Below are 144,179 nucleotides of genomic sequence, written 5' to 3'. Positions count from 1 at the left end.
CATCATACTTTGCTATTTATAAAAACCAGATTTTGGTACACTAATTATTTACTATATTAACATCGAATATTATGAATGTAGAATGAAATATGACGACAGTATGATTGGTTTTAATCATTTAGTAATTATTTATAAGAATGAGGAAACAAAATTTGTAATTATTTAAAAACCCACATTTAAATTGTTTTATATCAACATACCCACATTTGTACTGTTAATACTATAGATTTCATAGCCATATTTGTATTTGTAAAAATATTTATATTCCCAAATATTCAATTATTTTACTTGTCCAATTTTTATTTGTGTTGTAAGAAGTGTAACTTGAAACAACAGTATATTATATAAAGAGAAATAGAGATTACAGTTTAATCCCGAATATTGGTCATAATTTGTAAAACTCTGAATTGTCAAGTAAATTTAAGATGTTCAGAAAATGTTAAGCCATTACTGAGAAAAAATAAGAATGTGGAGAAATTTCAAGACAGTATTCAGTTGTCAAGAATTTGTCAAGAAATTTCAAGACCATATTCTTAATATCGAGAAAAGGTCGAGTAAATTTCAAAACACATTTGATATAAATGAGGTTTGTCAAGAAAAATGAAGACAAAAATCATACCTTTGGGGAATGTCGAGTAAAAGTTCATGCAAATTAAGACAAAAAATGGTCTTTTCAGACTTTTAGACTTTTGTTTTATAGAAGCCCAATAAGGGAAAAAACAGGGTCAATACAGAACAATGCGGGGAAAACCCCATCTTGGCTCATGTGCTAATTCAGGACGTTCACTTCAAGTTTTCAATTGTCTTACGTCATTACTCAACTTTGGAAGTATCGTTTACATAAAAACATTTGTATTAATTTTTTTAATTAAAATCATAAAAAATAGGTTAAGTGATGTGCAATGTTTTGTAAGGTCTTAAAGTTTTGAAACGAAAAAAAAAAAAAAACAGAGCCAATACGGAAAAAGCTGTATTGGCACATGGGCTTATACGGGACGTTCACTTCCGCTTTTTAATTTTTCTTATAATCAACACGATAAAAAGATGGTTGAGCGTCCTAGTCTTAATATGCTGGTCTTCGGGTGCGGGATTATCTCGCTGCGTTGAAGACCCATTGGTGGCCTTCGGCTGTTATCTGTTATTTGGTTAGGTTGGTGTCTCTTTGACATATTCCTTTATTCCATTCTCAATTTCTTTCAGTCAGGAACTCAGTGCTTGTTGCTGGTTGCTGTGGGCTTTGTTTGTATTTCCAATTAAAAAACAAAGCAAAAAGACTAGTAGTGCAATAAGTCCACTTAATAATTGACGATACCATTGAACTCAGGTGCTCCGGAAAGATATTGCATGTGAAAGGGAATACTTTCCCCCCTAATACTGTCAATATATGCATATGTTTAATTCTGTCACTTGAATTGATGCACGTTGTCACTGCGGAAAAAATATGAGTTATAAAGTAACTTTGCTTGTTACGTAAAAACCTAAGTCTGTTACATTACTCCTTTGTCTGTTTCAAAGAATATATCTATTTGACGAAAAATATATTCAAATCTCAAACAATGATAATCAATTCTGTACCAACTTTGGAATATTTAATGTCTAAACCAATTCTGTCATCTGATTAAGCAAATTTGTTTCATTTCATTAGATAGATTTATTACAGAATGTTGAATATTTAATGTCGACAAACTTCCTCGTTTTTAGAAAAGAAATGTCCTTGTTTATTGTTGGAAAAGTAAAATCAATCTTATTAATAATGGTACCGAAAAAGTGCACACTGTCGGGTACTTTTGGTATAAGGTAATTCTGGTAAGTTTTGTTCAATTCTTACGTATACAGTTTAATAGTTTGTATTACCAGTACAAAAACTTTGAAATACGTGTTGTGTTGATTTAATGTTGTGAAATAAACATTGATTTAAAATCAAATATAAGTGCGAAACTCAGTAAGACCCCATTAAATAAAATAGGCCGTTGGAATTTTCGTTTGAAAATTAATTCATGTCCGATTCAAAATTATTTCAGGCCCGGTTATTTAACGTCAGAGAACAATGATATGAATATTCATATACAATTATGCAAAGTTAAACTTTTATAATCGTTTTAGTTTTAAATATATTTCTTTTAAGTATTGCAATATTAATTAATTGCGATTCTCTTTATATATGTTTTGCAGATTAAGAGATAATTTCAAATCAAAATCATTCTTTAGACAGATTTAATTTTCTGCATGTCAATAACGAAAAGATATAAATTCATAATAATTCTTACACCTCAATGGGGTTTATTTGAGGAAACTTGAAAGTGAGATTGAATAAATAGCGACTTATTTAAAAATACAAGGATACTAGAGATGTTCTTTTAATATGTTTTTTTTTGTTGTTTAATTTCAAACATAACTGTAATTTGTTTTGTTTGTTTTTCTTTGACATAAATGATTCATATGGAATGAATTATATTCAATTTGGTTGGTTTAATTTAAGAATCATCCGGTTGTCTATGTTGGTTTTACGATGGGTGTGTCGTTCAGTATACAAACATGTTCATTATATGGAAGCTGCAATCCATTAATCATATTAGGTCTAAATCGGGTTTACAGAACAAAGAATAGACAAAAAGTTAATATGTTCCAATCTTGAATAGGAATGAAATATTTGCCACTGGACGATTAGTTAAACTTTTAAGAGACAATGTATTTGTATGCGTAAATGATTATGGAAATTCTTCCATTTTGAAGTTAATTAATTCTGTTATAAATTCTCCTTTTCATATTTCAAAAAGTGCAAGCCTGCTTATGATGTTTCATAACAAATTTTCAAGTTGTTTTTTTTTTTTTTTTTTTTTTTTTTTAAAATCAAACTTTTGTTTTTAGGATGTAGTTAGGTGAGGTTTTGGAATAAGTGTGGCTTGCTCGAACTCCTTGGTGTTTTTCCATACGAAAAGGGGACACTAGTTTGCCCCATAACGATTTATTATCTTTTATCATAGGACTTAATAGCTCAGATAAGGTCATTTGACAAAATTTCATCAGATTTTTTATTTTCTTTCTTTGGTTTTGAGACCCAAACAATACGCATGCAAATATAAGGTGAATGTCAGAGTCAGCCTTTTCCAGCCATATTCTATAAATCAAATATATCGAAAAGGAGCTCCATGACCTATCAATATTTGCAGCTTACGTTGATCCTTAACTATTACTCTTCCAGTTTAAAATGCAACTTTGAATTCTTGATTTATCTAATTTTACCTTAGATCATCCTTAATTACAAACGTAACTACATTTTTATCATTTCAGTTGCTAATGTGATTCAAAGCACATGATTGTTTTTTTTTTAAGTTTTTTTTTATGACAACAATCTCTTTCCGAAGCTATCTGATAAATCACCCTTTAAAAGTTTTACTACAATCAAATCAACTACAAAACATTTAGTAAATGACTGTAATCTTATTTTACAGTCAATGGAAGTTAAAGAAATTAATGTTTATTGGTGCAATCTAAGACGACAATACACTGTCAAAGAACGTCCTTAACAAGATTACGGGACGATCTTTTAATTTTCTTAATAAAAGCAGTTTTTGAATACTCTCAAATGCTTTGAAGTTACAATGTACATTATTAGACTTCCGGAACGTTGCTAAATGATAATGCTTTGAAGTTACAATGTACATTACAGGCGCTTGCATAATTTTGCTACACAATAATGGATAGAACGAGTCTTAATTAGATAAAACGTGCGTCTGGTGTTTTAAATCACAAGCCTGGAACCTTTGATTACTATTAGCATATCGAAATGTATTATTATGTTGTTCATTTTAGCATTTCTCTGTCCTAAATGCTCTTGCATTGACATGTAAATGTTGTCCCATTAGTGCTTTATTTAACATTACCATCAAAGCGCGAGGTTTTGCTAGCCACAACCAGATTCAATCCACAATTTTCTTAAATGTCCTGTACCAAGATAGGAAAGTGGTAGTTGTTTTTTTATAGTTCGTTTCTGTGTATGTTACATTGTCGTTTAGTGTTTCTGTTGATTCATTGTTTTCCTCTTATATATATAGTTGATGTGTTACTCTTGGTTTACTTTAAGTTTGTAACCCGGATTTGTTTTCTCTAAATCGATTTGTGAATTTCGGGAAGTGGTTAACTACGGTAGCCTTTATACAATGAGAAAAACGGTCTTTTACGGTAAACAGTAGTTTACATTCGCTGTCCATTTCATGTTTTGAGTCACTACAAAGCAGACTCTCAATAAAATGTTTCTTTTTTGTCTGTTTTATTTTCTTTTCTTACATCTACTGATATCAGACTCGGACTTCTCTTGAACTGTATTTTAATGTGCGTATTGTTATGCGTTTACCTTTCTACATTGGCTTAAGTTATAGGGGGAGGGTTGAGATCTCATAAACATATTTAACCCTGTCGCATTTTTGCGCCTGTCCCAAGTCAGGAGCCTCTGGCCTTTGTTAGTCTAGTATTATTTTTAATTTTAATTTCTTGTGTATAATTTGGAGTTAAGTATGACGTCCATTATCACAGAACTAGTATATATATTTGTAATGGGGCCAGCTGAAAGACGCCTCAGGTTGCTGAAATTTCTCACTGCATTGCACATCTATTGGTGACCTTCTGCTGTTTTCTGTTCTATGGTCTGGTTGTTGTCTCATTGACACATTCTCCATTCCCATTCTCAATTTTATTCTAACGTATTTATTAAAAATAAAGATATGATTATTCGAAATAATTTTTTTTAAAGTAGTAAATCATGAAAAAAGTGTTGATTACGTCACATTCGCATGACGACTTTGTGTCTATGAGCTGATAGACCAATTCTATTTCAGTCAATCAGAGGACGAATGAGATCAAAAATCAGATAACAGAAACTAAAAAAAAAAAGTACGTATTTTATTTCTGAAAGCAGTACTTTCAATTAAATAGTTTTAACTAAAATTCAGTTAAGCTGATAATGACAACTGTTCATCCCGACATTCTTTAAATGAATTTTCATTGATTTATTTTTAGTTTTTGAATTTAAATGGTTTAAAATTTATTTATTTTTTTCAAATAGGGAAACATACTCAATGAAAGTACTTACAATTCCGACCCATCTTGTGGTGTATCATTTGACGTTGGATAGACACCACACGAATATATCAATCAGGCTCCTACGTATATACATTATATGTGAGTCATCGAGCGTTCATGAGTAATTGAATTAGAAAACACTCTGTTTTGATTGGACGGTAATGATGAAATTCTGTTCCCAGTGAATACCTAAAACGGTAAAGGGTGCGGGGTCTGCCCAACAAAATGGATCGGCCACAACGCCACGTGTATTTGAAGGGATATCAGTGATCAATCTATACTGCTAATAATTGCTATAATAATTAAAGTGATGACAAAAGTTGACAAAAAATGTAGGTTGTTGCTCGATAACATTTCTGCCGTTATATAATTTACCGAAGGTTGTCAAAATTCAAACCCCTTATCCAAATTGCGCATTTTGCAAATTCTACCTAAATTAATGGTATATGTGTTATTATGTTCATATCTTGGACGATTAGGTTGATAGACAATGTATGTGTATGCGAAAACGATTATGGAAATTCTTTCATGTTTAAATTTATTCATTTTGTCATTTTCCATGAAGTGTGCAAACCTGCTTCTGATGATTGCTGATAATTAATTTTCAAATCTATTCCGTTTGTTTTATTTTTAAAATATTAATAATTCTAAACTGTAAGAAGTCCTTTTATCTTAATTACGTGTGTATAACGAAGCACTCGTTTGTTTGTTTGTATTTTTAAATGATGTATTTCCAAAATTATATAATGGACCCTTAGAATATAATCCGATTAACTGCATAACATTTAGTTAATGACTTAAATCGAGTAAACCTCAGGTACTTGAGTGTAATCCTATTTGACAGTCAATGAAAACTCAACAAAGTAGACTTTCTATAGCTAGTGTTTAAATTTTGAGAAAAATCAATGTGTCGTTTGATCGATCAAAGACTTCAATACACTGTCAATGAGCGTCCTTAACAAGATTACGGGGCAATCTTTCGATTATTTAATAAAAGCTGGTTTTGAATATTCTCAAAAGCTTTGAAGTTACAATGTACAGTTTGGAATCAAACTACTTATCATACTTAATTTCTTTTAAGGAAAGTCACCATTGTCATTCGTTGAACTTATACTGTGCTTGAGTGAACAAGAGTACGACCTAGTTGTGTTGTTTTTAATACTACCTGTTATAGATTTCAATAGTATTTTAAAACGCGGTTTACGCACAGTTTAAACCCCCATATAATATTACAAAATATTAGATACAGTAAAATTTAAGTCAAGTTATGATAACCTTTTCAACATACTTCTGGGTGCAAAATCCTAGATTAATTTCTGTCGTATTTTGTCAACAAGTATTTCAATATAACATTTAGAAGGAAGAGAATTATCGCACTTTAACTACGTTCTAGTGGTTAATATCTCTGACGACAAAATCATAAAAAGTGTATAGTTATAGAAGAGTATTCATTAAAACAATGTCTAACAACCAAAACATGATACCAGAACAGCAAAAAGAAAGTAAAAAGCAAGATTCAGATTTATAACAACCAGAAATTGACAAACTCCGTCCGGTGATAGTGACAATATTTCGGCGCCTTTTTCTCAAATGTTGTCAAACATCATAGTGTAAATTATCAGACCTACAGTGGTTTTGAACCTAAGCTTAAAGGAGTCAAACCTATCTTTATTAAAGAATTAGACTTCTCTGGCAACAAAACTCCACCAAAAGAACTTTGGATAACATACGTAGAAATATACAAATCACTTGAACAGAAGATCAAACCCCAGTTTGTAAGAGGCATACAAAGAATAAAACAAATATGAAGAATATACATAGACAATATGGTAGACAGAATACTTTACTAACAGAAGGTATCACATTAAGAATCTTGTGCAACAAATGCCAATTGAAAGGACATAATATAAATAAATGTCCAAATGAATGTAAATGCAGACTATTCAATGGATATGGAGATACGATGCTTGAATGCCATACCTAAGTCACAGCACAGGGCCAAAATGCATTAAGCTAATTAAGTTACCATTTGTTCCGAATGGACGGATTTTTCAACATGCCCTACGATAAAATAGGGATGATAAATACCAGAGGGACAGTCAACCTCATAAATCGAAAATAAACTGACAACGCCATGGCTAAAAATGAAAAAGACAAACAAACAAACAATAGTACACACTCCACAACATAGAAAGGTAAAGAATAAGCAACACGAACCCCACGTAAACTAGGGGTGATAGCATGTGCTCCGCTGGGTAAGCAGATCCGGCTCCGCATGTTGCACCCGTGGTGTTGCTCATGTTAAACCAAATCAGGTAAATAGTCTAATTCGGAAGGTCACATTCATGAAAGGGAAGGGGATTGTAGTTACGACGTAAGGAACATATCCGAGATCATTTGTGAAACGGTTATTCCATTCCGTGTGTTTCTTTGTCAATTGTGTTCTCCAATTTATTTATTTTGTAGTCCTGTAATATTGTTTTGTCATTTTAATGTTATATTTCACATGGCCATGAAAGGGGGTGGTTTGGCATGCCACAAAACCAGGTTCAACCCACCATGTTTTCCTTTAAAAATGTCCTGTACCAAGTCAGGAACTGTCCAGTGTTATATTATAGTTCGTTTCGGTGTGTGTTACATGTTAACGTGTTTCCGTTGTGTCTTTTGTTTTCTTTTATTTTTGAGTGTAAGTTCACATTACTATAAAACGTGTCACGGTACTTTTCTTTCCCAAATTCATGTATTTGGTTTTGATGTTATGTTTGTTATTTTCATAGGGTTTCGTCTAATGCTTAGTCCGTTTCTGTGTGTGTTACATTTTAATGTTGTGTCGTTGTTCTCCTCTTATATTTAATGCGTTTCCCTCAGTTTTAGTTTGTTACCCCGATTTTGTTTTTTGTCCATGGATTTATGAGTTTTGAACAGCGGTATACTACTGTTGCCTTGATTCCATAACGGTCAACAAATTCGTGATGGAGTCCATAAAATTTACGAAGGGATGATTTCAACTTAACCATTTGGAACTCTTTGTTTAATAGCTTCCTTGTGAGCAGCAATCCTCTATCATGAAAATTATGATAGGAAATGCAAGCACGGGAATATTGTAACAATTGGGAGATATATACCCCGTATGCAGGTGCTGCTGGAATGTTGCTTCTAAAAAATGCAAAGTTTACAATTAAAAATCTGAAATTATCTCTTTTGTCGTAAAGTTTGTTTTCCCCTGACCCTCATTGTCAATTTCTAGATGTGTGTCAAGATATAAGGCCGACTTAACTGTATCTGTTGTATCCCTTATCTTTAGTTCGATGGGACAGATGCGTTCAACATAGTCACACAATTTTGAAGAACATCATCTTGATAGCGAAAGTAGAGTTAAGCAGATTGCTAACTTCTTCTCTTTCTTTCTTAGAAGGTTCCTGTATGAATTAGCTTCATAAGTATAAAGAAACAAGTCGACAAGAAGAGGGATACAATTGGTTCCATTTGTTGAAAAACCAATTATGTTGTCAATCAAGAAATCAAGCATCTTAAAAATGTCAGTTTCAGAGAATTTTTTGTTTGAATCAGAGTGATACTTTACAAAGTAGGATCCATCCCTCCCTAACACAAGATACTGGTTTCTACGTTGTTCATTCTTTTTTGATGAAACAAAGCAATACCAAATCTTTTAATTTGTCTTTTAGTTTGAAATGTGGAATACTTGTGTAAAGTGTAGAAAAGTCAAATGTTTAAATCCTATTGCAAGATGAAAGAGAGTTAGATTTTATTTGCTCTAAAAGATCTTTGGAATTTTTAAGTATCCACATCTGGTTCACGCCACCTCTAGAATAGACAGTTTCACAATAACTTTGTCGCCCGTCTTTGATTGCTGATAGAATAGATGTTTTTAATTTAGTAAGATGTTTCGTGGAGCACGTGGAAGACCCAGTAATATACCGTTGTTTGTAAGGACACTTATGTAGTTTAGGTATCTAATACAGTGATGGAAGATCGAGTTCTTCATCTTAGGTTGAAATTTCAAAGAAACATAGAACTGACTTTCTGTTACGGCCAGAAATCACCTTTAAATTGTAGACAACAAAAGACACAAATCGATAATAAAATGTAACAAGATTTATTATATAATAGTTTACAAAAAGTATTACACAAATATTACTGTCAACTTAACTGTCAAATATGAGTCCAATCTTTCATTTTGATCTGTATCCGGAAATCTTTCGGAATCAAATCTGAATATTACGTTCACTACTAACATGACTAAGGGCACAATCCAGTATGATGTTATTTGTAGAATAAAAGTGTCAATTCAAATGCCGTGAATACTAATGTATATCGATGTCTAAGTCTAAGTATTTAACTTTAGTGTCTGTATATATATAGTTGTCACGGAAAATTCTAGAACACTCTAGAATGGAACGTCCTAGAAAGTTACAACGAAAGTTTCTAGTAGAATGTAGAAGTTTATATAACGCATCATTTATTAGGATCATTCTGGGATCATTATGTAAGTCAAATGGAAAGTTCCAATTATTCTGTGATTGTTCCAGTGATTTCTAAACTGCACAGTAATAAGATTATTTTGTAAACAACTATCAGGCCATACAACACAAATTATGCCAACATAAATAAATATAATAATTACAATATCATAACACTATGATTATCCAGGAATTCATCTTTAGTTAGTGTCGTGAGGTTATATGTTGAGTTTCCAAGTGAATTGTCAATACCTATTTCGTTTATCAAGCACTTAGTGTAATGAGTTTTACACACTAAAACGGTGTTGTGTGGGGCTATTTCTGCGGAGACAACAACATATTTGTTATGGAGGTAGGACAAGGTTTATTGCAACATTTAGGTCTTTAACGAGTTCTGTACCACAGGGCCGATTATCGGCCCAAAGTCATACTCTTTTCAGTGCCAAAGGGCCGATTCATCGGCCGATTGAAATGATGTTATGAACTACGTTATGTACTATGACGTTGCCATTTTTGTGATAAATTTAATTCCTCCACCTTGAAACATTCGCGCGTTTTTTACCAAGATTAAAAGATATGAAAGGGGACATTTTTTTATGAAAATTATGAAAATAAAATTACGTAATAAAATAGAGAATGGAAATGGGGAATGTGTCAAAGAGACAACAACCCGACCATAAGAATACATTTATAAATATGTACATAATATTTAGAACTATAGAGTCTCAAATCCACTCTTTTTTCCCGACAGTATTGCAGTAGGCCATTTAGTATATTTATGTATTCTAGGCTTACTTTCCTAAAATAGCTAAAGTTTTTAAGCGTTTACTTTGCATAAATTGTAAGAATATAATACAAATAAAGTATACATACATAAAATATAGAAGATAGAAGTTATTCAAATACCTTTACAAAGAACGGATTAGAAAAAGCACAAAAAAAAACCTCCAAAACTTAAAAAGATGAAAAAGTACGCAAAAAGTGCACTACACATTAATGACGTAATTAATCTAATGACGTGATTTGTTAACGCATCCATGGGATTATGGCTAATCCTTATCCATGGTTAATCCTCCAGTTTATTCTCCTGAGTGAGGGATCACAAATAATTTAACCAGAATGTAGGACATATAAAAGAATACTGCAAAGAAATTTCAAAACCATTGCCTTTTTCATGCAGATTTTTCACAATTCATTCGACGAAAAAGTTTGTCTTGATTACATACAGTTATGCCCATGTTCCATTAAAACGACATTAGAGAATTTTAATGCATGGAATAAATTTCGATATTTTTTTATTTATTTTTTTTGTTGCGTTTTAATTTCTAGGCTTTATACGGCATACTTTTATAGAAATTTCAAAGGCAGAACAGTTAAACATGAATGACAAATCAATCATTATGGGTTGTATACAAGAGATACAAGGAATAATATTTAATACTGTATTTATCATGTGAAAATGCAATGTCCTGTGTAGCATCGTAAAAAATATTCTTGCCGGATTGTGCCGGCCATATTAACATTCCAGGTCAACATGACACTTTTAATTGATACATCTAACTTGTTTCCTAGTAAAATATGTTATGTTCTTTGATCGGTGCATGTCTGTGCTCATTTATTATTTGTCCTTTCTTCCAGAATTAAATAATACAAAATAGCAAACAACCTGAAAACTTTGTGAACAATTATAAATTCTAAATTACAATCACAGTGACTTATAATTGTACAGTTGTCAAGAATTAATGAACACATTATTTTTCATATTAAGATACGACAGAAATTTCCTATTAAAAGAACTCTGACAATGTTAGATCAGGTCTTCATTTAATACAATTAATTAATTGGTGACTTTTCCGAAGATCATATAATAAGAACAAAACAACATTTGAAAAAATTGCCGTTGTCGAAAAGAAGAGATTGTTCTGTATGTTCTGTACGACATGTTCCTGGTGGCATGAAAAGACCAAACAAATGTATATGCATGTGTGCTCTCTTTCGTAAAGTTGATCATATAGATCATGTAATAAATATAAGAAACATGGCAGACGATGTAACACTGACGAATAAAATATCTTTCTTGAGAAATGTTTATATGAATCAAGCTCATATAATGAAGTTGTTCGCAAAGAATAATCACAAACTTTCTTTAATGTATAAGTAGTGACAAAATAATTTGCATTATCTCTTTTCGTATAACCGAATTTTGACCCGGGATAATATGATTTAATGACAGGTTTGCCTTCTCCGAGTAGGGCATTTCTCGTATCAGTTAAAGAGGGAGCAACTAAAAGAAGTAAAGTCAAACTTACAATTGGTGCAATTATTCCGATACCCCTATGGTCTGATGCCCCAATAGTCCAACGCTCCATTAGTCCGACAACCCAATAGTCCGACACGAAATAATTGTACAATATTTTAAATAAATAGTCTGTATTTCAAGAGCTTAATCAAATTATTTTTAACTGATCTTCATGAGAGTCTCAAAATAACATTCATTAATTACTTACAATATTATAATTTTGCTCATTGTCTAGTAGACAATATTACATGCATGTTCAGGACAAGAACAATTTAACAATAAATACACTTGGTAGATTCTTTAAAAGTTGCCATCCGGGATGAAAAGAGTCACTGAATCTTTGACTGAGACTGGACAATGAAAGTAACTACTATATTGAATGCCATTTAGCAGGCTCAGACAAGAGGCTGCCAACGGCCCCTCAAAGAGAAGTTTCAATGGTTCTTAACCTGAAGAGAAGTCGGATATAATGTCACCACTTTGATATTTGTGAACAATTATACATCCCGCACAACCGAACGTACGTCCAACTTTAGCAAGGGTTTACTGGCAGTCGGAAGAAGACCAAAATGACCACATTTCTATTCCCACTTGCATTTTATATTAAAAACCAAAATATACTGCACCTTGTCCATCAAATGACTAAAGAATAGGTCATGCAATAGATCAAGGTTGGTTTTCAGTCCATCATTCTTTTAAAGTGAGTCCAACAATTTTTTTATGATTTAATTTTTTTTCTAAGGTGAATACAATCAATAATGGACCCATTTGCCTAATCTATAAGTGTGATCATTTAAAAATTTTTATTACAATACTTTCATAGATATAGGAAGATGTGGTGTGAGTGCCAATGAAACAGCTCTCCATCAAAATAACAATTTAAAGTAAACCATTATAGGTCAATGTACGACCTTCAACACGGAGCATTGGCTCACACCGAACAAAAAGCTATAAAAGGGACCCAAAATATTGTCTGTATATTTAGTAAAATTGTTAGTTTTCTTTACTGATTGAATAATCTATCATTATTGGACAAGCATTTATATGATTAAATAATTTGAATTTGAAAAATTGAAATGGGAAAAATATTTTGGATAAACGTTAGTACAACATCTGATCCACTGAACCCACATAAGAGAATCCGATGTCAGTCTATAGTATTTAATAAGACCGGAGTCTAAAGAATACAACAAGTTCTAAACCGTGATGTGAATATTAAAATAAAAGAAGATTTGATTTCCCTGTCTGAAACAATGCGAGTTTTCTTGTTTTGAACATTTGAACTTTCACTGGCGCTTGTTATTTTGTCGGCCTTGTACAGTACGTTCATCTACTATTTATTTTACAAAATATGTATGGTAGATTGGTCAAATGTTGGTTGAGAAAAATCAAGTGAAAATATGAATTTTTCTCGCGAGTGATAATACTTTTTACCTCAATCATGAATGTTGAAGTGCTATTTATGAATGTTGAAGTGCTATTTACATGTATCAAGTACATTTGAACTTCAAATAGACAATTCGGTACAAGATACATTACAAAGTCGAGTTAGTATTAAACTATTCAAAAATAAAATACGGTAAAATAAAATAAATTAAATTGAGATAGATTTAAGATTTTTTTTTCTATAGCTGCAAAATATGTGTTGAGTGTTCATCATAGCTTTGATTTTTTTGTATGTATAGAAATCAAAATAGTTAATACGGCAATATTGATAATTTTACAAGAAAAAAAATTGTAGCCCCAAATATAATCTCAGAATAAATGTGTGAAATAAGCCCTCAAGAAAATATTAAGCAGTTTAATATGGGGATAAGTTTGACAAGTGTGTATAACCCCGCTAGGTTTAGAGTATATCGTGTATATTGACCGTTACTATAAATAGTACTGCAACTGACATCGAAAAAGACGCTTAGTTAACGAGTTTAATGGTCCGGAATAACACACGGCTGCAAGTTGTTTTAAATGATAGAATAATATCTATATTTTAATTTCCGTCGGGTCGTAAAAAGTTTCTATGGTCACATTTTTGTATTTTATACCTTTAATGGGGGTTCCCCTCAATTTACGGTTTTGGGTAGTTACCTTAAAATCCAAAAATATATTTTTTGGTTAAATTTCCCTCTATTTTCGTAAATATTTTCTATGCACATATCATCAAGGATCATCGGAATGATGAAGACATAAATATTATACCATCTCCAAGTAAAACTTTCAAACTTAAAGTTGGCTGTTTTTTAGATAAAAATTTAACGCGTTTTTCTTTGAAAACGAGAAAACATATGATTCAAAAACAGTATTTGACATTTGAAAGGACACAACATATTATTGCGATACTGCATGCAAATTTTGTTGGGAAAATTCCAAATAATTTTGTCAAAAACTCAAAAATAAAAACATCATTTGTACCTTTTTTAATTACGGAAATTTACTATCCGTCAATCAGCTCCACCATTTATTTTTTCATTCACAATCAATTTGATAGTTTCGATGTGATTATGTAGGAGAAATTAATTTATTTTTGAGTGATTTGAATATATATAGTAGTTCTTTCGTGTATTTTCTGTAAATAAGTTATATTTTTGTTAATAAAATTTTGACTTTATATAAAAGTTAACCAATTAAATCCTTCGGATAAGAGGTTTTTCCGGATAATGACTATAGTTGACATTGTGTGAAAATACATTGTATGTCAATGGTTAACCTCAGGGCAATTAATATGCATGCAAGTGGTCGGGGGAAAAGTACTATTGAAGTTTCGCAGAGATTTGGTGTGTGACAAGGTAATGCTAAAACCAACTTCTCTTGATATTCTGCTTTCCGTGGGCGAATCATCAGTGATGTTATGAGACTTGCACCAGAAGGCAAAATTGGTGGGTCTTTAAATTAAATTTATTGATTGATTGTTGGTTGCTTAAAGTCCAGTGGCAAATATTTCATGCATGTTCAGGACGAGAAAAAGCTAACGGCAATAAAAACAATAAGTAGGTTTTGTCATAATAGAGGCCATTCGGGATGATGATCGGGAAAATTTAGACTGCCACTTGAAAATGATGGGATATTGGATTGGAACAGAAATTTTCCATTGCAACATGCCACCTACGGACCCCTTAAAGAGTTGATGCACAAATAGTTCTGACCGGACGTGACTGCGAACTTGATACATCCCGCACAGCCAAATGGACGCCCAACTTCGTTTTACTGCCGGTTGGGGGAAGACCAAGTGACCATATTTCGTTTCCACAGTCACCCTTGGGGAACTTTAAATTAGAAACAACAGAAATCCATATATGTGATCAAACTGATCGACATATAACCTCACAACCTGACACTTTTATACGATCTCGCGCTCAGTTTCTTCCTTGTAGTTTGGATATGAAAACAGGGTTTTTGTGTAAAAGAAAAACTTTAAAAAAAAAACAGAAAACTACGCAAAACTGAGTCCTCTAAACGTGTTAACAGTCTTTTAAGTTGTGCTTATTAATGTGAGTAAATATTTATTCATGCATAACCAAGTACTTATTGAAGTCAACACCTGTGCAATTAAGTAAAACAGTCCCTGAAAAAATAGAATTTGAACTTGCTGTCAGTTCATTAATAACGATTGTTAGTGATGTGATTTGTTTTTCCATAAGAAAAAGCCTTTCTCATGTAGCACATCCTCTATGTATACCGATCAATTTTACCCAAGATTGTCTCTGATGCTTACCAAACTGCCAAACTCCAGAACTAACTAGATATTGTGACACCTTACAATTCAGACACAGTAGGGCCAAGGGATATGAGTTATAACATTTAGCTCTGAACTCAATTTAGGGGATGCCATATCTGCTGCAGGAAAATTGAAGTATATATCAAGATTTTCAGAATTACACCAAGATGTGTCTGAAAATATCAAGGATACATTAAAAGAAGAACATCCTGCCACCAGTGGTCTTATGAGCTATGTCCTCAATTTGGTATTTCTATGGAAATGATGCCCGCAGAGCTTGTTAATAGATATAGGAAGATGTGGTATGAGTGCCAATGATACAACACACCATCCAAGTCACAATTTGTAAAAGTAAACCATTATAGGTCACGGTCCGGTCTTCAACACAGAGCCTAGGCTCAAAAGTTCATTTAATAGTTAATCGATGAAAAATAACATAAAAGGCGCTTCTGAACCGTATATTGTCCCTAAAGATAAAAAAAAATCGTAAATGTATGGCTATTACAAAATCAATCGTTTCTGTAGCAATATTCGCCCCTTTACATTAGGGACTGGCAGTGCAGATACATCATGCATATGCATATGGGAATATGGGTCACGAACATTGATCGAAACTTTGTACTCACATTTCTTTTGTGTTTCCTATGCAAAGGGAAGACTATATCTGACGAGTTTGACCAAATCATGACGGTATTTACGCTCCAGATAGCATTTGTACTAAAAAACTGTGTTTGTTTTGAACAAACTCTGTCCTGCGCCGAACTTGTTCTTATAAAAAAGGGAAGTGTCTTGTAATGCTAATACGCGTACTGAATCCGCATATGATGACTAAGAGATTGATTCATGTCCGTATTTTATGAATACTTGAGCTATTGTGTGTCGCTTTTAAAAGTTATATAAGGATCATGACTGAATTTGAATTACAACATTAGAAAATTGGCATTGCATTGTATACTAAAAAAATGTTCATGCACAAAAATGACTTTGTTTTACACTCAAATTTTTTTAACCTCGCATTCGCCTCGGGTGACTATAGTATATTTTGTGTTATTACTGCTCTGTCCAGACTTTGCAAATACACAATATGTATTTATCTATAACTAGATACTAATTTTCACAAAATACACAACCTTTAAGATGCAAAGATAGAAAAAATATTGAAATAAGTTGATAAACTGGTGTTTTATACTTTAGAAAATAATTCTGCAATATACTATAGTGAAATACTATACACAATATGAAAGTTTATGGATGTGAAAAGGTCAAGGCCACTTCTTCTTTTGCTATGTCTTAAATGGAAAAAATCAGAAGGTTCCAAATCAACGCCATTTTTTAATGGCAGCTCTTCATATAAGTGGTCAAATTTGTCGTTTTAACATCGTTTATAGCATATGCTTATGATTGAATCGTTTTTGTAGCATTCTCTTGAATAAATATCAGAATATTTCTCCTTTTTGTCCTTGTGGTTTAAATATTGATATTTTTAGGTCTGACCTTTGACCTCCATTTCACAAAATTGTGACCACTCTGGATTTTTACGACCCAACCTTTCTTATTGTACACGTTGTTCTCTTTCCATCGATATATAATTTAGGTGTGTGTTCTTCCGGACCATTAAAGTTTTAAAAAATGAACTCTGGTTGCAGTACTAAAAGTAAAGTGATTCGTAAAACTACGGGTATTGAAAACAACCTAGCATGCATGAATGATTTCACACCTAACTTATTTAAAAAAAAAAATTAAATTTGTTATTTAGATAATATTGAAAAATTGTCAACTGTTAATACATGTACATTTGGTTACAAATATATTGGGTAACCTTTTTCGATTTATCTGTTAGTAGTTATCTATTATCTAGCAAAATCACAGGTGTCTAGTGCTGGTTCCGATTTTATTTGTTCGAAGAGATAAGGGGCGAGGGAGTGTTAAAAAATTCTATAAATTCAGCACATTTACTAAATAACCGAGGAATACAAAAATGTGTTCAGCGGCACATATATCAAAATACTATTATTTTTTTTTAAACAATAATTATCTAAAATTAATGTATTAAATGGGAGTGATAGTTGTTTCTCTTTGTCACAACCTTATATTTCACACGGTAAAATTGATTTACAAATAATTTAACCTATACATCGTTGACTATCAGACATTTTGTATCCGTGACTTTTAAGTCGACATGACGATCAATGTTTGGAAGTTGCTACGCTTATAAATTAGCTATGACTATACAATGGTTGTGACTATCATATTTTTACTGTTACAACCTTTTCAGCGTTTAAACAGTTTATTAAAACTGTTTCAACGTTTCTCGTGGTGGGACAGTTATTACATAACTGTTACAACTTTCAAAGGGTTGCATCTGTTTTATTACGACTGTGACAACCTTTTAGGCGTTTAATCAGTATTTATGACGGTTGCAACGTTTTTCGAGTTGGGACAGTTGTACATTTTGTAAATCAACTGTTACAACTTTGAAATAGTTGTATCAGTCCTTTATTGACTGTGACAGTTATTTCTTGCGTTGGACAGTCGATTTATGTTATAGACAAACACTTTTAAAGTTGGGACAGTTACAAAATAACTGCAGCAGTGAAATTTAACAACTGTTACAACTTTAACAAACATTATCAGTCTTAGAACGACTGTTACTGATATGGACAGTTGGTTTTTCGTCCAGTTGTGCTAGCTAGCGTAGTGAGATCGCGGTATGAACGTAGTATAATCGTGCTATAATCGCAGGAGAAACATAGAAAGATCGTGTTGCAATCGGATAACTCATGGTATGGTCGTAGTAATACCGCAGTCCCACTAGGCCACGATCGCACTACGATCTGTGAAAAAATTAGAATTTTGACGATCGTAGTGCAATTGTGCAGATCGCAGTAAGGTCGTAGTACGGTCGTGGTGAGGTCTTGATGATCGTGATGAGCTTGGCCAACTTTGAACATGTTCAAAACAATCGTGATGCGGTCGTTTCGAAATCAGGTCGTAGTAGAAGCGTAGTGAGAGCGCAGTAAGATCGTAGTAAGATCGCAAAGGTCGCTGTACCATCGTAGCGAGAGCGTAGCGAAAGCGTGATTCTTTTCGGAGAGACTGCGCTACGATCTCACAGCGACGTTATTACGACCTCACTACGACCATCACGTTCTCATCGCGACCAAACTAAGCTTCCACTACGCCACGCTGTTCAGACCAAAGTACGATTCTAACACGACCTTGCCGCCCTCATCACGCTCTTCCTACGACCTGACTACGTTCATACAACGACTTTCATTCTTATTGTCATTTTCACATAAAATATATTAAATCATATCTCCAGGTTTTGTTTGTTTGTATGTAATAAAGACTTCTTGTCCATTTCTCTAACTGCTCAACCATGCCACATTATGTATGTATGTGCCTATCCCAAGTCAGGAGCCTGTAAATCAGTGATTGTCGTTTGTTTAATGTGTTATATATAATGTTTTTCATTCATATTTTGAACATAAATAGAGCCGTTAGTTTTCTCGTTTGAATTGTTTTACATTGTCATTTCGAGGCCTATGCAGAATGGGCTTTGCTCATTGTTGAAGACCGTACGATGACCTAATGTTGTTAATTTCTGTGTCATTCTGGTCTTTTGTGGAGAGTTGTCTCATTGGCAATCATACCACATCTTCTATTTTTGTATATTCACACATCTGTGTCATCTCTACTAACGTTCACTAAAATATCGTCATTTGAGGTAGATGGACCAGAAATAGGTTGTAATTAAGGTTGTATCGGTCGTTCCGACATCTCTGCTGGATCAGTGTTCGTAACTATCAGAGTTCTTCCTGCCTCTGAATCACCCCCTACCACGACGCCCGCGTGTTCTAGTAGATTTTGGTTCCATGACTATATTTTTTCCGAGAAAGCTACGTATTAATCAGAAATAGAAGGAATTGAGCAGTATTGATATGGAACACGATTTTGATATTATTGCTGAGAACGTGGTAAGATCGGTATCACGTAGTATAATCGTGGAAAGAACGTGATATAATCGCAGTAGAAGCGTGGTACGATCGTGTTGCAATCGGAGAACGTGATGAGCGTAGAAAGATCTTGATAAGCGTAGTGAGGTCGCATAATAAGTGCGGTGAGAACGTGGTATAATCGTAGCGGGATCGTTGTAGGAGCATAAAGAGGACGTAGTATCATCGTGAAATCAACGAAAATTCACATTGTCATGCCGCTCATACCGCGACCTCACCACGATCTGAATTTCTCGGTGAGCGTGGTGCGATCGTGGTCTAGTGGGACTGGGGCTTTAGGACGTGATGAACATTGTAGGATCATAATAATCGTAGAAAGAGAGCAGTGAGAACGTGGTTTAATCGTAGGGGATCGTTGTAGAACCGTAATAAGGACGTAGTATCATCGTGAAAACAACGAAAATTAACATGTTCATGCCGATCATACTGCGACAACAACCTCGATCTGAATATATTTCAGAACATGGTGAGCGTGGTGCGATCGTGGTCTAGTGGGACTGGAGCTTTTGATTGTAATGTGGAAGTATTGACATAGAAATCACAACGCTCAAAGAGTAATTAGGTTCACAGGAACTCTGTAGTCCGACTGACCTTACTGAATTACTGATCAAATGAGAACTTATGCAAATAGTTTAGAAAGAGATTTCACGGGACACTTGGACGATCCAACAATACAATTTGTGTGTAAGGACACTCATGTTAATTACATATCAAACACAATGGGGAAAAATCCAATTCTTCGTTTTTGATTGTTATTCCAATAAATCATAGAACAGACCTATGATTGCCCAGTATCTCCATCTGGTGAGGGTCTGAACATGCTTAGGAGTAATAGAGACACTAGAATATGTTCTAAATGCAAAATGTGCATTCCCAACCTTAAGCATCAACCTTTCATGGAACAACATTATAAGGACCACAATCTTCACTTCTTCTTTTCTTGTCAATATCACAAGGACCACAATCTTTACAATATCACAAGGATCGCAATCTTCACTTTCTTTCTTCTGTAGCAAGGATAACACACACTGTTAATTGTTAATTTTTTTCTTAGCGAAGGCTCGTAAATTTTACGGACACCATCACAAGTTCCACAGATGATATCGGATATGTTTCTTATATATACAATATATCCTTCCCTTTTCACGAATTTTGACCTACCGAATTAGACTTTTTACCGGATTTGTAATTACATAAGCAACATGACGGGTGCCACATGTGGAGCAGAATCTGCTTACCCTTTCAGAGCACCTGAGATCACCCCCAGTTTTTGGTGGGGTTCATGTTGCTAAGTCTTTAGTTTTCTATGTTGTGTCTTCTGTGCTATTATTTGTCTGTTTGTCTTTTTATTTTTAGCCATGGCGTTGTCAGTTTATTTTCTATCTATGAGTTTGACTCTGCCTCTGGTATCTTTCATCCCTCTCATGCATACATGTATATGCCTTGGTTTTGTGTTTTTACGACTCGCGCTCTTTATATTCAAAAGAGCTATAAAATTGAGAATGGAAATGGGGTATGTGTCAAAGAGACAACAACCCGACCATATAAGAGACAACAGCAGAGGGTCACCAACAGGTCTTCAAAGCATCGAAAAATTCCCGCACCCGGAGGCGTCCTTCAGCTGGCCCCTAAACAAATATATATACTAGTTCAGTGATAATGAACGCCATACTAAACTCCAAATTGTACACAAGAAACTAAAATAAAAAATAATTAACAAGACTAACAAAGGCCAGAGGCTCCTGACTTGGGACAGGCGCAAAAATGAGGTGGGGTTAAACATGTTTATGAGATATACATGGTTTAAGTAAGTTCACACAGTTGTATTTAAAAATTACGACCAGATGATTGTGTCGTTACAAAATGCTTCTGTTATAATGTCCTGTAATGTGTTATATAACTGCAATACTGTCCTGTTATGTGTTATATTACTGCAATAATGTCCTGTAATGTGTTATATAACTGCAATAATGTCCTGTAATGTGTTATATAACTATAATAATGTCCTGTAATGTGTTATATAACTGTAATAGTGTCCTGTAATGTGTTATATAACTGTAATAGTGTCCTGTAAGGTGTCATATAAATGTAATAATGTCCTGCAAGGTGTTATACAACAACAACTAATAATTTATTACACTTAACATTAGATATAAATGTTATAGAATATCAACAGATCAATTTATATAAGAACCACTCTAAAAAGAGACTGCGAAACACACATTAAAAATACACAATTATATTAAAACAAAACGAGATCAGAACTTGTCATTTACTATTTTTGTTACTGGTTATTGCCAACGCTTTATAAATTTCTTGAGATGTACATAAAACAAAGACCTAAAGTTAATATGGTCCAAAACGTTTATGAATGATTTGTAAGTTCGAAATCAAGATAAATATATTAAGTTGTGTTAATCAGACTTATTTTTTATTTTTATTTTAATTTAAATAGTATCGTTTTCATTTAACAAAAAATAAAAGAGCACATGTACAACAAGTAAGCGATATCCATTTGTTGGAGAAAAAATAACAATAATTACTTCAATCAAACTAAATAAGTTACTTGTTATTTTTATGCTTATCCAAATGCAATCTTTTCACTCTACAAGTAAAACCGTACATGTGCAACTAGTTACAAAAAATACAAACAAATAAATAATCTTTGTTCTTCCAGACTCGAATACAGACAAATAACCTTTCCATTCATAATAGGATTTCACATACAAACATTATTTCAATATAATCATGCGTATCATGCCATAGACTCCCCCATACCTTTTGCATAGCTAATACATTTTCGCCAGATCTATGATCTGGCTGAGCTTTTGCTTCATTCCATTGAAAATATGTCATGTCTTGTCCATTGTCAAATCGCCATTTTGATGTGTTTCCAACACGTGTTCCTTGAATGTGAATGTCACCATTTGGTTGTTCAGGGTCTGGTACAGTCGCTACAAACCAAAATGACAAAAATAACAAAACGTATAGATCAATGTCAGAGTACAAGATAAAATAAATATTCATTTGATGTGGCAAAGACTTCCGGTTACTAATACGTTTTACTTTTTTTTGTTATTGAATTTTTATACAATAAGGACATTTTTTTTATTTGAATACCGCACTCGCACTATCTCTTTATGAAGTACAGTGAAATGCTCAATCTGGCTAAAAAGACTTCTTTTAAATTTTGAATCTATCTGAAATAAAAAAAAAAATCAAAATGGGTGATTAATTGATTGTGTTTAACGCCATCTTTTGGTACTTTTGGTTATATCGCTTTGTATCGGTTTTTATGAATGAAAGCCAGAGTTTCCGCAATCTAAGTATAAACAGACTAGTGATATTTTATAGTGTGTCTGTCTCTGTTGTGATGTTACACTATTGTTTAAGATAAGGTTATAAGTGTTGTTACCTTTTAAAACGTTTAAACCTCCTGGATTTGTTTGCAACTGTCCTAAGTCAGGAACCTAATGTATAGTGGTTGTCGTTATTTGTTGTGGTTCCTATGTGTTTCTCGTTTCTCGTTATTCTTAAGATACATTAGACCGTTAGTTTCCCTGTTTAAATGATTTTACATATTCATGTTCGTGAATTACACTTATTCTCTATAGTAGTTGATTTGTTTAGATATCCAATACTAGTTTATGAAATGTCAAAAGGCGGACACAATTATCAAACAATGCACCTTATGAAGAACATTGCTGACGTTATTTCATAATTAAAACTGCGATGGAAGTAAGCGTATAACTGACTGTATAATAAACAAACAACAGAGCTGCATGAAGCAAATGTGACACTTTTAAATGTCATTGGCTTCATGATAAAAAAAGTACACACAATAAAATCTCTCAACTGGTCTGGGTTTTTTTCTGATCTTGATTTAATGTATGTTTAGGATGAGTATCACACGACTGAGGCTATTACAGATCAGAGAATCCTTGGCAAATATTACAAAACAATTGGCCAATATTACAGAACAATTGGCTCATATTACAGAACAATTGGCCAATATTACAGAACAATTGGCTCTTATTACAGAACAATTGGCTCTTATTACATAATGAATGGCCAATATTACTGAATGCATGCTCAATATTACAGAACAATTGGCCAACATTACAGAACAATTGGCTCTTATTACATAATGAATGGCCAATATTACTGAATGCATGCTCAATATTACAGAATAATTGGTCAATAGTACAGAGTAATTGGCAAATATTGCAGAATGATTGGCCAATAGTTTACAGAATAGTTGGCCAATATTACAGAACAATTGGTAAACAGTACAGAATAATTTGTCAATAGTACAAAATAATTGGTCAACATTACAGAATAATTGTTCAATTGTACAGAATAATTGGCCAATACTACAGAATAATTGGCTGATATAACAGAATGTTTGGCCAAAAAAATAAAAATAGAGAAAAATGGTGCGCTAAAATATAAATAATAATGAACTACGGGTAAAATGTAAAGAGAATAGAGGAGTGTTTTTAAAAAAGACACACAATTACAGGCCCTTATATCTTATCATTATTCATGAAAATGAAGTTGAAAGTCAGATGAACAATACAAGACAGACAAGCGCATCTTACATTCATAATATACACATGTTATAGTAAATTTTTGGATCTATTTCCTATGCGTATGTGTACAAAATGACAATTTGATTTGTCAAGCATTTTAAAACTGACTTTTAAATAAAAAAAAATTCGTTTGTTAATGTTCATGATAAAAATATAGTTGAGCGTCCTCTTCTTGATATGCTGGTTTTCGGGTGAGGAATTTTCTCGCTGCTTTGATGACCCATTGGTGGCCTTCGGCTGTTATCTGTTCTTTGGTCGGGTTGTTGTCTCTTTGACGTTATTCCCTATTTCCATTCTCAATTGCATACAGGAACTCAGTGCTTGTTGCTGGTTGCTGTTAGCTTTGTTTGTATTTCCATTAAAAAAAAGAGAGCGAAAAGACCAGTTATAAGCAATACGTCCACTAAATAATTGACGATACCATTGAACTCAGGTTATCCGGAAATATATTGCGATGAAAGGGAATACATTCCCCACTAATTCTGTCAATATATGCATATGTTTATTCTGTCACTTGAATTGATGCACGTTGTCACTCCGGAAAAAATATAATTTATAAAGTAACTTTGTTTGTTACGTAAAAAAAACCTAAGTCTGTTACATTACTCCTTGGTCTGTTCCAAAGACTATAGCTACTTGACGAAAACTAAATCAATCTAGCTGCAAAGATTCTCTGTGAAGTTTAATCTCACACAATGATAATCAATTCTATACCAACTTTGGAATATTCAATGTCTTAACAAATTCTGTCATCTGATAAACCAAATGTGTTTCATTTCATTAGATTTATTACAGTATGTAGAATATTTAATGTCGACAAACTTCCTCGTTTTTAGAAAAGTAATGTCCTTGTGTATTGTTGGACAAGTAAAATCAATCTTATTAATAATGGTACCGAATAAGTGCACACTGTCGGGTACTTTTGGAATAAGGTCATTCTGGTTTTGTTCCATTCTTGCGTATACAGTTTAATAGTTTGTGTTAACAGTACAGAACTGTGAAATCCGTGTTTGTTGTCATAAATTAAATATCAATCTTATTAATAATGGTAAAGAAAAAGTGTATTGGCGCTTTTGATATCAAGCAATTCTGTCAGGTTTGCACAATGATACTGTGTACGATAAGTACAGAACTGTGAATACGTGTTGTGTTGATTTTATGTTTTGAAATACACATTGATTTAATATCAAATATAAGGTCGAAACTCAGTAAGACATAATTAAATAAAATAGGCCGTTGAATTTTCGTTTGAAAATTAATTCATGTCCGATTCAAGATTTATTCAGGCCCGGTTATTTAACGTCAGAGAGCAATGATATGAATATTTATATACAATTGTGCAAATTTAAACTTGCACTTTTATAATCGTTTGAGTTTTCAATAAAAAAAAAATTAAGTATTGCAATATCAATTAATTGCCATTCTCTTTATATATTTTGCAGATTAACAGATAATTTCAATTCAAATCATTCAATAGTCAGACTTAATTTTCTGCATGTCAATAACGAAAAAATATAAATTCATAATAATTCTTACACCTCAATGGGGTTTATTTGTGGAATTTGAACCCGACAAGTGAGATTGAATAAATAGCAACTTATTAAACAATACAAAGATGCAAGAGTTATTCTCTTTATATGTGTTTTTTTTTTTATTTCAATCATAACTGTAATTTAATTTGATTGTTTTCCTTTGACATAAATGATTTATGTGGAATGCATTATATTCAGTTTGGTATGTTTAATTTTAGAATCATCTGGCTGTCTCTGACGGTGTTACGATGGGTGTGTCGTTTAGTAGTTAAAAATGTTCTTTATATGGAAACTGCAATGCATTAATCATATGTAAAGGTCTAGATTGGGTTTACAAAAAACAAAGAATGGACAAAAATGTTAATATGCTCCAATATGAATGAAATATTTGCCACTTGACGATTAGTTTAACTTTTAAGAAACAATGTATTTGTATGCGTAAGTTATTATGGAAATTCTTCCATTTTGAAGTTAATTTATTCTGTCGTAAATTCTCCTTTCATATTTCAAAAAGTGCAAGCCTGCTTATGATGTTTGATAACAAATTTTAAAGTTTTTTTTTTTGTTTTTTTTTTTTTGAAAAATCAAACTTTTGTTTTTAGAATGTGTTAGGTAAGGTTTTGGAATAAGTGTCGATTGTGTTGAACTTCTTGGTGTTTTCCATACGAAAAGGGGACAATAGTTTGCCCCATAGCACCTTTTTATCTTTCACATAGGACTTAATAGCTCAGATAAGGTCATTTGACAAAATTTCTTCAGATTTTTTATTTTCTTTCTTTTGTTTTGAGACCCAAACAATACGAATGCAAATATAAGGTAACAGTCTGAGTCGGCCTTTTCAAGCCATATTTTATAAACCAAATATCCCGAAAAGGAGCTCCATGACCTATCAATATTTTCAGATTATTTTGATCCTTAACTTTTCCAGTTTAAAAAGCAATTTTGAATTATTGATTTATCTAATTTTACCTCAGATCAGCCTTAACTTCAAATGTAACTACATTTTTATCATTTCAGTTGCTTATGTGATTCAAAACACAGGGTTGTTTATTATTTTTTTGATGAAAACAATCTCTTTCCGAAACTATCTGATAAATCACCCTTTAAAAGTTTTACTACAATCAAATCAACTACAAAACATTTAGTAAATGACTGTAATCAATTTTACAGTCAATGGAAGTTAAAGAATATAAGTTTAACATTTGAGAAACTCAATGTGTCATTGGTGCGATCTAAGATGACAATACAATGTAAAAGAACGTCCTTAACAAGATTACTGGACGATCTTTTAATTTTCTTAATAAAAGCACTTTTTGAATACTATCAAATGCTTTGAAGTAACAATGTACATAACATGTGGAATTTTGCTACATAATAATTGATAGAACGAGTCTTAAGTAGATAAAACATGCGTCTGGTGTATTAAATCAAAAGCCTGGAACCTTTGATTACTATAAGCATATCGAAATGTATTGTTATGTTGTTTATTTGCGTATTTCTCTGTCCTGAATGCTCTTTCATTTATTTGTACTGTAGTCCGATCATGTAAATGTTGTCCCATTAGTGCTTTATTTAACATTACCATAAAAGCGCGAGGTTTTGCTAGCCACAAACCAGATTCAATCCACATTTTTTCTTAAATGTCCTGTGCCAAGATAGGAAAGTGGTAGTTGTATTTTATAGTTCGTTTCTGTGTATGTTACATTGTCGTTTAGTGTTTCTGGTGATTCGTTGTTTTCCTCTTACATATATAGTTGATGTGTTACTCTTGATTTTAATTTGTAACCCGGATTTGTTTTCTCTAAATCGATTTATGAATTTCGAGCAGTGGTCAACTACGGTCGCCTTTATTTTACAATGAGAAAAACTGTCTTTGACGGTAAACAGTAGTTTATTTCCTGTTTTGAGTTATTACAAATGTTATTATCTCAATGAAATGTTTCTTTTTTGTCTGTTTTATGTTCTTTTGTTACATCTTCTGACGACTCAGATTTCTCTTGAACTGAATTTTAATTTGCGTATTATTATGCGTTTACTTTTCTACATTCGCTACAGGTATAGGGGAGGGTTGAGATCTCATAAACATATTTAACCCTGTCGCATTTTTGCGCCTGTTCCAAGTCAGAAGCCTCTGGCCTTTGTTAGTCTTGTATAATTTTTAATTTTAGTTTCTTATGTATAATTTGGAGTTAAGAATGACGTCCATTATTACAGAACTAGTATATATATTTGTAATGGGGTCAGCTGGTGGACGCCTCAGTGGGCGGGAATTTCTCGCTGCATTGCAGACCTATTGGTGACCTTCTGCTGTTGTCTGTTCTATGGTCGGGTTGTTGTCTCTTTGACACATTCCCCATTTCCATTCTCTATTTTATTCTAACGTATTTATTAAAAATAAAGATATGATTATTCTAAATCTTATTTTTTAAAGAAGTAAATCATGAAAAAAGGGTTGATGACGTCACATTTGCATGACGGAGTTGTGTCTATGAGCTGATAGACAAATCACTATCAGGAAATCAGAGGACGAGTTACATCCAATATCAGATAACATGAAAAAAAAATAAGTACGTATTCTTGTTACACTCAATCAATTCCTGAAGGAGTTCCTTTGGTATTGTGCAGTACTTTCATTCCAATTAAATATTTTAAACAAAAATTCAATTAAGCTGATATTGACAACTGTTCATCCCGACATTCTTTAAATTAATTTACTTTCATTTTTTGAATTTAAATGGTTTGAAATTGTTTTTTTTTTTATCAAATAGGGAAACATACTCTGTGCAATGAAAGTACTTACAATTCCGACACGTCTTGCAGTGTATCATATGACGTCAGATAGACACCACACGAACGAATATAGCAATCAGGCTCCTACGTATATACATTATATGTGAGTCCTCGAGCGTTCATGAGTGATTGCATTAGAAAACACACTGTTCTGATTGTACGGTAGTGATGACTTTCTGCGCACAGTGAATACCTTAAACTGTAAAGGGTGCGAGGTCTGCCCAAAAAAATGGTTCAGCCACAACGCCACGTTTATTTGCAGGGATATTAGTGATCATTCTATACTGCTAAAAATTGCTGTAAATAAAAGGTTGACAAAAATTGACAAAAATTGTAGGATGTTGCCCGATAAACATGATAAAATTTCTGCCCTTATACAATTTACCGAAGGTTGTCAAAATTCAAAGCCCTTATTCCAATTGCGCATTTTGCAAAATCTACATATTTATTGGTATATTTGTTATTATGTTCATATCTTGGACGATTAGGTATGTGTATATTATGCAAAAAACCATTATGGAAATTCTTTCATCTGTAAATGTATTCATTGTTTAATTTTTTCATGAAGTGTGCAAAACTGCTTCTGATGTTTGCTGATACTGAATTTTCAAATCTATTCCTTTTGTTTTATTTTTTAAAATATCAATAATTCTAAACTGTAAGAACTTTTTATCTTAATTACGTGTGAATAACGAAGCACTCGTTTGTTTGTTTGTCTTTTTTTAAACGATGTATTTCCAAAATTATATAATGTAGCCTACCCTTAGAATATAATCCGATCAACTGCAAAACATTTAGTTAATGACTTTTATCGAGTAATCCGCAGGTACTTGAGTGTAATCCTTTTTGACAGTCAATGAAAACTAAACAAAGTAGACAAGTGTTTAACATTTGAGAAAAATCAATGTGTCGTTTGATCGATCCAAGACTACAATACACTGTCAATGCGTTCTTAACAAGATTACGGGGCGATCTTTCGATTATTTAATAAAAGCTGGTTTTGAATATTCTCAAAAGCTTTGAAGTTACAATGTACAGTTTCGAATGAAACTACTTATCATACTTAACTTATTTAAGGAAAGTCACCATTGTCATTCGTTGAACTTATACTGTGCTTGAGTGAACAAGAGTACGACCTAGTCGTGTTGTTTTAATACGATCTGTTATAGATTTCATTAGTATTTTGTATGCGGTTTACGCACAGTTTAAACCCCCATGTAATATTACAAAATATTAGATACATTGAAATTTAAGTCAAGTTATGATAGCTATTTCAACATACTTCTGGGCGCAAAATTCTAGATCAATTTCTGTCGTATTTTGTACCACAAGTATTTCAAGATAACATTTAGAAGGAAGAGAATTATCGCACTTTAACTACGTTCTAGTGGTTAATATTTCTGACGACAAAATCATAAAAAGTGTATAGTTATAGAAGAGTGTGTCATTAAAACAATGTCTAACAACCAAAACATGATATCAGAACGGCAAAAGGAAAGTATAAAGCAAGATTCAGATTTATAACAACCAGAAATTGACAAATCTCCGCCCGGTGATAGTGACAATATTTCGGCGCTTTTTTCTCAAATGTTGTCAAACATCATAGTGTAAATCAATAGACCTACAGTGATTTTGAACCTAAGCTTAAAGGAGTCAACCCTATCTTCATTAAAGAATCAGACTTCTCTGGCAACAAAACTCCACCAAAAGAACTTTGGATAACATACGTAGAAATATACAAATCACTTGAACAGAAGATCAAACCACAGTTTGTAAGAGGCATACAAAGAATAAAACAAATATGAAGAATATACATAGACAATATGGTAAACAGAATACTTTACTAACATAAGGTATCACATTAAGACACTCTGCATTCCCAGAACTTCATGCTACCAAGAAGATGAGTGGTTAACTACAACAAGTAGAGTTAAAAACATCCCATTATCAGCAGATGATGGTCAAATTGACAGAGAATTAAGACAAAAAACATAGATGTAATCACTATAAACAGAGAAAGACTCAGGGTTGACAATTTGGTTGCCCACTACTGCTGAACAGAATAGTCTCATGCAAAAAGTTTGACAAACTACTCCCAAAGTTTCTTTCAATCGGTAGATACACAGCAACACTATATCACTTTGGTCAATTGAAAGATACAGACATGTTCTTGTGCAACAAATGCCAACTGAAAGGACATAATATAAATAAATGTCCAAATGAATGTAAATGCAGACTATTCAATGGATATGGACATACGATGCTTGAATGCCATACCTTTGTAAAAAGGAACTCGGAAAACATTCTGAAAAGGAAGAAGAAGAGCAACAAGAAACAACAACACCTATTATTATACCTTACATATATTTTAAACAATTCTATTGGGTGAAACGTTATCACGTGACATGGAATAATTCAGTTGTTTTTCGTTCAAGGCAGGACGAATAACCCTAAACATTTACACCAGCGGTGAATAACCCTATTATTCACCGGTGAATAACCTTTTGAGTTTGTTTATTTGTACTTGAGTTACCTCCCGTGAAAATGACGTCACAGACGTAAATAAACAAAATGGTAGCGTTCACGTTACACTAGAAACCCGTCGAGAGACGAGGGAATAAGGCATTGGACATCAATAGAGCTGAGAGTGCCAGCAGCCGATGATATCTCTTATAAACGGTCCTTTTCAGGGCCATCAATATTTTACAAAAAGATTCTACTTTTGTTGTAAATTTGAGAAATTCGAACACAAATATATTTTTAATTATCAGTGACTGTCTGTGTGTTATGTTAAAAATATAGACTATAGTAAGTGTTCGAAATGCCCTTCCACTGTTAGTTCGGTATAATAAAACAATTGTGGCCCGTTGAAAAGGTGAATATCCAAAATTGTCAACCATTAAAAGTTATTTTACTTCGGGCTGCGCCCTCATTGAAATAACCTTCTCGTGTTGACAATTTTGGATATTCACCTGTTCAACGGGCCATAATTGTATAATAATGACGAACATACAAAATATAAAGAAAGTCAACAAACTGGAACTCTTACAGAAGATGACATAATAGAGTATACTGATGAACAATCTGATTTAACAGATGGAGATAATGAAGACCATCTGTCACACTCTTTGTCATTGAACAAAAAAATAACACAAGGAAATACCAAAACAGATATGAAGAAGGCAAGAAAATCTGTTAAAAGTAATAGAACTAATGATTGAAGAAAATAGATATCTGGTAGCTAGTGCCCTTTTATTTAAAGCTCCATGTGGCAGCATGTGCCTAATTTGAGGTTCTTACATTATATGGTGATTATAGGGATCCTTCATTTATCATTCCTAAATGTTTTACCATTTTTCTCTATTCTATACTTGCTTTACCCTAATTCTTTATTCTTTAGATTTCAGCATCCCATAATCCAATACACTTTACCTCATGACTATTTTGTTTAACCTGTGATTTCGGAAAGGTTTGCACTATAACGCTTAAGGTTTGTAAAACGCAAATATAAGAAGAAATATAAAACATATTTTGTGGCGCAAATACCGTAAATACGCTTCCGTTTATTCGTGTAACCACTCAATCCATTTGTGATAGAGTTCAGTTGATGATTTGATGTCCTTTCAATCAAACAATTACACAAATGTAATTTAAATTCAATTAAGCTGATATCGCTAACCCCGACTGTCAGAGTTTTGATAAAGCCATTTATTGTGATAGAGAATCGATTTAAAGGTAAAGAGAGAAGATGGCTTTCATTTACTTTTTTTCTTAATTTTGATGATATTTAATTAACACAGAGTGATAATCTTTTACAGAAATATATATTTCCTGAAACATGGCGCTCGGTTTTGATATGCATAATACTATTTGTCATCGAGTTCACTTAAAGTTGATGATCCATGTATTAAGTAAACGAGAACTGGAATTAAGGCACTTCTATTTCAACTTTTTAAGTAAGAATATATCAATTGAAAAACAACATAAGGTATGAAAATGATCAAAAAGCCAAATAAATGACGTAGTGATGACCCCGATTTTGTTGTTGTGGCCCATACAAAAGTGAACAATTTCACAATTCTTTTTGCCGGTCCAAATCCAGGATAATGAATTGTTGTGGTTAGACTCTTAGCCATATTAAGTTTATTAATTGGACTAGCTTCAAATCTTTGCTGAATAAATGACGACGTAACGATTTCCTAGATGTTGTAGTTTTCATGTTTACATTTGGCCTTTGATCATGCAAATGAATACTTTTCTATACAATCACACCTCACCTCTGATATTCATTACTGTAAATGGTTTTAATCAATTTAATTTAACATTGTAATTTTGTTGTAACTTTTCTAAATTTTACTATATACATTGTACACAATCCAAATTAATAATTTATGCCAGGTATCATTTGAACGTTTAGATGTATTGCATGCGGCACGTAAATTAAACCACAGCCCTGTTTGCAATTATCAAATTACAGATTACTTAAAAAAACACACATTTGAAGGCGATATCATCTTATCGGAATATGGCAGTAAATTTGTTAGATTAATAATACTGTATTTGAAAATAACATTTTATATCATGCTGAAATACAAAATAGTTTGAATTTGTTTCGTCAACATTCTATTTAAGATTGAATGTTTCTTTGAGATTTTGATTATAATCGAGAAATGTTTCAACCCTATACAACTGAAAGTAAAAGCTGTTAATTAACAGAACTAAATGTATGCAGAATGATTTAAATTATTCCGTTTTAATCATTGTCCTTTGCATTTTGTAACGTTGCCATGGAGAGAATATATGTGTTATCCTGTGATATTCATGTCACATTAAAGAGAAACACCAATTGTATTTTATTGGGAGGAGAAGACGCTAGAAAGAGAAATGTTGTCTTGTTTTTTTCTTTTATGTATAATCTCTGTCCTGTCATATTATTTTTCTAACTATATTAGGTCCATCCATTTTCTTTTTTTTATTCTTTTCTCATGACTTTTTTTTACATTAATTGCAATTGTCATCCTGCATATTTTTACCAAGTTACTCGTCCCGCCTTATTTTACCCAAAACTTCTGTCCTGCATTTTTACAAAGGTTATTCTATGCCCTTCCCATAAGATTTTAATAGTAGATCTCTAAGACGATTGCGTCAATATATATCTCTACCTGTAATCTTTGTCAATTCAGCTGCTTTTTTCGATGTTTTGAAATTTAATTCATCTATTCTTTCAAATTACTAGGAATTGATATTGATGAAAAATTAAGCTGGGAAGATCATATCGATTGCATATGTAAGATTATAAAATTGTAAATGACGTAACACCTGATTATTAGTAATAAGCCTTAAAGTACTTTTTTGTATACTTTAGATTCTCAGAAATTCCGTCTACAGAATTTGATTTTGAATGGAATGTTATTGGTGTGATAACATTTCTGTTTCCATATATAAATGTAAGCGGTCTATATAATTTTTTCAGTTAAAATGCATTAAATTTCATGGTCGATTGAAAAAAAGCATTAAATTACACTAAAGTCTAACGTCCTAACGTCACATAGCGTGACGCAATTAAATCGCAAGATTTGTTTTGACTTATAAAACGTCATTTTTATAAGAAGCGATAGTCATCACCTTTTATACTGAAAACCTGTAAGTTTTAGATTTCTGTGTGTATAAACGCTAAAAACTATTTATTTAAAGATTCTTATGATTTCTGATTTCTGATTTTTTTTTTTATGTTTTAATGCCACTTTTAAACACCATTTTTGGTCTGTTTCGTGGTGGTCAGTTTTTTTTTATTGGTGGAAGAAGCCGCACTGCCCGAAAAAAAACCGACGTACAATAGGAAAACTGACAATTCCAGTCAATTAAGATAGGAGTCGAGTGCATCGGCACGAGCAGGGTCTGAACTCACAACATCAGTGTTGACTGGCTATTGATATTAACCATATGGCAAAATCCTAAGTATTTTATTCATATGATTTCTATTAAATTACTTCCCTTAGTTGTAGATTGAAAATATAAATTGTCACATTTGAGAATAATTCAATCCTTTTCTGTTTTGGATCTAAATGTGTCTTTGAAAACTTTCTTTGACGGATATTAACAAAACAGATTATCAGGCGGAAAATGCTTAAAATTGAAATGGGGAGGACAAAAGCGTCATGTTTCGAAAAGAATCTGGCCGAAAACTTGCGAAAGAATGTTACATAAAAGTTCAAAGTCGAAAATTCATCATACAAGGTGTTTTCATATATACAGATAAATAATAAAAACTATCTTCCTGTATGTTTATTTCTATTTTCATATTATTTCATTTTGTTATTTTATTATTATATAGCAATCATTCTACGGATGCACTTCCGAATTTCGAACTAAAAAGGCGGAACATTTTCAGAGTAGACAAAGTTCATTTATACACAAACAATAGCCCCAAAACATGTATAATTTACCTATATGCGGTCAAATTGTTGATTCGACACAGGAATTGGCATACATGTATTATTATTTAAGGGGCATGTATAATTCTATTGTAATAGCTGTCGACATGAAATGCAAAATGACCGATATGTAAACTAGCAAAGAAACCCGAATTTTGCCATATGCTCCTTAGAAATTTCAGGTTCCTCTGTTGAAAGATGTTGGACACTTTTTTAACACTTATATGTCTGTTTCGGTCGATTCAAGTAGTTTCTGGCAAAGATTTGAACTGATTCAGTCATATAAGACGCTCAAATCCAAGCTTAAATATGAAAAATCTATCCAATATACCATCATATGTGACTTTTCTGATGATTTTTGTCAAAATGAAAGTGGCCGCATCCTTGTACAACCTTGCACTTACCGAACCTGAGTTCCTATCCCACCTCAAAAGCACTTTTCTTGACTTTTCACTATCAGCAACTCTTAACCAAACAAAAAATAAAATCCATCGCGTATAAATACCTGATTGAGTAAGGAGTTAATGACAAAACGGGACATTCATAAAATACCTGGTCAACATTGCAAAAGAGTGTTTGAACCTTAATTTCCTATATATTTCTATCAAAGGAGAATTTAAGAAAACATTGGTATATACATTATGTTAGTTTCGAAAAACTGACTGATGATATTCTCATATAATTTTACATATATATCCTATTATAAAATTATGAGTGTAATTTGTATTTAAAGCAATTAACACACGACAACTTACATATTTAATATTACACAGCTCGGTGTGTTTGTATTTACTATTTCTTGATTTAGACGTATTCGAAGCATTATATTTACAGAAATCAATTCTACAAATACATTTTTACAATGTGATTTATATCATATTTTCATGCTAAAAATGTTTAAGTCAAATATATGTAATGTTCATTTATATGTATTTATGTATTGGGGAAGACGTAAATAAGTTCATAACTATGAAAAACTTGTATCTACACCGTTTAAACTAAATTAACTTACTTAGTAGACGTTCAATCTCTAATTGCTTCAGCCGCCGATCAATCTTGATAAGGTATCCCTTTATGTTAGCACAATACTGTTTAGCTTCAGGATTGGTGAATTGTATTCCGACGTATTTATAACACAAACATATATCTGCAAAAAACGTATAACCAAAACTAGTCGGACAGTCTAAACCGTTTATTTTGCAATCTGAAAATAAAAGAATCATTTTTAAGTTACAAAGTATACACATATCTTTTCGGGTGCGGACATATTTTTCAATACAAAGAAAGGTAATGACATAGCCTTGTTTTAGCATTACGCCATGGTAATTGACGACACTAAATAAGAATAATCATAAATTTGTACTTGCATAAGTAACACGACAGTTTCTACATTTTTAACAAGATCTCCTAACCCTTTTAAAACACATCAGATAACCCCTTTGTTTTCGTGAGATTCGTATTTCACAGTTTATTTTTCTATTTTCAGTTTTTGTCAACTATGTCTTTTAATTTAATTACTTGTTTTGTCATAGCGTTGTCTTCAAAACTCTCTGCCTCTCTTTCATATCTGATTAGTATGTGTTTGATCAAATATAAAAGCCTACACTATAGCAATGTATGAATTTGATTTTTTAAACGCCTGTAACCTGTTTGTCTATTTTTGTTTTGTTTTGGGGAAAGACATAAATTTATTATTTGTTTAATTTCTACTTTTATTGTGTTTAACTTAAGTTTGCATGGGATTTCGTCCGCTTCTTTATTATGGGATTTTAGTTGTTTAATAATATATTTTTGTGGACTTTTCCTTGTCGTTTTGCCTTATTTTTCGTTTGACAATATCTGTTTTTACTTTACTTTTAATCTCTTTTACTATAGTTTGATTGATATGTCATCAAGGGCCTTTTTATGGGATTTTAGTCATTTGATTATATGATTTAAAAAAATATTTTTCCTAGTCTTTTTGCTTTGATTTTATTTTGATGATTTCTATAACGTTGGTTTTCTCGTTTGAATAATTGTTTTACATGAGATCATCTGAGGAATTTTTGATTAAACTCCTACTCACAATATGTGTACTGTTATCTAGATACACCCATACTCAATCGACTCCTTAATCCCAGATACTCAGTGGAGAATCGACAAATGCTAAGTTACAGCACAAGGCCAATATGCATTAAGCTAATTAATATAACTTAACATTTGTTACGAATTGACGGATTTTTCATGCCCTACGATAAAATAGGGACGATAAATACCAGAGGGACAGTCAACCTCATAAATCGAAATTAAACTGACAACGTCATAGCTAAAAATGAAAAAGACAAATAAACAAACAATAGTGCCCACGCCAAAACATAGAAAGGTAAAGAATAAGCAACACGAAACCCACCAAAAACTAGGGGTGATATCATGTGATTCGGTAGGGTAAGCAGATCCGGCTCCGCATGTTGCACCCGTCGTGTTGCTCATGTTATAACAAATCCGGTAAATAGTCCAATTCGGAAGGTCACATTCATGAAAGGGAAGGGGATTGTAATTACGACGTAAGGAATATATCCGATATCATTTGTGAAACGGCTATTCCATTCCGTGTGTTTCTTTGTCAATTGTGTTCTCCAATTTATTTATATTGTAGTCCTGTAATGTTGTGTTGTCATTTTAATGTTATATTTCACAGGGCCATAAAAGAGGGAGGTTTGGCATGCCACAAAACCAGGTTCAACCCACCATTTTTTCCTTTAAAAATGTCATGTACCAAGTCAGGTATATGGCCATTGTTATATTATAGTTCGTTTCTGTGTGTGTTACATCTTAACGTTGTGTTTCCATTGTGTCGGGGTTTTTTTCTTTTATTTTTGAGTGTCAATTCACATTCCTATAAAACCTGTCACGGTACTTATCTATCCCAAATTCATGTATTTGGTTTTGATGTTATATTTGTTATTCTCATGGGATTTTGTCTAATGCTTAGTCCGTTTCTGTGTGTGTTATAGCTCTACATCTTTTATATAAGCTTTGGATTTCAAATATTTTGGCCACGAGCATCACTGAAGAGACATGTATTGTCGAAATGCGCATCTGGTGCAAGAAAATTGGTACCGTTAATTTTATTACTACAACTGGGTCGATGCCTCTGCTGGTGGACTATTAGTCCCCGAGGGTATCACCACCCCAGTAGCCAGTACTTCGGTACTGGCATGAAAATACGGATTTTTTTGTGTTATTAAAATTTACTGTTACAAAATGATAGAAATTATTATAAACTAAGGAATGTATCTCCCTCATGCAAAGCTCTGATTCCTTTCACGGATTTGGCTATACTTTTTGGACCTTTTGGATTATAGCTCTACATCTTTTATATAAGCTTTGGATTTCAAATATTTTGGCCACGAGCATCACTGAAGAGACATGTATTGTCGAAATGCGCATCTGGTGCAAGAAAATTGGTACCGTTAATTTTATTACATTTTAATGTTGTGTCGTTGTTCAGGCCAACTTAACTGTATCTGTTGTATCCCTTATTTCTAGTTCGATGTGACAGATGCGTTCAACATAGTCACCAAATTTTGAAGAACATCATCTGTATAGCGAAAGTAGAGTTAAAACAAACTGCTAACTTCTTCTCTTTCTTTCTTAGAAGGTTCCTGTATGAATTAGCTTCATAATAATAAAGAAACAAGTCGACAAGAAGAGGGACACAATTGGTTTCATTTGAAAAACCAATTATGTTGTCAATCAAGAAATCAAGCATCTTGAAAATGTCAGTTTCAGAGAATTGTTTTGTTTGAATCAGAGTGATACTTTACAAAGTAGGATTCATCCCTCCCTAAGACAAGATACTGGTTTCTACGTTGTTAATTCTTTTTTTTTATGAAACAAAGCAATACCAAATCTTTTACTTTGTCTTTTAGTTTGGAATGTGGAATATTTGTGTAAGGTGTAGAAAAGTCAAATGTTTTAATCCTATTGCAAGATTAAAGAGAGTTAGATTGTATGTACTCTAAAAGATCTTTGGAATTTTTAAGTATCCACATCTGGTTCACGCCACCTCTAGAATAGACAGTTTCACTATAACTTTGATGCCCGTCTTTGATTGCTGATAAAATAGATGTTTTTAATTCAGAAAGATGTTTCGTGGAGCACTTGGAAGACACAGTAATATACCGTTGTTTGTAAGGACACTTATGTAGTTTAGGTATCTAATACATTGATGGAAGATCTAGCTCTTCATCTTGAGTTGAAATTTCAAAGGAACATAGAACTGACTTTCTGTTACGGCCAGAAATCACCTTTAAATTATAGCCAACAAAAGACACAAATCGATAATAAAATGTAACAAGATTTATTATACAATAGTTTACAAAAAGTATTACCCAAATATTACTGTCAACTTAACTGTCAAAATATGAGTCCAATCTTTTATCTTTATCTGTATCCGGAAATCTTTCGGAAACCAATCTGAATATTACGTTCACTACTAAGGTCACAATCCAGTATGATGTTGTTTGTAGAATAAAAGTGTCAATCCAAATGCTATGAATACTAATGTCTATCGATGTCTAAGTCTAAGTCTTTAACTTTAGTGTCTGTATAGATATAGTTGTCACCGAAAATTCTAGAACACTCTAGAATGGAACGTCTTAGAAATTTACAACGGAAGTTTCTGGTAAAATGTAGAAGTTGATATAACGCATCTTTTATTAGGATCATTCTGTAATCATTATGTAAGTCAAATGGAAAGTTCCAATTATTCTGTGATTGTTCCAGTGATTTCTAAACTGCACAGTTATAAGATTATTTTGTTAACTATCAGACCATACAACACAAATTAGGCCAACATTAATAAATATAATAATTACAATATCATAACACTATGATTATCCAGGAATTCATCTTTAGTTAGTGTCTTGAGGTTATATGTTGAGTTTCCAAGTGAATTGTCAATACCTAATTCGTTTATCAAGCACTTAGTTTAATGAGTTTTACACACTAAAACGCTGTTGTGTGGTGCTATTTCTGCGGAGACAACAACATATGTGTCATGAAGGTAGAATAAGGTTTATTGCAACATTTGGGTCTTTAAAGATTGACGTAGCATGGGCATTGATAGACCCATTGAATTTCTTAATTCTGATTTGTATCAACGACCTCACCACCTTAGTCCATTCGGAAAGAGTGTCTGTCAACGTCTTCCTTCTTGCATTTAGCCCTTTGCCTGGCATAATCCTCTACTGAATCCAGTAACATTTTGAAGTTGTATTTCCAATTGATGGATTTAGGCTCACGATATTTCGGACCTTTCAATAACACATTACGCAGGAAAGTGTTATTGACACTTTTGAGGTCACCTTTAATAACGTGACCAGCCGGATGATATGTGAATTGGGAACCAGCACAAGTGCAATCAGGAGGTTTAGACTTGAAGTCGTCAATATTGAGATCCTGCAAAACGTGTTTGTCATTGAAACATTTAGTTGCAATAGGTTTGGTATAGGTAAAAGAAATTATTGGTATAGACTGATCTTTAAAATAAAGAGGTATTTTCGATTGAAGTCTTCCGTCTGATCGGAAGTTGTCCCTTTTGAAATACTGCTCACAACAAAAATTATCTTACTTCCCTATTGTTCGTTTTTCATCGTGTCTTTACGTGACATTTCAACAAAGCTTTCCGACTCAATATGGTAATTTCCAGACAAACAATCGCTTGATATCACATTCTGCGATTGATTTTAGAATAAACAGATGGCTGCAAAGTTGAAATTAGTATTACGATTGAATATCTTAGCTTAAGATGTTTCATGCATACGGGCCCTGAACCGCAGAAAACTCGAGTCCAACAATTTATAAGATGCTTTGCAATGATAAAAGATATCTATGCATTTGTTATATTAAAATAATCATAGATAGTTGCTTAAATGCTGTAAATAAAATTGTTCTCAACATATTTTTTTTCTTCTCTTGAATAAGCAAAAACATTTCAATAGTCTTTTTCTCAGGCGTGAAATTTACACTACAAACAAGTAAAAGTCTGAATCGGCTATATCTGTACTCGACTGTACTGATTTTTACTCGACCAGTCTGAATTGGACTGACTTTTACTTTACATTTCTCGACCCCAGTCTGAACCATACTCGACTGTACTGAATCGTATTTGACCCTTATCTCTGCCGTTGAAAATAGTCTGAACTATTACTCGACCAGTCTTAACCCATTCTCGACCTATACTTTATCTTTTTTCCAGTCTTAATTATACTTAACCAAAGGTCTGAACAATACTCAACCAGTCTGAACCATACTGGACCAAATGACCGCTACTTTTTTATAACTGTTTTTAAAAATAAATTTCCTTTTTACTGACATATATAACAACAGCCAACAAAAACAAGAATTGTTTGACCTTACATTAGAAATATATCTTTTATTATAATTAAGGATTATTTTTTTTATATTATACATAATTTTTATCAAAAAGGGATAAAATTCAAGAAATTGATAAAGTTGTTCTTCTGATTAGTGGTGAAGTATTATTAGTTACATAGTGTGCTAGTGATCTAATACGGTATATATGGGGTCAGTAAATTCCATATTGGGTGGGAGCGAAGCTCGAATCCCCATATGGAATTAACTTACCCCCATATATACTGTATAAGGTCACTATCACACTATGTAACGAATTTATCTTACCGACTATCTTAACGTATGAAATTTAGACCAGTGAATTATCAAAATGAGCAAGTCGTCAATACTGATAGCATTAAGAAACTACTTCCATTGATCCTACAAAAACTGATACAAACAATAACAACTTGTTAGGTTTAATTGTGTTTTGTGAATTTATTTCAATCTTAATCATCAATTTCTTCGTCTGTTGAAACCTTTACTATTTTTTACCAGTTCTGTTTTGTTTTTATAAAGGTACGTAACACCACTACTAACCGTGTATGAAATAAGCCCCGCCTCCCTACTACCTTATATGCAATATAAAGAGATGTTACACCACTACTAGCCGTTTATGAGATAAGCCCCGCCTCCCTACAAACCTAATATCAAATATACATGGTAGCCACGATGGTGCTTTTAACCAATCACATTCCTAGCAATGTATAGGAGGTAAGATAAAGGGTATTATCTCTGCTAGGGACAAACGCATTAATAAGATCACACCTGGTCAGAGGTAATAAATTCTAAATAGCATTTATTCTAAAATCTAATTGAAATAATATCTTTTTTTAAAAAGGTTATCAAGGAATGCTATGGAAATTCTATTAACATGATTATATAACATTTTTGGTTTAACAAAACAAAACAAAGGTCTCATTTTTTTTAAAATTTATTAAGTTGTTTTATATACTATTTTATATATATATATGAATAAAAAAATATTCATTGCAGTATTTACTAAACGCAACTGACACCTTAATCTATACTAGGCATAAGTAAATGGTGAAAATATGCCAGTTACCATAAGATACTTCGACTACAAACTACTGAGAGTCTAAATTGACCAGTTTTTGTGCTCGACCAGTAAAGTCAATCACATATTTTACTCGACTAGTCTCGACATTGTCTCGACAGTACTTAACTGTACTTAACTGTACTCGACTAGGTCTCGACCTAACTTAGTTAGACAGTATGATTCAGTACTTGATGATCTTGGTGAAGTCTGAAATGGTCTCGATTAGTCTGGACCTTCAAATTTTGTCTTGACTGGTGAAATTTAAGAATTAAATTGATCAAGGTAAAACAAAATCTAGGATTTTCAGTTTGGACAAAATTCAAATAGTACACTTTAGTTTTTTAGATAACTTTTTCAAATCAACTTGGATTTTCATCAAACTATACAGCTATCTTGGTAATATCTTGAACTTTCTGAATCACAGGTCCTTGTGAAGTTTGGTGTATTGCTGTCAAATTTTAGAATTAAATATATCTTGGTCAAAAATACTAGAACTTGCAGTTCTGACAAAATTCAGATAGTACACTTTAGATTTTTTTAAACTTTTTCAAATCAACTTGGATTTTCATCAAACTATACAGTTACCTTCGTAATATATTGATCTTACTGAATCACAGGTCGTTATGTAGTATGGTGTATTGCTGTCAAATTAAAGAATTAAATTGATCAAGGTAAAACAAGCTAGAATTTGCAGTTCGGACAAAGTTCACATTAAAGTACACTTTAGTTTTATAAATTACTTTTTCAAATTAACTGGATTTTCATAAAACTGTACAGTAACCTTGGTAATATATTGATCTTACTGAGTCACAGGTCATTATGCAGTTTTGTGGATTGCTGTCAAATTTAAGAATTAAATTGATCAAGGTAAAAAAAATCTAGGATTTGCAGTTCGGACAAAATTCAGATAGTACACTTTAGTTTTTTAAATTACTTTTTCAAATCAACTTGGATTTTTATCAAACTATACAGCTATCTTAGTAATATATTAAACTTACTAAATCACAGGTCCTTATGAAGTTTTGTGTATTGATGTCAAATTTAGGAATTAAATTAATCTAGGTAAAAAAGCTAGAATTTGCAGTTTGGACAAAATTCAGATAGTACACTTTAGATTTTTTAATAACTTTTTCAAATCAACTTGGATTTTAATCAAACTAAACAGTAACCATGGTAATATATTGATTTTACTGAATCGCAGGTCTATATGTAGTTTGGTGTATTGCTGTCAAATTTAAGGATTAAATTAATCTAGGTAAAAAAAGCTAGAATTAGGAGTTTGGACAAAATTCAGATAGAACTATCTGAATTTAATTTTTTTTTAAATTCACCTATTAATTAAATTCTTTAATTTCACAGCAATGAACCAAACTACCAAATAAACTGGAATCTGTAAGATCTTTATTCAATTAAGTTAGATGGGCTGATTTACAACAGTCACGACTAAATTTGAAGGTCTAGACTAATCGAGACAGGTCGAGACTAGTTGAGACTGAGTCGAGACTAGTTGAGACTGAGTCGAGACTGGTCGATACAGGTCGAGACTAGTCGAGGCAGTTCGAGACTGGTCGCGCCTTGGTCGAGACCATTTCGGACTACACCAAGAATCAGTACTGAATCAGACTAATTAAGTAAAGTCGAGACCTAGTCGAGTACATTTAAGTACAGTTAAGTACTGTCGAGACAATGTCGAGACTAGTCGAGTAAAATGTGTGCTCGACTTTACTGGTCGAGCACAAAACCTAGTCAATTCAGACTCTCAGCAGTTTGTAGTGTTCTGAAACATTCAAAAAAATTTGAATAACATTGAAAATATTAGTCACAATTAATTTGTGATATTATTTGATCAGTTTGTTTGATTGATATTTTAAAGTTGATATATACAATTATGTGAGTGTTGATGAATATTGTGTTGAAGTTATATTATGATTGATTATTGTGAGATTCTAATTTCAATACTATATTGAATACATTTTGAACTTCAAGTTAACATAGAAACACAACATAGAAAACTAAAGATTAAACAACACGAACCCCACCAAAAAACTAGGGGTGATCTCAGGTGCTCCGGAAGGGTAAGCAGATCCTGCTCCACATGTGGCACCTGTCTTGTTGCTTATGTGATAACAAATCCGGTAAATAGTCTAATTCGGTAGGTCACATTCATGAAAGGGAAGGGGATTATAGTTACGACGTAAGGAACATATCCGATATCATTTGTGAAGCGGTTATTCCATAACGGTCAACCAACTCGTGATGGCGTCCGTAAAATTTACGAAGGGATGATTTCAACTTCACATTGGAACTCTTGGTTTAATAGCTTCCTTGTAAGCAGCAACCCTCTATCAAGGAAATTATGATAGGTAATGCATGCACGGTAATATCGTATCAGTTGGGAGATATATACCCGGTATGCAGGTGCTGCTGGAATGTTGCTACTTAGAAATGGAAAGTTCACAATTGGAAAGCTGAAATAATCTCTTTTGTCGTTAAGTTTTGTTTTCAACCGACCCTCATTGTCAATTTATAGATGTAAGTCAAGATATGAGGCCGACTTAACTGTATCTGTAGTATCCTTTATCTTTAGCTCGATTGGATAGATACGTTCCACATAGTCACCAAATGTTGAACTATTTAGTTAAAGAACATCATCTATGTAGCGAAAAGTACAGTTAAAGGATATTGCTAACTTCTTATCTTTCCTTCTAAGAAGTTCCTGCATGAAGTCAGCCTCATAATAATAAAGAAACAACTCGGTAAGTAGAGGGGCACAGTTTGTTAAACTGATCGAGTACAAACCAGTTCAGTCGAGTACAGATATATGTAGAGGCCAATTCAGACTGATCGAGTACAAACCAGTTCAGTGGACTTTTACTGGTTAGTGTTAACAAAAGTAAGATACTGTTTTTCTTCTCGAATAAGTAAAAACCATTATGCGTCTTTTCTCAAGCGGAAAAACTATTACAAATAAGACACTATTTGATTTATTCAAGTTGTAACTTACCTCTTACAACAGTGTAATATTTCCAACCATTTTCCAGAACTCCATCTCCGGGATCAGTAAAATCCACTTCAAAATGTCTACATTCACGTTCTAAGAAATTGTAGAAAAAAGACATACAGTAGACATTATCCAGGCACGTTTTTAAACATTGTATTTGTCCCTGTCCAAGCTGAACATGTATTGGCGCCTCTGTCTTAACGATAATGTTACCAAAATTTACATTTGCCTTGGCGCTGGCGTATGTCAGTCGTTTTCCATTGCTTGTAACAATAAAGGTAACATTGAAGAATAAAACATGACCGAACAATAAGAAAAAACTGATCATTTCCATTTATATTTTTAGCTCTCAAATTTTATTTAATTCCAAAACTGAAAACGGAAGAAAATATCACGATTCCTTTTCCTCGTCAACATACGAATTTTACGTCTTCTGTCTGAACGGACTTGGTTGACAATTGTTTTTAATTGATACTTCTTCCAAAAAGTCATTTACTATGCTTTGTAGTTTATTTTACTTTACTTGTAATTTTTTATAGAGCTAATGCATATCAAAATCCATTTATCATGTATATACGAATTTAAATTCTCCCATCTGATCGGAAGTTGCTCCCTATTGGAATACCGCGTACAACAAAAATAATCTTACTTCCGTATAATTCGTTTTTCTTCGTGTATTTACGTGACATTTCAACAAAGCTCTCCGACTCAATATGGTAATTTACAGACATTACAACAAATCTCTCCGACTAAATATGGTAATATCCAGAAAACAATCGCTTGATATCAAATTTTGCAATTGATATTGAAATAAACAAATGGATGCAAAGTTGAAAGTTATTTTTTTTCAATTGAGGTATTGATTCATATATTTTAATTAACTGTTCAAATTATGATTGGTTGCATTTTAACAATTGATGAAACATTAATGGTTTGCTATGTTACAACATTTACCATAGATTATTAATGAAAGACAGTAGGTGTCTCAAGTAACTATTGTTTGTAAGGTGTTGTGATGCAAGTTTATGCTAAATTCTTTAAAATGTATATGACGTAGTGGGGTCGAATTACCACACAGACAGGCGGTTTGCAAATAACGAAGGCTCTTATAAAAGATCTGTAAGAGTGTTCGCATGATTAAAATCAATCAAAGCAACATTTGTAACTTTGATAAAGCGGATTTGACGGTTAATGTATGCCCCTACCCTATATTTAATTAACATTTTATATTTTTAAGGGAACATATATTCATTCTAACGAGCTTCCCCAGGCATGCTTCGAGGAAACTTGGAGCCTTTTAGAAAAGATTAATTCATTAATATACAATTAAGATCAATCAGATAGAGACTGAGTTCAGCTTGAAACAGCTCATATGAGCTTGTGAAAGATGCTTGATTATAAATAAGATAGAAGCAGCTTCTGATTAAAAATACACCTTTTTTCTGGTAAGTTATTTTAAATATCTTACAGAGATTGCAATGTCTAAGTAAAGTGTTTTTTTAACTTTATTTTTAGTCCATCTGATGAGTTAAGCCTTTTTCAACTGATTTTTATAGTTAGTTCTTAGGTTGTACTGTTATACAACTGTCCCAGGTTAGGGGAGGGTTGGGATCCCGCTAACATGTTTAACCCCGCCAAATTATGGAAGTATGTGCCTGTACCACGTCAGGAGCCTGTAATTCGGTGGTTGTCGTTTGTTTATGTGTTACATATTTGTTTTTTGTTTATATTTTATATAAATAAGGCCTTTAGTTTTCTCGTTTGAATTGTTTTACATTGTCATTTCGGGGCGTTTTTTAGCTGACTATGCTGGATGGGCTTTTCTCATTGTTGAAGTCAGTACGGTTACCTATAGTTGTTAATTTCTGTGTCATTTTGGTCTCTTACGGAGAGTTGTCTCATTGGCAATCATACCACATCTTTTTTTTTTAATTTCCCGAATAATTGACATTGCATGCTATCAAACTGTGCATTCCTTTTTGGTTTTTTTTTTCATACAAGACATTTTTCAATATGTGCATGAAAGTAGGAAAAGTTTCTAAATTATACAACTTTATTCAAACCAAATAACGGTTTACATAATCATGCTGTTTTCAATTCTACAACATTTATTAAATGTACCATGGAATGATGAGCATTATTGAGAAAGCTTTTTTTGTTGACAAATCAAGAAGTTTCACCGTCTCTAATAAAATATCTGGCGAAATAGGTAAAGCTCTACGTGGCATATGTAACTTGGTCATGTTGGTTCGTGACAATCCTATACTCAGTAACTTAGTCATGTTGGTTCGTGACAATCCTATACTCAGTAACTTGGTCATGTTGGTTCGCGACAATCCTATACTCAGTAACTTAGTCATGTTGGTTCGCGACAATCCTATACTCAGTAACTTGGTCATGTTGGTTCGCGACAATCCTATACTCAGTAACTTGGTCATGTTGGTTCGCGACAATCCTATACTCAGTAACTTAGTCATGTTGGTTCGCGACAATCCTATACTCAGTAACTTAGTCATGTTGGTTCGTGACAATCCTATACTCAGTAACTTGGTCATGTTGGTTCGCGACAATCCTATACTCAGTAACTTAGTCATGTTGGTTCGTGACAATCCTATACTCAGTAACTTGGTCATGTTGGTTCGCGACAATCCTATACTCAGTAACTTAGTCATGTTGGTTCGTGACAATCTTATACTCAGTAACTTAGTCATGTTGGTTCGTGACAATCCTATACTCAGTAACTTGGTCATGTTGGTTCGCGACAATCCTATACTCAGTAACTTAGTCATGTTGGTTCGTGACAATCCTATACTCAGTAACTTGGTCATGTTGGTTCGCGACAATCCTATACTCAGTAACTTAGTCATGTTGGTTCGCGACAATCCTATACTCAGTAGCTTAGTCATGTTGGTTCGCGACAATCCTATACTCAGTTATTTATAAACAAAACTGTATAAGTGTGGAGAGGTACAATCCAACATTAAATGCATATCTTTTACACCATTTATATAATTCTTAATAGATTCTACAGATTTAAAAGACCGACTGAGAAAGTGTGCATAACAATAAATAGTATCCAAATTTTCAGGAATAAAACTCATGTTTAAGTAAGTGCAAAATAGTAGAAACGTCTCACCATTTCGATCCTGGCGCATATGAAGCTCTAGTAGAATCTCTAACATCCTCTTTTAACTGTATTAATTCTAATTCTGGAAAGCATTCAAAAAAATTTTTATTGACTGTCCAATGTTTGTACAAGTACAAACTTAACCAACGTTAGTTTCACATATTCGAAAGTTTAAACAATCTTTATTTCTTCCGCATTTAACTCTTTGATAATACAGATTGAACAATGCAGAAATTTATCCGATGTATGCCATCTCGATAAATAATCATATACCTGAACTTACCCGTGTTAAATACACATGCTACAGTAATATAATTAATGTTAACGCACATCATACGAATTTTCTTTCCTCTGAAGCACTGCGCCCACAACTATAAACATACTATAATAGATTATAGTTCGAGAAAGTTAATATGAAAATAAGACTCTTTAATAAATTCTTGAAAAACATGATGAGAAAATTTCCACTAAACCAACCCCCGCAACCCGAGAAGCATCCGTCAGAAGAAAACAAAACCGTGATCCGATTTTGACTATTCCCCTAACATCATCATTGATATTCGTTGAAATGAGGTATAAAATTGATCCACCACAATTTATCTTTTTCAACATAACTAGGCACTACATTATATCTAGGATGATCATAGTCAGAAAAAAGACTCAATATGAATAGTTAAGATAAAAATTGTTAATTGAATTCCAGTATAAACAAATAAACTAAGTTAACATTGGAGACAAAATAAGGGCCTGGAAAATCAATCACCTCAATATATACTGACGACAATTAACAGAGAAAGATGTAAATGATAAAAAAATAACAATTGCATTATCACAGTAAATTCACTTTTAAAAATATAGTACCTTTGTATTTGAATCTTCTTCCATCTTTTTAATACTGCAATGATATTATGTTATTTTCTATATACCTTCTTCCGCAACGTTTTTCGCGGAAATTCAGATGGACAAATAAACGTTCGAGTTGACGTTGTCGTTTAAACTAGTTCGTGAAAGCAACGTCACATAGCTTATAATGGATACGGCGACGTGTGATTGTTCTATTGAAGACATGAAACAAACGTGTATCAATGGAGAAGGGGATTGTTTAGTTTTTGAGGAAATTGTACATGGAAAGTCAGGTGCAAAATTATGGGTAACATTTGATAACAATATTTGATATTTTGAAGTATAGACTGACCAACGGCACATTACTTATTGAGGCCAATTAATAAAATTAAATCTCAATATAGTCATTGGACACACAAAAAATGACCTATCATTTCAACTAAAAACAATATTTTTCCAAAACATGTCAGCGCATGACTGATTTAAATCAAATAAATATCAAAAGATGTAGAAATGATTCAAGTTTTATTGGTTATTTGGCCATGGTATTATTCATGCTCATTTTTTTTCTGACAGGATAACAGGAAATTAAATATTTCACTGGCGTTTGACCAATCAGATTAGGGAAACAAACCTCACAGACGTTATGGCGAAATAAACAATAAAACTTCAGACATTTCTACATTTTATAAAATCTATTTTATAAAAGTCGATCATAAAATTTCTTGGTAATACATTTTTGGAAAAACATCGATACTCGACTGATGAGTCAAAGTCCCTCTTTTCAAGATTTTCTATGTCGTAGATGTAGATGCAGATAGGAAAAATACCCAAATTGACTGATATAACTGATTATAAATTATAGAAATACCGTGATGCCGATTATTGTGAAAGCCCAAACAAAAAGTGTCAAAAAAACGCTTTAGAAATACTTTTATTTGTATATTAGGAGTTGGGTGTTTTTGATAAAGTAAATTTAAGCGTGTGATTATATTTCTAATGTTTAGCCTGATTTTAAAATTTGGCCACATTAATATCTACATGGTACCATATAAAACATTGTTTGATTTCAACAAAAAATAAACTGAAGGGGTTAACTTTTTCATGTTTAACTAGATTTTGAACTTTGGGCCATGTTTATATATTTGTTATCATTAACATTCAAAGGGTCCAAATTGTTATCTTGTTTGATTGAAACAAAACTTGACCTTAAGGGAGTATGGAAGAGTAAAATATTAATCATTTTATAAAAACACAGAGCCATATAAAACAATTAAATATAAAACATTCTAGTACTTTAAATATTATAAAGTTACATAAACAGTAAAAGACAGATAACTTTGGTATTCGAATAATACAGAACTTTGAAACTACAATTTTTAGATGTAGTTGTATATTTTATCTAATGGGTGAAATAGTCCTGCCACTGGACTAATGAATGTTATATTTTTATTATTCAGGATATGAATTAATACCTAGTCATACGTATCATATGAGTTGTGCTCAGATCTTATATACACAGCACTTTTATGTTTCCAACTATTACACTGACCTATGTACCATATAGATGGTAAGTATTGTGTTCTATGTTGTCTATTTGTAATGTCTATGCTGCCGTTATTTTATTCAAGTAATTATCGGTTTATGCTCAGATCTTATATACACAGAACTTTTATGTTTCCAACTATTACACTGACCTGTGTACCATATAGATGGTAAGTATTGTGTTCTATTTGGTCTTTTTGTAATGTCTATGCTGTCGTTATTTTATTCAAGTAATTATCGGTTTATGCTCAGATCTTATATACACAGCACTTTTATGTTTCCAATTATTACACTGACCTATGTACCATATAGATGGTAAGTATTGTGTTCTATTTGGTCTTTTTGTAATGTCTATGCTGTCGTTGTTTTATTCAAGTAAATGTCGGTTTATGCTCAGATCTTATATACACAGCACTTTTATGTTTCCAACTATTACACTGACCTATGTATCATATACATGGTAAGTATTGTGTTCTATGTTGTCTATTTGTAATGTCTATGCTGTCGTTGTTTTATTCAAGTAATTGTCGGTTTATGCTCAGATCTTATATACACAGCACTTTTATGTTTCCAACTATTACACTGACCTATGTATCATATACATGGTAAGTATTGTGTTCTATTTGGTCTTTTTGTAATGTCTATGCTGTCGTTGTTTAATTCAAGTAATTGTCGATTTATGCTCATATCTTATATACACAGCACTTTTATGTTTCCAACTATTACACTGACCTGTGTACCATATAGATGGTAAGTATTGTGTTCTATTTGGTCTTTTTGTAATGTCTATGCTGTCGTTATTTTATTCAAGTAATTATCGGTTTATGCTCAGATCTTATATACACAGCACTTTTATGTTTCCAACTATTACACTGACCTGTGTACCATATAGATGGTAAGTATTGTGTTCTATGTTGTCTATTTGTAATGTCTATGCTGTCGTTGATTTATTCAAGTAATTGTCGGTTTATGTGAAGTGTAGTTTATGTAATATATTTATGTTGGTCAGAATTTGTAAACTTTGTTTACTTTGTATACAAATCTATTTATAAAATGAACAACTCATTTAGAAATACGAGATGTATATAATTATTTATTATTATGAGATACATGTACATATAAATATTGTATTGGAAAGTTAACCAACAAGTTAGATTTGTGTGGTAACAGGACTAAATATCTAAAGGAACACATTCGAATTGTAGTTATTCCCCTTTGCCCATATGTTACATGTACTGTCTTGTCATGTGAATATTTATTATTATATGTTGTAGGGTCTAAATATTGTGCATTAAAAGAAAAGAAACCTAGATCTTCGTTTGCGTTGTATTTGACTAGAAAATACCCCGTTACACATAGCTCTGAATTTTTTTTGCAGTTCACATTTGGGGTTTGAAAGAGAGAAAATCATGCGGAGCCAAAATTTCTATTATTTCAAGATCGTCTGTCCATTTTGGCCGAAATTATTAGATAATTGCTTGAATAATAACTGTACAAAAATTCATCACTACATATGATAACCTTTTTTCTTTATTTCATAAATGTACACTTTTTTCATAATGTTAAGTTTAATGGAGCAAATTTTAGTAGAATCCATCTACTTAAAAATTTAACTGCCATGGTAATTTTTGTAAATTTATATTTTGAAAACTAAGGATTTTCTTATCCCAGGAATAGATTACCGTATTTGGCACAACTTTTTTGAAATATTGGGTCCTTAATGCTCTTCAACTTTGAACTTGTTTGGTTTTACAACTATTCTAATCTGAGCGTCACTGATGAGTCTTATGTAAACGTAAAGCGCCTCTAACAAACTTAATTATAATCCTGGTACCTTTAAAAACTGTCACAAAATTGATTTATAAAATGGTGATTACATGTCCATGGTAAAGGGAAAGAAACAAACAGATTAACTGGAAAAAGAAACCAATACAAAGAAGGCATTGTACAACAACCCGGTCATGTATAATGTGTTATTTTTTTTATGTATTTCTATTTCGTATCCATCTGTTGAGTTGAGACTTTTTCAACTGACTTTTATAGCTCATTCTTTAATTGTACTGATTCATTTAGACTCTTGTGAAGAGTTGTCACATTGGAAATCACATCACATCTATTTTTGAGTATTTACTCTAAACAAAGTTTTGTTTAGATTATGTTTACATGTACATGTATTTAGAAAAAGTAATGTAAGGATTATTTGCATGTATTTCCATATATATATATATATATATATATATATATATTGCATGTATTTCCATATATATATGGCATGTATTTCCATATATATATATATATTGTTAGAGGCGCATGGGTTCGAATCCCGGCGAGGGAAGAACCAAAAATTTGCGAAAGCAAATTTACAGATCTAACATTGTTGGGTTGATGTTTAGACGAGTTGTATATAACTCGTCTAAACATCAACCCAACAATGTTAGATCGGTAAATTTGCTTTCGCAAATTTTTGGTTCTTCCCTCGCCGGGATTCGAACCCATGCTACTGTGATATCGTGACACCAAATCGCCTGAACTGCAGCCGTCCCGCTAGAACACACGACCACCTGGGCTCTATATATATATATATATAATTGCAAATGGAAATGGGGAATGTGTTAAAAAGACAACAACCCGACAATAGAACAGAAAACAGAAGTTCACAAATAGGTCTTCAATGCAGCGTGAAACTCCCGCACCCGGAGGCGTCCTTCAGTTGGCCCCTAAATAAATATATATATACTAGTTCAGTGATAATGGCCGTCATACTAAGCTCAAAATTATACACAAAAAACTGAAAGTAAAAATAATACAAGACTAAAAAAGGTCATAGGCTCTTTCCTTCGGACAGGCGCAAAACTGCGGCATGCTTAAAAGTGTGTAAACTGTTGTAGGATGAATTTTTGTAAAAGATCTTATGACTTGAGAATTTCAGGAAAGGTAACAAAAGTAATAGGTTCTTGGTGACAGGGCACTTTTTTAGCTTTCCTCTTTTTCCACAGTCCAGTATTTTTGTTTTCTGTTTTTCTATATACTATGAACATACATCTACTATAAATAAAGTGTATTGGCTATTTACTATCAATTCCAAGTTTACCATCCTGGGCTATAAAGTCATTATAAAGACGCTATATAATATATCAGTGACAGCCGAATACAATATCCTTGGAATTGATAGTAATTATCAAATACGCTTTATTGATATATAGTATATGTATGATCATAGCATACAGAAAAACGCGAAAATAATCCCAAAAGTAGATTCTGTTTTAGTTCTCTCCTTTTTTTCCAAAGTCCGTTATTTTTTTTCTGCTTTTTTCTGTATATATTTTACATACATATTGAATTATATCATATTATAAATATCATAAAAATTTGGTAAAACGGAACAGCCAAAACAGTTTCGTATGCTACTTTGGCATAGGTACTATTTCTGTACTAAACATTTGTAGTACTGGAAATCTACTTTTAAAATTCAGTACTATTTAGTTACTCTAAACTTATTGTAACAATTAGGTACCTGTATTTTACAGTACTTTACTTGTACTTGAAATTTAGGTACTACAGAGTTTTGGTTACTACCGTTACACAAGGACGTATAACTAACAAGGATTCGTGTCTCGCGGTATCTCGTTAAAATATCGCGAATCGTGAGACTTGTATTTACCTTGTATTTACTCACTACTACAAATATGCGCGCTTCAAGTAAATATTTCCTGTTAGTTACGATAATGTAAACAAATACAATTCCATCAAGACCGAAATTCTCTCCTTTGTTTTTAACTTAAACAACTTTGTTAATTATCTTCGATGTTCAAAAACCAAAGAAAGAAATATAAAAAAAAAAATATTTCTCTCAAATATTGTCTTAAAGGGCCGTTAAAATCGTATAAATTACAAAGTTTTTACATTTTTATTAAAGTAAATGTTTTCTAGAAACAATGATTAATTTGATTAAAACCTTATTTAGTTTGAGCATTTACCTTTGCATTCCTAATTCTTGTGATGATTTATAATTAATTGTAATAAAAAATTAATTAGTCCTGATTGTATGTTATTCATTTGATATGAGCTTGTGCGGTCTCCTTTCTACTTTTTTACAAATTGTAAGTTGTAAATTGTTTATTTAATGAGCTTGTGTGGTTTCCTTTCTACTATTCAACTAAGAAAAGCTATGACCCAAGCTACACTAAAAGAGTCATTGTCTTCTTTCAAAATGACCAAAGCTGATTTGAGAAAATTAATCTTGAGAAATATACACGAATTTGACATAAAAAGAACGAATGGCAATCTAATATACGTCCTTGCGTTACATTTTCAGCATTTTGAAATTTTTTCAATTTCAAATCTGTTAAAGTTATGGAATATTGTATTATTTCTGTACCACAATATTTAGTACAAATCAAGTACTGTAAATAACAAGTACCTAAATATTACAATAGTTTAAAGTAAAGAAATAGTACTAAATATTAAAAGTAAATTTCCAGTACTGCATTCTTTTAGTACAGAAATAGTACCTATGCAAAAGTAGATGTGTATAGGGCTTTCACGATTAACAAAATTACCGAATTTGTCCTATTAGAATTTCCAAATCGGAATCTAGAAATCGATAAATCTAGAAATCGATAAATCTAGAAATCGATAAATCTAGAAATCAGCATTGAAAAACGCACAGGGTAAAATAATTGAATATAAATGCCCAACCCATTCGTCTGTGTACATTTACGCCAAATATTTTTCATTTTAAAATGAAAAATAAATTGCATTTTAAAGGTAGTTGGTCTGAAAATGTAACAAAAATTTAATGAAATCACTTTCGAAAAAACATTTTCTATATGAGATTTGGAACTTCTTAATTTCATGAAATTATATTTTTGATTTTACAAAGATATTGAAACAAATAACAATTAGTTTGTGTTAAAAATGAATTTATTTTGTCAAAAGATAAAATATATTAAAACATTTATATTTGCTTGTAACAAAACATATTTCAATCTCATTCTTAAAAGCAAATATGGAAAATACTGACATTTAGCATTTTCCAATTTAGTTAACAATATTGAAAAATGAAAAAATGCTGTCACGTGGAGCATTTTTCAATTTGACTTACAATATTGAAAAATGAAAAATGCTCCAACATGGAGCATTTTTCGATTTGACGTTTGATATTGAAAAATGAAAAATGCTCCAATTTTTCAGTTTTCGTTTTACTGTGCAATATTCAAATTTTAAAAATGTTCATTATTTAAAATTAATGTATAATAATTAGAACGAAATGTAATTTGTTTGAATATAGGCGTTTTAAATGTTTAAATTGTTGACACTTTTTATTGAATGTTTTACTATTTCCGTTTTCTTTTTTCTTGTTTTAAGCGCAATATATCTTGGGGATCTTTTTAAGATGTGTGTGTGTGTGTGTTTGAACTATGTGTGGTATCAACAAATTCCGAACAAGAATGGTACACTGACAAGTACAATAATGACCAAAAAATCATTCTTTCTTTTTATCTATGTATCTAGCTGTCTTTGTAGCTACATGTTTATATATCTAGCTTTCGATCTATCAATCTGTCATTCATTGTATCTATGTTCCAGACAATATGAGTATTTGGACCGTACGCGTACGGTCCGACATACGCGTACGGTCGGATGTATGAGTATACGCGTATGGTCCAGTACGACCTGACCATACATGTTATTGGATCATATGGGTTAAATTTAAACAAACATTTATCACAATCTTTATTTTAAGTTTTACAAATTGTTATCATTACAATTAGATCATGTAGATAGATAATATGAACAAACAAACAATTGAAATTAAATATTTGTTTAATTGTATATCTGAATCCTATTTTGGTACTCTCGCCCAAGGTGACACAAGTTACGTAATATTTTTTACATTTACATGTTTGCAGTTCATGCATGTTCCTTTGCATTTGCATTTTTTTCTAATATTCTAAAACTATTGTCATCCCACATTATGTTTACTTCCGATATCTTAAGTTTCAGTGATCATAATTCAACTAATGTATTACAGATCGACATGCTAAATACAAGAGATTAACAGATTTAAAATTAGCGTGAATTTTTAAAAAGTTAGAATATAAAGTTTTTATTTCAATTACAATTGAACTATTTTATATTAATTTGAGAGTTAAGTTATGTTGATCTGTTATATCCATTTGTATTTAATAAACTTGACCAACTTCTTAATATTAGTCAGACCGTACGCGTACGGTCCGGCCGTATGAGTATTTTGAAAAGTACGCATACGGTCCAGATACTCATACGGTCTGGAACATCTATCTATCTGTCTATCTATCTGACTTTTGTTTTTTCTTTGTCTTTTTTTTCTTTGAATTGTCGGGGTTGAAAGCTTTAATCTAGTTCTCTCGAAGTGAAGAAGTCTCTTGTTGACATACATGTACATGTTGTAAGAATGGAAGAACTTTTAGACCATCGATGTTTGATTCAACAAATGATACTTGACGGAAGAACACACCAAGATATATCTGAACACTTGACATCTTTAGGAATTATGCATGCATCAGCGCGAAAAATAAGCCATTTTTATTCTGAAAATGGAATTACTAGGCGATGCGGAGTAGACGAAGGAGCATTAAACAATAGTATGGCTGAATCTGTCAAACATGTTAGAAAAGAAGGGAAAATATTAGAATATTAGATATTGTCTATGTCAGTTTCTGTACATGCTCAAGGAGCAGGGTTCGCGGGTGGAGTTGGGTGGGAAGGGGTGGTGAAGATGTTATATTATTCTGATCACTGCTCTAGTATTTGTTTTCAAATTTGTATTTTTCTGCATTGTACAGTATTTCCTAATTTTGAATCTGTTTAATACAAACTTGTTTTTCCCAAGCTTATAATATTCACAATTCTCTGTCGCAGAATATCAAATAAGCATTATCTTATAAAAGAAAATATGAAATTAACTTGCATGCAAGTAGTGTGGTAAATGTATATTTCGAAGGATGGATGACTTCTTATATTTTCTTTTACCGGAAAAAAAGGTGTCAAAGAATATATCATGATATATCATAATTGTATGAATACTATTTCAACAAACATAAAACAGTTCAATGAAGATTTGTTTTATGTACATTCTATTACCTTTTATTCAACATGATTTCAGATCTTTAATATGTGAAAACAAAACGAGTATTACAGGACAAATATGTCGACACAAAAAATGGGTCTCAGACAAAATCCATTCTGACTGATTTTGTAGGCTCAGACACATGATGGTTTATGGGTTGTTATTCGCTTGGAACTAACTATCACAAACTTCCAGCACGCTTGTATCTGTACTATGTGTTTAGCCTTTTTTATAACTTGTTTCTCTGTTTTAATACGCCCGTCTAAAACGGGACATATTACGGTATACCGTTGTCCGTCCGTCCGTCGTCCACAATTCGGGCAATTAATAAAAAAACGCTTCCATCAACTTTGATGAAACTTTGTTGAATTGTTTATATCTATTGACGTAAGCTCTCTTTCGATATTTATAAATTTCAAATTTTTCGTTTCCATGTTATGAAATTTTATCCTTAAAAAGAGGTGATTTTCCAGTTATCGGACAATAATTCAAAATGCTTCCATCAACTTAAATGAAACTTTGGTGATTTGTTTCTATTGATGTATGCTCCCTTTCGATTCTTATAAATTTCAGAATTTACGTTTCCGTGTCATGAATTTTTATGCTTAAAAAAGGGGGGGATTTCCAGTTTTCGGACAATCACTCATAAACACTTTCACAAAATGTAATGAAACTTGAGTAAATTGTTGGCTTTAGATGAATTTGACTATTTAGCAATTTTCGGTACTTATCTAATTTCGGATTTCAAATGTTGGCTTTGAGCGTTCCTGATGAAGGTAAATCCAGAAAAGCGCTTCGGACGCAAGTAATTATTAAACGTGTTGTTTCAAATTTTTTTTACATCTGTTGACGTAAGATACCTTTCAATTTTTATAAATTTTAGATTTTACGTTATTCAGTTATGAATTTTTATTTTGAAAAAAGGGAACTTTTTCCAGTTTATGGAAAACACTTTTACCACCTTTTATGAAATTTACATTTACATTTTTGGAGTTATGTAGTCTTATTCATAAAAAAAAATAGGCTTTTTTGCCAGTTTTTCGGATAACATATAAAAAATGCTTTCAGCATTTAATAATGAAACTATGGTGACTAGTTAATATCTATTAAACTAAGAACCCTTTTGTTTTTTATATAATTTCTGATTTGATGTTGTATACAGTTGTGGAATTTTTCTTCTGAAAAAAATTCGGAAACGGCCAAGGAAATTTATTCGTTGAATTGTTTTTTATTTAAAACAAAAAGACACGGGAGTATCATGCGCTTACAGCGCAGCTCTTTATTTATTTATTTGATGAGTCAAGTCTTTTCAACTGATTTTATAAGACGTTTTATAATATGCTGTTTATCACTGTTCAATGTTAAGGGCATGGCTGTGCACCTAAAACCAGGATAATCACCAAGAGTTCTATATATGCGCCGTAAAATTAATTTTTCTCTAATGAATTGAATTGTTTTAAATTTTTCATTTTGGAATCTTTTGTAGCTTGCTGTGCGGTATTGGTTTTCCTCAATGTTGAAGACTTTATATACTATGAATTATACTTGCTTACTTCATCATCATTTATTGTCTGGTGGAAAAAAAGGTTTCTCTGCCATATCTTTTTTTTTATGAAATTATGAATATTACAAACACTAGTATTTGTCAGTTCAGTTACAAAGCACGTCATTCACGAATTGAGTAAATGGATACACGGAGAGCGCGCGGCTGCGTTATATATTTTCATGTGCCATAAATGCTATACATATATGCATTTTTATAAATGTACATGAATCAATTGGTACTTTTTTGTACTTGCTAAAGGGGAAACTAAGAAAAAAAAAGATAGCAACGTTTCTTCGGTATTGATTGTGTTAATTGATTGCGTTACGATCAATAACAATAATACCAACAGATTAAATGATTGAACAATTAGTGATATATATACATGTATATATTTCACGATTATTAAAAAATGTATTCTGACACGATAAAAGCAGGAAAAGTACGGTACCAAAAATACAAGACGAGAACCAGTTGCTCATTTAGATAAGTAGGAAAGGTAGAGAAACAAGGATCATGTTTTATGCCCAAAGTCACACTAAATCACTATTGCACCACGCTCACCACGGTAAAAGGTGAGATCACGGTACGAGTAGGATGAAAGTTTGGTTATCATTGTTTTTTCAATGCTACTACGTCCTCATTACGCTTCTACCACGATCCCGCTACGGCTCACGTTCTCATCACGCTTATTCTGTGACTTTTCATAACGACAATACATGCACGATTTATTCGATTGCAACACTTAAATCCTTTTAACTGTCATTAATACGTAGAATTCTCGAAAACAGCACAGACTACCACCAATATATACCAGAACTAGTGGGCGTATTGGTAGGGATAGAGGTAGAATCAGAGGAGTCTCTGAGACATGTCGGATCAACCAATACAACCTGAGTCACAACGCATTGCTGATCCATCGAGATCAAATAACGATATTTTATTGAACAATAGAGGAAATTATATAGATGTGTCATGCATGGTTGTGCTTATCAGACCTTGACCAAATTTCATGGTTTAGTGGTCAAAGTCAAGTTTTTGATATTTAATCCTTTTTTTTTTCTAACCCTATATGCAATATGTCATATTTATTTAGTGTATGGAAATATTTAATGATGTGCATGTCAGTCTGGCAGGTTTTATTTGGCCTTGACCTCCTCATTTTCACTGTTCATTGCTTAAAGTGTTCAGTTTTTGTCCAGCCTGCAACTTTTGTCGCAGAAAGCTGGATATAGGGATAGTGATCCGGCGGCGGCGTTAGCTAACTTCTTAAAAGCTTTATATTTTAGAAGGTGGAAGACCTGGATGCTTCATACTTTGTATATGGATGCCTCATGTTACGAAGTTCCCGTCAGTCACATGTCCAATGTCCTTGACCTCATTTTCATGGTTTAGTGACTACTTGGAAAAAAGTTAAGATTTTTTGTAATGTTAAATTATCTCTTATTATTAGAAAAATGATAACAATATTTGGTATATGCGTACCTTGTAAGGTCATCATGCCCATCAGACAGTTTTCACTTGACCTCGACCTCATTTCATGGATCAATGAACAAGGTTAAGTTTTGGTGGTCAAGTCCATATCTCAGATACTATAAGCAATAGGTCTAGTATATTCGGTGTATGGAATGACTGTAAAGTGTACATGTCCAACTGGCAGGTGTTATCTGACCTTGACCTCATTTTTATGGTTCAGTGGTTATAGTTAAGTTTTTGTGTTTTGATCTGTTTTACTTATACTGTATGCAATAGGTCTACTACATTTAGTGTATGGAATGATTGTAAGGTGTACATGTATAGCTGGCAGGTGTCATCTAACCTTGACATCATTTTCATGGTTCAGTGGTCCAAGTTAAGTTTTTGAGGTGGTTTTTTTTTCAAATACTATATGCAATAGGTTAACTATATTTGGTGTATGGGAATTTTTTATGATCCATATGTCAGTCGCACAGGTTTTATTTTACCTTGAACTCATTTTCATGGTTCAGTGGTTATAGTTAAGTTTTTGTGTTTTGGTCTGTTTTTCTGAAACTATAAGCAATAGGTCAACTATATATATAGTTTGATTAAAACATTTATCGATATTGCCTCTTTGTTGATACTATTAAATTTTTTGTAGCTCGTCCGCTCCCATTTTATATTCGTTATGTAAACAGAAAGTCACAACTGTTTTTTTTTAAAGGGATCACGAAACTTTAATCCTGTTCCATATCAGGCTGATAATTGTGGGCATAAACTCCATTTTGATCAAAATAAATGTTGCAAGTAGCCCTCGGTGTGGGATATCGAGAGGGGGTGATGTTGAGGTTACAAAAAGGGGATGTTGGATAAAGGATTATAAAAATTGGGGTAATTAAAATGAAGGAGACAACGAAGGGGGGATCTGGAGAACAAAAAAAAGAGGAATTTAGGAAAGGCACACACCGAGTCACTCCAACCTCATTCACGTGAATGAAATACAATTCCATCTGTAATGTCGGAATAAGATTTTAGTGTTGTTTACTTTTTTTGGAGGGGGAGGAGTAGCGGGCATTATTGGAAGATCTCCCATCTCCCAAAATATGGATAATTTTATGTCAAGAGTTTTATAATTATCCCTGACAGCTTCAGACATAATAATTTTGTACTTTCTATTTTTTTAAATAAAGAATATACCCTTTTCTAAAATTGAGAATGGAAATGGGGAATGTGTCAGAGACAACAAATCGACCATAGAACAGACAACAACAGAAGGTCACCAATAGGTCTTCAATGCAACGAGAAACTCCCGCACCCGGAGGCGTCCTTCAGCTTGCCCTGAAACAAATATATATATACTAGTTCAGTGATAATGAATGAATGAATATTTTATTTGCGAAAGCATAAATAATATGCTATGGCAATACATAAACAAGTATATACAATGTGACAAAACAACAGATAGCAGAGAACAATACATAATATAATAAAGGTACAATTAATTCACAATACATGATCTAATTTTCCAAGCATATTTTAGATAGTTAGAAATTTTAGTTGTGATTGATTTTGATTTTGCTTGAAGTAAAAGAAAAAGTTTAAAATTATTTGGCCAAGAACAATAATATTTTGGCAAATGTTCTTGTCGCACAGTTCTGTAGGCTGGACATACAAGTACGAAGTGGTATTCATTTTCAATACAAGCCATATTACAGCATTCACATAGACGCATATGTCTAGGAATATTTTTATATCGCCCAAATTCCAAATTCAGTTTCAAAGTACCGCTTCTCAATTTTGTAAGTAAGTTACTATTAATAAAAAAATCTAAATAATTCTCTATTACAAAGTCTGTTTTGAGGTGTTTATAAATACACAGTTTTTCACAATCATTTATTGATGCATAAAAAGTTTGTAAATACTGGTCCTTTATACGAGTTTTTATAACATCTAACTGTATATTTACATAATTCTGTGCAGTCTAAACATAGTTCAAACCAAGATTAAACAATAAATCACGAACACTAGACGCCCAGTTCTTTTTACCATTGTTTGCATCTTCTAATAAAAGTTGATAAACATCATAAACAATAGGTGGCTTATTTACAATAATATGAAGCCAATATTTCAAAATAATTTGTTTTCTTGAGACATACATAGGCAAATGACCTAGTTCACCACATAAAAAACTTGAAGGAACATTTTTACCTAGTTTTAAAACAAATCTACAGAAACGGTTGTGTATTTGCTCTATATCATTTGCACGATGAAAACCCCATATTTCAGATGCATAGTTCAATACGGAACCAACCATACTATCAAACAGTAGACATTCTTGACTTGTGGATAAAAACACATGTTTTAAAGAGTTCAGAAGTGACGAAAGCGCTCTTGATCCCTGTTGAGATAATCTTTTTTGGGTATGTAAGAATTTTCCATTATAATGAAGTAGCATACCCAAATACACGTAAGAGTCCACTATCTGTAGTTCTTTACCTTCATACATGAAACTGAAGTTAGCTGGCTGCCATCCATTTCTAAAAACAACAATTTTGGTTTTGTCTGTATTTACCTCAATGTTCCATTTCTTACAATAGATTGATAGATTATCTAGTAATTTTTGTAACATTTCGGGAGACCTACTAAACAATACAGTGTCGTCAGCGAAAATAATTAAGTATATTAAAAAACCATTGAGTTGTACAACGTCATCACTAGCATTTACGGACATATCTTCTATAATATCATTGATGAAGAACAAAAATAATAAGGAAGACAATGGGTCCCCTTGTTTCACACCAAGTAAATTGTTAATTGCGTCCGAAAGTAAACCACCAGAACTAACTCCAGTGGCGGATGCAGGAATTTTCGAAAGGGGTGTTAGCCCAGGGCAAAGGGGGGGGGGGGTGCAGGGGGGTGCAAAACATATGTCCCGATTCAAATGCATTGATCGGCCAAAATAAAGGGGGGGTGCGGACCCCCGGAACCCCCCCCCCCCTCTGGATCCGCCACTGAACTCGTAGCCAGACAGACGAATAAATAGATTTGATCATATTAACGAATTTGCTACGGACACCATTTTGTAGAAGTTTATATAATAAGATCCGTCTGCTTAGTTTATCAAATGCTTTACGGAAATCCTCAAAGGTACAAAACAGTTTCATTTTATGTTGCAGGACATGTGTAATAATTCCATGGATAACAAAAATTGCATCTATAGTTGAACGGCCTGGTCGGAATCCAAATTGGTTATCAATTAATTTTTCCTCGTCTTCTGACCACGCCAGTAAGCGACTTGTTAATATAGACGTAAATAGTTTAGATAAGACACTTACTAATATAATAGGTCTATAGTTGTTTGGGTCCGTTAAATCACCACTTTTCGGAACTGCAATAACAAGTCCCTCTGTCCAGAGTTCATGAAAAATCCCATTTTCAAATACATTAATAAATAGTGTTTTTAAGATCGGCGCAAAAAATAGTGGACCTGCTGAGAACTATTCACCTATAATTTTGTCGTTACCCGCACTTTTTCCGGATTTCAATTTGTGTATTGCTTTAATAACTTCTTCATCAGTAATTTCAGAATCTAAAAAGTCAACGTGGAATTCACTTATTTGTATATTATTTAGTAAGTCTAATACTTCGTTGCAGATATCTGGTGGGCTGTCCCCAAGAATAGTTTCAAAATGGTTAAACAGTACATCATTGTCTACTACACAGCGTGATTTAGTCTTAGGTTTTATGGTTGACCAAAATTGCTTAGGGTCCGTTTTGGCAGTTGCACATAATTCAATTCCTTTCCGACGCTTAAACCTTGCCCTGGCTTGTCGTTTCGCTTTGTTAAATGAATTTCTGGATGAAATATAGAATTTTCTGTTAATATCTGTCGGATGACGCAGAAAAGTGTTCCTAAATTTTTGAAAGTTCTCTCGTTCATTAGCGCACTTTTCATCAAACCATTCATTGTTTTTACGAATGTTATTCTCATTTTCATTTATCAAAACAGATCTTCCGAAAACTTCAAAAGCACTGTTATAAAGTATTTGAGTTATCTCCCTTACCGAATCATTGACCTTGTCCAAGGTAGAAATATCATTCACTAGTGAAAGCAATCTGTCTTGTTGATTATGTAGTAATTGGATATAATCAGTGTTTTTATTGTTATCCCATTTAATATACGTGTGAACTTTTGGTATATTGTGTGACGGACGATTGTTCGTAAAATCTAGTTCAAAATAAAGTGGCGAGTGGTCTGAGAACTCGTTCAACTGTAACACTTCAAAATTACTAATTAAGTCGTAATCACAAGGAGAAACAAGTAAATAATCATTAACACTTCTTCTGTTAGATGTACAGAAAGTGAAATTACCGTGTTTGTCGTTTCCGAGTCTTCCATTGGCTACCGTGAGACCAGTGTCATAACACAACTGTAAAAGTTTACGACCAAAAGAATTGACGAATTTGTCCATAGAGCACCTATTTGAAATAATGGGGTTTTGCACCTGCTCAACACTCTCAACATATTTATCTAGATTATCATTAGTCAAAAAGTCGTTTGCTTCACCTATACGACTATTCAAATCACCACATACAAATACAGTCCCTTTTTCTTTTAAATCTACAACAATACTTTCAATTACTTCATGAAAATCATGTTCACATATTTGATAAAAATTAGATTTTTCATGAGGAATATACGAGAAACACATATTATAAATATCATTATTTATAGCAAAAAAATCTCTTTTTAGTTTAATGACAACAATTCCATAGTTCAATTCTGTTTCAATAGAAATACCATCACACAAGTAATTTTTACAAAAAAACAGCTATACCTCCTTCATTTCTAGTACCTGTATTTTTACAACGATTAATACAAGAAATGTTAACAAAACCATTAATATTAATTAATTTTTTTTCTTTTAACCAAGTTTCACAAACGAATAAAATATCGTATCTATTAACTAAATTAAGAAAATCGTTATCATCATAAATTGATACAAGTCCATGCACATTCCAACACAGACATTTTAAGTTTTCAAATTGTTCTCTGTGTAATCCCTATGGAGTATATTCTTTCCCACCAACGAAAATCTTGTCCTTTACAAAGTAGGCTTTTACATCTTGGTCACGCAACTGTTTCATGATAGGTAGTTTCTCTTTCCTGCGTTTTTGGATCTCTAGAGGGAGTTGTTCCGAAATTCCGAACTCTAACCCTTTTAGGTATTTTGCTCTTTTTTTGACGTTGTGTCCCTATTCTCAAAAGATGAAAATTTAGCAAGGATTGGACGTCATACCTAACAAATTAAACACAAAAAAATAAAAATAAAAATAATACAAGACTAAAAATGGCCAGAGGCTCCTGACTTGGGACAGGCAAAAATGCGGTGGTGTTAAATATGTTTTTGAGATCTCACCCCCCCCCCCATATACCTCTGGCCAATGCAGAAAAGTAAACGCATAATCATGAGCACGGTAAGATTCAGTTCAATAGAAGTCCGAGTCCGATGTCAGAAGAAGTAACAAAAGAAAATAAACAAAATGACAAAAATTCATAAATAACAACAGACCACTAGCAGTTACTGACATGCCAGCTCCAGAACTCAATTAAACTGATTGAAAGATTATGTCTTCATCATAGGAATATCAGGCAACTCCCGTTAGGGGTCATTATTATACAATCATAAAATATATAAGAGAACATAACACGTGTCATGCCAACAACTAGTTTTTAAATAAATATGTTTAATTCCGATGTAAATACCCTATAAGTGAATCAATATTAAAACCATTATATGTAAACTTTAATGACATGACAACAGTATCTTGACTATATCCCTTCTTAATAAGTCTGTTTAAAGGTTTTATCTTCTAATGTTCCTCGTTGTCGTTTGTTGATGTGATTCATAAGTGTTTCTCGTTCTGTATATATCATATATATATCAGACCGTTGTTTTTCCCGTTTGAATAGTTTTACAGTAGTCATGTTGGGGACAATTTATAACTTACTGTTTTCTATGAACCAAGACTCTGTGTTGAACACAGTACTTTGACCTATAATGCTTTTTATTTAAAAAAAATTTGACTTAGAAGGCGAGCTGACACTTTGGCATTCATACCACATCTTCTTACATCTAGAGAAACGTAAACTAGCTTCACATTTGAAGTTCATTTTTATCTGAAATGCCACCTCACATTCATTCCAAATAATAGAAAATCTGTCTGAGAATGAACAAAGTAATCAGCGATATCAGTGTTGACAACATCCAACCTATTTTAACTATACATTTACCAAATAAACCATACTATAAAAATTAAAAAAACACAGGAACAATTCTACACCTAAATTTTCAAAACTTGTCTCCTAAAGACAGTCGTATCTAATTCCATCAAGCACTGACTCAAATGTCTGCTTCATTTCTGATTAGTTTTCCCAAAATTCATGTTTTTCAGTAAAAAAAAAAAAGAAAAATTGCTGTAAAATTCAACATCAACCTCGCGGGACCAAAATGTAGCATGAGTAATCTGATTGAGATTTGGAGATAGACCACTGCTTGTTCTAGTTGTAAACAGAGACTATGGATGCCAAATATTGAAGCACTATTGGTATCTAAATAGCTAAGTAAATAAAACCAAAAACAGTAAAAAAATTATATATTTCATTTTATCTAGTTAAGAAATGGAGCATTCAATGACTCCAAAAATAAGCCGTATTTGGAAGGAATATGGCCTATTCGTCAACCTTATACAGGGAGGCTGAGAAAAGAACAGCTTTCCTATGTGTTGTTTTTATCTTTGCACCTTTTCTAGGTTGTCAACGAGGATATCACCAAACCCGTAGCCAGTGCATGAAAGTACGAAATTTCCTGTTACAATATTTTTTTATTTATTTTACAATCACGAATAACTCTGTCGACTTCGGTTAATCTATTCTGTCGTTGAGGGCTTTATATGGCATACAGTTATTGCTTTCAGCTATCAAAGGCATATTACTTCAAAAGGCCACAATTGATACGTGTTTTTTTAGCAGGCTTTATTATGCTTTGATCAAAGAGAGGCACATTGCTCAGATGTTATACTAAATGTACATTAACTTTTCAAAGAAGTTTACAAATGTCTTGCGACGATGCAAATACTTGGAAGTAAAAATAAATATCTTTATCAATGAATTCAACATACCAATATCTATTTTATTTAACAGATATATAGAAAATATTTAGTTAACCTGAATGTAAATAAAAAAATAGGGAAATATAAAATTCATGGTTGTAAACAAGGGAAATAACAATTTGCAGAGTAATCCTGCGCCACATCACAAAATTTTGCTTGTGCGTTGTTGTTCTATCTTTTCGGGGTATGGTAATAATTGTGTATATACGGGTTCACACATACACATATGTGTATTATTAAAAGTGAAACAACGAAACGGGACATTTTTCATTTTTAAACATTTGAGGTAAATTGAAAAATGCTCCACGTTGGAGCATTTTTCATTTTTCAATTTTTAAAGGCAAATAGAAAAATGCTCCACGTTGGGAGTATTTTTCATTTTTCAATTTTTTAAGGCAAATTGAATAATGTAATCTCATGAAAATTACAAATTTCAAATCTCATAACGGAAATAATTTTTCAACAGTGACTTCAAGAGATTTTTGTTACATTTATCAAACCAATTAACTTTAAAATTTGTAGAGTATTTTGCAAAATCTATGTTTTCAGCTTAAAATGAAAAATGTTTGGTGTAAATATACACGGTCTCCCATTGTTAAATAGACATAAATCTACAGCTGCCATGCATCCTTTCTTAAATCGTATTTAATTACCATGCGATTAGCAAGCACCTGAGACTGCAGGGTTTTACAGGCTAGCGATACAATAAAGAATGAACTACTGAGACAACTCCGCCACACTAAATTAAAATAATATCATTTTGTTTCTTGTGTGTTTTTTTTCACAACCAATGTTATCATAAAATTGAAAAAGGAAATGGTGAATGTGTCAAAGCGACAACAACCCGACCATGGAGCAGACAACAACCGAAGGCCACCAGTGGGTTTTTAATGTAGCGAGAATTCCCGCACCCGTAAGAGTCCTTCAGCTGGCCCCTAAAAAAATATGTATACTAGTAAAGTGATAATGGACGTCATACTAAACTCCGAATTATACACAAGAAACTAAAATTAAAAATCATACAAGACTAACAAAGGCCAGAGGCTCCAGACTTGGGACAGGCGCAAAATTGCGGCGGGGTTAAACATGTTTATGAGATCTCAACCCTTTCCCTATACCTCTAGCCAATGTAGAAAAGTAAACGCATAACCATACGCACATTCAGTTCAAGAAAAGTCCGAGTCCGATGTCAAAAGATGTAACAAAAGAAAATAAATTAAATGACAATAATACATAAATAACAACAGACTACTAGCAGTTAACTGACATGCCAGCTCCAGACCTCAATTAAACTGATTGAAAGATTATGTCTTCATCATATGAATATCAGGCACAATCCCTCCCGTTAGCGGTTTAGTATCATACTATCATAAAATATATGAGAAGAACATAACCCGTGTCATGCCAACAACTACTTTTTAGAATTAAACTGATTGAAAGATTATGTCTTCATCATAGGAATATCAGGCAACTCCCGTTAGGGGTCATTATTATACAATCATAAAATATATAAGAGAAGAACATAACACGTGTCATGCCAACAACTGGTTTTTAAATAAATATGTTTAATTCCGATGCAAAGACCCTATAAGTGAATCAATATTAAAGCCAAAATATGCAATCTTTAATGACCTGACAACAGTATCGTAGCTATATCCCTTTTTAATAAGTCTATTTAAAGGTTTTGTTAGTTTTTGAGGTGAATACTGACATTTTTGTGCTTTATAAAGAATATTTCCATAAAAATTTGGATGTGAAATACCTGAACGTATACGATGTCTGCGTGTGGAGTTATATTTACGAATTATTTCCTTATATTGGTTATAAAGTTTAGTAAATGTTTTGACCAGTTCGTGATATCGAAAACCCTGGTGTAATAATTTTTCAGTAATACATAAATTTCTCTCGCTAAGATCTAATACGTTGTTACATACACGAGCGAATCGTACAAGTTGAGATATATAAACATCATACGATGGTGACAAGGGAACGTCACCATATAAAAAGGGGTAATTAACAATAGAAAATGAAAAATCATCTCTTTTATCATAAATTTTTGTATTAAGCTTCCCGTTAATGATATAAATATCAAGATCGAGGAAAGGGCAGTGGTCATTGTTAGTATTAGCTTTATTTAAAGTTAGTTCAACAGGATAAATTTCTTTAGTATACATACGGAAGTCGTCATTATTGAGAGCCAATATATCATCCAAATATCTAAAAGTATTGTTAAATTTTTGTATCAAATGTTGTTTTGGTGGGTCTTTGCTAATTTTAGTCATAAATTGTAACTCTCAACAATACAAAAACAGGTCCGCAATAAGTGGTGCACAGTTAGTCCCCATTGGAATTCCAATAACTTGACCATATACGGAATCTCTAAAGCGAACAAAAATGTTATCAAGTAAAAATTCAAGCGCATATATAGTATCAAAGCATGTCCAATTGACATAGTTATTTTGTTTATTGCTACTAAAAAATGACCTAAAAGAGTTTTAACATATGTACTCGCATTCTGACATTTTAAATGCCCAGTTAATTAGGGATGTGAATTGTTTCTTAATAAGAATATGATCATGTCTTTTCCCATGCATCAATGTGTTCACACAGTTAGATCATTATAGGTCTTTTGTTGTTTAATATCTAAACATGTATACCTTTAATACCTGGCATTGTAGTCGCTTGATCTGTTCTAAATCTAATATACGTGATCAAATAGTGTTACTGGTTCTTTGTGCCCTTTTTAAAAGAGTTTCATATTAAAGACCATCTTATAAAACACAGAACTCTTTTAATAATGATGAAGACAATCAATTGAAATTGTGGCTTTTCACTTAATGTATTATCGAACTTTACTTCTCACGTTTTTTGCTGATAACTTCAAATTGCAAACACTTACCATTCATGCTGAAAGATATGTTCAAATACATAGAAAGATGTACGTATCAGCAGAACTATTTTAATTTCATTCTAACAAGTTAACCTATCGAGGTTGACAATAGCATAATGCAAACATTTCTCCACTCGATGCGTGATTGCCTCCAGCTGTGTGAAAAGATGTGGAGGCATTTTCGACGAAATTTGATCAACAGGCATTGATGAGTTGTGATTTCGAATTCATTGTAAATCCATATACTTGTAAATATTATAATATAACAGACATCAGTATGATTATGTTTACAGTTTGGGTTCTTAAATTGTGGTCATGGCTTTTCTGATGGATAAAGGACATTATCCGTCGTCCGATGGTCTGTATCCCTCTCCTCAACTCTTAATCTTACAAATATTACCTATTCATGACATCATTAAATACGTCATTGTATTGGTCGACGATGCTGATATTGGTAGATTATTTAAGTACATAATGACTCCTAGAAACAAACTCGGGCCTGAGGTATAATACTAATTATTTCCTGGAAGAGGTGGTTTTAATTTAGATTTAAAGGAAATACCTCCCAATTGTTCACAAACAATTGAAATGATAACTAAAAGTTGTTGCTTGAATATTTGGAAAATTATTTAGAACAAAGAATATATATTTCTACCTCAGGCATAGATTACCTTAACTGTATTTGGCAAAACTTTTAGGAATTTTGGTCCTCAATGCTCTTCCACTTCGTACTATATTTGGCTTTTTTTTTTTTTTTTTTTTTTTTTTTTTTTTGGATTCGAGCGTCACTGATGAGTCTTTTGTAGACGAAACGCGCGTCTGGTGTATACTAAATTTAGTCCTGGTATCTATGATGAGTTTATTTACAACCACTGGGTCGATGCCACTGCTGCTGGAGATTTATTTCTTCGAGGGTATCACAAGCCAAGTAGTCAGCACTTTTTGTGCTGACATGAATTGTCATTGGTATTGTTTAATTTATAAATTTACTGTTTACAAAATTTTTGAATTTTTTGAAATACTAAGGCTTTTCTACCTCAGGAATAGATTACCTTAGCTGTAGTGGCAAAACTTTTAGGAATTTGATCCTCAATGCTCTTCAACTTTGTTCTTTATTTGGCTTTTTTAACATTTTTGGATTCGAGCGTCACTGATGAGTCGTTAGTAGACGAAACGCGCGTCTGGCGTACTAAATTTAGTCCTGGTATCTATGATGAGTTTATTTACAACCACTGGGTCGATGCCACTGCTGCTGGAGATTTATTTCTCCGAGGGTATCACAAGCCAAGTAGTCAGCACTTTTTGTGCTGACATGAATTGTCATTGATATTGTTTAATTTATAAATTTACTGTTTACAAAATTTTTGAATTTTTTGAAATACTAAGGCTTTTCTACCTCAGGCATATATTACCTTAGCGGTATTTGGCAAAACTTTTAGGAATTTTGGTCCTCAATGCTCTTCAACTTCTTACTTTATTTGGCTTTTTTAACTTTTTTGGATTGGAGCGTGACTGATGAGTCTTTTGTAGACGAAACGCGCGTCTGGCGTATACTAAATTTAGACTTGGTATATCTATGATGAGTTTATTTACAACCACTGCGTCGATGCCACTGCTGGTGGAGATTTATTTCCACGACAGTATCACAAGCCCAGTATTCAGCACTTTTTGTGCTTACATGAATTGTCATTGATATTGTTTAATTTATAAATTTACTGTTTACAAAATGTTTGAATTTTTTGAAATACTAAGGCTTTTCTACCTCAGGCATGGATTACCTTAGCTGTATTTGGCAAAACTTTTAGGAATTTTGGTCCTCAATGCTCTTCAACTTCGTACTTTATTTGGCTTTTTTAACTTTTTTGGATTCGAGCGTCACTAATGAGTCTTTTGTAGAGGAAACGCGCGTCTGGCGTATACTAAATTTAGTCCTGGTATCTATGATGAGTTTATTTACAACCACTGGGTCGATGTCACTGCTGGTGGCGATTTATTTCCCCGAGGGTATCACAAGCCCAATAGTCAGCACTTTTTGTGCTGACATGATTGTCATCGATATTGTTATATTTATAAATTTACTGTTTCCAAAATTTTGAATTTTTGAAATACTAAGGCTTTTCTACCTCAGGCATAGATTACCTTAGCTGTATTTGGCAAAACTTTTAGGAATTTTGGTCCTCAATGCTCTTCAACTTCTTACTTTATTTGGCTTTTTTAACTTTTTTGGATTGGAGCGTCACTGATGAGTCTCTTGTAGACGAAACGCGCGTCTGGCGTATACTAAATTTAGACTTGGTATCTATGATGAGTTTATTTACAACCACTGGGTCGATGCCACTGCTGGTGGAGATTTATTTCCACGACGATATCACAAGCCCAGTAGTCAGCACTTTTTGTGCTTAAGTAAATAAGTAAGTAAATAGATAAGTAGGTAAGCAAGTAACAAAGTTAATAGATAAGTAAGTAAGTAAGTAAATAGGTAAGTAAGTAAATGAGTAAGTAAGTAAATCCGTAAGTAAATAAATAGGTAAGTAAAAAGGTAAGTAAGTAAGTTAGTAAGTAAGCAAATAGGTAAGTAAGTAAGTAAATAGGTAAGTAAGTAAATGAGTAAGTAAGTAAATCCGTAAGTAAGTAAATAGGTAAGTAAAAAGGTAAGTAAGTAACTTAGTAAGTAAGCAAATAGGTAAGTAAGTAAGTAAATAGGTAAGTTAGTAAGTAAATAGGTAAGTAGGTAAGTAAATAGTTAAGTAAGTAAATAGGTAAGTAAGTTAGAAAGTAAGTAAGTAAGTAAATCGTTAAGTAAGTAAATAGGTAAGTAAAAGGGTAAGTAAGTTAGTAAGTAAGTTAATAGGTAAGTAAGTAAGTAAGAAAGTAAGTAAATAGGTAAGTAAGTAAGGAAGTAGGTAAGTAAGTAAGTGAGTTAGTAAATAAGTAAGTAGGTAAATAAAAAGTTTATTAAAGCATCACATATTGATTGGCATCTAATAAAATGTTACAACATGACAAACGTGGATTTGTTGTGTCTTAATTAAATCTGCAGAACAAGGATTGACAAGTGAATAAAACAGTCCATTTGGAAAGCCAAAACAATAAGGTGTTCTATATTGTGAAAAAATTTCGTATGATGTTGCAGTAAGTTGTAACACGAATAAACTACACGGTATTTAACATTGTTCCGAAATGAAGAGAAAAATTATCATTGAGTATTACAGTGTTCTGAAGAGACGACAAAATTACCATTGAATATTACAGTGTTCCGAAGAGAAGACAACATTACCATTGAATATTACAGTGTTCCAAAGAGAAGACAAAATTACCATTGAATATAACAGTGTTCCGAGGAGAAGACAAAATTACCATTGAATATTACATTGACTGATCCTAAGAGAAGACAAAATTACCAATACTATTACAGTGTTCCGAAGAAAAGACAAAATAACCATTAAATATAACAGTGTTCCGAAGAGAAGACAACATTACCATTGAATATTACAGTGTTCCAAAGAGAAGACAAAATTACCATTGAATATAACAGTGTTCCCAAGAGACGACAAAATTACCATTAAATATTACAGTGACTGATCCTAAGAGAAGACAAAAATACCAATACTATTACAGTGTTCCGAAGAAAAGACAAAATAACCATTAAATATAACAGTGTTCCGAAGAGAAGACAACATAACCATTGAATATTACAGTGACTGATCCGAAGAGAAGACAAAATGACCATTGAATATTACAGTGACTGATCCAAAGAGAAGACAAAATAACCATTGAATATTACAGTATTCCGAAGAGAAGACAAAATAACCATTGAATATAACAGTGTTCCGAAGAGAAAACAAAATTACCATTGATTATTACAGTGTTCCGAAGAGAAGACAACATAACCATTGAATATTACAGTGTTTTAAAGGGAAGACAAAATTACCATTGACTATTACAGTGTTCCGAAGAGAAGACAAAATAACCATTGAATATAACAGTGTTCCGAAGAGAAAACAAAATTACCATTGATTATTACAGTGTTCCGAAGAGGAGACAAAATAACCATTGAATATTACAGTGTTCCGAAGAGAAGACAAAATTACCATTGACTATTACAGTGTTCCGAAGAGAAGACAAAAAAACCATTGAATATAACAGTGTTCCGAAGAGAAGACAAAATTACCATTGAATATTAACACGCAACAAGTAAGCGATATACATTTATTGGCAAACATACAAAATTAGTAAAGAAGTAACTTCAAAAAGACTGGATTTTTTGCATTTTTTTTTCACAATTTTTGTTTGTTTTATTATTTTAAAAGTAAAAGAGCATGCATGTTCACAGCAAATCAGCGATATCCATCCCTGGTGAAAATATAAACTTATTCTAATCATATTTGAAGTTAAGCTTTTTTTAATTTTTATTTGAATTAAATGGATTTTTTTTAATTTACAAGTAAAAGAGCACATGCACATAAATTCAGCGATATCTTCTTAATTCTCTTTGACATGGTATTCAAAATTAGTAACTTTATAAGCAAAAGTGCGCATGCACAACAAGTAAGCGATATATACATTCTTAGACAATTTACAAATAATACGATAAGTAGTTTAAAGCATAATTAAATATAAACTTTTTTTCTCATTCTTATTGACATGTTTTTTCCAGTTTATTCAATCAGACTTCAAGATGCATGTACGTGCGTAAATTCCTCAGATATACACAAAAGCCCCTATACAGGTAAGTAATATATTCCGGTTTACAGTACGATTTCACAAATGGAAAACGCACTTGTACGTATAGTTGTACAATGCCACATATAATCAACATAGTTGTTGATAACAATCGAATCTCTATTATCTTTAAGTTTCGGCATACCTCCTGCGTAATTCCAATTAAAATAATGCATGTCTTGTCCATCGTTAAATCGCCATACTGTCGTGTTTTCAACAAGTGTTCCCTGAATGTAAATTGCATAATACCGAGAATAATCTTCTACAAAAAAATAAAAATAATAATATATCAATGTAAGAGTACAAGATGAAATATATATTTATTTGAAGTGGCAATGATTTCTGATTACTTATAAATTTCCTTTTTTAACGTTGAAATTTTTAACAATAAGGAGGGTTTGTCAATTTCCATTCCGCGCTCGGACTATATATCGCTATTTAAAGTTCAGTGAATTGCTTAATCTGGTTACAAAATCCCTGCTGTTAAGGTGATACCTAACACTACAGGGAGATAACTCTTTAAAGTCAGTTAAACGTTTGAATTACGTTGTGTTGTAAAAGGAATATCAAGCTTCTCAATGACCAAAGTTGGTGTTTGTCAAACTGCTATATAACCAGTGTAATTTTTCTGACAAAACGGTTTGTTCAAAATTTTATTTTTTTTATATTTTTGTTAAACATGTTTAAGGGTCAAAGTAAATACTTTGAAAGAATTTTATGAAAATTAAACGAGCCAAATCAATTTTAGTGAAAGTGTTGGGTACCACCTTAAATTTATTCAAAGTAGAAAAATTATATATAATTGATTAATTGTGTTTTCCTATGTTGTGACGTTACACAATATCTTAAGGTAAGAGTAAAGGTTGGTTCCCATTAAAATTGTTCAAACCCGTTGCATTTGTTAGCACCTGTCCTATTTGTTAACTTATGCTATTAAAATAATGCATGATTTTAACAATTTTTATTCTTTTCAATGTGTTTTTCTTTCATTTTTTTTGTCTGTCAGCAATAGGAGGCAACTACCTGCCTCTATGTAATTAACGGCCCTGTTGACAGTCAGCAATAGGAGGCAACTACCTGCCTCTATGTAATTAACCGCCCTGTTCAGCACCACATGTATTTTTATGCCCCACCTACGATAGTAGAGGGGCATTATGTTTTCTGGTCTGTGCCTCCGTTCGTTCGTTCGTCCGTCCGTCTGTGCGTTCGTTCGCTTCAGGTTAAAGTTTTTGATCGAGGTAGTTTTTGATGAAGCTGAAGTCCAATCAACTTGAAACTTGATACACATGTTCCCCATGATATGATCTTTCTAATTTTAATGCCAAATTATAGTTTTGACCCCAATTTCATGGTTCACTGAACATAGAAAATGATAGTGCAAAGTTCAGGTTAAAGTTTTTGGTCAAGGTAGTTTTTGATGAAGTTAAAGTTACATCAACTTGAAACTTAGTACATATGGTCCACTGAACATAGAAAATGATAGTGCGAGTGGGGAATCCGTGTACTATGGACACATTCTTGTCTTTTCTTATAATGGATTTTTTTCACCATATACAGTAATATAGATGTCATTTTCAAATCATTACACTGTACGGGACAAATTATCATTTCATAATCGGCAAATCTATGTTTTACAAGGTAAAAAAACTATTTTTTGGCCAAGTGATAGAAAATTTCAAAATATAATATCATATGTCCCAACATGTAGCTGTTCATATCGGAATATTGCAATGTAATATTCATAAACTACTATGTCATTGTCATGTTATATGTCATTGTCATGTTATATGTCATTTTGATATCATTCAATGATAAAATCAAACTATATATGATTGGCAGTAAAGCATACATGGTAAACTGGTTAAACACGTCATATAAATAAATGAAAATTGAAATGATATGTCTATTCCATTATAACTACGTGAACTTAATTATGCAAGATAAAAATGAGAATGGTAATTGGGAATGTGTCAAAGAGACAACAACCTAACATTAGAACAGACAACAGCAAAAAATCACCAATAAGTCTTCGATTAAGGGAGAAATTAACGCAACAGGAGGACTCCTTCAGCTATAACTTACTGATTGAAAAAGAAAAAGTAAAATTGTTTAAAAAAACAGTTTGAAAAGTTTTTGAAAAGTTTTACACGTCAAAACGAACAGGACATGTCATGAATTATTTTAATCCTTTTTTTTATTAATTCAAACGTTAATCAGATTGAAACATTTAACAGTGACTTAAGTACGCGTTGTTAAACGAAAGATTTAGAATCGTTTCCAAAAACAGATCATTTAAAAGTATGAATCTAATTCAACAGTTTGTTTTCATATTCATGCACGTGAATTACACCTATTCTCTATAGAAGTTGATTTGTTTAGATATTCAATACTATTGTATAATATGTCATATGCATTTAAGGTCAAATAGCGGAAACAATTATGAAACAATGCTTCTTATGGAGAACAATGAGGAAGTTATTTCATAATTGTAACTGCGGTTAAGTAAAGCACTTGATTGTACAATAACAAAAAAAAAACTGTATGAAATAAATGTGACACTTTTAAATGTCATTGACTTCGTGATGATAAAAGTGCACACGATGAAATGTCTGGTCTGTCCTGCTTTTCTGATCACGATAGGATTGGTTTACGAAAGGTACCACATATCTGAGAATAGTTACAGAATAGTGAATAATGGCCAAAACAACAAAATAATAGGCCAACAAAATAAACAATAGATAATATTGGGATCCTAAAATAAAACTTTATAATAAAAGAGATTTTTTTTTTAACTTCGATCATTATAAATTTGTCAAAAAATTAAAGATACATTATTTAAGGAACCAATATCCTCATATCTTAACTTTATTCATGTCCGATTAACCATATTGGACATAACTGCACATCTTATAACAATCCGATACACTATGTATATACATTGATCTTATTATTGTAGAATATGTGTATAGAGTGACGATTTAATCAGTCACGCAATTCTTAACAGATTTTTTTTGTATGTCAATGACCAAGATAAAAAAAATGATTGACGTTGACTCACAAATGTGTTTAACCTTGCCATATTGTTGATGTGAGGGTCTTCAAATGCATGATTTTCTCGCTGCGTTGAAGACCAATTTCTTGGCCTTCGGCTGTTATCTGCACTTTTGTCGGGTTGTTGTCTCTTTGACATATTCCTCATTTCTACTCTCATTTTTTTTGTCAGGAACTCAATGCTTGTTGCTAGTTGCTGTTGGCCTGTGTATAAAAAAAAGTAAAATCACAAAAATACTGATCTCAGAAGAAAATCCAATCGGAAAGTCCATAATCACATGACAAAATCAAATGACAAAATACAGCAAAAACGAATGGACAAGAACTGTCATATTCCTGACTTGGCATTTTAAAATGTAGGAAATGGTGGATTAAACCTGGATTTAAAGCGCTAAACCTCTCACTTTGATGACAGTCTCATCAAATTCCGTTATATTTAAAAAATGATATTATAACATAGACATTCTAATATGACGTGCTTCCTTGTCTTGTTAAAAAAAACAATGCTTGAAATCTAAATAAACTTTGTTTGCACATGCGTACAATGACTACTGCAGAAAAATTAATTTAATCAAATTGGCTTGTACTTTATATATTTCATTATCTTTAAGCACTTGCTAATCCTCAAGTTAAGCACACGTTGTTACTAATTCATTACACTATGACTACGATGTGTAACAATTCGCAATTGACAGGTTTGACCTAGATACAACAGCGTTCATGCTGGCTGTTCAAAACTCTTCCCTCTGAAAAAAAAACACATTTCAAGTCGTTTGTCTGTTAACAAACAAAAAAGGCAAGGTCCATGAAAGAGCACAAACAAACGCTTTACCCTTACACAAATCGGACATAGACATTATCTTAATGCTCATATTCATTATTGAATTAATTGATTCAAGCTAATCTTAGTTTGAACATGGATAGTCATTTTTTTGTGAAATTTTAACAATCACGAATATAATGCCTACCCATGTTAAGACTGCAATAAAGTATAGTTTGTATTCATTATTTCTAAAATAACTCCATACAAAAAAAGACAAAATACCAGTAGTGCAATAAGTTCAATAAAAAACAGACAATACCATTGTCAAAATTAAAATTAGCAAAAAGCCAAAGAACGCTACACATAAAAGAAAACGGAAAACTGAGAAACGCGAACCAATCTAAACCGGAAATGGACTCAGGTACCCCGGAAATAAATTTCAGGTGAAAGAGAATACTGTCAATATACTAGTATTTTTTTTTTTAATAATGCCACTTACATTGTGTTTAATACAGTGCATAAATAACCAAGTAACATCATATGTATGCACGATATTTCGTGCAAAATGATAGATGAATATCCTTTAACTCTACTTTCCGCTATATAGATGATGTTCTTTCACTAAACAATTCAAAATTTGGTGACTATGTGGAACGCATCTATCCAATCGAACTAGAGATAAAGGATACTACAGATACAGTTAAGTCGGCTTCATATCTTGACTTACATCTAGAAATTGACAATGAGGGTCGGTTGAAAACAAAACTTTACGACAAAAGAGATGATTTCAGCTTTCCAATTGTGAACTTTCCATTTCTAAGTAGCAACATTCCAGCAGCACCTGCATACGGGGTATATATCTCCCAATTGATACGATATTCCCGTGCTTGCATTTCCTATCATGATTTTCTTGATAGAGGTTTGCTGCTCACAAGGAAGCTATTAAACCAAGAGTTCCAAATGGTGAAGTTGAAATCATCCCTTCGTAAATTTTACGGACGCCATCACGAGTTGGTTGACCGTTATGGAATAACCGTTTCACAAATGATATCGGATATGTTCCTTACGTCGTAACTACAATCCCCTTCCCTTTCATGAATATGACCTACCGAATTAGACTATTTACCGGATTTGTAATCACTTAAGCAACACGACGGGTGCCACATGTGGAGCAGGATCTGCTTACCCTTCCGGAGCACCTGAGATCACCCCTAGTTTTTGGTGGGGTTCGTGTTGTTTATTCTTTAGTTTTCTATGTTGTGTCGTGTGTACTATTGTTTTTCTGTTTGTCTTTTTTATTTTTAGCCATGGCGTTGTCAGTTTGTTTTAGATTTATGAGTTTGACTGTCCCTTTGGTATCTTTCGTCCCTCTTTTACAAAGTTTGCTTATCACGCAATAACGTAGTCTACTACATTACTCCGCTGTCTGTTAAAAGACTATAACTACTTGACGAAAAACAAATTATTCAATCTGTGAAAAGATTATTTGTGAAGTTTAATCTCAAACAATTACAATCAATTCCATACCAACTTTTGAAAATCTAATGTCCTAAAAATTCTATTATCTGGTTATGCAAATGTATTTGATTTCAATAAATTCAGTACAGAATATAGAATATCTTAAGTCGACAAACTCCCTTGCTTGTAATGGTAAATAAAAGTGCACACTGTCAGGTTCTTTTAATAAGATAATTCTTACATACTTTGTTCCATTCTTAAGTATACAATTTTAATAGTTTGTGTTACCAGAACAGAACTGTGAATTTCGAGTTTTGAACTTGATTAAAAATATAGTTTATTGTTTGAAAAAGTAAAACGTAAATCTTATAATTAAAGGTAAGGAAAAATTTAACCGGTGATTTTGATATAAAGCAGTTACGTCAGGTTTGCACAATGATATTTTTTTGTAAGACCAGTACATAACTGTGAATTCAGTATTATTGGGATTCGAAAACCAAAAAAAAAATTGATTCTAAAACAAATGAACAACTAAGTAAGAATAAACGTATGAAATCAGGCCGTTGGATTTTTCGTTTGAACTTATTTTTTATTTATTTATTTCAAACATTGTCAAAGGCACATTTCTAAAGGCCGTACGGCGGCATATATAGTTAGTGTATACATCTATATCTTTTGGTCTTGCATGTTTTTTCATTTTAGAAATCTAACAAAATCTTCCTTTTCATAATGTTGAACTCGGCCACATTCTTTACGCGCTATTTTAAATCAAGAACCAGTTATTCAGTGGTTGTCGATATTTGATACATTGTGTCTGTTATATTTGCTTCTCATTTATTTAGTTAACAAAGTTGAAATCATCTGTATTTTTTCTTGAGATTGTAAAATATACTGCCATTCTGGTCTCTTTTATAGCTTACTATACTGCAAACTTTTTAAAGACTAGTAACAATATGGGCAAAATCAAGCCCCAGTCTCACTAGACTACGATCGCACCACGCTCACAGCGACCTAAATTAAATTCAAATCGCGTTGAGGTCGCAGTATAAGCGGCATGCAAATGTTAATTTTCGTTTCAATCACGTTGCTATTACGTCCGCATCACGCTTCTACAACGATCCTGCAGCTATTGCATCACGTTCTCACTACGCTTATTCGCCGACCTACGATCATGCTACGGTCATCTTGTCCTCACAACGACACAACACCGATTGATCCGTTTGCAACATGATCTTACCACGCTTCTATAGCACACTCTTATCACGACCATACTAAGGTCACAACACGTTCATATCGCGCTTTTACTACTCTCCCAGCAATGACGTCACTATCGTGTTCCATATAAATAATGTATCATTCCTTCTATTTCTCATTGATACGTAGACTTTTTCGGAAACAACACAGTCATGCAACCAAAATCTACGTAAGGGTAGGTTACGTACAATTATCCACAAGATATGTGTCGGATCGACCAATCCAACCTGAATTAAAACTTATTGCTGGTTCATCAAGATCAAATTAAGATGCTCTAGTGAACGATCAAGGGATGTTGGCACAGAGATGTGTACAGAATGATAGACCTGTTTGAGAGGAAGAACAAGAGGTCAAAATTACATACAGACAAACAAAAGATGGAGAGCTCTGTAAATTGTATATGACAATATTCGTGAGCATGATAGTCGTAGCATGAATGTAGTCGGGTTGTAGGAACAGCGTGATGGGCATACTAAAGTCGTACTATATTCTTGAACAGCGTGGTATAAGCGTGGTATAAACGTGATATAGTGGTAATGGAAGCGTGTTTGGGCATCGACAAGAATGTGATAGTTGTAGTGAGGTTGTAGTCAAGTCCCTGTGACATCGTAGGTGTAGCCCAGTCTCCCCGACTAGTATCGAGCTGTCGCTATGATGGTACATTGATCTTAGTGATCTTACCCCGACCTTACTGCGCGCTCGCTACGCTTTTACTACGTCCTGATTCCGCTATGACTGCTCAACGATTGTTAAGAACAGTTTCAAAGTTGGTCAAGCTCATCACCATCATGAAGACCTAACCACGACCGCACTACGTCCTTACTGCGATCTGCACGATCTGACTTCACACAACGATCGTCAAAACGTTCCTTTTTTAAAGATTGTACCACTATCATGGCCTAGTGGACTGCGGTATAAGGTAGCACTTGAATTATTTGAACATATCTTGACTATGCCATAATGAAATTGATGTGTACTTGTTTAATGTGTTGCCTATATAGCACCAATTTCGGGATATTTTGAGATACGAGCTGTTGAAATTAAAAGCATGACACGCCAAAATTACATATGATCCATAGGGAAAAGGTGGAAGCTTTAAAGTTGCAGATGCTTTACATGATCTAGATTTTCAATTGATTGGTCTACAGATTCAAAAATATACAATTCAAAACTTTACGACAAAACCATTGGTGCAAAGAACCACGGCTCATGAGAGATGAAATAGAGCTGACTGTACACAATCCTTATTCTGTGAAATCAAGTTCATTAAACATAGAATTTGTTTAGTATTTCTGCAAAGGTTATTGAAACTAGACACAACTGGTTTTTAGTTAAAAGCACGGCAGTTACAAGTTTCACATTATTTTTGGGGCCCCTTATTATTATAGAGAATGATTACTCTATTCAGTAATAATCTTGAATTGAGACTTGAAAAGTAACATTTTCACTTAACACAATAACACCACACTTTATTTTTTATATCTATTTCAAAATTGCATTTGATAAAAAAAAAATTCGGAAAGATACACAAACATGACAAAAGCACAACAAAAGAAAAATAATTTTTTTTTCTATCCCTTCGAAATTTGAATTTGATTAAGCGAAAATAATAGTCTATTTATATCATACATGTGTAGTTTCAGTTTCAACTATGATTCTAAATAAAGACTTTACTTTCCTTAAAATTGCGGACGGAATAGAAGACACCTGTTAATTTTCTACACCTGTCAATATAAAGGTTGGAAAAATACTAGAAAGATATAGTTTTTTTTTATTGCGATGAAATAAAAAAGCAAAAATATGTAAATACAGTGTTTTTTTGGACTGCACAATCGGACGTTGTTTTCCTCTTTGTGTCTTTGACTTTGTTCCGTAACATGTAAATGATGCACTGGTGGTTGATTATCCCCTCGGTATCTTCTAACTTTTTACATGATTATAAATCATGCAATAAAATATTCAATTGCACTTTAAAAAATATGACAGCAATTATAAATTAATAAATTATTCGTAACCTTTTTTTACTTTGCTATGTGTATTACTAAGGCCATATATACTTGTGTTTCATTAAAAAAAAAGTATGGTGGAGACAATTCAGTTTTGCTTTAATAAATTTGATACGAAGATCTCCGAAAAGAAGCATTGTGTAATTGTTCATGGATTCTTATTTATTTGGTTAAAATTTTATTGTTTGATGGAGCTACCATTTGAGAGAGGGGAAGAGGGGTCCTGATCCTGAAATCCCGAGATACCGAATTTAAATCCCGACATCCCGAAATTCAAAAAAAGAATTCCCGTATCTCGAAAGGGTTAATCCCTAACTCCCAACATTAAAAACACCCTATCCTGGAGTCCCGATAAAGGTCCTATCCACCCTCAAGTTGAGGAGGGGAGCTTGGATGACATTTGAAAAAAGGCAAGACAGGCTTTTGAACAAACAAAGGCAGGATGAGTAATATGGCATAACAAGCAGGATGACAATTTAGGTAAACAATTTCAGTAAACTAATAAAAATTACAGGTCCGTAAAAAATGAAAAATAAAAAATGCAGGACAATAATGATGATTACAACCATAAAAAAAATGCAGGACAAAATTTAAAATTCTAGCCCTTCCCCCTCTAAAAAGAAATGGAAGTATCCTAAGACTTTTGACTTTTTGTACTTTATTTCATTTCATTTAAGACCTAGGCATTCCCAAGAAAAAAACGAAAGCAGTTACGGTCCTTTCTCTTTCTGTTTCCCACCTTTTCTAACGTCCTGGTTTTCTTTTGGTAAATTTATTTCATTTTGAAATTTCCCTATTATGTCTCATGAATTAATTTATGGAAAATGAGTAACTTTAAATGAAATAAATGATTAAATGAAAAACAAAGGGTGCACAGCTGGTCTTAGCAATAATGTAAAAATTCTGATCATGATATTTTAAAAGCTTGCATATTGCAATATGATTTTAAAACATAGCAATGAATCAGACTATGAGTAAGAGTTATCTTTTCTTAGGTGTTCTGTACCCCCTTAATGTTTACAACGCATCAGTGTTTATTTGTGAAATTTTGGTGAAATTGAATACATAGCAATTTATAAAACAATAACATGATGCAAGAGATGTTCTTTTATGTGTTAAAAAGAACAGGATAAATTGCAAAAACATTTTTAAAAAATGGGAAAAATCTATTCAAATAAATAACAAATAGAGAGTATTGAGGAGCTCAAAAATGATTTTAAGGAATAGAGAACAATTAACTTAAGAAGGACATATGTATATATAGTAGACTGGGAAGCATGTTATTACAGCTTATATCAATCACTTTCCACTTTGCTGGTGCGATTGCTGCCATTAAGTGGCATTAGTTCTTTTAAGAAATCTACAAACTAAGAGTGTCTAAACGTACAAGATTTGTTTCTCTCTCTCTCTTGATTGTCGAAATGAATTAAGAATAGAGAAAATATCTTCGTTAGTATAAGTTACTTAAGTTGCCAGCGGTAGTCAATATTCCAGCGCTCATCCCGATTGAGCATTTTGCAAAATCTACTTTGAAGTATATTAGTTCCCATCTTGAATTTCAATGACATATCATATATTCCACTAGACGATTAGTTCAGCTATTGAGACACCATAATGCATATGAGTAAACGATTATAAAAATTAATTTTGTAATTATAATTAATTCTCCTTTTTAAACTTCAAAAAGTGCAAGCGTAGATCTGCTTATACATGTAATGTTTGAGAAAACATGTGTCATTGAAGAAAAAAAATTAAGTTTAATTTTTAAAATTATTATAATCAAATCTTTGTTTTATTTACGAATATAGCAATATCTATCATTTCAGTTGCTAGTGTTATTCGAAACACTTAGTAGGAACTTGGGTGTAATTCTTTTTTCACTCAATATAAACTAAATAAAACAAAAAACTTCAATACGCTGTCAAATAGCGTCTTTAACAAGATTTCGGTCGATCTTTAAATTGCTTAATTAAAACAGGTTTTGAATACTCGCAAATGCTTTAAAGTTACACCGTACATTATTAGAATTCAGTAAACAGGCACTTCTGGAATGTTTCTACATAACAATTGATTGGATGAGTCTTATGTAGATTAAACACGCGTCGGGTATATTAAATTACAAACAAGAAACCTTTGATAACTAAAAGCATGTCGACAATTTTTATTGTATAATTGTTTATAAGTGTATTTATCTATCCTTATTGTTCTTGCATTTAGTGTACTGTAGTCATGGCATGTAATTGTGTCCTTTCAGTGTTATATTTAAACATTGCCATAAAAGCTCGAGGTTTGGTTAGCCACAAAACTATTTTTTGTCTTATATGTCCCGTCTCAAGTCAGAGAAATGGCAGTTTTAATCCTATAGTCCGATTCTATGTGTGTTACATTATCGGTTGTTTTTTGTTGCACTTTAGTGTTTCTATAATATCATTGTTTACCTGTTATTGTTTGTGTGTTTCCATTGGTTTAGTTTATAACCTAGCTATGATTTCTCCAAATAGATTTATGACTTTCAAACAGTGAGGAACTACTGTTGCCTTTATATCAAAATGAGAAAATGACGGTAGACAGTAGTTCACGTTCGCTGTCCATTGCCTGTTTTGAGTTAATACCAAGCAGACTCTCTTGGAATGCATCTAACGTATTTATTAGAAATCAAGATATTTCAAAACTATTTCAAATTCCAATTTTTTAAGAAGTAATCCACGAAAAAGTGTTGATGACGTCACGTTCGCATGAAGAAGTTTAGTCAATGAGCTGAAACAATTTCATCCAATCACGATGTCTTTCCAAAATTATATGATGTAGCCTACTTTTAAATAACAATTCGATCAACTGCAAAACGTTGTGTTATTGACTTTAATCGAGTACACCGCAGGTACATGGGTATACTCCTATTTTAAAGTCAATAAAAACTGTACAAAGCAATGGTTAAATACAAAACACTTTCACACAGCATCCTTAACAAGATTACGGGGCGATCTTTTCATTCATTTAATTCACCGTTCATTTACGCTCACAATCTGCCTTCGAAATTAAAGAAGCATACGTTGTTGCTAATGTCCTTTATTTCTGTTGAACTAATAGGAGAAATAGCGGTAAAATCGAAATAAAAAGAGAACTAAATTACAGAAATCGCTTAAATTTTACTATTATTCAGTTTATGTACAGCCTTTTCGAAAACAACAATAAAAATATAGGTCAGCGATGAGTAATAAGATATTTCAATTTTAATGCAAAAAATTGCATTTTTTTACACCAAAGGGAGATAATTTGGAGTTTTTTTAATGATATCTTAATTTTTAAAAATCATCTGGTGCCAACACGAATTGATGTAATGAAAATTTAGTGTTTGATTTTTTTCTAAAATTCTTATACCTGCGAGCCTCCTTAAGGCACATATCAAGGGGTAACACGGTTCATTTATCACTATTGACATACACGTGGACTTTTGAAAGTGTATTCTCCGTGTAAAAAAACCTGCCATTTTCAATTAAATGGGCACTAGTTGTCAAATTCATGTTCTCCGATTCCACTCGTTTTGTATTTATAACCATGTTATACAGTTATTCAAATTATAGAATGCAGACAAATAAACAATTTTCCGAGCATGAGAACTACAATATGAAGCTTTGTTTCGTGTGTATTTAAGCCTAATTACCTATCAAATTGACTATCGAATACTGACACTGGTCATATAAGTGATAAAATATCAATAGAAAGCGAAGCGAAACTCATGCAAATGGATTTTTCTAGGTGTGTTTAATTTCAATTTATAGATTAAACATATCTGTTAATCATCGATTTTGAACATATACGAATGACTTTTTAAGGATCGAATCAGTTTCCCGTTGAATGTTGACATTCTTTCCTTTAAATAACGCGCAATGCATGTGTTATGTTATAGATACTAGATATAGAAAGATGTGGTGTGAGTGCCAATGAGACAACTCTCCATCAAAATAAAAATTAAAACAAAACCATTATAGGTCATTGTACGGCCTTCAACACGGAGCCTTGGTACACACCGAACAACAAGCTATAAAGGGTCCCAAAATTACTAGTATAAAACCATTTAAACGGGAAAACCAACGGTCTAATGCGTATTTTCAGGTTTTTCTTGTCGTAAAACACAGCGAGGTTTTCAGGATTGATCAAATGAAAGACCGACCGTAGGTAGTCTTTTTTAGCAATCCTCACACCCCTATAGTTAGCTGTGTTCTACGACAAGAAAAACCTTAAAATATGCATTATCTGACTTAATTACCGTAAAAAAAATATTATATTTTATACAGATTTGAAAAATTTATTATGCTATTTTACCGACCACACTAAAGTGGGATATTCCTTTCTAATGGGTTTATGTTTTAATACGCCCTACGGCTCATTTAGAAAGTAAAATAAAAATCCCCATTTATCAAATTATTATACAATGAAAATACTACTGTAACTGCATGAAGAAATAAACAAATGAATTGTTATCATCCGATAACGGTGTAAGACAAATACAAGACACATTGTAGGTAATTAATTGTACCAACTTGGTTTATGGAAAAAAGGGATATTTTTTTTCTATTTGTAATGACATTTCTATAATGGAAAAAAGTGGTCATTTTTTCAACAATTTTAAGAGAATCGTATAAAATATTCAGAACCATTGCCTTTGAATAGCAATACATTTTTCAAACATATAATCAGGATATAATTATATACCCTCCCTACCCGTCCGATCTTATTATTAGTTAAATAGTGTGGTAGTGACCTAATATGATAAATACAGGGTCAGTAAATTCCATATGAGGTGAGTGCGAAGCTCGAACCCCATACGGAATTTACCTACTTTGTATATTTCATATTAGGTCACTACCACACTATGTAACTAATAATATGATAGAATATAAGAATATCCTATTAGTTGATCATTTGATAGTGTAAAATGTATAAATAAATTTAAAAAGTTAAGAACTGACACGAAGACGAATTTGAATGCATGTTTGTCACAGTATGATTATCCATTCAGTGTGTATCGTTCTGAACATGCATTAAAGATTTGCCACTAATAATTAATCAACCTATTCAGTGTGCCTCAATAAAATTTTCAAAATCTTACACGCGAATATGTTAAATCTGACTTATTTTTTTATGAAAGTCTACATTAAAATTCATTTCACATATATGACAATTTTTCTGTATTGTAGCGACAAATTAACAAAACTTCACATTACATTTGTTTCTAAAATTAAAATGCGGGCAAATACTATTTCTTTTCATCACCTTTACTTTAAGAAGTAAACCAAATCGACAACGAAAAACTATCAGATAAATATAATTTAGAAGTAAGTTATAAACTGCACTTTTATCAATGAATATAATGATCTCACACAGGTCATTATTTTTTGCCTTAGAGCATATTTCATTGAAAAATTAGTATCGTCAAGTTTGATTCTGAAAAAGAATGATGTATGATTCTGAACGAACATTACTCCATATAGGTAAATAATCATCTCTAACTATAGCTAGCTAATGTGGAAATTTCATTATTTAACTTTCTTAAATAATTGAAGAAAATAAAAACATAGGGGGAGGGTTGATATATCATAAATATGTTTAACCCCGCCGCATTTTTGCGCCTGTCCCAAGTTTGGAGCCTCTGGCCTCTGTTAGTCTTGTATTATTTTAATTTTAGTTTCTTGTATACATATACAATTATGAAATTAGTATGGCGTTCATTATCACTGAACTAGTATATATTTGTTTAAGGGCCAGCTGAAGGACGCCTCCCGGTGCGGCAATATTTCGCTACATTGGAGACATGTTGGTGACCTTATGCTGTTCTATGGTCGGGTTGTTATATCTTTGACACATTCCCCCATTTCCATTCTCAATTTTATTTAGATATTCTATATATCTTAAAGCTAATGCCCCTTTTTATAAAGCTCCAATCATACTTTTTGACAATTATGCTCTATTTTTTATCTTATTTACCATAGTTCGTTATTCTTTAGATTTCAGTACTTCCTGCACATCATTTTATTCTTTATTTTTTGGACTACATTTGTATCTCTGTTAGCTCAATATTTCGCAAAAGGTTTGAGTGATTACTATAAAGGCCACTTTGTTAAACGCAAACACCGAAGAAATATAAAACAAATTTTGTAGCGCTAATACCGTAAATGAGCTTCCGTCTATTCATGTAACAACTCAAACCATTTGTGATAAAGTTCTGTTGATGATTTGAAGTCCTTTCAATTAGACTATTACAGAAATGTAACAAAAAGTCAATTAAGCTTATATCTCGAACTCCGACAGCCAGAGTTTTGATAAAGCCATTTATTGTGATAGAGAATCGATTTCAAAATAAAGAGAAAAGATCGCTTCATTTAGTTTTTACTTTCATTTAATGATATATTAATTAACACAGAGTGATAATATTTACAGAAATGTACATTCCCTGATACATGTCGCTCGGTTTTAATTTGCATTATTCCATTTGTCATCGACTTCACTTAAAGTTTATAATCCATGTAACAAATAACAAAAGGCATTAGTGGATGAAAGAAAGTCCACATTAAACTACGCATAAGCTTAAGACTAAGCTACTTAATCCCCTCTTCAACCCAACGATAACAGCTGCTTTGAATAAGTACTTGGTAGGCATGTCTTTCACACAAAAGCCAGTGAAAAGTTTAATTCGACTTGCTACACTAAATAAAAATGAAAAAACAATACGTAGTTTGTTTTTTTTTTTGCTTATTGATTAGGGAGTGGTTTTTGACATACCGGTAATTTGTATAGGATAAAGGTAATCAACGGTACCAGGATTATAATTCAGAGAAGCATTTCGCCTACATATGACTCATCAGTGACGCTCATATCAAAACATTATCAAGCCAAACAAAGTTGAAGAGCATTGAGAATCCAAAATCCCAAAAAGTTGTGCCAAATACGTCTTAGGTAATATATGCCTGGGATAGGTCAATCCTTAGTTTTGTAATCGGGAAATTTATAGAAATTACCACATAATTGATATTTATGTCAAAATCGAAGTGCTGACTACTACTGGGCTGGTGATACCCTCGGAGACGAATATATCTCAATTCTCATAACGACTTTTACTCCGGATTTTATAATTTCGACAGTTTTCCTTCTACGTGCACGTAGTAAGAACTTAAAAAGTAAAATCCTATATTCAAAAAGTGCAATTGTTGGTAAAGGTCTACTGCTTTCCGATTATTTATTCATGTTTATAGATATAGGAAGATGTGGTGTGAGTGCCAATGAGACAACACTCCATCCAAATAACAATTTTAAAAAGTAAACCATTATAGGTCAATGTACGGTCTTCAACACGGAGCCTTGGTTCATACCGAACAACAAGCTATAAAGGGACCCAAAATTACTAGTGTAAAACCATTCAAACGGGAAAACCAACGGTCTAATCTATATAAGAAAAAACGAGAAACGAGAAACACGTATAAATTACATAAACAAACGACAAACACTGTACATCAGATTCCTGACTTAGGAAAGGTGCAAACATTTGCAGCGGGATTAAACGTTTGAATGGTACCAAACCTTCTCTGAATGTAAATGCACAGGTAATAAAATATTAGGAACAAACGTTCAAGATCAAAAGGCAAACAAACAGGTCCAAACACAGCCATGGCAAGACACCACTGCGAAATATTTAATTAAAAAAAAGGGTTTTAATAATACAAGTTAATCTTGACGTTTATATAAATGTAGTAAATGAAAATTAAAAGATATTCCAAATAATCAATGCTGGTATATAGACAAGTCCCATATAAATATAAAATAACAAAAAAGCATTATAAACAGTATCAACAGGTCGAAGTCACAAGAAGTAAAATACAAAATGAGAGTACTCGCAGTTACTGACAGCTAGTTAAAAGCAAAAAACAATTAATAATAAAAAATCATGCATCAGAGACTAAAATCAACTAAAACACATCCCAGGGATTTAGTATTTCAACGTCATGAACAGTCAGATAAGACATGACTTGTGCAATGCCTAAAATAAATTTATCGACAGGTAGTAGGATAGTGAGGAGCGACTTCTATATATAATAGAGATAGAAAGTTAACGTGTCTGTGTCGCTTTGCATCCCGCCTTAAAGAAGACGCAATTTAGTTATGTTTTATTTTTTTAATGACAAAATCGATATAATAGCCAATGTAAACTATATTTAGAGATCTAAATACAATATTGGTACGATTACCCTTACTTATAAGTTTGTTTAAAGGTTCGATAAGTTTATACGGATCACATAGTGATTTCCTCGCTTTAAGTACAATATAACCATAAAATTTAGGTTGTGAAATACTATTTGTAATACGTTTTCTACAGGTGCAGCCAAATTTACTTTATCTATGAAAGAATTTAGTAAAAGTTTTAAGTAAATTATGGTATCGACATTCCTGACACAACAATTTCCCAATAATGCATTGATTACGTTCGTTAAAATATATGGCATCAGTACACACACGGGCAAACTGAACGAGTTGGGATATATAAACACCGTATGATGGAGCCAAAGACACATCGCCGTCTAAAAAAGGAAAATTAACAATAGGAAATGAAAAATCGTCTCTTTTGTCGTAAATTTTAGTATGAAGTTTCCCGTTTGAAATTGAAATATCTAAATCTAGAAAAGGACAACTGCTGTGCTGATTATGTTAGATTTAGTTAAAGTAAGCTCTTTTGGGTAAATTTCGGAGGTATATTTAGATAACTCTGAATTATTCAACGAAAACATGTCATCCAGATAACGGTAGGTAATTTTGAATGTATCAACCAAATATAACAATGATGGGTCTTTACTGAGTTTGGTCATAAACTGAGATTCATAGCAATATAGAAATAAATCTGTATGTATTTTTATATATATATAGAAAGCATTAAAAGCTAGACTTTCCCTCAAAATTGTACGTATTTAAAACTTGAATTTACTTATTTACCTATCTCTTGTCTGACCGAGTACCAGACTGTCCAATCATAGAGAAGGTAACATTAAAAAATATATAATTCTTTAGTCAAAAGTCGGTGATATGAAAATGATGGAAAAGCCTCTATGTTGTTGTTTGTGCGATCAGACTAGTAAACAACTTTCAAATTCTTGTTTTGTCTGTCCAACGTCAGAATCATAAGTGTATTTCAATTGTTGTGGTTAGTAATTGTTAGCCATCTTTCGACTTTTGCTTATTCAGTTCATTGAGCACCTTTCAAATTTTGCTAAATAAATGGCGTACCGATGTCGTAGATATTGTAGTTTGCGTTTGGTCATGCTGATAAAAACTTTTCTATCCAACATATATCGCATCCCTTTAATATTCTTTACTGTAAATAGTTTTAATCAATGTACTTCAACATAATGAGGTAATAATTGTAATTTTGTTGCAAATGTTCTAAATTATACTATGCAAACACTTCAAATTTACAATTTATGCCATGGATCATTTGAACATTTAGATGTATTGCATGCAGCACGTTAATAAAACTAAAAGCGTGTGTGCAGATACAAAATTACAAATTACTTTAAAATTTAACCTATTTGAATACGATATTATCTTATTGGAATGTGGCAGTAAATTTCTAAGAGTGATGAAAATGACATTATATATTTGCTGAAATACAAAAGTTCAAATTTGCTACGTCAACATCCATACTATTAAACGAGAATACCTCATTTTGTGTGTCGCTTCTCTTCCTCCCACAGAAAATTAATTACAATGCCTCGGTGTCCTACAGGTACCATACATAGTCGCATTTGTCATCCATTCTTATGAATATTCAGTTTAGGCTATTTTGGGAGGAGCACGCAAATAAAGGCATCCGGATATTGATTCCATATTCAAACCGACTTTTAAGTCAGATATGACTCCCGGTTTTTATATTGAGAACCAATCGTATGATAGTAAACAAAAATGAAATATAAATAAGCCATTCAGGGCGTTGTCAATTTCGTGGTTTGTTGATTGTAAGAACCATTACTATTATACATCGGTTTCAACTTGCACAATCATTTCAAAAGTACTCGGACTGGGACAGGAGAATTATTTTCGCGTTTATCTGCATGTACATACTAGCGATTAATATGCTACTATGATATATAGAGACTGTCTATATAATATAGCAGTGTTCGCCCTGGAGAAGAAACTTAGAATAAATAGTTTATAGAAAACTAAATACGCTTTAATATTTATAATATAGAATCGTACGTATGTTCATAGTATACAGAAATGCGAGAATAATTGAATGTAACAGAAAACAAAATAATAACGGACTTTGAAAAAAAGAGAGGAAGCTTAAAAATACATGTATCAATATGATTTTTGATATCATTTCTTAAATTCTCCAGACATAAACTATTTTACAAAATTTCATCCTGAAATAGTAACGATAACCGTAGTTTCAACTAAGATTAAAATGCCTACGAATTCACTTTTAAGTCAAACAGAGCTTCCGGATTTAAACTTGCACATAAAGAGTACTCGGGGACAGGACAATAATTATCATCAGTCGCCTTGATATAGACTCTTTATATAATATAGCAGTGATCGACTAGGAGAATAAAAAAAGTTAAAAGGAAATACACTTTAATTGGAGTATATGTATGTTTATAGTATATAGAAACGCGAAAATAATGAAATTTAAGGTGGTACCCAACACTTTCACTAAAATTAATTTGGCTCGTTTTGTCAGAAAAAATACACTGGTTATAAAGCAATTTGACAAACACCAATTTTGATCATTGAGAAGCTTAATATTGCTTTTACAACACATCGTAGTTAAAACGTTTAGCTGACTTAAAAGAGTTATCTCCCTGCAGTGTTAGGTACCACCTTAACGGATTCCATTGAGGACTACGCCAGAGCATGGGCAAAACGAGAAGAAGTTGAACTGAACACTTGTCAGAATTGGTCAAAACTATCAGGTCTCTGATAAAACGTCGCATTCATAAGTTGAGAAACTGTAACGAATAAGCAAAGTCCGTTTTCATAGACAGAGAGGCCGTGAAATGTCTATAATCTCTTCTTGAGAGTATGTTGTTGTTCATGCAGACAAAGCTTCACATAATATTGTCTTTATATGTAAATCGTATTACTATGAATGACTTGTTAAAGAATAAGGTATAAATGAGCACTTACAAAGACATTTCATTTGACAAGGATGAAATTTTAGTAGCTCATGAGTCCTTCATGACTTCAATGAACATTCGATTGAACACCTATTCGGAGGACTAACCTTAAAAAAATTAAGAAAGGAAATGGGGAATATGTCAAAGCAACAACAACCCGACAATAAAGCAGACAACAGCCGAAGGCCACCAATAAGTCTTCAATGTAGCGAGAAACTCCCGCACCCGGAGGTGTCCTTCATCTGGCCCTTAAAAAAATTTCTGGAATAAGTTCTATCAACACTTTTGAATGTTCAACCATGTATACCACTCTTCCCCATGTGAAATTGAAAAATCGCCTTTAAGAAATAATCCACAATGTCTTCCAACATGAAAATTGTAGCCTACGCTATACATTTATTACTTGGAGATATCATGAGGCATATTTTGTTGATAGTTATAAACAAAAAAGTAAAACATGCTACAAAGAAGAACAGGTGATCAGTATGGAGGTTTCTTATCGACAACATATTTGTTGAGTTTGGGGGTAGACTTTTTTTTTGACAAACCGTTGGCATTCCTATGGAAACAAACTGTGAGCCTCTCCTTGTCGACCTGTTCTTAATTTCGTATGAATCTGAGTTCTTTCAGACATTTGTCAAAAATAAGAGGATCAAAGACGCCAGATTCTTAATTTCATTTTTATATGATGATGTCCTTTCCATAAACAATTCGATTTTTTTTAATTGGATTCCAATATACACCCCCCTCGAACTAGAAATTAAAGAAACAACAGACACGGCTTCCTCCGCCTCATTTTTAGACTTATATCTCGAGTTAGACTCACACAGTACCATAATATATGAAAAAACAAGGCAATTTTAAATTTGAACTTATAAATTTCCCCCACCTTAGTAGCAATATACCAACTCTACCTGCATATGGGATATACATTTCCCAACTTATTCGATATTCAAGAGCTTGCAGCTTCTACTCAGACTCAAACATCATCAGCGTGTGAGCAGAAAGTTGATGAACCAACGGTATGTCAAGGAACGTTTCGTCCTTTTTCTAAAATAGTTCATCGGAAGGTGCAAAGACCTTGTTGATAAATATTCCATATCAACTTCACAAATAATACAAGACGGTCTTGATTTATAGATTCTGCGTCCTCATGTTGTTTATCGTCTTATCAATGAGTTATATTTTTATTTCATTTGTCTTTGTTTTATTATTAATATGACTGCTGGATTGCTTTCTTGTTCTATAATATGTCATGTTATATTTCTATAATAAATTACAAAATACGTTGAACCACAAACGTCAAAATTATTTAAAAGTGGAGACAAATATTTCTGGATTCTTATAAATTCTATAGAACTTTTGGACTATTTTTAATCTTGGTCTATTTCTGAAATTAATTCTTACATACTTTATATTTTTGATTCTATAACCCTGCACGCTAACAGTGCCCATGTGAAATTTAAAATTGTTTGTATAGAAAACTGAACGACAAAAATATGTGACGTATTAATTTTCTGAAGTCAGACTCGAAACAATGAATGTGTTTTAAATTTGATAGATGCTTTTTCGTTCTTTTAAATTGTTTCTTTTAAAGTTGTAACACGATGCTGACTGCTGTACCCATATTTTAACTATTATATTTATCATGTCTGTTAAGTTCACGCATCATTGTAGGTATAATGGAATTTGATGAGACTTTCGTACAAAGTGGGAAGTTTTGCACTATTAAACTAGGTGCATCCATAATGTTCTACATTTGACAATGTCTGTACCAAGACAGAAATATGACAGTTGTTGTCCATTCGGTTTATATGTTTTTTTCTCATTTGGTTTTGCCATGTGATTAGGGAAATTACGATTTGATTTTCCTCTGAGTTCAGTATTTTGTTAATTTTACTTTTTACAAACATTCTCATTGCAACAGTTTATATACTTATAACTAAGCTCTAAATGCCAGCAATTTCACGGGTGTGTTTTAGTTTTATTTTAAATTGAAAGTTTCTGTGAGAATTTGATTAAAGTCTAGAAATGTGTACACTTTAACAACCCTTTAAAAACTAATATTTGATTAAAGCTTTTAATTATCAGAACTATATCTATGTAATGAAATGAATGATTTAGATTATTCCGTTTTAATCATTGTCTTTTGTCTTTTGAAACGTTGCCATGGAGAGAATATATGTGTTATCCTGTGATAATCATGTCACATTGAAGAAAGCTACCGTTTGAAAATGGGTTTGAAATAGACAAAAATATGACAAAAATGGTAATATTTGATATGTAAAGGCAATAATTCCTGACCTATAAAAAGTCGCCAGATAGTTTTGAGAGATATAGATAGCCGGGACAGATATCAACATTCCTCGTCTTATTTTCTCTATTCCTAGGTTTTTAGAAATAAAAGACAAAGCTTGCATTTATGTTCTATTTATAACCATGTCGGTCATGCTGGTTGTCAAGGATATCATCATATACAATTCATTATAGTTAACCATCATAGGTACCAGGACTAAGTTAATATCAAATTTGGTTCAATTTAGCAGAGAAATCAAAGAGAAGAATTTGAAAAATTTAACGACGAGAAAGACAGACAATGGCACAAATTGATGAGAAAAGTTCAATGTTAACTGATTAACAGCAGAAGGTAGAAGAAAGATACAAAACAACCACAGGCACTTGTCTCAGGAATTTTGTGTCCTATACAACTGAATATAACAGATGGTACTGTACTTAAATCGCATTTTTGAAAAATGTCAGCCGGTCGTGAAATTCTGTTTTATGCCGATTTTTCGGTCGTTAACCCCACTAAAATTTGATATGTCGTAAATCTAAATTGATTAATCTACACAATGGTGTATAAAATGCCTACTTTTGTTGTCAGAACCATCTGTAGCAATCCTACCCAAATATGCTAATCGTCATTATTTCGTTTAGCGACGCCAGATAGGAATCACAAAACTCGTAAATGATTGATTATAAAAATTGTTATAGAAAACAAAACTCTTAATTTTGTCTGAATAGACCTTATCAACCAACTAATAAATTGTATAAGATACCGTGAAAAAAAACCGTAACACGTGTTGTGTGGTCTGTCTAATCAGTTACGAGTTTCTTTTTTGACACATATTTTCCCGTTACGTCAATGTTATTCAGACTCTCTTTTGACTTATTGTATGAAATGAAGATCAGATAACACCGAAAAATATCAAGACCTTCCCATAAAATTTGACCAATCGGAAACGGAGATGTATAAAGAAAGTGGAAAGATAAAAAAAAAAAGAAGATGTGGTAAGATTGCCAATGTAATATCTCTCAACAAGATACATAAACGACACAGAAATTAACACCTGTAGGTCACTGTACGGCCTTCAACAATGAGGAATGCCCATACCGCATAGTCAGCTATAACGGCCCAGAAATGACAATGTAGAAATATTCAAACGAGCAAACTAACAGCCTTATTTATTTCCAAAAAATTCTACAAAACAAATATGTAACACATAAACAAACGAAAACCACTGAATTGGGACAGGCACACACATACATAATTTGACGGGGTTGAATATGTTAGCGGGATCTCAACTCTCCCCTAACCTTGGACAGTGTTTAAGCAGTACAACATAAGAACGAACCATAAAAATCAGTTGAAAAAGGCATAACTCATCAGATTGATAAAAATACAAGTGGGCGTGGCCGGGTATACGTACTTGTTCATTCCAACAACAAAAGTACACTAGGTACAGATCTGAGAGTACTCACAGTTCACTGACACCTAGATCAAAGTCATTTACAACTAATAATAAAAAATGCATCTTAGACTAAATCATAAATCCGTACACATCTAACAATCTATGGATAAGACGTCATCAGCAGTCAAAGAAAACATGACCTTGTGCAATGAAAAGACACATGTATTTACAGATTGTAGATATATTAATGTGTATATGTATATAACATACCAGTAAAGTATAGTTTGCTTTTAATTTACTGATAACAAAATTAAGTTTAATACCAATGAAAACAATATTCAATGATCTTATTAAAGTGTTATAACCTTTTAAAATACATTTTTTAAAGGATCGAGTCTAAATTTCCGAGCACGGTAAACAAAATTTCCGTTAAAATGAGGACGCGCTATCCTGTTTGAAATAAATTCTCTATAGGTGTAACCAAACATCAAAACAAAATCTTGATATCTATGGAAAAGTTTAGAAAAAGTTTTAAGTATTTTATGGTAACGAAATCCCTTGCTTGATAATTTACCAGCAATACATATATTACATTTGTTAGCATTAAAAACGTCACAACAGACACGGGAATAGCAAACGAGCTGTGAAGTATAAACACCGTACCATGGTGCACAAAGAACATCGTCAACTAAACATGGAAAGTTAACAATAGGGAACGAAACATCGTCCCTTTTGTCGTAAATCAAAGCATTGAGATTTCCGTTTTAAACCGAAATATATAATTCAAGGATAGGACAGTTATAACCGTTTAAATTTCATTTATTACATTTGTTAGCATTAAAAACGTCACAACAGACACGGGAATAGCAAACGAGCTGTGAAGTATAAACACCGTACCATGGTGCACAAAGAACATCGTCATCTAAACATGGAAAGTTAACAATAGGGAACGAAACATCGTCCCTTTTGTCGTAAATCATAGCATTGAGATTTCCGTTTTAAACTGAAATATATAATTCAAGGATAGGACAGTTATAACCGTTTAAATTTCATTTATTTACAGTAAGTTCCTAAAAGTAAATTTTAGCAGTATATTGAGAACTTATTTGATTATTTCCAGAAAAAATATCATCAAGATAACGGTAAGTGTTGTTGAATTTATCAATTAACTGAAATTCCGACGGCCCTTGACTGTGTTGGGTTATAAACTGTGATTTATAACAATACAAAAATAAGTCCGCTATTACAGGGGCGCAATCAATGCCCATAGGGATGACGATATCTTTTGCTGCGAAACGTATGCTTCTATTTTGGCGTCGATAATCGAAATAATTGCGATTGACATATTTGGTTAGAATTGCTACGGAAGATTCCGACAACAAAGTAGGCGTGTTGTTCACCATTGTGTAGATGAATCATTTAAGATTTACTACATAACAAATCTTAGTGGGGTTGACAAGCGAGAAACGGAATATAACAGAATTTCGCGACCGGCCGACAATATTTGAAAACGCAAGTTAAGTAATTTTTGCTATATAGAAGTATTTAGGATTTTTTTTTCTGAAACAAGTGTTTGTGAGAACAAGCCTGGAGAGGAGAAATTAATAGCTTTAATCGAAATGCTCGTATAGGCATCAACGCGATGTTATCAAAACTTTTTTCTGCACTATCTTTTTTCCTCATTTACAATGCACAACAAAAAATCTGATTCAAAACCCTTTTTTGTTATACATTATATATGTATTACATTTGTAAATCATAATATTTACACTGCATGTTTGTCTCATTATGATACATTATTTTGATTGGCTAACAGCAATATTAATCTCGTGTTCTTATGAAATTAACGTTCATTTAAGAATTGAATGCTTCTTTTTTGTAAATTTATTTGCGTTGACCGGAGGACATTTTGTATTAAACGCGGTAAACGCTTTTTAAACTCTAAAAAAATACAAAAAAAAGGATCTTTCAATACTTTAAATAACAGTTTTAGCCAAGATTATATAAACAGAATTTCTATCAATGTTTTCGTTCATTAATCAGTGCGCTTTATTGTGGGAGCACGTGTCATCATGAGTGTTGCATTTCATTGTGTTATGAATGTCAAGTTTAGAATGACGCAATATTGCTGATGGCCAATTAGATTAGTGTTTCATAATGAAACATAAATGCAATGCAAGTATTAAATAAAAATAATCATGAATACAATGCCTACGTATATATATCATAAGAAATTGCAAGGTACTCTCGGATTTTTCAAAAGAAAAATTGTATACAATTAGAACTCGCTGAACTGCTTAGTATCTCTCAAACAAAGCATCAATAATTGAAAAGACATTATTCAAATTAAAAATGAAGAAAATATTTCTGAAACTTTATAGTTAAAAAAGTGAAAAAGTGCATTTTTGTATACACTAGATTCTCTAGAAATTCTGTCTACAGAATTTGTTTTTATATTCAGTGTTATTGATGCGATAACATTTTTGTTTCAGAATGAAAATGTAAGCGGTCTTTATACAGAAAATCAGTAAAACATACGTTCATTTCCTGGTCGATTGAAAAAAAGGCGATAAATCACATAAAAGCCTAACATCGAAACGTCACACAGCGTGCCGGAGCTAATCTCAAGCTCAATATTGCCTTATCCTACCTCCATTACAAATATGTTGTTGTCCCCGCAGATAAAGCCCCAAACAACATCGTTTTTGTATGTAAAACTCATTACATTAACTGCTTGATAAACGAATTAGGTATTGACAATTCACTTGGAAACTCAACATATACCCTCACGACACTTAGCAAAGAGGAAATCCTGGATAATCATAGGTCTGTTCTGTGTTCCTTTGGAATTTCAACCAAAGATGAAGAACTGGATCTGCCATCACTGTATTGGATACCTAAACTACATAAGTGTCCTTACAAACAATGGTATATTGCTGGGTCTTCCAAGTGCTCCACGAAACCTCTTTCTAAATTATTAACATCTATTTTATCAGCAATCAAAGACGGGCTTCAAAGTTATTGTGAAACTGCCTATTCTAGAGGGGGCGTGAATCAGATGTGGATACTTAAAAATTCCAAAGATCTTTTAGAGTACATACAATCTAACTCTCTTTCATCTTGTAAAAGTATTAAAATATTTGACTTTTCTACTCTGTACACTAGTATTCCACATTCCAAACTAAAAGACAAATTGAAAGAGTTGGTATTGCTTTGCTTCGTAAAAAAGAATGGCCAACGTAGATACAAGTATCTTGTCTTAGGGAGGGATAAATCCTACTTTGTAAAGGATCACTCTGATTCGAACAAAAAATTCTCTGAAACTGATATTATCAAGATGCTTGATTTCTTGACTGACAACATATTTGTTACGTTCCGAGGACGTGTTTTTCAACAGACTGTCGGCATTCCAATGGAAACAAACTGTGCCCCTCTACTTGCCGACTTGTTTCTTTATTATTATGAGGCTGACTTCATGCAGGAACTTCTTAGGAAGAAAGATAAGAAGTAAGCACTATCCTTTAACTCTACTTTTCGCTATATAGATGATGTTCTTTCACTAAATAATTCAAAATTTGGTGACTATGTGGAACGCATCTATCCAATTGAGCTAGAGATAAAGGATACTACAGATACAGTTAAGTCGGCCTCATATCTTGCCTTACATCTAGAAATTGACAATGAGGGTCGGTTGAAAACAAAACTTTACGACAAAAGAGATGATTTCAGCTTTCCAATTGTGAACTTTCCATTTCTAAGTAGCAACATTCCAGCAGCACCTGCATACGGGGTATATATCTCCCAATTGATACGATATTCCCGTGCTTGCATTTCCTATCATGATTTTCTTGATAGAGGGTTGATGCTCACAAGGAAGCTATTAAACCAAGAGTTCCAAATGGTGAAGTTGAAATCATCCCTTCGTAAATTTTACGGACGCCATCACGAGTTGGTTGACCGTTATGGAATAACCGTTTCACAAATGATATCGGATATGTTCCTTACGTCGTAACTACAATCCCCTTCCCTTTCCTGAATGTGACCTACCGAATTAGACTATTTACCAGATTTGTTATCACATAAGCAACACGACGGGTGCCGCATGTGGAGCAGGATCTGCTTACCCTTCCGGAGCACCTGAGATCACCCCTAGTTTTTTGGTGGGGTTCGTGTTGTTTATTCTTTAGTTTTCTATGTTGTGTCGTGTGTGCTGTTGTTTGTTTGTCTTTTTCAGTTTCAGCCATGGCGTTGTCAGTTTGTTTTAGATTTATGAGTTTGACTGTCCCTTTGGTATCTTTCGTCCCTCTTTTATAAAACGGCATTATTATCGGAAGCGATGGTCATCAACTTTTACAGTGAAAACCCGTATAATTCAGACTTCCGTGTTTATGAATACTATTAACTGTTTTTAGACTAGATTGTTATTTATTTCAAGGACTCTGATTTCTGACTTTTTTTTGGCCACTTTTCTAGGAATCCAAAGTGTCCGGAAAAACAACTGACGTACGATATGAAAACTGATATTTCCAGTCAATAAAATTGGAGTCGAGTGCATCTGAACAAAAAGGGCTCAAACTCAAAGCCTCAGTGTTGACTGGCTGGCTTTTAATTACAGTAGTAACCATATGGTTAAAATTTAAGCCGGGAAGATCATGTTGATCGTGTATGTAAAATAATCTCTTCTTAAGTTTCACTTTTATATAAAATTAAAGTATATTTGCCAATACACACAAGGCAACTATTTTATAATGCATATATTCTACCATATATAGACTATTGTAGTTCAGTTTGGGGAAATTTATTACAAAAAGATTCAGATAGAATCATAAAACTTCAAAAAAGAGTAGCAAGAATTATACTGGAATGCGATATTTCTATTCCATCTAATTTCATGTTTTCTTCTTTAAAATGGCTATCTTTTACCAAAAGAATAAAATACAAACAATCAATTTTAATGTATAAAATTGTAAATGGGCTAACACCTGATTACTTAGCAATTCTAAATATTGATGATGTGCAACGCCACAACCTACGATCTGTCTCTAATAATGATCTTTTTGTTCCAAGGCCAAATACAAATTTTTATAAAAAATCTTTTCATTACTCTGCAACCAAAGTATGGAATAATTTACCACTCGAAATAAAAAAATGTCCTAATGTGGAATTATTCAAGAAACATAGTTATAATCATTTTCTTGAAAATTATATGCAAGTCAAATAATTTGTTTTTCTCTAACAAAACTATATCAAATATTGTCATTTATTACCCTTTGTATATTTTAGTGATTGAATTGTTGTATATACTAGTAATATATATTGTAATTTAATGTATCAATGTTAACTGTATGCATGTATTTTGTTTGAGGGCCTCAATGAAAATTAGAATTTTTCTAATTGAGTTACCCTCTTTAAATAAAGAATTTATTATTAGGTCTTTCCACTTTTCTGTGGAAAGACCTATTGTTTTTCTTCTGATTATTTTTTTTTTTTTTCTTCCGCCTAACTTTGTTCTTGCGATAAACATTTGTTTCGCAATATGTCGCTTAGATATTTTGTATATGATATCGAACAGTTTATGCGCTTTTGAAATTTACCCTGCGTAAACAAATACTTTTCTTTGTAGGAGTTATCTCCCAAAACACTGTTTTCCTTTTTAGCGCATCTCCTTCGCAACCGTAAAAGATTATGACAAATTTTTTTTACAAAATTGCTCGTTATATCCTTCGCATGATTTGTCCTATTTTGACCGAAGCGATATGACCGCTCCATATGAGAGTTATTTCCCCTTATGCATCTGATATAAGTGATATGAATTTCTATCTTATAAACCATAAGTGATAGAGACCTAGGATCTTTTGATTTGAGGTCCTTGGTCCCAAAAAATGAAAATTAGGTCAAGGTCAAAGGTCAAGGTCATATTTTAATATTTGAATTTGGCTTATTTTCACTTATATCCAAAGACTGTATAAGATATCAACAAATTATTTTTACTAAATTGTTAGTTGCGACATGTCGTAAGATGTAAATTTTGATTGCAAGCGTACGTTGAATGTGAAAGGGAGTTTTCCCCCCTCTTGTATTAAAAAATACGCGTTTGGTGATATAACTCATTAACTAAATATAATTAAGACCTATGGTCTTTTGATTTGAGGTCCTTGGTTTATGACCTTGAAATTGATCTCAAGGTCATAGCTTAATTTGACGTTCTATATTTTGACCTTTGCTTTTATTCTATATGTATACATGATAAAGACATACAACTTTTAGAAAAAGGTATCAAGCCATTTAACCTTGAAATAAAACAACCGGAAGTGACCTTTTGTAAACCGGAAGTAGCTATTTTTTGTACTTTATTAAGATAAAAGTATATAGAACCAGATATTTTTGGAATCGGTTTCAAGTAAATATTTAAATATAATCGGAAGTAACATTTTTCAAACCGGAAGTAACAAATTATCTCCCTTATTTAAAAAAAAATGTATGGAAACAATATATTTTTGGAATCAGCTTGCTAGGAGCTATCATTTGACAATTGAAATGACATTTTAAACTTAGTTTCACAACTTTTCATATCAAAAAGGATGGAAAGACCTTCAATTGTTCTCTGAATTTTTTTTTTTTTTCTTCCGCCTAATTTGTTCTTGCGATAAACATTTGTTTTGCAATATGTCGCTTAGATATTTGGTATATGATATCGAACAATTGATGCACTTTTGAAATTTACCCTGCGTAACCGAAAACTTTTCTTTGTAGGAGTAATCTCCCCAAACACTGTTTTCCTTGTGAGCGCAACTCCTTCGCAAACGTAAAATATTATGACAAATTTATTTTACAAAATTGCTCGTTATATCCTTTGCATGATTTGTCCTATTTTGACCGAAGTGATATGAATGCTCCATACGAGAGTTATTTCCCCTTATTCATTTGATATAAGTGAATTGCATTTCTAACTGGTAAACCATAATTGATAGAGACCTAGGATCTTTTGATTTGAGGTCCTTGGTCCAAAAAAATGAAAATTAGGTCAAGGTCAAAGGTCAAAGTCATATTCTAATTTTTGAATATGGCTCATTTCCACTCATTTCCAAAAAACGTTTAAGATATCGACAAATAATTTTTTCTAAATCGTTTGTTGTGACATGTCGTAACACGTAAATTTTGATTGCAAGGGTACGTTGAATGTGAAAGGGAGTTTTCTCCCCTTTGGTATTTATAAATACGCGTATGGTGATATAACTCATTAACTAAACATAATTAAGACCTATGGTCTTTTGATTTGAGGTTCTTGGTTAATGACCTTGAAATTGATTACAAGGTCATAGCTTAATTTGACGTTCTAGATTTTGACCTATGCTTTTACCCCATCTGTATACATAATAAAGTCATGAGACTTTTTGACAAACGGTATCAAACCATTTAAACTTAAAAAAACAACCGGAAGTGACCTTGTGTAAACCGGAAGTAGCTATTTATTGTACTTTATTACATAAAAGTATAAAAAACAAGATATTTTTGGAATCAGTGTCAAGTAAATAGTCAAATATTATCGGAAATAGAGTTTTTCAAACCGGAAGTAAGAAATTATCTCCCTTATCTAAAAAAATATTGTTTAGAAACCATATATTTTTGGAATCAGCGTACAATAAGCTATCATTTGACGATTGAAATGACATTTTAAACCTATTTTTACACCTTTTATATTAAAATACATTGTTTTGGTGAAAAGACCTTCAATTGTTCTCTGAACAATTGGTTTTTAATTTTTTTTTTTTCTTCCGCCTAATTTTGTTCTTGCGATAAACATTTGTTTCGCAATATGTCGCTTAGATATTTGGTATATGATATCGAACAGTTTATGCACTTTTGAAATTTACCCTGCGTAAACGAATACTTTTCTTTGTAGGAGTTATCTCCCCAAACACTGTTTTCCTTGTTAGCGCATCTCCTTCGCAACCGTAAAAGATTATGACAAATTTATTTTACAAAATTGCTCGTTATATCCTTCGCATGATTTGTCCTATTTCGACCGAAGCGATATGACCGCTCCATATGAGAGTTATTTCCCCTTATGCATCTGATATAAGTGATATGAATTTCTATCTTATAAATCATAAGTGATAGAGACCTAGGATCTTTTGATTTGAGGTCCTTGGTCCCAAAAAATGAAAATTAGGTCAAGGTCAAAGGTCAAGGTCATATTCTAATATTTGAATTTGGCTTATTTTCACTTATATCCAAAGACTGTATAAGATATCAACAGATTATTTTTACTAAATTGTTAGTTGCGACATGTCGTAAGATGTAAATTTTGATTGCAAGCGTACGTTGAATGTAAAAGGGAGTTTTCTCCCCTCTTGTATTTAAAAATACGCGTTTGGTGATATAACTCATTAACTAAATATAATAAAGACCTATGGTCTTTTGATTTGAGGTCCTTGGTTTATGACCTTGAAACTGATCTCAAGGTCATAGCTTAATTTGACGTTCTAGATTTTGACCTTTGCTTTTATTCTATATGTATACATGATAAAGATATACAACTTTTAGAAAAAGATATCAAACCATTTAACCTTGTAAAAAACAACCGGAAGTGACCTTTTGTTAACCGGAAATAGCTATTTTTTTGTACTTTTTAATATAAAAGTATATAGAACCAGATATTTTTGGAATCAGTGTCAAGTAAATATTCAAATATAATCGGAAGTAACATTTTTCAAACCGGAAGTAACAAATTATCTCCCTTATTTAAAAAAAATGTATGGAAACAATATATTTTTGGAATCAGCTTACTAGGAGCTATCATTTGACGATTGAAATGACATTTTAAACTTAGTTTCACAACTTTTCATATCAAAATACATTGTTTTGATGGAAAGACCTTCAATTGTTCTCTGAACAATTGGTTTTTAATTATTATTATTATTATTATTATTATGGTAAAATCCAAAGTACTTTATTCATATGATTTTAACTACGTTTGATTAGAATATTTCCTTTTGTTGTATATTGAAAATATAAATTATTTCAAATTTGTGGATACTCCATTCTTTTTCTGTCTTTGATATAAATCTTGTGTGTTCTCGAAAACTTCCTTTGAAGGATATTAACAAAATAGAAACGAAATTCTTAAATAATTAAAATTTGACCTTTTTACGAAATGGAAGCAGAATATCGTCATGTTTTCAAAACAATTTGCCCGAAAACGTGAGAAAGAAGGTTAGATAAAAGTAATTAACGCTGAAAATTCATCATATAAGGTGTTTCCGTATATGCGGACTAATAATGAACAATATCATCTTGTATTTTTTTTTTTTTCTATTTTGAATATTGCTTTTTTTTTCCTTTTTTTCCTTTTTGTTATTATATATAGCAATCATTTCATAGTTATGCTTCCAATCTTTGAACTTAAAAGACTGGATGACAAGTAGACAATGTTCATTTGTTAGGAAACAAAGTCCCCCATTACGGTTGAAATAAAAAAAAAAATCCCTCAAAAAAAAAGAAATATTCTACTAATGAAATTAAAGTCGTCAACTTTTTTCATACTTTTTTTATTTTACCGCACGTACGCAGAAATTAACTGCCTTCTCCTGTTTATCATGAGACTTTGGGGAAAAAATTATATCCATAAGTCTAGTAAATTATTGGAAGGAACACAATACCAATTTAATTTTTGATAATTTCTTTTTAAACAAATTTTGAAGGTAAAACATGTTTTAATCAAAAGTAAAAATTCAGACAGACTTCGTCCCCTTTCACAGGTAATACCTGCCTCATATTTAGGAGACGAAGTCCCATATTAGCGTTGAAAAATAACTATAAAAAAAATCAGAAAAAATATATAATTCGAATATACAGATGAACTCGAAATTGTTAACTTTTGTTTCTTACTTTTTAGCTCTGAAACTTTGAAACTACTGGGTCAAATCTAACCAAACTTGTTCACAATCATCATTAGGGTATGTAGTTTGTAAAATGTGTCCGTTGACCCGGCCAGCCAACCAAGATGGCCGCCATGGCTAAAAATAAATCATAGGGGTAAAATGTAGATCTTGGCTTATGACTCTGAAACCAAAGCATTTAGAGCAAATCTGACATGGGAATTAAATTGTTTATCAGGTCCAGATATATCAGCCCTGAATTTTTCAGATGAATCGAACAATCCGTTGATGGGTTGCTGCCCCTGAATTGGTAAGTTAAGGAAATTTTGCCTTTTTGGTTATTATCTTGAATATTATTATAGATAGAGATAAACTGTAAACAGCATTAATGTTCAGCAAAGTAAGATCTACAAATAAGCCACATGACTAAAAAGATCAATTGACCCCTTAAGGAGTTATTGCCGTTGATGGTCGTTTTCTGATAATTTTTCGTAAATATTTGTTATCTTTTACAAAAATCTCCTCCTCTGAAACTATTGGTTCAAATTTAACCAAACATAGCGACAATCTAATAAGGGTATCTAGTTTAATAAATATGTGCGGTGATTCAGTCAACCAATGAAGGTGGCTGCCATGGCTAAAAATTTAACACAGGGGTTAGATTTAGATTTTGGCAAATAACTCTAAAACCAAAGCATTTAGAGCAAATCTGGCAAGGAATTAATTTGTTCATCAAGTCAATATATATCTGCCCTGAAATTTTCAGTTGAATTAGACAACTGGTTGTTGGGTTGATGCCCTTTAAAGACATTTTGTCGTTTTTAGAAAGATTAGAACTTGTTCAAAATCTTTACGTAGGCACTGGCCTCCCTAACAACACGACAGGTTACCTACTTTTACTAAACGTATTCACCCTGAAATATAGTCCCTATAGTTCTCATGTATGTGCACATAATACACATATAAACTGAAAAAATGGGTATATTTTTGGAGCAGTTCATTTAAGAACGTATGTCTTTAAGGTGTGTTGATATGCAGGCTCTTTTTAAACATTTTGATTAGGTAATTGAGGGTTGATACAATACTAGTATGATTGACAACTTTCATTATCAACAAACAATCAGAGACAATCTAGATCTTTAATTACAATGCCTCACCTCCTAATCTGTCAATCAAATTGACCACATTACCTTTCAACCTCTGTGTTACATAATTATACTCTAATATACAACTCAATATACAAATATTTGACCTTATAGTTGAGTACACAAATGAATATTTTAGATTTTTGATATATATAAGGATGATATATTTATTTATTGCCTATTTCTCTTGATCTACATTACATAAAGTGATTCTATAAAGTATGACTGAAAGATAAATAATAAATTGACAAGATCTTATAAAAAAAAAGCTATATGATTATATAAAAGGTATGCATGTGTAGCCTATAATTTACTTTATTAATTTCCAGTAATCGTCTGTAATAATCAACAATTTAGATTAGTTCATTTTTTTTATCAGGATTTGGCTTGAAACTGTTTTAGTCATTTGAATTTTTATTAGAAGTGAGTATATAATTTTGCAATCAAGAAAGAATCCACATTTCAATAGAATAATTTTTTTAATTTGTTTACGTTGAAAAAGTACATTTCCATGCCCTGCGTTGAAAAATACTTAAAAAATTGAGACACTCTACAACTTTAAATCTTCAATGTCATATAAAATAGGGACGAAATATCTCACCTATGTTTCAACTTACAAAATGCCACAAAACAACATTTTAGATTATTTTTGTTCACACTTAAACGTTCTTAGCTGTTGGTCTAAATTTTATGTCTTACAAGTATAGTTGGTTTACTTAGTAGAAGAATTTTTGATTTGCACTTCTATTTCTTTTTTTTTTTTTTTTGCAACATGTTCAGAACAGGCAACATGTTTGGATAAGATATAAACTGCAGTTTAAATAAAATTGTGCAATTAAGAGAGCCATATTATTTCATTTGAGCTCATTTTATCCTCATACTGGAACAACACTTTTCCTTCTAAAGACCTGCTTTTAATGCAATTTTTTTCAGTTGTGCTTTATTAATGTTCATTTCCCCCTTATCATACCTTAAAGTGAAATTATTCAAACTACTCTCACTTTGATTGGTTATTAACTTGAATACTATTGATATAAAGTGTAAACGGCAATAATGTTCATTAAAGTAAGATATAAAAAAGGTCAACATGACCAAAATAGTCAGTTGACCTCTTTAGGAGTTATTGCCCTTTATAGTCACTTTTTAACAATTTTCATTAATTTGGTAATTTTTTGTAATTTTTACAAAATATTTTTCTCTGTGCATATTATATATAGAGAAAATTGTAAGTAGCAAGAATGTTCAGTAAAGATCTGCAAACATGACAATCACCAAAACACAATGTTGACATGAATCCATCTGTGTCCTTTGTTCATTTATGCACATAGACCAAGGTGAACGACACAGGATCGTTAAAGCCTCTGGTTTATTTTCCTGTATTCCGCAGAAATCTCTTTTTTTCTCCCGGTCTCGTTGTCATTAGACTTTGAGTATCACTAATAACAGTACTAACATCAGAAAAGTGTCGGTACTTCCGTTTCTTTTTGGTCATAAGAATATGTAAGAATTAAAAACAAGAATGTCTCCCTAGTACACAGATGCCCAATCCGCAATATTATTTTCTATGCTCAGTGGACCGTGAAAATTAGGTAAAAACTCTAATTTGGCATTAAAATTAGACATATCATATCAGTGGGAACATGTGTACTAAGTGTCAAGTTGATTTAACTTCAACTTTTTAAAAAACTACCTCGACCAAAAACTTTAACCTGAAGTCGGACAGATGGACGAATGCACGGAAGGACGAACGACGGACGCACAGACCAGACATCATAATGCCCCAAAATGGGGCATAAAAAACAAAATTGACTGCCTCATATGTATGTATGTTTGTATTTACTTATTCTAGAGTTAGACGTAATTGATGCATTATATTTACTGTAAACAATCACATAAATCAATTCTACAAATACATATTATGTTATTTATATTATCTCTTCATGCGAAAAATTGGTCAAATATGTAATCTTCATTTAAATGTAAGTATGTTTTTGGGAAGACGTTAAAAAATTGGAAAACGTGCACCTTCTCTGTTTAAACTAAGTAAACTTACTTAATAGACGTTCCATTTCTAGTTGTTTCAGTCGCCGATCAATCTTGATTAGGGATGCCTTCTCGTTAGCACAATTCTGTTCAACCATAGTCTTGTTGTTTCTCATTGATTCGTATCTATAACACAAACAGATATCTGCCACAAATGTATAGCCAGTACTAGTCGGACAGGCTAAACCGTTTATTCTGCAATCTGAAAATTAAAGAATCATTTTTTTTAATAACCTAATATGCAAAAACAGTATAAACAGTATAAAAATGAGAATGGATTTGGGGAATGTGTCAAAGAGACAACAACCCGACAAAAATATATATATACTATGAAATTGAGAATGGAAATGGGGAATGTATCAAAGAGACAACAACCCGACCATAGAAAAAACAACAGCAGAAGGTCACCAACAGGTCTTCAATTTACCCGCACCCGGAGGCGTCCTTCAGCTGGCCCCTAAACAAATATATACTAGTTCAGTGATAATGAACGCCATACTAATTTCCAAATTGTACACAAAAAACTAGAATTAAAATAATACAAGACTAACAAAGACCAGAAGATCCTGACTTGGGACCGGCACAAAAATGCGGCGGGGTTAAACATGTTTATGAGATCTCAACCCTCCACCTATACCTCTAGCCAATGTAGAAGAGTAAACGCATAACAATACGTACATTTAAAATTCAATTCCGAACACCAAATATAACTTACTGAATGCGTATAGTATCCGAGAAATAGACCAAAACATAACTTTACTTTGCCGGTCCACTCAACCCTGAAAATGAGGTCAAAGTCAGATGACACTTGCCAAGTCCGAGTCTGATGTCAGAAAATGTACTCAAAGACAATAAACAAAATGACAATTATACATAAATAACAACAGACTACTAGCAGTTATCTGACATGCCAGCTCCATATTTCAATTAAACTGATTGGAAGATTATGATTTCATCATATGAATATCAAGCACAATCCTTCCCGTTAGGGGTTTAGTATCATAACATCATAACATATATGAGAAGAACATAACCCGTGTCATACCAACAACTGGTTCTTGAATAAATGTGTTAAGTTCCGATACAAAGACCCTATAAGTGAATCAATATTAACGCCAAAATATGCAATCTTTAATGACCTGACAACAGTATCGTAACTATATCCCTTCTTAATAAGTCTATTTGAAGGTTTTGTTAGTTTCTGAGGTTTATACTGACATTTTTGTGCTTTATAAAGAATATTTCCATAAACAATTGGATGTGAAATACCTAAACGTATAAGAAGCTCTGCAAGTTGAGCTGTATTTACGAATGATGTCCTAATACCGATGATAAAATTAAGTAAATGTTGTGACTAGTTTGTGATATCGAAAACCCTGGTGTAATAATTTTCTAGTAATACATAAATTTCTCTCGTTAAAATCTAAAACATTGTTACATACACGAGCGAATCGAACAAGTTTATATATATAAACATCGTAAGATGGTGACAAGGGAACGTCACCATCTAAAAATGGATAATTAACGATAGGAAATGAAAAATCATCTCTTTTATCATAAATTTTAGTATTAAGTTTTCCGTTAGTGATATAGATATCAAGATCGAGGAAAGGGCAGTGGTCATTGTTAGTACTAGCTTTATTTAAAGTAAGTTAAATTTCTTTAGTATACATACTGAAGTCGTCATTTTTGAGAGCCAAATGTCATCCAAATATCTGAAAGTATTATTAAATTTTTGTATCAGATGTTGTTTCGATGGGTCTTTGCTGATTTTTGTCATAAACTAGTTCAGTTATACTAAACTCCACATTATACACAAGAAAATAAAACTAAATATAATGCAAGACTAACAAAAACAAAGGCGCAAAATGCAGATATCTTTCGGTAGCGGATACATGTTTTCTCGAAACGAAAGATAATGGCATAGCCTTAGGCTGTGATACCATTATGCAATATATTTTGAAATTAACAACACTGAATTAGACTAATCGTCGAATTTGAACTTGCATAAGTAACACGACAGTTTCTACATTTTGAACAGGTTTTTCTAACCCTTTGAAACACATGGGATTACCCCTTTTTTTAGTGAGATTCGTATTTTCCTGTCTATGTTTCTACGTTGTGTTTGTCTAGAATATTGTATGTCTTTTGGTCTTATTCCTTTTTTGTCCTGGCGTCGTGAGGCTATTTTCGATATCTACCACCTCTCTTGCATACATGACTATTATGTATTTGATGAAAACTAATAACATACAATACGGCAATGTATGAATTTGATTTCTTAATCGACAGCAACGTGTTTGTGTAGTTTCCTTTGTTTTGAGAGAAATTAGTATGAACAAGAAACTAATTTATTTGTGTTTTTATTGGGGTTTTTTTCTTATTATTTTCATCATTTAAGTTTGCATGGGATTTTGGCAGCTTCTTTATTATCGAATTTTAGTTTAGTTATTTTAATATTATTATTTTGTGGACTTTTTCTCGTCTCCTTGTCCTATTTTTCGTTTGATTATATTTGTTTTACTTAACGTTTATTCTCTTTTACTTTTTGTTCGTAAAACAGTTTTTGTTATCCTGTATTTTTAATTCTGTTTACCATACATTGCCTACGATTTCATCAGTTGCCTTTTTATGGAATTTTAGTTTTTAAATGACATGATTTCGTGGCGACTTCCTCTCCCTTTTTATTCTATAATTTCATTTTTGATAGTATTCTATAACATAGGTTTTTTCTCAGGAACTTTTTTAAGCTGAACATTTGGAACGGGTTTATTTAATTATCATTGATATGTTCATTAAATAAATTAACTGTTAAAAATGATTTTGTTTTAAACACTAAGGCGTTTCTACCTCAGGATTAGATTACCTTAGCTGTATTCGGCAAAACCTTTAGCAATAGTTGGTCATCAATGCTCTTCTTCTTCGTACTTTATTTGGCATTTTAACTTTTTTTTGGTCGAGCTTCATTGATGAGTCTTTTGTGGACGAAACATCTGGCATAAATATAAAATTTCAATCCTGGTATCTAAGATGAGTTTATTTAATGATTGTTGAAAGTTGTAAATTAACCTACAGATGCCTACCTCTACGTCTAGTAGTTTCTGTTAGGTATTTATTCCTATTCGCAATCATGCCAAATCATTTCAACTTTATAATAACTGACCTTTTCAATTTAAATTTTTGATTGGCAAGGTTATGTGATTTTTCTGTTGTGTGCTAATAATCCGAAATCAGCTTATAGAATCAAAACAACATGATAAATTCATGCTTTTCAGATTTTTCTTTGAGAAGTGTAGGAATATGTAGTTTTTGTTCATTTCTATTAAGGAAGGACATACATCTTAACTTTTTTGAAATACTGATAATGGAAATTTACTACAACAAAAAATAATACAGATGAAAAAAAATATGAGAATAAGTCAAAAACAATTATAAAAAAATTCTATATTAATAAAGCCGTTAGTTTTCTCGTTTGAATTGTTTTACGTTGTCATTTTGGGGCCTTTTATAGCTGACTATGTGGTATGGGCTTTGCTCATTGTTGAAGGTCGAACTGTTACCCATAGTTGTTAATTTCTGTGTGATTTTGGTCTCTTATTGGCAATCATATCACACCTTCTTTTTATAATTCACAAGAACGCCTCGGCGTAACCTTACGTCTATCTATTGAAGGGTTTAATTTGACGTATAATTAAACGTATGTGATCCGTCGGAGTACTTGACGGAAGCTATTATTTATCAAATTCCGTCTCAAAGGCTGTGTGCTGTTAAACACTACACCGAATAATTAATGCCGAATACAAAGTTAAGATTCGACACATTTAACATAACGGATGCTTAATTTTTTGAGAGTACCTAAGATCACCCCCAGTGTTAATATATTGTGTCCTTCTTTTGCAGTACTGACCCGCAGCAAACTCGAGGTCATCAATTTAAAAGATGCTTTGCAATTATAAAATATTACAATGCAAATGTTATTTCAAATATTTGAAACGACATAATGATTGGAGACAGTTGCTAATAAAATGCTGTATATATAAATGTTCTTAACTAGTTTTTAAAAACACCAGAATTATAATTTAATGCGCTCATAACAAATGATGTGGTATGATTGCCAATGAGACAACTTTCGCAAAATGTATTGTTTTTGGTTCTTTTCTTTTTTCTCTCTCTCTCTCTCTCTCTCTCTCTCTCTCTCTCTCTCTCTCTCTCTCTCTCTCTCTCTCTCTCTCTCTCGAGTAAGTTAGAACCGTTAAGAGGCTTTTTACGAGCGTGGAAACTAATAAAAGTACGATTGTATTTGATTTATTCAGGTTGTACAGTATCTTACCTCTTATAACAGTGTAATATTTCCAACCAATTTCCGGAACTCCATCTTCGGGATCAGTAAAATCCACCTCATAATGCCTACATTCGTGTATTAATAAATTGTAGAAAAAAGACATACAGTAGACATTATCCAGACACGATTTTAAACATTGTATTTGTCCTTGTCCAAGCTGAACATGTATCGACGACACGTTGTTAACGATAATGTTACTAAAATTTGCGTTTGCCTTGGCGCTGGCGTATGTCAGTCGTTTTCCATTGCTTGTAACAATGATGGTTACAATGAAGAATAAAACATGGACGAAATGACTGATCATTTTCATTTATATTTTCAACTCTAAAATTTAATTTAATTCACAATGTTTGCAAAAATCGATTACTATAATTGTAACTTTTTTAAAGGAAGAAAACATCACGATTACCTGTCCTTCGTGTACATACTAATGTTACGTCTTTCGTCTGATCGAACTTGGATGACATTTTTTTTTATTCATTCGTCTACCAAATAGTCATTTACGTAACTTTTGAGTTTAGTTTACTTTACTTCACTTGTATTTTTCAAAGAGAGAAAGGATTTCAAGATCAATTTTGTTCGTGTATATAAGAATTTAAAGTGTACCGTCTGATCAGACGTTGCTCTCTATTTGAATACCGCGCACAACAAAAATAATTTTACTTCCATATTGTTCGTTTTACTTCGTTTATTAACATGACTTTACAACAAAGCTCTCCGACTCAACATGGTAATTTCCAGACATACAATCGCCTGCAATATAATTCTGCAATTGATATTAGAATTAACACATGGATGCAAAGTTGAAAGTTATGTTTTACAAATGCGCTATTGATTCATATATTTTAATTTACTGTTCAAATTATGATTGGTTGAATTTTAACTATTGATAAAACTGTAATGGTTTTTTATGTTACTACATGCACAGTGATTCACTAAAGGTTATCCATTGAAGACAGAAAATTATTGTTTGTAAGGTGTTTTGATGCAAATGCAAATGATCTGGTTTTTAGCAAAATTGAATTTAATAGTATATGATAAATTGTTTGAAAGTAAAATGACAACTTGGTGTTAATTCATACACAGGCGATAAGATTGCAAGTGTTAAAGGCTCTTATAAAAGATCCATATTTAAAAGTTCACGCAAAGTTAAACTAGTGCAAAGCAACAAGTAACTTCAAAAAATTTAATAACGCATATTTGACAGCGCATGTATGTCTCTTCTCCTATATCTAATAAAGATTTATGTTTTTAAATTCACAGCATATTAAACCCTACCGAACCAGAAAGTGGTGAAATCATATTTTTCTTTCCTCAGTTATAAAAAAAAGTGAATTATTGACGTTGGTTACGATTGATTGATCGATTGGTATTAGATTATTGTCTAGAGGTAAATACTTCACACACATTAAATTAAATGCGAAATACAAATTAACCAACTAATACATTTTCAAAGCGGGAAGGTGTATCTCCCAATGGAGAAAGAAGGATATATTAGACAGGCAATAAATACTATCTTACAATAAACTTATTGAACATACCATTTATAAATTGTGTACGCCAGACGCGCATTTTTTTTTTGAAAAAGACAAGATACATTACAAGTTAGAGACTTGGTAAAATGATGACAAATTTACCATAGCTGTATTTGGCAAAACCTTCAGAATTTGCAATAACTAAATCTTTGAAGGTTTTGGCAAATAAAGCTATGGTAAAATTGTCATCGGATTGAACATATTTTCCCAAACAAAATAGGTCATCCTTTGAAACAGATATTTAACGGCAAACTTACTCTTACGGGCGTCCGTAACATTAACAAAAATTTCAACTAGGAACTCTTGTTTCAAGATCTCCATTGTGAACATCAAAACATATGTTAAGGATATATCGTTTCAACGGGAAATATACACCCCATAAGCCGCCGAAATGATGCTATGAACATGATAAAGAAAAGGCACAATTATGAAACTGCCATCTTCTGTTTTGTCCTTAAGTGAATTTTGAAAACCTGCAGTGGTCAGTTTATAAATAAAAGTAAAAAAAAAATAACTGTATCGGTTGTATACTTTATCTCAAGTGTTTTGTGATAGATACGTTCATACAATGAATTTTTATTTACCAAGTGAGAGAAAATCAACTTTAAATCGGAAATAGAAGTTATGATTCCACCAAAAGGAAATCCTGAAATTGAAATAAATTTGAAGAATTTAAAACGAGCCATGTATAAATGGCATTTTTTTCTTTGATTTTAAGTTTTGAAGTTAATTAGGTTGTTTTTAGAGAAGTGCGTTAACTGGATAAGTTATTTCTTTCTCCAATCCCGCCGTTTAGGAATTCTCGTTTGAAAAGCAGAAAATGGGAGGAGCTTAAACCAGTGCATTAACTTCCATCTTCTAGTTGTTAATGAACAGTCTAGCTCCGCCTCCTTGGTGTAGTTAGTTACCATTTCACTTCAAGGGAGGCTATGTTTTTTTTGTTTGAGTCGGAAAATAATTTTTGCGAAACAAAGCGCGATCAATCTTATTTAGTTTTTCAACGCTCTCTATCAATTGTTTTCTCTCGATATTTAACACATGATGTGTGGGGGCAAATCTGGATTCAGACTTAATTTTCTTGTTCTCATTAAATTTGGGATCAGAACATCTTTTTTGGAAATAAATAAGTTAATTCGTAAAAGGCGTTCATATAAAGTAGGTATGTAGTCTTTTTCTAAACTCTTGGACATGTCGGAAAATCATCTAGTTTAAAATAATTTTCCAAGTATTATTCCATATAAAACAGAAACATAAAAAAATAATTCAAAAAAATAAATTGTCTTAGAAGAATTTGAAATTGTATAAAAAAGTTCTTTTTAAATCAAGGGGAGATAATTTTATAGAATTTACCAGGAAAGTCTGTGCTTTGGGGATTTGTCTGAAAAATAATATCCATGGTTAGCTATTCTTAATAAATAAATGAGTAGTAACCCATATACAATAAGTATGACTTTAATTAATTTCCATGCATTTTAATGAAAATGCAAGGTCTATGGACCCCCCCCCCCCCCCCCCCCACCCACCTATTTTAATACTAATATTTGTTACAATTGACTAAGCTATAAATAGTGCTAAACTTTGGAATAAGTTTAATTGTAATATGGAGTCTATTGAGTGTTTAATATGAACTATAACATTGACATCTTTGATACTGATGTGGAAGTGTAGCTAGGTGTTATACATGTTTATAGATAACATGAACATTTTTGTTAGTTGATTTGTACTGTAGATGCCTTACTTGTTAACTCATGCATCATGTCACCTTTACTGCAATGACTTTAAAATGTTTTAAAAACATATAATGTTAGCCTCTTAAATATAGACTATACTTTACCTTGAAAACATTTGATCTATGTCTTCATGAATATGGCCCACCATAAGAACACTTACTCACATTTTTCTGAATACATTCAGTCCCATAAGAAAAGCAACGAAAGACATCAGATATCTGAATGTGTGACCCATAATTATAAACTTCCCAACCCAGCTTATTTCTAGAAATGTAAAAAAAAAGGTACCAAGTTCGATATTAGAACTAGTCGTCGGAACCTGGGACTATTATGGTATAAAAACCCCGGTCAAAACATGAGCAATCATTTGTAGTTTGCGATTTTATTTTTAAATATCGTTATTTTATAAAAAAAAATAAAAAAAAATAGTATGATATATACAGTTTTCATCATTTAGTCAGTAGACTTATGAATGTTATATTTATTTTATTCAGATTATGATATTAAATTGGTTACGATAGAAATCAAGTAGATGGTTCCACGCATGACTCATATACCACATATATGGTAAGGTCAATTTATGAATAAATTAGCAAAGACCCTTCTAAACAACATTTGATACAAATTTAACAATACTTTTAGATATTCGGATGGTATATTGACTCTCAATAATGACGACTTCAGTGTGTATAGTAAAGAAATTTATCCTGTTGAACTTTCTTTAATCAAAGCTAATACTAACAATGACCACTGCCTTTTCCTCGATCTTGATATCTATATCATTAACGGGAAGCTTAAGCCTCGGTCACACCTTACCGGATAGCTCGAGCGAACGACTAACGGATAACTTTTTTTCAATCCGTTCATGTCCGTTAGAAGTCCGTTCTTATCAGTTAGACGTCCGTCCATATTCGTTGCATGTTCGTTAAGCGTACGTTTTATCCGTCGACGTCCATTCTGTCCGGTGGAAAATTTTAAACGTGTTCAAAACTTTGAACGGAAGTCCAACGGATAAAATGTCCGTTGAACCTCCGTTAGGCGTCCGTTTTGTGCGGTAGTCGCGATCGTCCGTTTCGTTTCCGTTTTGTATCCGTTACGTGTCCGTTATTAATCCGATGGAGGTCTGGAAGATAAATTCACAAACGGACTTCTACCGGACGTTTAACGGATAAAATGGATGTTGAACGGATGAGAAACGGACTTCTTCCGGACGTAAAACGGATAAAACGGATGATGAACGGATCTGAAACGGATAAACGCCAATTGAAAATTTCGCGTCAGAAATGCCAATTATTGGTATGTCAGATTTCTTAAGGTTCATGAATTCTTATTATTCCTAATCGATCTTAGAGTATAGTCACGTCAACACAATCAAGCAGTTGGCCAGACACTGCCTTTTGGCGGAATTTTGAAGAACAAACCAAAACCAGTTACACAGAAACATTTTGAATATTTATGCGATTTACATGTATTATTATTGTCGTCTTTGATTTTTCCGTATATCTTGTTCGTCCGTTTTATCCGGTACGCTTCCGTTATGTGTCCGTTTTATGCGGTACTCGTCCGTTGGATGTACGTCCGACATCCGTTCTGTCCGGTACGTGTCCGTTTCTCGTATGCTACATATCCGGTGTGTGTCCGTTATGCATCCGTTACACGGCCGTTTTATTCGGTCAGTACATCAACGGACTCCAAACGGATAATAATTTTGTCAACGGACAACTTTTATTTTCATCCGTTAGGCGTCCTTTCGTGCTATCAGGTAAGGTGTGACCGAGGCTTTAATACAACAATTTATGATAAAAGAGATGATTTTTCATTTTCTATCGTTAATTATCCATTTTTAGATGGTGACGTTCCCTTGTCACCATCTTATGGTGTTTATATATTTCAACTTGAACAATTCGCTCGTGTATGTAACAACGTATTAGATATTAGCGAGAGAAATTTATGTGTTACTGAAAAAATATTACACCAGGATTTTCGATATCACAAACTTGTCAAAACATTTACTAAATTTTATCAAATCAAATCAAATCAAATATTTTATTGTCATATAAACTTTACAGTTTGTGACCAACATATATTAATACAATAAACACAATAAACATATATACATACATATTAAACATACAAAATATCAACAGCATTAAAATTTATAACAACAAACAAGTTGTTAAGAGTCCCCTGCCCTCAGTTCTAATGACTTTTTCAAGAAGGATCCTAACTTATTTGTTTGTAAAGGCGATGATGGATTTAGTAAATAATGATTTTTTTCTTCTTCATTTAAATTATTAAAGTTATTATTTTCTGTACATATGTGATGAAAAAATTCATTTCTTAGAGTTTTATTATACTCACAATATAGTAAAAAATGTTTCTCGTCCTCTAGTATTTTACATTGATGGCAAAGACGTTTCTCTCTTGGGATTTTAAAATATCTCCCCTTTTCAATCAAGAGGGAGTGATCACTTATTCTAAATTTAGTGATTAATCTCCTTATCTGAAAATTAGATGTATTTAGATAATATTCTAGTTTGTAATCTTTTTTAAGTTTTTTATAGAGAAAAAATTTACTTTTATCATCGATGACTTGAAATTTATTTTGAATTAAATCTTCATATCTATTTTTCATTTTTAACTTTATATCGTTTTTTATTTTATTTACATCTTTTATGTCCTTACAAGTAGAAAGAATATTAAGGTCAACGTTAGTCTCTTTAACAATATTTTTAGCATATGTATACCATGAGTAAGTTCCTATTTATCATCGGTATAAGGAAATAATTCGTAAATATAACTCAACATGCAGACATCGAATACGTTCAAGTATTTCACATCCAATCTTTTATGGTAATATTCTTTACAAAGCACAAAAATGTCAGTATTCACCTCAAAAGCTTACAAAACCTTTAAAAAAAACTTATTAAGAAGGGATATAGTTACGATACTGTTGCCAGTTCATCAAAGATTGCATATTTTGGCGTTAATATTGATTCACTTATAGGGTCTTTGCATCAGAACTAAACACATTTATTCAAAAACCAGTTGTTGGCATGACACGGGTTATGTTCTTCTCATATATGTTATGATGGTATGATACTAAACCCCTAACGGGAAGGATTGTGCCTGATGTTCATATGATGAAATCATAATCTTTCAGTCAGTTTAATTGAAGTCTGGAGCTGGCATGTCAGTTAACTGCTAGTAGTCTGTTGTTATTTATGTATTGTTGTCATTTTGTTTATTTTCTTTGGTTACATCTTCTGACATCAGACTCGGACATCTCTTGGACTGAATTTTAATGAGCGTATTGTTATGAGTTTACTTTTCTACATTGGCTAGAGGTATAGGGGGAGGGTTGAGATCTCACAAACATGTTTAACCCCGCCGCATTTTTGCGCCTGTCCCATGTCAGGAGCTTCTGGCCTTTGTTAGTCTTGTATTATTTTAATTTTAGTTTCTTGTGTACAATTTGGAAATTAGTATGGCGTTCATTATCACTGAACTAGTATATATTTGTTTAGGGGCCAGCTGAAGGACGCCTCCGGGTGCGGGAATTTCTTGCTACATTGAAGACCTGTTGGTGACCTTCTGCTGTTGTTTCTTTCTATGGTCGGGTTGTTGTCTCTTTGGCACATTCCCCATTTCCATTCTCAATTTTATTTTGTTCGGTGTGAGCCAAGGTTCCGTGTTGAAGGCCGTACATTGAACTATCATGGTTTACTTTTATGAATTGTTATTTGGATGGAGAGTTGTCTCATTGGCACTAACGCCACGTCTTCCTATATCTATATAAAGCCATGTATTAAAATGCATCCACTAACGATACTGTCCAATAATTTCAACTAAAATTAACATTTATCAAATAAATATTAGATGTAGAAATGTTTGAAGTTGTATTGTTTATTTGGCGATGATATCAATCATGATCATTTTAATTTGCTGAAGAGGTGAACAGCTGCAATAATATTTCTTGGAAAATTTGCTATCTACATGTATTCTAACCAAAAATTAAACCGTAAAAATTTGCATTTGTGTTTAATCCATCAGGTAATGAAAACAAACTTCACGAAAATTATGACCAAATAAACAATAAAACTTCATACATTTCTACATCGTGTCTTTTTTCATATATAAAAATCGATTGTAATGTTACTTGGTAATAATTTTTGGAAAAAATATCGATTTTAGTTGAAATGATAGGACAATTTTTTTAGTGGCAACTCATTTTTTTTCTATTCCAGGAAATACAGCAACTGAACGTCATAGGTCAAACGTTGACGTCATTCGAATTGTGACGTCATGCCAGGTATGCGATACGGGTTTAGCCATGCGATACGGGGTATGCGATACAGGGTAGGTGATACAGACTGGAAAAAAAAACCTTTGTTAGATATACAAAATTGCTGTTTTTTGTACTAAACATATGCTAAAATGTAAAATCACAAAAAAACTGAACTTAGAGGAAAATCAATTCGGAGAGTCCATTATCACATGGCAAAATCAAAAAACAAAACGCATAGAAAACAAATGAACAAGAACTGTCATATTCCTAACTTGGTACAGGCATTTTCAAATATAGAAAATAAGGACATTATCGGTCGTCCTATGGGCAGTATAAAGAAAAATCACAAAAATACTGAACTTAGAGGAAGATCAATTGGGAAAGTCCATAATCACATGGCAAAATCAAATAACAAAACGCATCAAAAACGAATGGACAGGAACTGTCATATTCCTGACTTGGTACAGGCATTTTCAAATTTCCCACTCCTCCACTCTTAATCTTAAAAATGAAATTATTGTCATCTTGTTTTCCTAGTGTTTCAGAGCATGCATTCAACATGTTAGAGGTAGCTCTTAAGTCTCATCGTATTGCCCGACAATACTGATATTGATAGATTATTCAAATCCCTAATGACTCTTAGAAACAAATACTGAAAACCAACTTATTTTCGCGGATACTTAATTTCGCGTTTTACCCTTCCTAGACCACTTCTCGGCTATATAAATTAGCGATTTTCAGAAATTCAATAAGGAATGATCCAAGTTTTACATATTCACGATAATAAATACTCGCGTTATTTTTCTTCAGTTCTGGACTGAGGTATATACTAATTATTTCCTGGAAGAGGTGGTCTTAATATCTGGTTAAAGATAAAACCTCGTAATTGTTCACGAACAATTTAAATGTTAAATAAAAGTTGTCGCTTGAATATTTTTGAAATCATTTAGAATTAGGTAATATATTTCTCATGCATAACATTGAATTATCATAAACTTGTATAAAATATTACTAAAATTTTACAGTTCAATAACATTTAAAAATATTAAAAGGCTATTAAAGGTTTGCTAGGTTTATTGAACAGATTCCTAAAAATGTTCTAAGCGGGCTGATAAAGGGACCTTTATTGACTGCTTCCGGAATGTTATCACATGCCTTCTTTCCGTTAATTTCCGTGACGTTTATCACATGCAACTTCGTGCATTTCCGGAAATTTGTTCGCAAACGACAAAACAGTGCGAAAAACCGCAAGTGATTTAATACTTTCACAAAATAGTTGAGGAGCAAATATATGGTGTGACAAGATAAATAAAATGCTTGTTATATCAATAAAAACAATTAAATTCAAAAAATATATTTGGTTGTCTGTTACTTATTATCTAAAAATTCGTAGAAAGACAAACTTTAATCAATAGTTCTTGTCTGTATTTCTTCTGCTGAAGTATATGATAAAAAGATTATTACATGGCATTTTTCATATCAGACCCTTTTTCGGTCCTAGGTCATGATATCGGCCCAAGAGCATAACTTTGATCCCTTGACCGGATTTCGTATAACTTTTGAAATATATTTTGGTCATCTTTGTTTTGTTGCATTGCATAATAGCTCTTCTGTGTTTGTATCAGGTATTAGATTTTCAACTACTTTGGCATCGAGCATCACTTATTACACATATATTGCCGAAATACGCATGCGGTGCAGAAACAAAGTTGGTTCCGTTAAAAAGTAAGCAAGTAAGTAAGAAAGAAGTTAAGTAAGTAGATTAATAGTTTATTAAAGTGTTACATATTGATTGACATAAAATAAACAATGTTATAATAGTTATCAAAGGTACCAGGATTATAATTTAGTACGCCAGACGCGCGTCTCGTCTACATAAGACTCATCAGTGACGCTCAAATCAAAATATCTATAGAGTCAAACAAGTACAAAGTTGAAGAGCATTGAGGATTCAAAATTCCAAAAAGGTTTGACAAATAACATAACACATGTGTATTGATTGTTAATGAATTAAAGAGAATTGTAACTTATAAGACAAACAGCGCAGAAGAAAACAAGTCAAAAGAAAAAGTTCTGTCCATTTGGAAAGCCAAACCAACTTGGTGTTCTATATTGGAAAACTGATCGTATCATGATGAAGTAAGAAAGACGAATAAACTACACGATATTCACCATTGTATTAAGAAAAAATATTATTTAAATGCTTATTTATTTTATTAAATCTTGGAGTGCTCCAAAGAGGGGAGGAAATTACATGTACCAGTAAACAGAATCAGATAACGCATTTTGTTTTAATTATAAAAGAGCATTTGCACAACAAGTAAGCTATATCCATTCATTGGTAAAAGTTTTAATGAGTAAAGAAGTAATTTCAATCAGATTTTTTTTAACATGTTCCTTTTTTCCATTTAAACAAATAAAACTACATATACACAACATGTCAGCGATATCTATTCGTTGGCAAAAAAACAAACAAATGAAGTTAGCTTAATCAAATTCGAAGTTAAGCTAGTTTAAGTTCTAATTGGCATGGTATTTGCTTGCATTTTTAGGAATTTTAGATCTCAATGCTCTTCAACTTTGAACTTTATTTGGCTATTTTACACTTTTTTGGATTCGAGCGTCACTGATGAGTATTTTGTAGACGAAACGCGCGTCTGGTGTATATATAATATTTAGTCCTGGTATCTATGATGAGTTAATTTACAAGTAAAATAGCACATTCACAGCACATAAGCAATACATACATTAGTAGAAAATTTACAAATAATGAAATAAGTAATTTCAAGCAGAATTAAATCCTTAGCTTTTTTCTTATTCTTATTGACATGGTATTTTTTTCAGTTTATTCCTTATTTCGGTCATACATTAAAATGTATGTACGTGCGTAAATTCTTCAGATATGCACAGCAGGCCCTATGCAGCTAAGTAATATCTTCCGGTTCACAGTAGGATTTCACAGACGAACATCACCTATGTAGAAGCAAGTGTATCATGCTACATACTACCCCATATCTTTTGCATAAGTATCGCATTTTCTCCATATCTAAGTTGCGGCTGACCTTTTCCGTAATTCCATTGAAAGTAATTCATGTCTTGTCCATCGTCATATCGCCATTTTGAAGTGCTTCCAATACGTGTTCCTTGAATGTGAATGTCACCATTTGGTTGTTGTGGGTCTGGTACAGTCGCTACAAAAAATAAATAACAAAATGTATATATCAAATGTATAAAATGTATATATCAATGTACATGTGCATATGTATGTAATCAGTATCTTCCATAGATTTGATTTTCAAAAGTTAAAAGGGTAAAAATTAATTCCTTTTATGTGTATCCATGGTAACATTCTGCATTCATTTATCATAAAATATTACAAAAAGGAGGGTGAACATGTCACATATCCCCCTAAAATTTGGATCAAACTAGAATTGCAATGCCCTTGAGTTATACCTTTTTAGAAACTGTTACATAACCTTGATGTTCATATAAATCCAATACAAATGCTATTTTAATACTCAGCTATCCAAAAATGAATTTTATTGCACACTAGCTCTCATATTTGAAAAGTCCACAGGAGCCAAAATGCGAAACTACACACCCAACTGTGGAGTGCTACCTTAACAGGTTAGTGATATTTTATATTGTGTCTTTCTATGTTGTGATGCTACACTATTTTTTTCAGATAATGTTAAGGGTTGTTACCTTTTAAAAGGTTTAAACGGCTTCATTTGTTTGCAACTGTCCTATATTAGGAATATGATGTTCAGTGGTTGTCGTTATTTGATGTGGTTCATAAGTGTTTGTTGTTTCTCGTTTTTCTTAAAATAGATTAGACCGTAAGTTTCCCTGTTACACTTAATCTAGTCAATTTTGGGGCATTTTATAGCATGCTATTCGGTGTGATCCAAGGCTCTGTATTAAAGATCGTACTTTTATCTATAATGGTTTACTTTTACAAATTGTGACTTAGATGGAGAGTTTTGTCATTGGCACTTATAACCCATATTCTTATACCTAGCGATGCAGTAAATGAACTAGCTTGAAGACTTGTCCCTTAATGAAATTTGGACATAATGTAAATGGATATTTTCTTATCGTAAGATACATGTTAACGGGCATCCAATAGGGTCATGTGAGCACCACATTCAGTTTTTGCAAATATCATATAATCTCATGTCTACATCATAAGATTATACTGCCATTTTCCTATCATATCATCTTATTTTTACGTCATATATTGTCATTTTCACAAGATAACACTGTGCGGGACAAATTTGTCATTTCTGAATTGGCAAATCTAACATTCTTGTTTAACAAGATAAAAAAATTATATGTTGGCTAAGTGATAGATATTAATTACTAAAAAAACATACCCATATGTCCGCGCTAATAAAAAATACATTAAAAATTATCATACGAATATTAGGAGCTCCTTATAGGAAAGTTTAAATTCCCATCTGAAAAAGTACTTTTTCCATGGGAAATATAAATTTCCATTAAGAAATATTACAATGTTATATTCATATCCTATTATGTCATTGTCATGTTATAGTATGTCATTTTTATATCAAATAATGGTGAAACAAGAGAGTTAATTGGTGCACGCACCAACATTTTGTGCCGGAAATATGGAGGTTTTTGGTGTAAAAATAAGTGCAAAATATTATCTTTCATCTCTTTTACTCATCCCTGAATTTTATGTCAAGATGACATATTTTTTATCGATTGACAAAAAACATAATATACGTAAAGCAAACAAATGTAAAATTATTTCTCTCAGTAAAGGTTGAGAAATCCTAGATATAATGTTTTCATTCCTATTCGGTTTTGGTGATATTTAAAAGAATTAACAGACACTCTGAATAGGAACGTAGCTTCGTATGATATTCAACCATAAATTCTGCTCAAACCAATGGGGAGGGTCAACTTGAACTCAAGGTACTACCACTTATGAGAAATATTGATCATCGTTGAATGTCTTATGGTAACTTGAAGATGAAGGACAACAATAAAAAAGTTCAATATTTGGGTTTAACCACGTATTGATGTTAATATTGTCTCGTGTACATTTACTTCATATCCCTTCATATTCCATTTGGTATACGACAGACTAAAAACCTGTTACTTACATTTGCTACAACTAAAACCCAGAAAGCTTCAGACAGTATAGCAAAGTATTCTCTTCGTAACAACTGACATATCCTTGACAAAATACTTTCATTTCAATCTGTTTGGTTGCAGTTATATTGAAAAGTATTAGCAAACACCATGTGGATATTTGAGAAGTTTGAAAATCAATTTCAGTTACTGAAACATGTTACCTATTAAAACTCCCGAAATCGCTTACGGTGAAAGTAAAAAAACTTTATTATGATTATTTTTCTAAATGATGAAAACTGTTTATATCATAATAAAAAATAATATCGCAAACTACAAATCATTTCTCATGTTCTGACTGGGACTATTATACTATAATAGTCCCAGGATCCGACAACTAGTTATAACATCGCACTTGGTACCTTTTTTACATTTCTAAAAATAAGCTGAGTTGGGGAATCCCCAATTATGGGTCGCACATTATGTGCATAATAAAACATTGAACACTCATTGGTAAAAATATTTGGCATCCTGTTCTTATATAAAAATTAATTTAAAAAAATGTATTTATTTCAATTATATATATCTTTATTACCAAAGTCTATATAAACTATAGGTATATTACAGTGAATTCATTTATTTTCGTGGATATCAATTTCCTTGTTATTAGGTAAACGATATTTGTTTATGGGCCAGCTGAAGGACGCCTCCGGGTGCGGAAATTACTCGCTACATTGAAGACCTGTTGGCGTCCTTCTGATTTTGTTTTTTTTTCTATGGTCGGGTTGTTGTCTCTTTGACACATCCCCCATTTCCATTCTCAATTTTATTGCATATTCGTAGATATTTAATTTCTTGGTTTTGGCAAAATCTGCATACATTCCTTTAGAAAATTAATAATTCGTTAAATACTTAAATTCGTGGTTTCCATGTACCAACGGAATCCACGAAAATTGGTATCCAACAAATATTAATGAATCCACAGTATCTCAAATCTTTTTATTTTCATATACCGCATTAAATAAGATTATAGATCCGCAGAAACTCATGTAACAATCTCAAACAAATATCATATGATTGACCGGCTTAGTGCCGTCCCATAATCATACGATATGATTGAAAATAAAAAATACATCGTAAATTCGTAAAAACACGATATATATCAGAGAAATGAAAATTGAAATGATAAGTCTGATTTGACGTTCAATTATAACCACTGAATTGCTCGGGATTGAGATTTTTAACATTAAAAGTTTACCTGAAACACACTTTACAACAAAATAACTCGGCTTTGGTAAAAGAAATTGACATCATAATGCAAAAACATGCCGCCTGAGAAATGATATAGAAAGGATTAAAGAAATTGTGTTGAGACTACAGTTTTGAAATCATTTCGATTCAATACGAGAAAAATAATGATTGATGAAAATCAACAATAACTACTGGCCAGGACTACTTGTTTATTCATTTAAGTGATTGTCATTCGGATTCTAACATTCAGTGTTTACTAGTAACACAGCTAACAACTTGGCCTTTGTAATTGGTAATGGAAATTTGAAATGCAAAAACTGCATACACTTTTTTAACGCATTACGTCTTAAATGAACGAAATATCATTTCATCACGCAAAACAATGCAGCTTGAAGACTAAAGAAAAACGATCAAAGATAATTGCGCGTCAATACAAACAAACAGTATGATGGATGGAAACAACGAGACCAACAAGTCTTCTCGTCTCGTGTATTCTTTTAAGTGAATAACATTCGGATTCTACCATTTGATTTTCACCTGTAATGTAAAGATCAAATGGTTTAATGATATCCGACACAAAATCCGACTCCCGAGGAGTAATTATTGAGAAGTGTGTTTCAATGGGTAGGTAAATCTGGATCCAATCCCCACGGAAGGATTATGATACATATCCTGATTCTACTCACAATCCATTACAATCTTCACTGAATGCTGCTTAGGATTATGATACGGATTCTGATTCTACTCACAATCCGTTACAATCTTCACTGAATGCTGCTAAGGATTATGATACGGATCCTGATTCTACATACCAACCGTATCACTCCGCGGTTTCGATCAGAACACCTGTTGTGTCAATCTCAGATTTTATATCATATCCGTAGATTATTAGCCATAGTGTAGTGGTTAACGCATCGGACAACTAACACACAGGTTCCTGATTCGATTCCTGTTCCGGTTCCATGATTTTTCGGCCCTTCCTTGACACTATTTACGAATATGTATTTGGAAAACGATAATAGTTCGTCGGAGGGAGACGATAAATAGATGACCCGTTTTAAGTGAAACCAAAATCTTAGTCCTGCATGTAAGAGACAGCCTTGCTTTTTCGAAAAATAGCAGGCTAATGCCGATACAAGGCATCACTGACATCCATTAAGTGAAAAAGGTACTAATATCAGGTAAAACTCGTTTCATATTCAACTATAACAAGAAAATATGTTTAAACTATATACAGCACTTTATATGACCGTATTTGTGTAGTGTTACGTAGTATTGAACGTAACGGAAGTAGACTCTTCAGACTTCATTATGCAAATAGTTATCAAAAGTACCAGGATTATAATTTTATACGCCAGACGCGCGTTTCGTCTACATAAGACTCATCAGTGACGCTCAGATCAAAATAGTTAAAAAGCCAAATAAATACAAAGTTGAAGAGCATTGAGGATCAAAATTTGCTAAAAGTTGTGTCAAATATGGCTAAGGTAATCTACTCCTGGGGTAAGAAAATCCTTAGTTTTTCGAAAAATTCAAAGTTCTGTAAACAGAAAATTTATAAAATGACCATATAATTGATATTCATGTCAACACCGAAGTGCTGACTACTGGGCTGGTGATACCCAGAACCAAACACACTTGTGTTCTAAAGAACAAGAAAAATTGTTCCAAGAAAACAGTTTGAATATTATTACGCGTCAAGGACATGGCATGGATTTTGTTTTACTTATCATATCCAACGCTTTTGAAATTTTTATACAGAATTAAACATTTAACATTAGCTAAAGTAAACTTAGTAGTTTCTGTGTCATTTGTGGAGAGTTGTCTCATTGGCAATCATACCACATCTTCCTTTTTATATTGGTTTAAAAATAATTTAAGTCATTTAAAAAAAGAAAATTCAAAAGTATGTATCTTATTCAACATTGTGTATCCATATTCATGCACTTGAATTACACTTATTCTCTATAGTAGTTGATTTGTTTTTAGATATTCAATACTATTGTATGAAATGTCAAAAGGCGGACACAATTATCAAACAATGCTTCTTATGAAGAACATTGCGGAAGTTATTTCATAATTAAAACAGCGATAAAGGTAAGCACTTAACTGACTGTATAATAAACAAACAACAGAACTGGATGAAACAAAAAATATGTCATTGACTTCGTGATAACAAAAGTACACACGATTATATGTCTTGTCTGGTCTGTTTTATTCTGATCTTGATTTAATGTATCTTCAGGATGATGGGTATCACACGACTAAGATTATTGCATATCAGAGAAAAATGGCTAATATCACAGAACAATTGGCCAATTTAACAGAATAATTGGCTTATATTACAGAATAAATGGCCTATAGTTTACAGAATAATTGGCTCATATGACAGAACAATTAGCCAATTAACAGAATAAATGGCTCATATTACAGAATAAATAGCCAATATAACAGAATATTTGGGCAATAGTACAGAAAAGTTGGCCAATGCTACAGCGTAATTGGCTTATATTGCAGAATAGTAGGCCAATATTACAGTATAATTGGTCAATATTGCAGAATAGTTGGTCAATATTACAGTATAATTGGTCAGTATTACAAAATAGTTGGCCAATTGTTACAGAATCAATGGTCAACATTACAGAATAATTGGCCAATAGTATAGAATAGTAGGCCAATAGTATACAGAATACTGTAAACAGGGAAATTTTCGCGGTAGTTTAATTTTCGCTATTTTCGCGGTAAGCATTGAACCGCGAAAATAAAACGACAGCGAAAATATCAAGTAAACTCTTTTATTCAATTTACTTTTACAAATACAAATCGTGACTTAGATGGGGAGTTGCCTCATTGGCACTCATACCACAGCTTCTTATATCTAAATATGTGGATAGAATATCTATAGGACTAGTGTATAAAATTGATTTTATAGACGACACATATATAACTCAAATCATAACTGTATATCGTAATGAAAAGCAATGTAAGAAGTCATGTCTTTAACTCAAATCAGTAATCTCATAAGCGATCATGATGTATATTGTTGTGTAAACAACACGTTTTACCATTATGTTAATGACACATGTCAATCAGTAATAAAAGTATCACCTCGTTGAATCTACTACACAGATTAATCAGATCAAACGATCATTAATTAGCATTAATTCTGACAGTATTTTATTCTAATTCAATCCTAATTAGGTCTACTTTTCTGATATTGTTTATGTGTTTTTACAAGCGAACATGACAAACTTTTAATCTACTTTAACATTAACATGATTAATAAACCGAAAACAAAAGATTTATGATTGATTTTATAACTTGATTAAGGATATATTATAGCTGTTCACTTTTGAAAATCATTTATGAAAATATTTATATAGACCACAGGGAAATCGCGAATTCTAAACGGCGCGAACTGGGATCGTGTTACTAAATCGCGAAATAAAGATGGCGCGAAAATTTCCCCGTTTACAGTAGTTGCTCAATGACAATAACAATCAAAACCAAGGGGTAAACAAAGACTCACAAAACCCAAGGACATTTCATCAACAGTTATGAATCATAATTAAGAAACAACACGAGTTCCACTAAAAAAACGGGAGTGAAACCAGGTGCTACGGAAGGGTAAGCATTTTCTGCACCGTATACGGCACCCGTCGTGTTATTTCTTTGTTCAGTTCGGTAATGACGGAAGGTTATTATGACTGAGGAAGAATAGTTGGTCAATATTACAGAATGTTTGGCCAACGAAATGAAAAAAGAGAGAAATGATGTGCTCAAATAACTAATAGACAAATTCGGGTAAAATGTATAGAGAATAGAGAAAAAATGTTTAAAACATAAAAGATACATAATTACAGGTACCCTATACAGACCCTTATATCGAAACACTATTTATGAAAATAAGGTTGCAGGTCAGATGAACAATACTAGACAGACAAACGCATCTTACAATCATCCCATACACCCGTTATAGAAAACTTTTGATCTATTTCCTGTAGCATATGTGTAAAATATGACTTAACTAATTTTTATTTTAAAAAAAATCGTTTGCCAATGTCCAGATAAAAAGATGGATGAGCTTCCTTTTCTTTATGTGCTGGTCTTCGAGTGCGGGATTTGTTTGTTTGCTGCATTGAAGACCCATTGGTGGCCTTCGGCTGTTATCTGTTATTTGGTCGGGTTGGTGTCTCTGACATATCCTTATTTTCAGTCTCAGTTTCATTCAGTCAGGAACTCAGTGCTTGTTGCTGTTTGTTGATGGCTTTGTTTGTATTTCCATTAAAAAAGCGAGCGAACAGACCAGAAGTGCAATAAGTCTAATAGATAGTTGACGATACCATTTAACTCAGGTGCTCCGGAAAGAAATTGCAGGTAAAAGGAAATACTGTCAATATGAAATAGAAGATTTGGTATGATTGCCATTGTAAAACGCATGAAATTATTAAACGTCTTGTTTTCCATTTTAACATCACTTTGTCGATATATCTGCTGGTGGACTATCACTCACTGAGGATATCATCAGCTCAGAAGTCAGTAATTCGGTACTAACAGGATTTAACAAACTTTTCTAAAATTGTACGTTTAAAAATTTTTAAATTATTAAGAAACTAAGGTTTCAACTCCCTTAGACAAAAGTTGACTTCAGAAGAATTTGGCTTTTTATTTTAGGTATTTTTGACATATAGCTCTTCAACGGTTTCAGTTAATATACATCCTCGGACTTCGAATGTTTGGTTTTGAGCGTTCCTGATAAAAGGTTATACCAGTAAAGCGCTTCGAACGCATGAACTTATTAAACGTGTTGTTTTCAATTATGTTTTCTCCACAAGAAACCAAAATAACACAGAAATTAACAATTATAGGCCTTCAACAATGAGCAATGCCCATACCACATAGTCAACAGGCCCCCGAAATGGCAATGTTAACCAATTCAAACGAGAAAACTAACGGCCTAATTTATGTATTTATTTATACGCCGAGGGTATCATCAGCCCAGTAGTCAACACTTCGGTGTTGACATGAATATCAATAATGTGGTCATTTTTATAAATTGCCTGCTTACAAAACTTTGAATTTTTTGAACAACTAAGGATTTTCTTATCCCAGTCATAGATTACCTTAGCCGTATTTGGCACTACTTTTTGGAATTTTGGATCCTCAATGCTCTTCAACTTTGTACTTGTTTGGCTTTATAAATCTTTTGATATGAGCGTCACTGATGAGTCTCATGTAGACGAAACGCGCGTCTGGCGTACTAAATTATAATCCTGGTACCTTTGATAACTATTATGTACAAAAATTGAACGAAAAACAAATATGTCACTCATAAATAAACGGAAACCACTGACTATACATTTTGTCAAATTCTGTCACTTGAATTGTGGTAAATGCAGTAAATGTATAACCAAACATTATATTGATGCACGATGTCAGCGCGGGAAAAAAAATGATTTATTATGTAACTTTGCTATTTACGCAAAAATCTAAGTCTGATACATTACTCCTTTGTTTCAAAGACTTTAGCTACTTGACGAAAAAAAAGATTCAATCTAGCCGCACAGATTCTCTGACAAGTTTAATAATCTCAAACAATTCAAATGCAATTACAATCAATTCTATATTAACTTTGGTTTATTTGATTACAAATTCTGACATCTGATTATTGTTTGATTTCAATATATTCAGTACAGTATATAGAATATTTTATGTCGACAAACTTCCTCGTTTGTACAAAGGCAAATGTCCTTCTTTATTGTTGGACAAAGGACAATCAATCTTATCAATAATGGTTAAAAAAAAAGTGCACCAGTGCTTTTGATATAAAAAAAAATATGTCAGGTTTGCACAATATAATATTGTATACGAACAGTACAGAACTGTGAATTCCGTCTTGTGTGGATTTGAAAACAAAAATAAAAATTGATTAAAAAACAAATGAAAGTGCGAAACTAAGTAGGAACAAACTAAATAAATCAGGCCACTGGATTTTTGGTTTGAAATTTTAAAATTTTGTCACTGAGGGGTCGTATAATTTTCGGCGGTATATAGTTGAATTATAAATCTACATCACTTGGTCTTGCATAGTTGTTTCATTTAGAAATCTAACAAAATCTTCCTTTTTATAATGTTAAACTCAATCGCATTCGTTACACGCTATTTCAAATCTCGAACCTGTTATTCAATTGTTGTCGTCAGTTAGTTGTCTGTCATATTTGCTTCTAATTCATTGTGTTAACGAAGTTGAACTCATCTTTATTATTTTCTTAGGATTGTGAAATATTCTTTCATTCGGGTCCCTTTTATGGCTTTGACAAAAAAAGTTAGAATATAGGCGCAATCAGTTTGTACTTGCAATTTTTGGAACATCTCTTGACTTCTCCATAACGTAATGGATGTGTATGAGTTAGATGTGCAAACTGTATAGCGCCAATTTCAGAGATATTTGTATGTCCCGCAACTGAAGTTGGAGGCATGTTGTTTTACACCTGTTCGTCCCTCTGTCCCTCCGTCCATCCTCCCGTCCTTTCGTTTGTTCTTCCTTCCGTCATTCCGTGTGTCGCATTATTGGTATATAGTTAATCAGCTAAACTCCTCCTACAGTTCAAATCCTAAGAAATTTTCACTTTGCTGTCTGTTTTGTACATATATTAAAGGTGTACATGTTGTCAGGGTTTTGATTTTTAATGATATTTGTCTTTTGGGAGATAGCTGATTTTTGTCATTTTTTTAAGTATTTACTTTCATAAGAGGAGGGTTTCCAGATAACTTCTCCTACAGTTTGAATGCCAGTTAGTTTTCACTTTGCTGGCTGTTTATACATATATTGAAGGTGTGTTTGTTGTCAGGGTTTTGATTCTTATTAATATTTGCTCTTTTGGGAGATTGTTGAACTTTTTTTTTGTTATTTTTAAGGTATAAGCGGTTAAATATTATAGTTATTTAAAAAAAAAAACACTTTGCATCTTTTAGGCCGCCCAGACAAAATAATATCCCAAAGAAAGTCCCACGTTTACTTAGTTACTTCAGAGTGAAGTGCGGGGGCAGCACTTTGTCTAGTTTGAAACTTGCAGTGAACATTATGCACCCAAATTTATATGTGTGGGGGTTGGGTGGACAAGATTTTGTATATGTCAAATGGAAAATAATTTATGTCTGATTCACAATTATTTTAGGCCCGGTTATTTAACGTCAGAAAGTTATGATATGAAAATCTATATAAACAATTCTGCAGAGTTAAACTTGCACTTTCATAATCTTATGATCATAATCTTATGAGTCTTCGCTATATTTATTTAAGTATTACATGATCAGTGAATTATTTGCAATTCTCATTATATATATTTTTTAAGATTAACAGATAATTTCAAATCCCAATCATTCTATAGACAAAATAATTTTTCTGCATGTCAATAACGAAAAATATAAATTGATATTATAAGTTATCTACGTTCATATCCGTAGATATGGATATTTTAACACCCTGAAGTACCCCAGTACACCTTGAGGCGTAGCCGAAGGGTGTACAGGGTACTGAAGGGTGTTAAAATATCCATATCTACGGATATGAACGTAGATAACGAATTTATCCCCGGTCTTAGTCCGAATCGGGCTTGTTTTATGGAAATTCGGGTACAAAGTGTAACGCGAAAACAACGTTTTTTTCATTATCTAAAAAAGTTTTATTGAAATTTGGAAATATTACATATTTTTTACGGGGTGTAGGGTACTACCTTTGGTAGAACCCTACAGGTATTCAAATATAAGACGTTTTTAATACGGAGACAGAGAAACTGGATTGAGTCAAATTTGGCGCTCAATGTTGTGAGCGTTACGCCATAGATGGTGTGACGTCAACGGGGGTAATTTGCATAGCTAGGTCAGTAGTCCCATTCCTTGAAAATGTGGCAGTCAAGTGATGTATTTAATGAAATGAGTGTAAATGATCGGCATAATAGGACAAAATCGTTAATGAATTAAATATTTAATTACAAACATCATGGATAATCTACAGAATTCAATATTTCACAAGGAGCAATCATGGAACTAAGGAAAACTTGCGTGAAGTTCCCCGGGATAATGGTTAGCAACGTCCGGGGATATGGGTTAGCAACACCCAGGGGCTATGAGTTTTGTAACGACGTGCGTTAACCAATCAAAATCCTAGATATATACTAAGCCGGGGATAATGATTCTTACACCTCATCAGGGTTTATTTGTGTAAATTGAACCCGACAAGTGAGATTAAATAAATAACAATTTATTTAAGAATACAATGATGCAAGAGATGGTCTTTTAATATGTGTTTTTATTGTTTGATTTCAATCATTACTGTAATTTCAAATTTGTTTGTTTTTCTTTGACATAAATGATTTATATGGAATGAATTATATTCAATTTGGTATGTTTCATTTTAGAATCATCTGGTTGTCTATGTTGGTTTTACGATGGGTGTGTCGATAAGTAGTTATAAAATGTTCTTCATATGGAAGCTGCAGTTCATTAATCATATTAGGTCTAAATCGGGTTTACCGAACAAAGAATAGACAAAAATATTAATATGTTCCAATCTTGAATAGGAATGAAATATTTGCCACTGGACAATTAGCTTAACTTTTTAGAGACAATGTATTTGTATGCGTAAATGATTCTTGAAATTCTTTCATTTTGAAGTTGATTAACTCTGTCGTAAATTCTCCTTTTCATATTTCAAAAAGTGTATACCTGCTAATGATGTTTGAGAAAACATGCTTTGTTGATAACATATTTTCAAGTTTATTTAAAAAAAAAAAAAAACCTTTTGTTTTAAGGAATAAGTGTCGAATGTTCAGACTCCTTGTTGCTTTTCTATACGATGCAGGGGACAACATTTTGCCCCATAACACCTATATATCTTTTTAATTAAGACTTAATAGCTCATATTAGGTCATTTGAGCAGATTCTTGATTTTCTTTCTTTTGATTTGAGACCTTATTAATACCAATGCAAACATAAGGTAAAAGTCAGCCTTTTCCCGCCATATTTTATAAATCAAATATCTCTAAAAGGAGCTGCATGGCCTATCAATATTTTTAGTTTATTTTGATCCTTGACTATTGCTCTTCCAGCTTAAAGTATCAATTTTGAATTCTTGATTAAATAATTTGACCTTAGATCACATAAAGACATCCTTGATTACAAATGTAACTACATTTCTATCATTTCAGTTGCTTATGTGATTCTAAACACATGTTTTGTTTAGTGAGAACAATCTCTTTCCGAAATTATCTGGTGAATCACCCTTAAAAACTTTGGTTACAATCCAATCAACATCAATACATTTAGTAAATGACTGTCCTATTTTACAGTCAATGGAAGTTAAAGAAAATAATGTTTAACATTTGAGAAATTCAATGTGTCATTGGTGCGATCTAAGACGACAATACACTGTAAAAGAACGTCCTTAGCAAGATTACGGGGCGATCTTTTAATTTTCTTAATAAAAGAAGTTTTTGAATACTATCAAATGCTTTGAAGTTACAATGTACATTATTAGAATTCCGTAAACAGGCACTTCAAGAAAGTTGGTACATGATAATGGATATAACGAGTCTTAAGTAGTTAAAACGTGCGTCTGGTGTATAAAATTAAAAGCCTGGAACCTTTAATTACTATTTGCATGTCGAAATGTATTACTGTAGTGTTTATTTGCTTATCTCTCTGTCCTGAATGTTCTTGCATTTTTTTGTACTGTAGTCCTTTAAGTGTTTTATTAAACATTACCATAAAAGCGCGAGGTTTGGCTAGCCACAAAACCAGATTCAACCCACCATTTATTTCAAATGTACTGTGCCAAGATAGGACAATGGCAGTTGTTTTTTATAGTTCGATTCGGTGTGTGTTTCATTGTCGTTTTGTTTTTGTTGCACTTTAGTGTCTCTGTTGATTCGTTGTTTTACTCTTATATATATATATATATATATATATTGTTGATGTGTTTCTATTAGTTTTAGTTTGTTACCCGGATTTGTTTTCTCTAAATCGATTTATGACTTTCGGACAGCGGTAAACTACTGTTGCCTTTATTTTAAAACAGTAGTTTACATTCGCTGTCCATTTCCTGTTTTGAGTTGATATAAAGTAGACTCTCAAAGAAATGTATCTAACGTATTTATTGAAAATAGAGATATAATGATTCCAAATTCCATTTTTTAAAGAAGTAAATAATGAAAAAGTGTTGATGACGTCACGTTCGCATGACAAAGTTATGTCTATGGGCTTATAGACAAAACACTATCAGCCAATCAGAAGACGTGCAACATCCAAAATCAGATAACATAAAAAAAAAATAAGTACGTATTCTTGTTACACTCAATCAATTTCTGAAAGAGTTCAATTGGTATTTTGCAGTACTTTCCATTAAATATTTTAAACTAAAATTCAATTAAGCTGATATAGACAACTGTACATCCTTTAAATTAATTTTTATTGATTTATTGTTAATTTTTTAATTTAAATGGTTTGAAATTACTTGTTATTCATATAGGGAGACATACTCTTGTTTAATTAAAGTACCTACAATGCCGACATGTCATGCAGTGACGTCCGATACACACCGCACGAACGAATATGGTAAGGAGGCTCCTACGTATAAACATTAGATGTCAGTCATCGGGCGTTCATGAGTAATTGCTTTGGAAAATCCTCTGTTCTGATTGGACTGTAGTGATGAGACCCTGCGCCCAGGTGGAAATACCTTAAAGCGTAAAGGGTGTGGGGTCTGCCCAAAACTGGTTCAGCCACAACGCCAAGTGTATTTGCAGGGATATAAGTGATCAATCTATACTGTTAATAATTGCTGTATTAATAATAAAATGACAAAAATTGACAAAAAATGTAGCCTGTTGCAAGATAAAATTTCTGCCCTTATACAACTAACCAAAGGATGACAAAATTCCAACTCATACCGATTGAGCATTTTGAAAATCTACCTAATGGTATATTTGTTATTATGTTCATATATTAGTTGACAGACAATGTATGTGTATCCGTAAATGATTATAGAAATTCGTTTATCTTGAAAATTTCATTTTGTCATTATTTCATAAAGTGTGTGAATGTTTGTTGATAATACATTTTCAAATCTATTCCTTTTTTTTTTCTTTTTTTTTTTGAAAGTTTTTTTTATAATTTCAAGCTACTTATAATACATAACTTATTTGAAGGAAAGACACCATTGTTATTTGTTGAACTTGTGCTTGAGTTAACAAAATTACGATCTAGTCATGCTATTTTAATAACATCAATTAGACATTTCAATCGTACTTTTAAACGCATTTAACGTTCAGTTAAAAACCCCAGGTAATATTTGAGAAATAATTCTTTCGTGTCATGCTCTATGCTCATTAAGACATGGGTAGACATTATAATTGTCAATATCTTATTACCGAACGTTAGCATGGTATTAAATGTTAACAAATATAATGCCTACCAAAGTTAAAATGAGCTCAGGGCATGGCATTATATAATTATTTCAATTCTAATAGGGTCAGTTTTGAACTTTTGTACTTCGAAGTGGACCTATAATACACGCTCGAAATGTCGCCATTTTGATTTGAAGAACCAAAAACGTTATAGAAAATCGACAGTTTAACAATAAAAAAAGAACAGACACCTTTACATTTACTTTTGTAATGTTTTTATTTAATTGCCTAGCGAGCAACACCAACAAAAATGTCCGTTTTGTTTTCCGGCGTTGTTCAACATTCATCTGACATTGCAATATCAATTGTCACGTCAATCACGTGCAGCACATGTTTTATTAGAATTTGAACATGGCTTTGTATCCTAAGCTAAAACAGAACGTCGTATTAGAATACAAAATATTAGATTCAGTAAAATTTATGTCAAGTTAATATAATTTCAGTCGGTTGATTTTATTATTTAGAATGAAATTATTTTCTTCTGAGTTGTCGGCCCATAGATGGCGTTTAGGTTAAGTGTTTTGTGTGATTTGGCGGTTAAATCATTCGGCACGACAGGGTCTACTCGATAGGCCCCGTTAATTTTTCTAGCTGTGTTCGTCGGTTATGTTCGTTTGAATTTAGTCTTGGATAATGAAGGTGAATCCGATATTTCGTTGAGAACTGTTTTAACTGCTTTAAATCAACAAAGTAGAGGTATTGAGCCAATTATTGGTGATAGAGAGACGAATAAAATTGGTGGACTTAGGAATGAGTTGCAGGGTGCTAACCAGTTGATGGAGTTTCAGGTGAAAAGAAAAAGAAAAAGGGGCAGTGCTACTCTTGTGGGTCGTACACACACTACAGGTCCAGCAATCCGTGTGTCATCAGTAGTAAATCAGCCACCCAAACCTAGCCTCAGTAAATTTTTGAAAGATGAGTATTTAAATTATCTATAAATTTTACCTATAATAGATAATTGTATTGATTATAATTTGATCAATGATTATATTGAATAACAACTAGGTCAATCTGATATTATTGTTATGGATAGACTTGGCAGAAACATTCAATATAAGATAGATATTGATACGCCTATACTTATTATAGATACTATACGAGATGGTTGTATTTTACCTTTCTATCCAAATACAATATCGATTTATTGTTTGTCAATTAATTTATTAGTTTTAAAAAATACCTCTTTTGTTAAATCAGGTATTACTGATTTATTAGCTATGATTTAATTGTAGAGATGTCAAATATTCACTTTGTTGTTAATCCTTTAACTGTTTCTGTTCAGTCAAAAACAAAACACGTTTAATATCAGATTTGAGCTAGGGAATATGACAGACATTTGTGGAAGCTGAGTGTAAAGTTGGAAGATATACGTATTGCAAAACATTACATTTATATATTTACCAATTTATTTACGTTGAAGTATGATACACATTATGCATAATACCATGTCTAAATGTTTCCACCTCATACTAAATATATATGATTTGCATGGGGCTTTAACGATGATACTGCTTGTTATATTTTTACTAAAATATCTAGACAACTCATTAAAAAGAGAGGAGAGGGAAAGCAGATTATTATGTACTTGGAAGATGGACTTGATGCCCATGACGATGAGGAATTATGTAATACAATAAGTAGCGGTTTTGTACCCAAGGCTGTAAAGTTTGTGGACTACTATGAAAAACCTTGCATTTTTGGGCACTAAGTAAAGAAGTTTTTACTATTCCTGACAATCGTATAGACAAGATAATGAATATCATTTCATACATTGATTTTGTGGTTAGCAAGAACTGAAAAGTATTTGTAAGGAAGGTAGTTTCTTTGGAAGTACAGCTTATATCTATTTCTCTAGTTATAGGCAACATTGTATATTTATTGACAAAACATTTGTCTTATGATATAGTGTTCATTCATGGAACAGTTATATATACATTTATCTGTAGACAGTATTTGCCTAATTAATATTTGTTTTAGGTTTAGAATACACATGAAGCCAATGGTGTACCTTTTAATTCTGAACTTCTTGGCAGACTGTAGTGAACAGTGTACAGTGAAAACCCATGTAATATTGTTCACGATACGTGGTTAGAATGTAAAGTTTCTCCAAGTTCTACATGGAAGAAGTTCACAGTAGTGAAATATGTATTTTTGTTGTTGATAAACTTTTTAGCTTGCAAGAATATAAGAATATAATAACCACAATCAAAAA

The 144,179-nt window shown here is 32.3% G+C and overlaps 2 protein-coding genes across 2 annotated transcripts; both read right to left on the bottom strand.

Annotated features, from left to right (window-relative positions):
- Positions 1 to 62,392: 62,392 nt before the first annotated feature.
- Positions 62,393 to 66,310, bottom strand: LOC139501473 (uncharacterized). Its single transcript, XM_071290549.1, has 2 exons — positions 64,032 to 66,310; positions 62,393 to 63,859 (listed from the first exon to the last, which is right to left on the bottom strand). Exon 1 carries the CDS (start codon positions 65,729 to 65,731, stop codon positions 64,517 to 64,519), a length of 1,215 nt encoding a protein of 404 aa, XP_071146650.1. The 5' UTR covers positions 65,732 to 66,310; the 3' UTR covers positions 62,393 to 63,859; positions 64,032 to 64,516.
- Positions 66,311 to 75,277: 8,967 nt separating this feature from the next.
- LOC139500800 (uncharacterized) lies at positions 75,278 to 117,073 on the bottom strand. The gene is made up of 3 exons (XM_071289659.1): positions 116,587 to 117,073; positions 112,267 to 112,458; positions 75,278 to 76,066 (listed from the first exon to the last, which is right to left on the bottom strand). The coding sequence occupies exons 1-3, from the start codon at positions 116,906 to 116,908 to the stop codon at positions 75,831 to 75,833; spliced, it is 750 nt and encodes a 249-aa protein (XP_071145760.1). The 5' UTR covers positions 116,909 to 117,073; the 3' UTR covers positions 75,278 to 75,830.
- Positions 117,074 to 144,179: the final 27,106 nt, after the last annotated feature.

Source organism: Mytilus edulis, chromosome 13 (genome assembly GCF_963676685.1).
Source record: "Mytilus edulis chromosome 13, xbMytEdul2.2, whole genome shotgun sequence".
NCBI lineage: Eukaryota > Metazoa > Mollusca > Bivalvia > Mytilida > Mytilidae > Mytilus > Mytilus edulis.
The sequence above is the reverse complement of the archived record's forward strand: the minus strand, read 5'-3'. Positions and strand labels throughout refer to the sequence as shown.

Bases quoted from the DNA above. Each gene is read 5' to 3' on its own strand.
- LOC139501473 (XM_071290549.1), bottom strand. From the start codon at position 65,731: ATGTGTTTCTCGTATATTCCTCATGAAAAATCTAATTTTTATCAAATA.
- LOC139500800 (XM_071289659.1), bottom strand. From the start codon at position 116,908: ATGAAAATGATCAGTCATTTCGTCCATGTTTTATTCTTCATTGTAACC. The intron at 112,459-116,586 runs GTAAGATACTGT...TTTAATTTTCAG, and splicing joins ATATTACACTGTTATAAGAG to ATTGCAGAATAAACGGTTTA. The intron at 76,067-112,266 runs GTAAGTTTACTT...ATTTTTTTGTAG, and splicing joins AGAAATGGAACGTCTATTAA to AAGATTATTCTCGGTATTAT.